Source organism: Balaenoptera physalus (genome assembly GCF_965194825.1).
Source record: "Balaenoptera physalus genome assembly, chromosome: 20".
NCBI classification, from domain to species: domain Eukaryota; kingdom Metazoa; phylum Chordata; class Mammalia; order Artiodactyla; family Balaenopteridae; genus Balaenoptera; species Balaenoptera physalus.
In genome coordinates, this window is record NC_138901.1 from 53257144 (window position 1) to 53359656 (window position 102513).

General features: G+C 38.0%; 1 protein-coding gene across 1 annotated transcript; it reads right to left on the reverse strand.

The window, feature by feature from the left end:
- Positions 1–446: 446 nt before the first annotated feature.
- Positions 447–98774, reverse strand: UBE2G1 (ubiquitin conjugating enzyme E2 G1). Its single transcript, XM_082443949.1, has 6 exons — positions 98334–98774; positions 30874–30976; positions 24436–24533; positions 19192–19370; positions 14963–15085; positions 447–3507 (listed from the first exon to the last, which is right to left on the reverse strand). Exons 1-5 carry the CDS (start codon positions 98377–98379, stop codon positions 14999–15001), a joined length of 513 nt encoding a protein of 170 aa, XP_082300075.1. The 5' UTR covers positions 98380–98774; the 3' UTR covers positions 447–3507; positions 14963–14998.
- Positions 98775–102513: the final 3739 nt, after the last annotated feature.

The following is a 102513-nucleotide window of genomic DNA, read 5'->3' on the forward strand; positions in this document are numbered from 1 at the left end:
ATTTGGGCCAAGTTTGCCCATCTGTTTAGAGGAGGGAAGGTGGTGATTGAGATGGTGCCTGTGTTCTCTTCCAGTTGACCTTTGAGACTGGGTTCTTCACCCTTTTGGCTTATGTTCATGGTAGGACCAGTCTAGGCCAAAGACAAGATCCCAAATAATGCTCTAACATGTGCTCATTTTATTTTATATAAGGTTCTAAATCAGCATGCACGAAATTCTGATTAAGAATGGTGGTTGGCCGCGTGCTGGAAATTTTAAGACCATTGTATCAGGTTGGCAGTCAAGTGAACTTCCTACCCTCTGGTTCCTTCTTTAAATAAGGTTTAAAAAATTTTTTTATCTAGATTCCCCTGTGGACCCTTTGCTGCCACCATGTGCTGTTTATATAGAAAGAATCCCGTAACTTGCTTTGGAGACGTGCGTCCTGAAACCAAAGTAGCTCAGGATACAGCCTCTAGGTCATCATTTATTGATTTACAGAGCACCTGTCACAGGATCGAGGCGCTTTACGACACAGTAAACATCACAACAGAGCTCACATAGTTAAATACAATCAACAAATTACAGAACTAAAAACACAGACAGACAGACAAAGAAAACTGGAATGAAGCAACATTATGTCCAATTTCAAAGATGCTGAGAAGTGGCAGTACACAAAAGGTAATTCCACCAACTGGGGACCAGACAGGCAAATACACAGGCACCACAACCCCAAACGGGCAGATTTGCAGAGGGTGAATGAGCATATAAAATAAAATTTCACAGCCAAGAATGAAGGCCATTAAAGACACTATGACACCCAAGTAATCGCAGAACTAGTGGAATAACCTCACAAAAATATTACACCTTGTAATGACAAGAAAACCAACCTCATTTGGACTTTAAACTCGCAAGAGGCCAGAAAGCCGCTGAGATCATCCATCCCATTATAAGCATAGACTGAAATCGAGAAGCCTTTACAAGAACTTGGAATAAATTTAGGAAACAGGCAACGGTTCTACAATCCATAAGACTATGCAGGTGTTGTTGATAGTTGGCACGAGGTCAGGGAGAAACATCCTCTTCCTAAAGCAGACAAGACTCACACTAATGATGAGGCACTGCTGGGACAAAAGCCACCTGGATCAGTGTCACCTGGGTGTGGTTTAACATCAAATGTAGAGGCATTTAGATTCACAGTCAGATGAACACTGGGAAAGGCACAGATGACACCTCTGACAGAGGAAAAGAAGCCAAAACATCTCTCGAGGCCTGTGTTTCCATATGTAGCACGCTCAGGGCACCAGATGGAAAGGGGTGTCATGAGACCTGCACTCATTCCTGGCTCTCCTTCTACTCCCCAAGATCTAGCCCTAAAGAACACATGGTTCCACCAAAGTAACTGCATTAACGTGGCACTTAAAGTTCAAGAATAGTTGTCCCTGAGTTACTAGGTCATTTGCTCCTCTCTGAAGAGTCAAATCCCAGGTTTTAACTCAAGAGATTGCTAGCAGAATTACAGCAATAGGAGAGCAAAATTCAGACTCCATCTTGCCACAAGCAAGCACCATGTGAACAACTTCTGATTTAAGAATAAAAAGGGATTGCATTCAAAGTCCCAGGTAGGCATGCAGTACTGGCACTTTGGGGCAACAATGTTTACAGAGTCTTTGAAAAAGTAAAGTCACACGCCAAGTTCTTGAAGGAAATTGGGCTGCAATGAATCAAACAATTTCACATTCAGCCATTACACATTTATGGGCTTTTTTAATGCTTCAGAGTGAAGAAGAGACTGAGATTTAGAAAAATCACTCTCTACTGTGACTACATCCTCAATTATTTTACTTCTGCTTTAAAAAAGACATGCAAAGTTCGTAAAGGACGGGCTCCTTGCAGGAATCCTTTCACTCTTCTGCCAAAGCATTTCTCCAAACCCCACAGAGCAGAGATGCACCAATTCTCACTGATTCTCACAATTAAACCCCATGTCCCAACGGGTACTGTCTCAAGTTCTATCCCTTATATGCCAAAGACTACCTCCCAGTCCCAGCCTCAAACACAGAGGAACCTGGGCCCACCTTTAACACTGCACATGCTCATTTTACATTTCCTGAAATTATTTTCGAAAACTTATGATATGAAATATACTTATGCTCAAACAGTAATAAAAATCCAAGGGCACTATGTCAGTGGCAAAATCTGTATATGTCAAATAGCAAAGCCTTTCCATCCCTGTAATGCTTTGAGATTCACATAAGAATCTATACAGAACCCAATACATATACTGCCATGGCCATGTGATTTTCAAGTATTAAATTTGTTTGCATAAGGAAACAACCTGAGATTTTTCTAAACTGCACTTCTCTGGCACTCTATTATAACCTTCATTCAATACAATAAAAGCCAACAACTTGACAATTATTGGAAAAAAATTATATTTTGGAAGAACTCACTACATAAGGTGACAGAATTCCAAAATCAAATTACATGAAAATATACATCGCAATTTCTTTGTACAATAGGTGAGAAAAATCTGCAGTATAGAGAATAGAGGCAAAGAAATATGAAGGGCTAAGGAGAAGGGTGTGTGGGTAAACAGCATTTTTAATAGCAAACCCAGAAGTTAAGTAGAAAGCCTGCAGCTGTGCATGCTTTATTCATCCAACCTTCACATTAGGTAACTGAGGGCAAAAATAAAACCAAATCAGAATTTTGTATTGTTTGGGGTAAATTTCAATAATTTAAAATCTGAATTGAATTCAGAACCAACTCTTTTTAGTTCTTGGGGAAAATGACTGAATTCAAGAGCTCTCAACAATGAAAAAATGTTATTGCTATATCCAATCCAAGAGATGGGTGCAAGTATAATACAAAAGGGATGAAGCACCTAGTGATGACCATTCCTCTGAAGTCATCATTAAAAATCAAGTAGTTGCTTATTGAGTGTTTCAGTATTTGAACTAAATGATTTGAAAACTTCCTGGCAGACAGAAGAGATAAAAGCAAAGGGGAGTGTGTCCAAACAAAGAAGATACAAAGTTTAGTAAGTGAAAAGAGTTTAATGAAGCCTCAATGGTTTAAAGGAAATTAAATGGAAACTTTTAATCCTAATTGCTTTTTATCTGACATGCTTTAAGGAGTCTTTTAAAACTGATAAGAAACAATGAATAGGGAAAGAAAACCTGCTAAAATCTTTTAGAATTTACACGATTCTTATTCCACTACAAGAAAGCATTATTTGGTACAAGGTGTGTTTGTGGATGTACATGAACAGTATATATATTATCCGGATCATGTTGTGCTATGTACAGGTCTTTACAACTCTTCCTGAAGGTTAAAACAGTTCATTAGAATCAAAATGCGTAATCATCTGTAAGTTGGCACTTGTTAGGCTCTTGTCGGCGTTGATACTGGCATGTTTTATTGCAGCCCAGTTCCAGCCAGTGTTTGCCAACTTGTTACAACAGAAGTCCAGCAATAGGTGGGTAGAGTGCAGGAAAAACAGTGCCATGTTTCTCAATTGGAGACCTACAAGAAAGCAAACAGCATTATGTAATGATATTATAAATTACAAAAGAATTAATTGATTAGAAATTTTTATTTGTATTCCATTTCTTGGGAAACAAATTTTTCATTTCACTTTAAGCTCACTTTTGTGCTTTTCCAATATGATAGCCACATACAACCATTTCATTTTAAATTCAAATAATTGTTAATAAAATTTTAAATTTAGTTCCTCAGTCACACTACCCACATATCGAGTGCTCAGTATGTCCACTGACTACCATGTTGGACACTGCAAATATAGATTATTTCCATCAGTGAAGAAAGTTCTATTACTAAGCCTTAACTTAGATTTCTCTAGGTTCAGTCCAAACCTATTTTATCCACGAAGCCTCCGACAACTGACCTTCTCTCCTAATTAGAGTTTCCTATTGTTTTGTATCTGCTGATCTCATGTGTTCAATTAGACTAGAAGAACCACAACTAAATAAAAACAACTACCACCTTATCGAGTGCTTATTATGTGCCAAGCAGTATACAAAGTGTTACACAAACTTATCTCATGTAATGCTCATAATCACCATATGAAGGGGTTTCCCCCATTTTACAGAGAAAAGAGAGACAAGGTCACAGAGCTAATTAATAAGTGGCAGAGTTTCCTGTTCAAAAGGTTAGGAAAACACTAGTTTCAATTAAAAAAAAAAAGTCGAATTAAATGATTGGACTTTGCAGAGCTTTTATTATATGAACGTGTCCTTTGAGTATGTAGGGGGAGCAATAGAAGGGGGCAGGGGAGGAGAATACCTATTACTATTACATCGGATCAAGTACTCCAGAAACACAGAAGTCTGAATCACCTGCCAAGCCAATGCTGGTCACAAAGAAGTCTAATAGAAGATGACTGGGAATCCAAGGGATATAATTTTAAACTCCTAACAATGAAGCCCAATGTACTTAGAGCCATGGCAAATATTTAACTCACACCAGACGTGTGAAAAGTTCAGTGTGTCTTCTAAATCCCCGAATGAATTTATCAATATTACAATCACCGGAATTCAACCATACCAGAGCTCTGATGTGGGCAGGAAGAAAGCTGTGGGCTTATCTATGGCCGAACATGTGCCTATTTCCCGAATTTAGACTGCCTCCCTAAGACAGCTCCTGAGAAGTAGAATGACTGCTAAATTTCTCTCCAAAGGGCTCATACCAATCAATGTAAATGGTCCCCAGCAAAGCACTGAATCCACCAAATATGAATATACCACCTTCACCAGCAATCAGGTTCTATCGTTTGCACACAGATACACATATGTGCACACGTTTTATTAGAAAATCTAAAGACATAGACTGATACTCAAGAGAAATCATTATGAATAGGACTGTAACTTTTAGGTTATGTTACGTAAATGTTTTTCCAGAGACTACATATCACACCCAAATTTACCCCTGCCCAATTAACCTCTCAGGGCTGAAAAAGAACTGGGTATAGAGCTTGGGCATTCAGTAATCATTCCCTTATGATATGAACAAGAAATTTCAGGGCCACAAAAGAACCATTTAAACTGTTTCCATGTGAGGTTTTAAAGAAAAATACTCCAGAGAGGGCTGACTATAGAAAGTCATTAACTACCCAAAATCAGGTATTGGAGCCTTTTAGTAGTTAGGACCCAGCTTTAAATAGCTTTAGCTTCTTCAGCAGGAAAAGAAAAATCTACTCCCCCCCACCCTTTAAATAAAATATATTCTAGACAGAAAAAAGGCCTTGGTACAGAAAAAGCAAGTTTGTTGTTCTTTTCTCTAGAAAGAGAAATGTGAAACTGAATTACCTGCATAACACTCAAATAAACGGTGCTGACCTAAAACAGTCATTTACAATTTGTAAGCATATCCCATTTCTGGTTTAAAATAAATCTTCTGTTGTGTGACGTTGTTAAAAAATCACACCATTTTTATATTAATGGAAATTATATCAACTGTATGTCTTTACAAAATAACTTAAGTATCTATTTTTTGCCTCAAACTTACACTTCATTATTCTTGATTTCTAACCTACAAATCCGGAGATGGTTTAGTTGGAAAGTGTCTTGTTCCGTTTATTTCTAAAACTAGAATCAAATCATTAGTTTTCCATGTGGCTACACAATTTAATCTTTTTAAAAGGCCTAAAAAAATAAAAAGACAAGCGTGATTTTCAAAAAAAAAAAAACACTTTTTTTTTTAACACTTTTTGATGTTAAAGACAATATTGAAAGTAATTCGTCATTCAAGGGTAAGTGTCCCAATAAGCTCAACCATTCTTAAGTGAAAGCAGTCCATGAGTTAAATAGCTTAGTATCAAGGAAGTTTTCCCCATTATCTTTCACACAGATGATTCCAAAAGTTCCAATTCATTCTACACTGCCACCAAATATACTACTTACTAAACAACAACTCTCCCCCTATCACCAATCCATCCGTTTTTCCCCCAAACTGAACTATTCTTTTTCTTTTCCTTATGTCACGCACTGGTGACCACCCACACACTTCCTTTCTGAGGTCGGTAATACCTCACTCTCCTAGCTCTCCTCCTTGTGACCAAGCAGCCCACATGTTTCTGTCCCCTAAATGTGGAAATTGTGTAAGATGCTGTCTTTGGCCCTAGTATGTACTGCTCTCTATATCAAATGAATGGTCATCTCTACTCTAGAGACTTCTAATCTCACTCGCAGCCCTACGTCTAACCTCCGTCCTAACCATTCAGTACCAGTCATACTTTCTCAAAGCCGCACCGTGCTTCTACTCCCACTAGAGCTCTGCGTGTGGTTTAACCTTTTTTATGCCTGGTCTAACTGGCTAGGTGAACAGCTCTCTAATGGCCTGGATAATGTCTATGGCACTCCTACAGAGCCCCTTCTTTCCCAAGAAAACAGTGCCTTTGTAAATATTCATTAACAAGAAATGAAATGAGCTCAGGGTCAGCTGTTCTTGGTGTTACCTCTCATTTCAAGATATAAATCTTAATCCTTAATAACACGCAACTGTTAAAAGGGAAGCAGATATATATTACTGAGCTAGTAAAATATCAAGACAATGTTGAAAGTACAGAGTGTATGCTATGTATACATTTGTTATAAACACAGACACACAAAATCACACTTGTGTGTACATGTGTGTTGGGGGGAGAGTAAGATTTCTGAAAGATTAAACAGTGTTTACTTCTGATAGCAGAACTGGGGAGCTGAGATGGGAAAGAGATTTACTTTTCCTTATATATAGCTGCAACTATAAAGGTAGCAGTCAGATTCAGAGAGAACCAAAATAGAGCCATGATATTTATGGGTTAGAGAAGATGTTTCTAGAAGGGACATCAATAATCAATTCAATTCAATTGCTACAGAGATTAAAAATCAAAACTAAGGGACTTCCCTGGCAATCCAGTGGTTAACACTCCCCACTTCCACTGCAGGGGGCACAGGTTCGATCCCTGGTTGGGCGAACTAAGATCACACACGCCTCACGGTGCGGCCAAAAAAACCCCACTAAACTAAAATTAAGCCTTTGGATGTGGCAAACAGGCAGCCCCTGGTTTCCTTATTACTTTAGTTTTCTGTGGAGAGGGAAGAAGGTGAGCCAAATGTGCTGGAAGATGGACAGTTTAAAAAAAAAACAAGGCAAAGCCCCTTTGTTTCCCAGGTCCCTCTCTTCCTCCCTAAAGTTAAGTAGTACTACAAATTTTAAGAATTTTCCATATTTCTTCTAGTCCTTTCTTTTTTAAAAAAACTTTTATTCTATCAGATTACTATGATAGAATAAAATATAGTCGGTTTTACTTTATAATTTACATAAATGATATACTTTTTTTTTGAAAATTGCTTTTCCTACTCAAGATTGTGTTGAGATTAAACCATGTGATTATATATAACTAAGTCTACATTAGGTATTTTAGCTGATACGATAGAATACTGTAACTGATATTAATAGTAACTGATCAATTCTAATAGGCCTTTTAAAAATTACACACAATACTGCAAGCAATATCCTTGCATCATGTCTCTCTGTACACATGTGCTAGAGTTTCTCTAACCTATACACCTAAATCGCAGGATATGTGTTTTCAAATTGACTAGCTATTACCAAATTGCTCTCCAATGTTGACAGAACAACTTCACTTATGCCAGTATTTCAGGTACACCATTTCCCGAAATCCTCACCAACACTTGGGTTTCTTGGACAGTTTGATTTTTGACAACCTGATGGATTTGATGTCATCCCCTGTAGCTTTGTATTTCTGCTTACAAATACAGCTGAATTAATTTTTGCATGCATAACAACAATCATCTTTCTTTTTGCTTCTATTTATTATCTATTCATATCATTTTCCTTTGTGCTGATATTTTTCTTATTGCTTTGCAAAAGTTTGTAGATTCTAGATAGAAATCCTGAATATTAGATTTACAGAAAATTTCTCCCAGTTTGCCACTTATTTTCGTTAACTTTATCTTGTCATAATATTTAAGTTTTTGGTTTTGATACAACCAAATTTATCAAATTTTTTCCTTTTATGGGTGTTACTGGTGCCTAATAAATCCTTCTCTACCTTGATATTCTCCTGTATTTTGTTCTGATAGTTTTGTTTTTCATATCTGTCTTATGTTTTAAAATTTACTGGAGATAGCTTAGTCTCCTCCTTACCTCAGTCAACAAGATCACTATAGATCACCTGTATTAGTGGGAGTGAGATGGATGCATCCTTGAAGCAGGTTGAGTAGAGTTTGCACTTTTCTTCATAATCTTATTGTAACACAAGAGATCAGAAAGCCTCAACGTTTAAGGAGCTCTAATTTTAAGGAGATACAGGTGAGATGTGGAGGCTAATCCTTAAATGATCTGAATATGAAACCCATCAAGGATGTGGTCCTATTGTGATAATCACATACTCCAAATGTGGTCTCAAGTAAGCCATGAAGAAAATATGGCCGCCTAGGAGGAACAGAAGCCATATACATGGAGCCACATATACTTCTATTTGTGAGAAATGACTCTAGATTCATGCGTACACATATGCAACGAGGTAAGGCAGAAAATCTTCTATCTTACTGTGCTGGGTTACACAATGCCTACTATCCTGGGTCAGGGTATCTACGAAACAGATTCTCAGACAGGTATTTGTAAAACGTTTACTGGGAAGTGCTTCCAAAAACAAGAGTGAGGGAAATAGGTCTAAGCAGAAGAAGAAGAAGAACTGAGGGGGGCAGTTGAAATAAAGGCTTCAGTCAATCCCACACTAGAATGGCCCTTCAGATAATTCCCAAATTGAGAAAAAAGTCCAAGCCTTTGTATCAACCCATCCCTTACCCAAACCAACTAGTCCTTGGATGCAAGTGGCCTCTGGAGAAGGGGACTAACTTGGGCAAGTGATCTCTTTTAGCTAAGGGCAACTCCTAGGAAGCAACTCAGCTATGAGTTATCAGTAGGCAACATTCCCAGCAGGCTGGGATATGATTATTTCCCTCTGGACAGGAGACAGTAACATCCACTACACCCATAGCTTATCTTCTCTTATCATCTTACTTATTCCCTGATGAAGCCAACCAGCAAGTTGTGAGTGGACCTATGAAGACGCCCATGTGACAAAAAACTTAGGACTCAGTCAGTGGCCTGTAAGGAATAGAAACCTGACAAAAACCAGTTGACTGAACTTGGAAGCAGATCCACCCACAGCTGAGCCCTGAGATGGCTGCAGTGCCAACCAACACCTTGACTGCAGCATTATAAGGAGCCCAGAGCCAGAAGAGTCAACCGAGTCATACACGGAACCCTGGCCTATGGAAACCATGAGATAAGAAATGCTGTTTTAAGTCACTGAATTTTAGGTAATTTGTAACATAGCAATAGAGAATTAATACAATTCCTCTAGCCTTGATACAGAACCAAAAGACCAAAGTCCTTTTGTCTAGTGGTATAGAATGTGGCCATGCTGCTGATCTATGGGAAAGGGAGGATTTGTTTCTCCCTTTTTCCTCTCTCTTCATCCCATCCCACACCTGAATTAGAAAAAGGATATGGTTATTATTAATAATCTTTATATAGGAGACACAATTACTACATGATTATACTTATATCAGGTATCTAAAGTAGTCACACTGATAGAAACATAGAGTGGTGGTTGCCAAGGCCTGGGGAGAGGGGGAATGGAGAGTTGTTGTTCAAGGGGTAGAGAAGTTTCAGTCGTGCAAAATGAAAAAGCTCTAGAGATGTACTGTACAACAATGTGCATATAGTTAACAATACTGTACACATAAAAATTGTTAAGAGGGTAGATTTAGGTCGTGTGTTTACCACAATAAAAGTGAAATAAAGAAAATCTGGGTCAAGAACATCAACACTAATGCTTCCAGTTTAAAAAAAATTACATTAAGTTATGGATTTCGATGTAAAAAATTACATCATAAAAAATACTAAATTAAATTTACTTTTCATTCAACCCAAATAGAATGTACATTTTTCAAGTGCTTATTGTGGGTTTTATTTCACATCATCCTATCACAAGACTACAGAGACTGAGGATATTCAGAAAGTGCATGAAAAAAGCAAGTCTTTAAGAAGAGTTTGAGTGATAGACTAGAGCTCGCTAAATCTGCCACAAAGCAACAGGTTTCTATAGTATAGCCGTGGGCATAAAAATCATGTAATGACAGAGACATTTAGATTATGTGGGGCTTCCCTGGTGGCGCAGTGGTTAAGAATCCGCCTGACAACACAGAGGACACGGGTTCGAGCCCTGATCCAGGAAGATCTCATATGCCACGGAGCAACTAAGCCTGTGTACCACAACTACTGAGCCTGCGTACCACAACTACTGAGCCTGCGTGCCACAACTACTGAAGCCCGCATGCCTAGAGTCTGTGCTCCGCAACAAAAGAAGCCACCGCAATGAGAAGACCGCGCACCACAACGAAGAGTAGCCCCCACTTGCTGCAACTAGAGAAAGCCCGTGAGCAACAACGAAGACCCAACACAGCCAAAAATAAATAAGTAAAAATAAACAACTTTATAAAAAATAATAATAATAAAAAAATAAAGATTATGTGGGCACCTCAACCCTACAGCCCACCTTGTTCTGTGCATTAGGTAGATGAGTAAAACATAGACCCTTTTTTAGAATATATTAGTTAAGTCATAGAGTCTGATGTGATTTCTTAATTTAATTTTCAAATGATTTCACTTTTAGTGCAATCCAAACAGATGACTGGAATTGGGTACTTTCTGAGGCATTACTTCCCAACTGCATCATATCATACGTAACAAGAGCAGTAAGACAAATTCATAAATGGCTAAAAGTTAAGACTATGTGCTACAGTGCTTCAGAAAGGGAAGAATTTGCTTGGGGATGAAGAGCAATAACTTCATGAAAGAAGGGGAATTTGAAATGGACCTCATCTCAAGTGGCAAAAGAAACAGAACACACATTCCAGACCCTTGGCACGGGAAATGGGTCGAGTATTTGACTTGAATGAATGACAAGATACATTTCAGAAAGAGAGAGACTATATGAGCATACGAGGGAAGCTACTAGCAATTTTTAATCAACATACAATAGACAAGATTGGGTCCCTGAATGCTAGTTAAGTACGTCTGCTTGAATTACTCTTTTTTTTTTTTTGGCGGCACCACACAGCTTGTGGGATCTCAGTTCCCCAACCAGGAATTGAACCTGTGCCACAGCAGTGAAATCTTAACCACTAGACCACCAGGAAACTCCCCTTAATTACTTATTAATCAATGTTTCCCAAAGAATGTTTGTCTTTGGCCACAGGGGGGCCAAAGGATCCTCGTGATGAGGATGAGCTTCAGACTGAAAACGCAAAATCGTTTACTCAGTTCTTACCAGTGAAAAACACACAGTTCAAAGACTATAATTTTTTACACAGAAGCCTGAGCTTAATACTAACACAATAAGTTAGGAAGAGTAACTAAAATTAACCATTAAAATATTAGTGCATTAATTTAATTCAAAATTCTGTCCTATCTAACATCCAGCTGCCACACATACCCTTCTACAACAGTGCACAGACATTACAATGCACGAATGAATCTATATGTAGGACTTGCGACTTTAAAGAAGGATGTGTAAGCAGTGCTGACCTGTTTGCCAAGATTTCCAGTTATTGCTTCCTACACCTTTAATTGTAAGTTCTCAGTTTAGTTTCATCATTAACAGTATACTATACTGTTTTTCAATTAACCTATTCTATGCAAGGAGGTATTTTGATTCAACATTGTTATTTGCCTCCGTCTTCTTTTTACGTGAACCTTAATCTTGATAAGTATACTTTAAAGATGTGTATGTTATGATCAAGTATAAATTAACTCTAATCCCACCAACAAAGAAGATAATATATAATCCCTTACAAGACTGGTTCGTGACACTTCATTCGTATTTATTTATTTTATTTGCAATATACTATCAAGGTAAATAAAATTCTTGATTATTTCCTAAATTTATAAAGTACTGTTTATAAGGTAAAATCACGCATAAGCTTAGGCTCCAACCTATTATTTCCTTCCACTCAATTCGTTGTTGTCACCAAGCTCTTTTCTGACTGGAAAATAGTATGGGTAAGGAAAACAAGCCCTGAAGTGTTTGTTGTTCCTAAGATATTGTCCGACCCATAAAAGAACCAACGCAATGAATGAGCTGAGCTTTGTGAAGACTAACATGGCAGTTGTATCCAGGACAAATATCTAGGATGAAGTGCAGGCCGACACAAAAGATGTTCAACTAGTAACAAGAACTTGACCTAAGGTGGTGGAAAGCAAGAGTCAAAAGAAAAGATGAGGATCACTGACTAGACGTGTGGGAGGTATTAGATGTAATGATAATGAAATCAGGACAGGACTGTTAGCAAAAATAAACAAAACAGATATAAATAAGATGGTGAAAAACAAATAATTTGAAGACTGCAAGGTTATTGCTATATCTGTTGGGAACAAAGAGAAGTAAGGTTAATTTTCAGCATTTTAGGTTATTATAACAAGATCTAAAAGTAGATATGAGTCTTTTCAGAAACTTAGAGATATCAAACATGAAAACAGAATGAAAAGTGGGTAGACTTTAGCTTAACTTCTGATTTACCTTTGCATTTGATACGTTTAATCATAAAAATCATAAATAAAAATTAAGACAGTGTGATACCGGTTCAAGGATAGACAAGCCAACCAAGGAAACCTAGAAAGGTCAGAAACAGATCAACACATACCTGGAATGTAGTTTTACAACATAACCGACACTGCATATCAGTGGTGAAAGGATGGACTTGTCAATAAATGATGCAGTCAACAGTTATATATTAGGGGGAATCAAAGGGTAAAGTTGAACTCCAGCTCACACCATACATCAACCAATTTCAGTGAATTCAACACATTTGTGAAAGGCAAAACCATAATAACTTTTAGAAGACAATATACAACAGTAGCTTTCTGACGGCAGGGAAGAAACTAAGACACAAAAAGTAAAATGCATACAGGAAAGAACTAAAAAATTAAACTGCATTAAAATTAAGCACCTCTGTTCATCCAAAGACACCATGGAAAAAGTGAACTGACAAGGATACAAATCAATAACCTAACTGAAAAACAGGAAAGACCAGAATAAGCATTTCACAGAGGAAGTGTCAATGGTCAAACACATGTTACAATACGCAACTGCATTGGTAACTAAGGCAACACACATTAAGTCCATAATGACATATCATTTTACACCAGATCAAAAACTTTCGGAAAACAAACTTTGAAGAAGTCTGATAATATCAAATGTTAAAGAGAATATGGAACAAATGGAATCCTTGTCCTTGCCAAAAGGAGTATAAATAGATGCAACATTTTGGAAGACAATTTGGCATTATCTACTCAAAGTGATGTGCATATACCTTTAACTTAATGCCACCCCTACGTATACACCCAAGAAACTCTTGTAGTATCTCTGCAACAAGAAACAAGGATAGCCACATTCTCTGTAATAGCAAAAACAGAGCAAAATAGGGGAATTCCCTTGTGGTCCAGTGGTTAGGACTCTGTGCTTTCACTGCCCTGGGCCCAGGTTCAATCCCTGATTGGGGAACTAAGATCCTGCAAGCCAGGAGGCATGGCCAAAAAACCCCAAAAGAACAAAAAACAAACAAACAAAAAAAACCCAAGCAAAAACAAAACAAAACAACAACAAAAAAAGCAAAACAAACAAAAGAACCCCTCCCCAAATAGAGAAATAATGCAATGAGAATCAAGAGTAATTTATCTAATGAAACACTACTTAACAGCGAAAACAGAAGAAATATAACTGCACATAACAAAGACCAATTTCAAGAATATAATGATGAGCTAAAAGTCACAAAAGAATGCATACATTATAATTCCACATATATTCAGTTCAAAAACATGGAATATGTTGTTTAGGAATACAAACTTGATGAAATTGTGAAGAAAAGCAATGGTAAACAAAGAATTGGGAATATGAAAAAAGGATGGGGTAGGAGGGGAATATAGGAGATGTAACAGGTAATAAAGTTCTTTTTCTTTTTTAATATTGATTGATTGATTGATTGGCCACACCACAGAGCTTTTGGGATCTTAGTTCCCCACCAGGGATTGAATCTGGGCCCTCGGCAGTGAGAACACAGAGTCCTAACCACTGGACCACCTGGGAATTCCTGAAGTTCTTTTGCTTAAAATAGGTGGCCAGGTACAGGGATGTATCATGTATTCTGATTTTTTAGATGCTACGCTTCATAAACAGGTTTTATCACCTCGATATTTGATTTTAAAAAGGGAAACCAAATAACTTAAATATCACACATTTGGTCAATTCATCTACACCATGTCCTCTTCTAAGCCAGATGGGTGGCTGCTATCTTTGGCTCCTTGCTAGACTTAAAACGGACTTGTGGACACATGGTATACAATAAAAGGGAAAATTTTCCTACTGGCCCTATAAGTAATAAACAAGGAGATAAAGACCAATTAAAACAAGAAAGGTAGATGTTTAATATAAAATATGATCCTTTTTTTAAAAAAACTGGGAAACAAAAATTTAAGTCATTCTTTATTCATATAGCACAGTATGAAAAGATACAAGAAACTTCAATGCCTAGCTTAATCAAAGATGGTAAACCAAAAGGTAAAACGGAGGAAACTTAGCTTTAAAAAAAAACAGAACAGAACTTTATAATGAGAAATTTTACCATCAGTGAAAAGAAACAGACTGCTACCATACTAACAACCAGTTTAACACAGAATATCTAGTAAAAAACAGCTGCATTTACTGAAGGAAAAAGCAAGCGGATGACACTATTTCTGCTGAGAAATAGGAGACTACTGGATACTACCACTAAAAAATGAGGCCAATGAAAACAAGCAATTCAAATACCCAAATCACACAATTTCTAAAAACATTTATGACGTATAAAAATGCTAAAGAATAGGACAATTTTTTAAATGAACTTACCCTGAAATAAGTGAAGTTACAGCTGTTGAATAAGTGTCACTCAAAAGCAGTCTCTTGGCTTTTTCTTACACAGCGGGCAACTTTCCTTTTGAATTCTCCATTTCTGTCTTCCCTCCATTCTTTCTGTAAGTACCAAAGTAACAGCAACTGATTTTATGTAAATTCCTCTTACAATCTCAAATACTAGTTTTAATTTTGAATGTAATGCTTTGGCAATATGAACACTTTTAAAATGTTAAAAAGTTGACAAGGTAGAAAAGTAGTCAAGAAACACTTTTGCAAGGCACTCTGCTAGGATACATGCAAATGACCTCTACAGGCAAAAGTTTCTTTAAAAAAGGACAAGGCCCTGAAGATCATTAGAGGTTTTGTATTACGCTAAAAAGAAAGCTACGACTTACAAATAAGATATCCAGGCTATCTAAAGGATCACCAACTCTCCCTACTGGTAGCAACCAGAAAATAAAGTAGACATAACAGTGCCTCCAATATCAAGTATATGGGTGTAATGCATCACACTGAGATGATAATGAGTACTATTTCTAGTGGGGGCGGGGGGATGAGGGGGTGGGACACATGACAGTGACAATATCACTATCACTGCGTGGCCCATGAAAATGGAACACAAAACAGCACCAGCATAGTTTCACAGGAGAATAGAGCTGATTTTACTTAGCAAGTAAATAGCAGGAAATTCTCACAAAAATGCCCAGCCCTTTTTTCCCCCCCTGTATCATCCATTTAGGAACAGCAAAAAGTATAGAAATCTTCAATACTTGCCTGTGCAGAGGAAGAGATCTGAACAACAATTTTTGCCCTCAAAGCAAGGCACCCCAGAAAGCCAATCATTATAATAAATTAAGAGATAAACTATAATGCTAACATGTACAGAGATTTGGAGATGTTTGATGAAGTATTTATGGATAAAATGTTATTGTCTGTAATTACCTCATTATCATATTTAAGAAATTTTTAAGGAGAAAGGGTCAATTCCAGAAAAGAAGGAAGGTCAATCTCAGGAAAAGAAAAAAAAAAATCACCTAAAAAGAGCACTTAGCAGAGAGAAGTAAGACTGAGAGCAGGGAGATCAGATAGAAAGCTATCACAATAACGTAGGTAAGAAGTTAAAAGGACTCAAATCAATGGCAGAGGGGTGGAAAGGAATTTAGATATATAATTTGACTGACATTCTCTGGTGACACACAAGACTGGGCAAGGATGACTTCTAGGTAGAAGACAGATTTGGTAGATGATGGTTCAAAGCAGGAGCTAGCTAATAACAGAGTCGCCATTTGTTGAATCCACTATGCCACACACTGTGGATGACCAGATGGGTGGTGTTATCATCTGCATTTTACATGTGAAGAACCTATGGAATCAACAGACCAAAAAGCAGATATGTTTATCTCTTAGCTCTCCTAAGATCCTATTAAAATGATCATACTGGAATTATTTTTTTAAGGTATAAATCCTCACTATCAAAGAAAATGGCATTAAAATCATCTAATAATGGGGAGAAATTTTTTCTGGAAGACCAAAAGTAGATGGAAGAACAATGAAACACGCAGCAGAGGAGAGAAAGTAGTAGCCTACAGGAGTCTCAATGGAACCCCAGCAAAGGAGGGAAAAGGACCTACTGAACAGAACTCTGAAGTTAAAGTCTGGAAATGACAGCTCTGAGAAGTCAGTAAGAAGTGGGGTTGAGGTGCATGCCACAGCTAAAGAAGACCCAGTGCAGCCAAATAAATAAATAAATAAATATTAAAAAAAAAAAAAAAAAGATGTGGGGCTGAGGGACTTCCCTGGTGGTCCAGTGGTTAAGACTTCATGCTCCCAATGCAGGGGGCTCGGGTTAGATCCCTGGTCATGAAACTAGATCCTGCATGCTGCAACTAAGAGCCTGCATGCCACAACTAAAGATCCTGCATGCCGCAACATAAGATCCCGCATGCTGCAACTTAAGATCTTGCATACCGCAACTTAAGATCTCGCATACCGCAACTAAGACCCAGAGCAGCCAAACAAACAAACAAACAAATAAATAAATGAAGTGGGGCTGAAAAGAGATTGACAGAAAGTCTGTATGACTCAATAGCTTGGCCTTTCCTCCTACTTACACCCAAAATTTTAATACCTTCCTAAAATAATAATGATATATAGATTTTATATAAATATACTGAAGACCACTAGAATTAGAGCTGCTAGTGTGGGTATTGGTACTGAAAGTAATTACTTCTTCACTTTGGCATTTAAATGGTACCCCTCTTCCTTCAACTCACTCTTATTTTTTCACTCTTAGTTTAACATCTGGCTTATTACTCACACACTCTTTTGAGTGGAACCAATTCTGCACACATGAGCCCCTTATGTTGTCTGGACTGATACTTGACTTATTACAAGTTAGAATGGTTTTCTGTCAGTGTTTACTTCAATTCAATTACTAAATTCAAAAATTCAAAGCCAGAGATTTGAAAGGGGGTTATATATGTGCTGTTTTTCTACATGTAAGATTTCACCCAAGTTTTTATGCAGGTTTGAAATAACAAGAAAAAAGGTGAATTTAACCTCCCAGCTTTCACATATACTAACAAAGTTTCCAAGAATAAGAATTAGAACAAAAGGATTGTTAAAGAAGGATAGACGGCTGAGGAACTAGGACTATTCTAGATTAAAGGAGACTAATAAAACATGAATACAGGACTTCCCTGGCAGTCCAGTGGTTAAGACTCCATGCTTCCACTGCAGGGGGCATGGGTTCGATCCCTGGTCAGGGAACTAAGATCCCACATGCCGTGCAGTGCAGTGCAGCCCAAAAAAATTAACAAATAAATAAAATAACTTTAAAAAAAAAGAAAAGGAGAAGGAAGAGAAGACCAAAAAAATGAAAATAAAAATAATGTAAAAATGAGAAACCTACAATAAAATGGTAAGAAACACCATCCTTTACAAAATAAAAAATAAAAAAATAAGTAAAAAATAAATAAATAAAACGAATACAAAATGTAATGTGAGGACGTCCCTGGTGGCGCACTGGTTAAGAATCCACCTGCCAATGCAGGGGACATGGATTCAAGCCCTGGTCCAGAAGATCCCACATGCCACAGAGCAACTAAGCCCGTGTGCCACAACTACTGAGCCTGAGTGCCACAACTACTGACGCCCACACGCCTAGAGCCTGTGCTCCACAACAAGAGATGCCACCACAATGAGAAGCCTGAGCACCACGATGAAGAGTAGCCCCCACTCAACACAACTAGAGAAAGCCCTCGTGCAGCAACAAAGACCCAACACAGCCAAAATTAATTAACTAATTTTTAAAAAGTAATGTGGGTTCCTAAAATTCTGGATTCTGCCGCCCCACCCATTTCGTTCTTAGGAGATACATGCTGAAGTATTTAAGTATATACTTAAACATAAAGATCTGTAAAGTATTCTCAGTTTAGCAAATGATAATAATGATAATGATAATAACAACGTTGTAAAATCTCCACATTTGTGAACCTATATGTGTAGGGTATAGGGGTGTTTAAGGGTGTTTATTTAACTAATGCAACATTTTGTAGGTCTGAAAGTTTTAAAAATAAAAGCTTGGGAATAATAATATGGACCTACTAGGGACTTGATAATAAGTTCTCATAGGTATGACAGCTGTTTTATAGTTATATAGGATAGTGTCCTTATTCCTTTTTTTTTTTTTTAATTTATTTTTTTAGGGGGGGCTGCATTGGGTCTTTGTTGCTGCTCACAGGCTTTCTCTAGTTGCGACGAGCACGGGCTACTCTTCGTTGCGGTGCGCGGGCTTCTCACTGCGGTGGCGTCTCTTGTTGCGGAGCACCGGCCCTAGGCGCGCGGGCTTCAGTAGTTGTGGCTCACAGGCTCTAGAATGCAGTCTCAGTAGTTGTGGCACATGGGCTTAGCTGGTCCACAGCATGTAGGATCTTCCTGGACCAGGGATCGAACCCGTGTCCCCTGCATTGGCAGGAGGATTCTTAACCACTGCGCCAACAGGGAAGTCCAGAGTGTCCTTATTCTTAAAAGATGCAGGTACAAATATTTAGGGGTAAAGCTTAGTTACATCTTACTTATCTTTGTACAGATTCATGAAAAAATTAAATGAATAAAAACAGATATATCGATACACACCCACACATATATACTTATAAAGCTACTATAGTTCTAATCAAGTTTAATTAAACGGGAGGGGAGATGTGTGCATGGGACCACCTTACCGCAGCGTCAACATTAGCAGGTGAGTCTCCATTAGGGTCGGCCAGCATAGAAATGACACTAATCATGATGGTTTCCACGGTGTGAATAGGCAGCCAGCGTTCCTCTGGCTTTTCATAACCATATTTATCTTCCCCGGGCTCGTGAAGAATAGAAATGCATACGTCACCATTTTTATCAACTGCAAAATTAGAGAATAAGATTACTGTTTTAAATATTTAAAATAATTTGGCCATACATAAAATACATATTATAATAAACATGGTCCCGATTCCCATGGCATCTGTATAAAATTCAATACCACTGTACCATTGAAAAGATACAGAAGTTAATTTCCAAAATGGAACCTGTTAACCTTTTAGGAAGACCAAAGATTTTACCAAGTAGGATCCACCTGACAAACCCAAAAGGAATGTAAGCTACCTTTTTCATTTGTACAAAATTTCAAGACACCTAGTATGTAGATGGTGCCTAGCATTTACGTGTAATAAATACAATGAAATGAAGAAATGGCATCTATTGAATCTGTTCTTCATTTGTAGAAAGCATATGGTCCAAACACCAGAATTGAGTTTCTAGATAATGAATTCCTAGTTTCCCCACCAACTTATTGATTGAAATTTTTAATAGTCAAAGGTCTAGAGACTTTCCTAAGAAAAAAACAAAAGGTAACATGATAATATACTTTTAAAATCACATAAAGGCAAAATTATATTTTCAGGGGAAAAGTATACTCAAATCCACAAAAGGAACATGTCATATTGTTAGTGAAAATTCATCAACATAAGTGATATTCATTAGGCCCCTAATCTATAAAACGGTTCTAAAATCCAAGCCACAAATTAATTGTTGATCAAAAGGGGCAGAGGGGTCCTAATCCATATTTATATCACACAAATATTCCCTATTGGGGAACTATCAAAATCATAACATTCGTTAATCTTCTACAGTGAAATTTTCCCTACTGCAAAAAGCATACTTATTGGAGAAATGTTAGAAAAGACAGAAAAGTATAAAATTTCGGTTAAATATTTTTTAACCAAATTTCCAAATCGTATAAATAACCAATGACATTATTTATGTATATTTCATCCCTGACTTCCTACCTAAAGTCCAACCAATTTATGATAGGTATAATGTTAAAGCCTACTTTTTACCTCCTAACTCAAGCACTCCCCTGCTGTTATAAACTCTGGGTAACCAGAGTCAAAGTTCGTGTGCACTGTGGCTCTCCGATAAATGCTTCTTGAACGCGTGCCGTGTGCCAGGCGCCCACCACCTGACATGGAGTTCAGCAGTGAATGCAACATTCAAGACCCATGCCTTCAATGTCTTGTATATGAGCTGTTCTGCAATTAAGGTTCCTTTTCCCAACTCACCTACACCTCCTAGTAAAATCTCTTAACTAAAATGAAATAACTAACTAGATCAAGAGGCAAGAATAACAACAGCAAAACTTGTAACAGCACTATAAAGTTGAACAGAAAATGCTTACACAGTATTAAGATATTTTCCTCACTTATCACTTAAAATTTTTTCTTTGAGAAAAGGAAGTCATTTTCTTTGAGAACATTTAACATCAAATGTTTGTATAGAATTCTATCAGAGAGAATCTATTTAAGACCCATTTTCCTTTTATAGAAATTATCGTAATTTAGCACCTTTAAAATTTTAACCTTGTGTCATTTCATTTTAAACATACAATTTAGTTTCTTAGAAAGAGGTTTTTATGCTTAATACCTATTACCAAATTATACTTTAAAAATGCAAGATATGAGCTGATAATTCTGAGTGACAAGGCAATAAAACTAAGATTTTTCTTTATTGAAAAATTTTTAAATTTCACAACTGAAATCTAGTTTAAAATACTTTTAGGGGCTAAATTTTTCCATGTACAGAAACTTTATGTATTTCCTCTTTAGTCAAATGTCTGTTCATATCCTTTACCCATTTACGTACTCGATGTTTAGTTTTCTTCTTGCCAAACTGCTTCTTAATTTTCCTTGTTTAATTTCTGCCTGTTATTTTTTTTCTTTCATTTCAATACCCCAATAATATTTTTTAATAGCTGGCCTTATTATCTGACACAAGATCCATTTAAGAATCCCGTACTGAATTTAGTTACCACTTCTCTTTCCTCTTTATAGTCTTCCAAGATTTATTGCTTTTGAAACTAGAAATGCCTAACACCCAGAAAATAATATTCACTATTTTTAAAAATCACTTGAAATTTTTTATTCCATTTAGAGTTTTAATTAACTTTGCTGTTTGGTGTGAAGAAAATTTCTAAATCAATTTCCCCATAAGTAGCTAGCCAACAGTCTCAGCATCAATGACTGAAAAGAAAACACAGCTCTTCTTCCATCTTGAAACTAAACTACCTGAACCATGCATACCCTTCAAGCTATCTCCCTTCTCTTGAAGCTGTGCTCTAAAATTAGGAAAATCTGATTTCCCCTCGTCTTCTCTATTTACCCATCACTTGGGTACTCTCTTTTTTGCCTTATGGGAAACTGTCTTCTGCTTCCAAACAGGATGCTATGACTATTCTCACAAAGTGATTGGGAGACCATATTCTCCTGGGTACTTTTAAAAGTCAACCCTTCTGGGCCAAAACAACTGATACTGTTGAGGACACCTTCCTGGACACATTTTCCTCTCTTACTTCCATGGCACACTTCCTTTCCCTGGTTCTTGAAGCCATTCTCTCAATCACTTTCTTCTTTTCCTTTTCCTTGGTCTGACTTTTGATGTTATCCTAATCTCTAAAATTAATCATCTTTTCCCTAAGTAAATTAAACCGTTCATTATATCACAGTGTTACCCACCATCTCCCCCCGGCCAGCTTTATTAAGATATAATTGACATAAAACGTTGTGTAAGTTTAAGGTATACCACATGATGATTTGATATACATTACCTGTCACCTTGATGTCAGTAACTTCCAAGGCCCTAAGCTCACTGCTGAGCCTTGACTAGTTTTCTTTAATTACCTAAGTGGTTATGGCAACTGCACCTCCAGAAAAACAAGTCCCAAATTGAATGCATCTAAGTCATACAAATAACTTGTATGACTTTACCATATAATAATTGTTAATAAAACAGCTTTTTGAGATATAATTCATGTATTTGAAGTACACAATTTAATGGTTTCTAGTATGTTTAAAGAGTTGTATAACCATCACCACAGAAAGAAATGCCGTACCCATTAGCAATTGATAAAATCCTCTGTCTCCTGGCTATTTGGTCTGGTTTTCCCTTCCAAACCTTCCCCCATGAGTATAAACTTTCTAGACATAAATATAGTCATGAGGAACCTACTATACAGCTTTAAAACTATTGAGTCCCCACAACTAAAGATACATATTCAAAATTCTATTTAAGAATCACATTCTTCATCATTCCCTGACTCCCTATTCTATGCTACCAAACACCTTTATAACAACATCACTGTTGTCTCTGTTTCACCATTAAATTTATGTCCATCTTTCCCCTACACATACCATAATATCCTTACAGAAAGACCATAATTCGATCATCTTTGTATCTCCAGCACCTAGCAGAAACTCAAATGCTGGTTTTTCCTCTCATTCCCATTGCAGACCACTCTCACTCCCCTTCCTAAATATAGATCCTTCTGAACCTGCCATCCCTGGCCCATTGCCTCCTCGGGTATCCTTTCTTCACAAAGCATCCCTTCTCTCAAATCAAGTCTTAATTACTTCACTCTCTAATGCCTTCTCCCTTATGGCCTGCAAACCAACAATCTCTTCAACCTTAAAAAACAAACAAAATAAACACTCATTTCAGTTGCCCTCTTAAACTACTGAGGCCATTGCTATTGTTCCTCTTAACAGAGGTTCCATGTACTGCTTACATATATGCTCTCATGTAACTCTCACAGATAGAGAAACTAAGGTTCAAGAGGCTTTACCTACAGTAATATAGCTAATTCGTGGTAGAGACAACATTCAGAAACTTTGTTACATTTTCCTTTGAAATAGGTGCAAAAAGATTGACTATTACACATCAAATAATTCAAGAGAAGGCAGGAGAAACTGCCAAAAGGCTAGGAAGAAATGAAAGAAACGTCCAAGGCAGATGTGGTCAATTCGTGCTTCCATATATCTTGTAGGACTATCGCTAATGTGTTCTACCAGAAAGAAATTATTTTTCTCCCTTCTTACTGGTGCAAAAAATAACTATGTCTTTTGTGATCACTGCTATCTTAGATGTGATGAAATATGGTGGCTTCCTTGGTTCCCAATAGTTTTCCATTTGCCAGTCTAGTCTCTCCTCAGTAAGACTCATCTGTTTTTCAAGTCACTGGGTGCTATTACACTTCTTGAAACAAAGCCTTGGTTTATTCATGCATCCGTTACCCTCACTGATTTTTGCTTAAACTAATATATAAGGGTTTCTCTTCCTTGCAACTGGAAGTCTGGACTATGAGAAATAGAATGCAGATTAGTGTAACTGTCTAAAAAGACAGCTTTGATTACAAAATACTGATCGTCAAAATACTTAGGAAAGAAATTCTTGCAAGCTCTATCATACAAAACAAGGCCAAAAGTTCAGGGAGACTGTGTATACACATAGTTTATCTAGCCTAACCTTTGGCTCACAAAGTGAATTTTAAATGGTAGTACATCTTTGGGTAAAAAAGTCAATGTCACCATTTTATGCACAGCAGTACTGGGTACTTTTGAAAGGTTTAAACACACAGTATCGTATCTCATTTGATCCTATCAATCACCTTGTAAGACATTCCTTTTTGACAGCTAAGAATATACATTAAAAGTTAAGCGTTGTCCATAGTCTAGGAGCTAAGATGAGAAAACAGAAATTAAAAATCCAGGTTTAATTACTTCTATGCTCTTTGTAATAGCCAATGAGTCACCTAATACCTTGGAAATTATCTCCTCAATTATAAGAGCTCTATTAATGCTGAATATCACCCACCAACCCTGCCTCTAGTTAGGAACATCATGAGTCCCAAAATGAGCTGAAAACTAAGTAAGTAAGTAAATAAATAAATAAATAAAGATTTCCCCCATGTGATCTCTGTCACTCCTTCTCTTCTAAGGAATCTAAATCCAAGCCCATGTGCATAAAAAACGCAACAAACTTAGTACAAAAATTCCAACGCAATTTCATTGAGAACTACATCTTACTTATTGACCTTGAAAACGTCAATGACAGGCCATCATACTTGCAAATGTAAAAGTAAAACTAGATAAACTTACCATTTGGGTGCCAGATTTCTGTAATGAATTTCATTTTAGGAGGCCGAAGGGGATAATCTTTTGGGAAAGTGAGATGAGCCTTAAAAACACCACCTTCACTGGAAATACAAAAACAAAAACAAGTTCTTGCCTATAAGTTCCTGCTTATAAATAAGAAAATTATTAAAACAAACATAAAACAAGGATGCTAGTGCTAACACTATAAACAAAATAAATAATCTGGATTTCAAGCAGTTTACTTTACTCAAATATCCAGTTTAATAAACTGTCATACCTACCACCTTATTAAACTCTCAAAAAAAAGTAAAATGAAAGAAACAGCTTTAAAAAAAGGCATCCAGATCAGATTACATGACTGCTGTGCTACAAACCTTTTAATCTCTTCCCACTGCACTTAAAACAAAATTTAAAAGTTAAGTTTAATATTGCCTATCAGGGTCAAGTTGCCAATTTCTCTACGTTGATCTCAATCTTCCACTCTTCTCTCTCATTCCAGCCAGTCTTCTTTCTGTTCTTCAAACACAACAAGCTTTTTCTCATCTGAGAGCTTATGCATTTTCTTATTCCCTCTCCGGGAACAGTTGTGCTGACCTTCAATCCATCCATCCATTTATTCATCTTATCATTTAACAAATATTTATTCAGTCTTTACGTGTCAGACACTGGGAGTACAGCAGTGAACAAAGCATAAAGTCTCTCAAGGAGTTTATAATCTGGTGACTTTCCAAAGTAGGGCTGTGCAACAGAACTTTCACACACTAGAGATGGTCTATAGTTATGCTGGCCAACATGTTAGCCACCAACCACTTGTATCAATAATATGGCTAGTACAACTGAGGAAGGGAATTTTTAATCTTGTTTAATTCTAATAGGCACATGTGGCTGTGACTGTTGTGTTAAGGCAGTGCAGAGCACTGTCATTTACTTAGGAACTGTTCCTGAACAACTGTCAGAACAACGTAAGTCAATGTTAAAGAAAACCAATGAAAAAAAGTCAGCCTTCTGGGGCAAAAATGACAAAGTTCCTGACCTGTGTCCTTGGTACTAGCTGTTTCCTTTGTTTGAAACACTGTTCTCCCCTTGTCATATTCAGAACTCAGCTTAAATGTTACCTCTTGAGAATGACTTTACTTGACTACCCAATCTTAACTAGCCAGTGTCCCTCTATCACAGGGACCTCTTTTCATTTCTTTATTGCAAAAGCAATTCACACCTCTGATTCTCTTATTGTAAGATGTACACTCCATCAGAGCAGGGTCATCTGACTGTGTTTGTTTCAGATCAGCGAGAAATGAAATCCTCAGCTCATTAAAATGGTTTTCATTCATTAAACAAATAGATAATGATTATCTACCTATGGGAGGCACTGTTGTATGTAAAAGAATACAACAGGGAACAAGACATTAGAGATCACTGATTTACGGCACTTACCATTCTAGAGTCAGAGGAAAATATCAAGAAAAATACCAGTAATAAATACTGGAATGATATGAGCAATCTACTGTTAAATTTTTTTTTTTTAATCTATAGAATAAGCCCATTTGCCTTTACGAAGAAAAAGTGAGGGTATGTTTGTATACAAATAGAAAAATGTCTGGAAACATGACACCAATATATAATAATAATGGTTAATTAACTCTGAAGCACAAGATTATGAGATTTTTTTACTTTCTGCTTTGTACATTTTGATATACCATGAATTTTTAACCACAAGCAAGTATTAATTCTTATTGCCTTTTTCTAATCATAAAAGCAAGATGAGGGGAGAGGGGAGTTAAACAAAGAAAGGTAGATCATTAACACCAAATACTTCTGAATACTTAGGAAAGGCCACTAGATTCCGAGTATAAAAAGTAACCTCGATTTTAAAAACCTCAAAACAGAGTAACTGAGAAATTAGAAGAAAGAAAATAAGGGTAGTAAAGGGCTTACCAAGAAAAAGAAAGAATATCCTTTCCTTTTGCACAGGAAGAAAACAGACTGAATGTAGTACAGATATCCAGGGGTAAAAAGGAAGAAAGTTGACAAATTTTATGCCTGCCTTATGGTCTTAATTTTCATAATCTATGAGACTATCTATTGAAGGGAAAAAACATGAAGACTTGAGGGAAATGGAGACTAGAACAGCAGTTGTAAAGAGCGCATTACACCGTTAAGAGATAAGTCTACCTTCTCGGACTATGTTACCCCAACTGGATAAATTAGTGCCAAAACTGGCCTTAGGACATATTAATTCTATGAACTAGTTTTTCAAACTGGGGCTGCAAAGCTAATTAAGTGAGTCACTAACCAGTTTTCTTTATAAACAAATAAAAATAGAATAAAAAAAATGGGCGCTTATCACAAGTAGTTTGTTTCAGTTATAAAATCTACATGCATATTTCTTTCTATTCATTAAAGTGTATTAAGTATACACTGGGTCATGATGTAAAATATTTCTGATTATGGGCTGTGGTTTAAAAAAAAACAAAAACAAAAACACTTTGAAAGCCACAAATACAGAAAATAGCCAAGAATCTATGTAAAAGAACATCAAAACAGCTACCACAAAGCCCATGTACTTTATCCCACTGGTAAGACTATTCCCTGATACTAAGTTAGCTTTCCTGGGTCCCTGAGTTCTGACTGTTATCAGGTCTACTTAAAAGCTTTATATTAGGGGCTTCCCTGGTGGCGTAGTGGTTAAGAATCCGCCTGCCAATGCAGGGGACACGGGTTCGAGCCCTGGTCTGCGAAGATCCCACATGCCGCAGAACAACTAAGCCTGTGCGCCACAACTACTGAGCTTGCCTTCTAGAGCCCGCGAGCCACAACTACTGAGCCCGCGCACCACAACTACTGAAGCCCGCGCGTCTAGAACCCGTGCTCCACAAGAGAAGCCACTGCAATGAGAAGCCCGCGCACCGCAACGAAGAGTAGCCTCCACTCGCTGCAACTAGAGAAAGCCGGCGCCACAAAGACCTAACACAGCCAAAAATAAATAAATAAAATAAATTTAAAAAAAAAAAAGCTTTACATTAGCTGACTGGAATTCCTATCATGAAAAATTGCCTTAGTCTATTAAATTATTTTCAATCTTTAAATTTTAATAGGACTATCCTTAAAAGTTTAAAGTACACAATTTTAACTCTGTCTGCAATGTCCTCACCCATTCTAAACTAATCATGCAGTTCCTTACCGTTTTTCTCCTACAGGTGGAATATCTTTAACTTCTCTAATACCTGTGAAAATCCTACTTGTTATTTTTAAAAGCCTAGTTCAGTAGTCCCAACTTGTGGGCACAAACTTCTAGTGAACAGAGAACAGCCAAGTTAGCAAAAAACTCAAAACACTCAAAGAGTACAAAACATAGTAAACTAAATATTAAAATGTCACATATTCACTATTTTTCAAATATATAAAGATACTACTATGGTGAACAAAATGAAAGTTTATGAAAAGCATCAATGAATTAAAAATACCTTCCCTCCCATTATACATTCTCTTCACAGATATTAATAGTATAATTACTAGCATGATGTTAAAAAGAGGTATGAAACCAATAGTTTCACATTTGAAAAGGTTGAGAAATCTAGGCCTAGTTCAAGTTTCTTCTATTAGACTTCCCTTACTGTTTTTGTATTAAAATTATAAAAATCTTACAAGTATCAGATCCTATCATTCTACTTTGTCAGATCCTATCATTCTGCCATATTTACTTATTTAAATGATATACCATACGCTGCCATCTGAAATTTTGCTCAACACTGTTCTTTTATATATTCCTGTTACTATCTGTCTCCTGTTTATTCATTTTTACCTGCCACAATTTTTCTATTACAATCAAAATGTTTGCTTCCGATTTCTTTTGTTATTACAAACAACAGAATGTTGAACATTCTGAACTCTTTCTAGGCATTGGGTTTTACCCTAGAAATGAAACAAGACAAAGTTTAAATAACTGTTTAAAGTCACACGATAACAGTGGTAGACTCAGGGAGCTAACAAAGACAGTCTCCAAAACTCACGTTATTAAGCACTAAATGATAAGTGGCATGGCATGCAGAGAAAGCCCGCATGCAGCAACGAAGACCCAATGCAGCCAAAAATAAATAAATAATTTTATTTTTTAAAAAAATTCCTTATTTTCTAAGCCAGCTAAAATCTGATTTCTGTTGCTTGTAGCCAAAAGCCTACTAACTATTACAGTTACTAACTCTTCAGTTCCCACTTTAGACATCTCTTCCTCTGGGAAAAATTCCCTGACACACTCAAAACCTGCCATGCTACCAACGAGTTCTCACAACACCTAATGCCTCCCTCCATCATGGCTGTCCTCAAAGTGTATTAAATAACTATGCAATGAGCTGTCTTGCCGACTAAACTGTAACCTCTTTGGGAGCAGTGACTATTAGCTAATTCAAGATCATGTTCCCAGCATCTAGCATTAAGAGTGCTGAAAAAACATTTGGAAACTAAATGAATGAGTAATGTAAATGCCAGTATACTGCTTTATTTTTGCAACCATTCTAAGTAGGAAGTCGCTAAAAGGGACGGCCTAAACTCAATAAATCGTAAACCTCTTTTTTGAGGGCTTTAAAAACAATTTTATAACTATCAGCACATGAATTTTAGAAAAGGTCATTAATAAAAAGCAATCATACCAAAGTTAATTTTGGATGATTATTATAAGGTCTGTCAATTGCATTAAGGCTTCATTACTCACAGGATGTTCAAAGTACGTGTGGCACTGAGGTTAAACTGCAGCCCAGGTGCAGCCAGTGCTCTCATCAGGAAGGGACAGTGCAGAAGTGGCAGCCGGTTGTCTCGTCAGCAACTCCAGAGGAGCTGCCACAAATGCTTCTGCTGTCCACACCTCAGATCAACAGCCGGCACTTTTTAAATGTACACGAAAGGCCAGAAATAGATTTTTATTGGCGGCAAGAATGGCCTGTTAATTAGTGCAATGAGTATTAAAGTGTCTCTCTTTGGTGAAGCTGAAGGGACACAACATATATATGGACCAGCTGATAATATTTAGAGATGCTTGCCACCATCGCACGAAAATAGTGCAAGAATTCTGCAAGGTCCTTAGAGATGGAGGTCAAACCTGGATGCCTAAGACATCTTCTACACAGACATTAGGTCAGAAGAATTTCTCTTGTTATCACATATCAACTTTAAGATTAACAAGATTCTGTCACTGGAATGTTGTTGTATCTCCCTTGAGTAAACCTTCACGCAATATGTTTTGATTTAAAAACCTAGAAGACCAGAACCTCATCAGGCTCATAGGCCAGGCTGTATGTATGATTTTTGTGTGCAAAATTTGGTAAGAAATTTGCTTTCAAATAAATAATATTAAGGTTGTGGAGGAATACCTCTAGGATGGCTTTCATTGGCTACTGTTATTTACTAAACTAACATTGTAGAATGACTAAATTGTGTTATTTTAGTTTGCAACAATTACCAATGCAGGGACTTCCCTGGTGGCACAGTGGATAAGACTCCGAGCTCCCAATGCAGGGGGCCCGGGTTCAATCCTGGTCAGGGAACTGGATCCCACATGCATGCCACAACTAAGAGTTCACATGCCACAACTAAGGAGCCTGAGAGCCGCAACTAAGACCTGGTGCAACCAAATAAACAAATAAATATTTTAAAATAAATAAATAAAAATAATACCATTAAAAAAACAATTACCAATGCAAACATACCACTAGGAAATCAGCAAAAATTTTGATTGGGAATAGTTGCGACAAAACATAAACCATTTTTTTCAGACCTCAGAAAACCCCCAAATCAATACTACAGCTCAATTCTATATGTCATATACCAGTTTGCTCTGGTATAGAACTAGCTCTGAATTTTCTCTTACATCAGGTGTTGGCGAACGGGAGACAAAGGAGTTACCATCTCAGAACATCTAAAATAAAACTATTTCACTGTCAAAAAAAATGTTTGATGTATCCAAATCCTTGCTGCTTAGTACCATCAAGGACCACAGCTGAGTGACCAAGTATACTCCCCAAGAAAGTCCCTGCTGTCCTTCAGTTGTATGGCTTTGAGAAGGCTGCTGCACTTTTTTTCAATACCTCAACGTCTATGAAAAGTGTGAGACTTGTGCTAGTCACTAACATCAGACAGTCATGATCCATCTCACAGAACATTAAACATTAGCAAGTTTAAGTTGGTCTGCAAACACACAGAACAGAAAATCAGACTGTGGTCTTTCAATCTAAAAATGTATTACATAACATATTTAAGAAATTCCATCTTTTTCTATTGCTCTTTGATTACACCACATTCTGTTGTGTATCTTTACATCAGTTAATAGTGATTAATTAAAAGTGATTAACTTTATCACTTTTATAAACTGGGAAACTTCAGTTTGTCAAAATAGTTTATATTTCAATTACTAAAAGAGCTCCACTTGGATGTTAGTTCCATTATACTTACTAAAGTGTATCTGGAGGACCAATAATAAGGACTTCCCATCGGTAGAGATCATTGTCATCTATTAAACCTGCTGAAAAGCCTTCCACTGGGTTTTTGTTGAGTTCTGTGGAAAAAGAAAATGTTTACCAAAAATTTTAAGTAAATAATCTTCACCCAACATTCATTACAGAACTTGAATATACATGTTATAAATTCTAACCTGTTAAATGAACACACCTGGATCCATTAGCAAAATGCTACCTGATGTCCAAAACATTTCCATTTCTATAACACAAAGAAGCAATGGGTAAAGCAAACTATCCAGAAGATCAACTTCTACTGTGCCCTTTTACTTCTACCCTGGTTTCCAGCTAGGTTCTTACCATTCTAGTAGCTCTCTAGTGGTATATAGGTATAGCCATACAGAGAGCTTATTAAAATGCAGGTGTCAGGACTTCCCTGGTGGTCCAGTGGTTAAGACTCCACACTCCCAATGCAGGGGGCCCGGGTTTGATCCCTGGTCAGGGAACTAGATCCCGCACGTCGCAACTAAGACCCAGAACAGCCAAATAAATAAATAAACATTTTTTTTAAATAGAAAATAAATTAAATAAAATAAAATGCAGGTGTCAGGCCCACCCCCTAGAGATTCTGGTTCAGAGGGAAATCAAACCAATATTTCTGGTAATTCTTATGCTGTGGTCTTTAGGATACATATGCAGAAACACCAACAGAGTGTCTGATACCTTTTCATTGGAATTTGCTGCTTAACCAACCTTCATTTATACTAGTAACTATATGTCTACATGAGTAAGTCCTCTGTATTCTTGGGGATATAAAACTACAGTTGGTGTTCATGTGTGGCCCATCAGACTCTGAGCACAGAGAGAGCAGAGGCTCCATCCATCCTGCCTATGTGTGTTGAATCCCGTGCCGACCAGAGTTTCCAGCACCCAGGAGTAGCTTAAGAATAATAGCTGGAGCCTACAGGAACGGCAGTAGCAACATGAGATTTTCCTCTTCCAGAGAGAGTGCTCTAGCACGGACAGAGAATGATGGGGGCTGGGGACGAGAACAGAGGCAAAGAACTAGTGAGGTGGTGGGGACCCAGGCCATGAGGGCACCTTAGAGGAGCCAGGTGAGAAACAGTTCCTAGAGACACAGAGCTTAATAAAGTAATGACCCATCCATGGTGAGCGTCATGTCAGGATTTTTTAAACAGCTTTAATGAGATATAATTGACATTCGGTAAGTTGCGCATATTTAAATTACATAATTTTTTTACATATTGATATATGTATACAGCTGTGAAGCCATCACCACAGTCACGATTGTGTGTGTGTGTATAAATATATGAATCACCAACAAGGGGCACTGGTTGGCTCAAATTGAGAAGTGGGACAAAGCGCACAGGAGAGCAATTGAGAGAGGGCTTGCTGGGAGGCTGAACAGGTTTGTAATTCTCATATAATTCCTGCCATCATCCTCAAGGAGCTCAGTCTCATGATAAGTAAGTATAATACAACTCAGAGTGCTATAAAGACTGAACAAAGTGTGTTAGTAACTGAGAAGAAAATGTTAATTTTTTGAGGAATCAGAGGTGGTTATTTCAACAGATTTAACGCTCCAACATGCCAGTGAAACACAGAGAGCGCCAAAAGTGAAAGTTTATTTATATTTAAACATGAATGGTTTCTTTTCTCAAAATTTGAGGGGAGATTTTTTTTTTTATTTGTAAGTCTAGTATTTTTGCCTAACTGGCGAAACAGATTTTTATAAATAATTTTAAATCAGTACTGTGTTTTGAAACACAAGAAATGCATTTTTACTTTTAAACAGCTATTCTAAGACATTTTTTAAATACTGAAAATGCAAAGAAATTGTATTTCAATCTTGTTATTTTGTTTATGAATGCAAACATTTACTGAGTGCCAATATGCTGCAGACATACTGGAAAAGATCTGAAAGTCCCACTTTTCCTGTCAACTGAGGGACAGAGTGGAGCACAGACAATTACAATCTGGGCAGGTAAATTCTACCCTGAGTTATCTCATCTCTAACCTTTCTCTAGACAACCACTGGTATATTACTTAGACCATTTTCTCCAACACTATATGCAAGAGTCTTATGGAAGATTCTATGATTTATCTAGAAATCACCTAATTGTTGCATTTTACATCAGAAGTCTAGTGGAATTTTATAAATGTAGGAGGGTAAATTCTTAAATTAGCATACATGGTCAAAATTACCCTTGAAAACTTCCTTACACTTCCCATCAAGTAAATTATTCCTTCTCACTTTTGTCAATACACCGTAAGTTCTTTAAACATCTTTTGCACATTCTCTCCGTGCTTTTCTTCTACAGGAGTGACTGTGCCCGTTGCCTGTCTCACTAAGTAATGCACAAGCAACGCTGCAAGGTGTCCGTCTATCTCAGCTTTGTCATGCCTTTTGCCTCTAGCGAGGAGCCTCGCAGCCTAGACCCATGGATATGTAACAGGCTTAATCTACCTATCAGTGGCAGATCGTTGCCGTACCTTCATGATTCCTTCAAGGTCCAATTCCTCCATGGGGCCTTCCCTAAATAACTTACCAAATGATCTTCTTTCGACTTCTGATAAATTCCTATTAATCATACTTTTAGTCTGTACTGCATCACCTGGCACTTAACTATCAGCTCCTGATTCCCACAGAAGTAAACAGGCAATTAACTGCTCCAACATTAGTACAAGAATTTGGAGGGGCACAAAGAAGGGCACATTATAATCATGAAGAGACAGAAAGACGTCTAAAAAGAGAAGAGACATCTGAAATAAGACAAAGGATTTTGGTGGAGAAGGTGCAAGCCTTAGACAGAGGAACATATACAAAAACTTGAAATATGGAGATCAGCATACGGGGGGTGGGGGGTGCCATACAGCTGAAGCTAGAGAGCATGTCAGAAGGACCGCAAAGAGCCTTTAGAAGCCATGTTAGTTTAGACTTTATCCAGAGAGAAATGATGAGCCTTTGAAGAGTTTGTTTTTGTTTTGTTTTGTTTTTAAAACAATGAGGTGACCTCATGAGATTTACATTTTCAAAAACCTATCTCTCAGTATGTGAAAGATATGTGAAAAAAAGTATGTGAAAGAGTAAGGCCATGTGATGACAAAGGAACCAGAAAGGAAGTTATTAAAGTAATCCTGAAAAGTGTACCTTTAGTATATGGTAGTGGGAATAATAAACAGGGATACACAGGAGGTAGAATCAATCAACCAAGCTTGGTGATGTGGGGGGTTTTAGATAATAAGCCAAAATTGACACACATTTCCTCAAAAAGTTTATAAATATAGAGTTACCATATACCCCAGTAATTACACTCCTAGGTATATACCCAAGAGAAATGAAAACATCTACCCACATAGGAATTTGTACCCAAATGTTTATACTGCAGCATTATCCGTAACAGTCAAAAAGTGGAAACAACCCAAATGCCCATCAATGAACGAACAAATTATGATATATACATACAATGGAATATTATTCAGCCACTAAAAATGAATTTAAGTGCTGATACATGCTACAACTTAGATGAACCTCAAAAACATCAGGCTAAGTGAAAGAAACCAGACACATAAGGTAACATATTGTATGACTCCTTTTATATCCACAAATCCAGAGACAGAAAGCAAAATGGGGGGTGCGGGTGTGGGGGTGGGATGGGATGGAGATAGAGTATGATAAATGAGTATGGGAGTTTTTGGTGGGGTGATGAAAATGTTTCGAAACTGAAGAGAGATGGTGGTTGCACAACATTGTGAATACACTACATACCACTGAACTGTACACTTTAACATGGCTAGTTTTAAAAAAAAATGGTTAGTTTTATGTTATCTGAATTTCAACTCAATTTTTAAAAATGATAAATAGGTTTCTACATAGGGCAACTGGGTAGGAGTCTGTTTTTTTCTCTGAAGTGGGAATTATAATAAAGATGTGCTGATTTTAGGGGTGAGGGAAAGAAATAATGATAGGTTTGGTTTTAAGTACCTATGGGGCATAAACACATTGTTTTGGGTTTTTTTAAATATCTTTACTGGAGTATAATTGCTTTACAATGTTGTGTTAGTTTCTGCTGTACAACAAAGTGAATCAGCTTTATGTATACATATATCCCCATATCCCCTCCCTCTTGTGTCTCCCTCCCTATCCCACCCCTCTAGGTGGTCACAAAGCACCGAGCTGATCTCCCTGTGCTATGCGTCTGCTTCCCACTAGCTATTTTACATTTGGTAGTGTATACATGTCCATGCCACTCTCTTACTTCATTCCAGCTTCCCCATCCCCCACCGTGTCCTCAAGTATGTTCTCTACGTCTGCGTCTTTATTCCTGCCCTGCCACTAGGTTCATCAGTACCGTTAAATACATTGTTTTAAAAAGAAATTTGAGCTAAAGATAGAGACTTGGGGTTATCAGAATACTGCTGATAAGTGAAGCCATAAGAGTAGTTGATGGCATCACCCAAGGAAGAGACTGAAGTGTGAACTGTAGAGAATCTAACTGAAGGAATTCTAGAGAATACCAATATTGGGGGGATTAAAGAAAAGAAGTGGCTACAAAAGTGATAGAAGTAGGAAGAAAACCAGGAAAAAGCTAGATCAAAGAAGCCAAAGTAGGGGCTTCCCTGGTGGCGCAGTGGTTGAGAATCTGCCTGCCAATGCAGGGGACACGGGTTCGAGCCCTGGTCTGGGAAGATCCCACATGCCACGGAGCAACTAAGCCCGTGAGCCACAACTACTGAGCCTGCGCGTCTGGAGCCTGTGCTCCGCAACAGGAGAGGCCGCGATAGTGAAGAGGCCCGCGCACCGCGATGAAGAGTGGCCCCCGTTTGCCGCAACTGGAGAAAAACCTCGCACAGAAACGAAGACCCAACACAGCCAAAAATAAATATAAAAATAAATAAATAAAATAAGACCTGGTGCAACCAAATAAATAAATAAAATAAATAAATATTAAAAAAAAAAAAAAAGAAGCCAAAGTAGATGCATTCCAAGGAGAAAGTTACCAACAACGATAATTACATGCTGCTCAGGAAAGAGGGGGTCTAAATTCAGTCTACTGGGTTCAGTTAAAAGAAGGGCAAGGCTGCCTTAGGCCTAAGTATTTAGTTTCAGTGCAATGGTAAGGCAGAGACAGGCCATGCCGGCAACACTGAATTGACAAAAAGAAGGTGAAGCAGAAAAATACAGGTGGAAACTTTTTCTGGAAGTTTGTGATGGAAAAGTGTAGTAGCCATAAGTAGATGAAATTCGAGGTTTTTTTTTTAAAGGGAAAGGCCAACGAAAGATGTTTAAACATCCTATCACATTTAAATGTTAATAGAGATACCTCATACTGTATTTGTATCCAAATATAAACAAACAATAAAATTTAGCTGAAAAAAAATGCAGATTTATTTTTTAACATACTCTTGGGTGGAGGTGGCCTTCCTAAGCAGAACACAAAACTCAACAGTCAGATTATACTACACAACATATTTTAAACCCACTACAACAATAAAGTTTAAATACAAGTGAGAGACTGGGAGAGAATATTTGCAGCACAATAGGTAAAAGTCTAATATCCCTAATACAAATAAAGTTACTGTAAATCAAAAGAAAGTAAACATGCAAAGGGTAAAGACATAATGGGGGAAAATGGAAATTGCTAACAAACACAAAAATCTAGCCTACTTAAGATAAATATTTAAACCAAGAAGCGCCTATGCTTGGATTTCTTCTTAGATTCCTAAGGCATTACAGAGAAGTTTTGAATGTGACAAAGATAAAGATACATTTTTTTCTGAATGCTACCTGGACACAAGTAGAGTTGGAAAGAGCTAGAAAGAGCTCTCTTTCCCTCATATCACAAATGCTAAAACAAAATTTTAAAGTTCTAAAGCACACAAAACTAATCAATAATATTAGAAATCAGAACAATATCATCTTTTCTTCTTTTTCTTTCAGAGTGGTGAATGAGAGTGGCATATGGGATGAAGGATGAAAGAGACTTCTGGGATGCTAGTAATGGCATGCTGTACATAATATTCATGCATTTTTCTTCGTGTATATAATAATTCAATTTTTAAAACTCAGTAAATCCCAAAGTGCCAGTGATTGTTAAATGAAAGTTATGTATGCATGCTGTGAATCTGGAAATCACTGTGGGCCAAAATGGTCTACAAACCATGAATTAAAAAAGAAATCAAGGACAAGGTAATGTCCTTGAGAATAATGACTTAGATAGGTATAAGTAATGGAAAATAATGCATGAGCAGGCTTGCTATGATAGTCATTATTTAAGAATAAGACTAAAAGAGAATGGGGAGCACATATGAAAAGTAAAAACTCTACAGTCCTGAATCTGAATCAGAAGTATCGATGTGAATTCACGATATAAAGCTATAGCTTTAAAAATGCTGAGCTCTGTCCACTAAAAGGGTCGAGAAAAATGACAACTCTGTAGCAATGAGCATCCCTAGTGCCCAGAACATGGTCTCCAAATATGAGTTATACTTAACGGGAGCAGGGCTCTTCAGAAAAATGGCTGATTCCAGGTCTGGGGTAGGAAATGTTCTAGGATCATCTCATACCAGATAAAAAGGAAGCTATCAAATAATATTATCGTCTTGTTAAAAGTACTCAGCCAACTTGAAGAGATTCCCACTGGCTCAATATGGGACAATCTGAGTATCAACAGTTAATAACCACAAAGGATTGAAACATATGTTTCAACCCATGAGTTTAAAAACAGTGACTTAAAAAACAACAAACTAACTGGTCCCATTACAGGATGCTAATAAACCATTTTGTTATTTTGAAAATGAATTTTTTTAAAAAAAGGCAAAAGAATCAAGATTTATTCTTCCTTTTCTATACAAACGGTATTGTCAGGAAATCAAACAGTAACTACTATTTGATCAAATGAGTTATCTCTCTATAGAAATGGTGCAGTTAAAAAATGAAAAATTATGGGAGGGAGGCTCAAGAGGGAGGGGATATGGGGATATATGTATACATATAGTTGATTCACTTTGTTATACAGCAGAAACTAACACAACATTGTAAAGCAATTACACTCCAATAAAGATGTTAAAAAAAAAAAAGAAAAATTATTGAAACATTGCCATTTTTTTCATTTTAACCTAGGCATTTTAGAAAGGACAACCAGACATTAATGTCTCCTGATAAATAAACCACCACTTACGAAGTGATCTCACCTGATCTCACCAGAACCCCTAGACACAATTACCAATTTATAGAAAATACAGAGAAATATGTTTAAGAACATTCCCGAGACACAATTAGCAAAATCTATACTTTGGAAAATTCTAAAAAGCAAGGCCTAGAATCCTCAATAAATATACTGCAACAGGAAACAACAGAGCGGACTGAATTTAAACTTTTAAATAATGTATGACATGTGCACAAATTTAGAGGCTGACTAGATCTAACAATATTAAATTATTGTTAATTTTTTCAAGTGTGGTAATGATAATGTGTTGGTTTTTTACTCCCATTTTTTTTTTTTAGAGATACATGAATCTTTAGAGTTACTGAAATATTTACAGACAAACGATGATGATGTTTGGGATGTGCTTCAAAATCACAAGGGACGGGGCAGAGACAGATCAATCAAGAGTGGTTGTGACCTAATAACTGTTGAGGCTAGGTGAGCACATGGAGGTTTGCTGTACAGTCAGTATACTTTGGTATTATTATATGTTTAAATTTTTTTCTCCATGAAAGTTTTTTTAAATGCAGAAAAAAAACCCCCACCAGTTTTAATGTAGTCTAAAAAAATGGTTTACAGTATTTTGTTGATCATGTGAAAATAAACCTTCACTGAGCCTTAGCAAAAATATAAGGTGTCTCAAAATAACAACATTCAAAGACCCAAGTATGTCATTTTATACTTGGCTATTAAGAAAATAAGCTACTTTAACTGTAAATACACTTTGCCAAGACCAAGAGTTGACTAAGTCTAACAGCTACAAAGCTAAAAACAAACTGTTATTTATAGTCTAGAAATGATGTTCCTTTATGTCTCAATGGTTGTAGTCTCCTGCTCTGGGGAATGTGCATTCCTGTCAAGCTTATTTATGTAACACACAGCTGGCTGTAAGGTGCATTTCTGTAAAGTGACTATTTTTATGCTGGCTTCATTTTGAACTGCTGAAATCTCAGATAGAACCGTTTATCCAGACACTATCTAATTACTCTTCCTAAGTATTGAGATGGTTTGTCAAAATAATTTTGACCTTATTATCAGAGGAATAAACTGCCATATTACTTTAAAACACACATCGCCAGAAACCAAGTCACCAAAATTAACTGGGAAAATATTCCTGTCTTGCAAACGTCCATTAACTAATCAATATCGAAAAAAGTGATGTATCAGCAAACAACCAATGGTTTGTTCATATTTCCTCTCAAGTTTTTTAAAATGCATCAATTAAATCACCTTTACAGATTTCTGGTAAACTTTATAAGTTTGCTTAAAATCAGAAATTTTTTCTTTACACTATGTCATAAGCCAGGGCTAGGTAGGGCTAGCTGATTTCCTAATCCAAAACATTTTCAACCTAGATGAATTTCTTTCACTGTGCTTCTAAAACATAAGGAATATGGAACAGACAAGCAGAAGAGGTCAGAGATCGTATCTTGCAAAGATTTTGCCAACATGCTTCTGAAAGGATTTGCTTGGCAGAATTCCAGACCACATTCCTAAAATAGCACTTAAGGAAGTTCTGCTGCCTGCAATGTTTCACCTTGCTTACATCCTCTTCAAACACTTACTACCTAAGGGCTCTTCAACAGTAAGTCCTGAGTATGTTGTTGCTTGTGCTTAAATACAGCAGCAGCAGCTCGTATCTCTGACAAGATTTGCTGTGGCAGGAATTCCCCACAGTACATAAAATGTTACACCTTGACACTATAGTCTACGGTTTTATATAAACTTCTCATTTATTTTTTAGAAATAATTTGATAAAGACACGATGCGTGGGGGGGAGGGGGCGGACACAACACTTGTGAATTTCATCTCACAAGAGAAAATATGGGCCATAGTTTGGCACAGAGTATGGTATTATGTCAGTCAAACCTGGGTTTGAATGCCAACCTCTCTCACTACCCTTAGCATCTTAAACAAGTAATTTCTCTTCTTTTGAGTGTCACTTTCTTCATCTGTAAAGCACAGTAAAAAACCCATGGCAGTGTTGCAGGACAGATGAGCAATACTGTAATATGCAAAACACTGTCCATCTTAGAGTACAATAAATGTCAACTGTCCATTTTCCTCCTTTGAAATTGCTCATTAGACTACAGGCTATAAAATGAATACAGGGACTTCCCTGGTGGCACGGTGGTTGGGAATCCGCCTGCCAATGCAGGGGACAAGGGTTTGAGCCCTGGTCGGGGAGGATCCCACATGCCGCGAAGCAACTAAGCCCATGCACCACAACTACTGAGCCTGCGCTCTAGAGCCCGAGAGCCACAACTACTGAGTCCGCACGCCACAACTACTGAAGCCCACGTGCCTAGAGCCCGTGCTCTGCAACAAGAGAAGCCACGGCAATGAGAAGCCCGTGCACCGCAATGAAGATTGGCCCCGGCACGCCTCAACTACAGGAAGCCTGCATGCAGCAATGAAGACCCAATGCAGCCAAAAATAAATAAATAAATAAATAAATAAATAAAATAAAATGAATACAATGTTCTTTAGAATCTCAAGAACAAGCCATACCTTAAATACTTCTTTTTGGAAATACTATCCACCCCTGAACATCACACTGAACTGCTTGTTTTGGTGTTGTTTATTCTGTACCCCATACCCCAGGGCCATAAAAATGAGTGAATGAATACCTGACAAGTCAAAAGAATGAGATCTCGCTGAGGATTTTTAAAATCAGAATTAAACAAAGGGAGCCCCAATCCATGGGGGAGCCTGAGAGCTGCCAATAGCCACAGCTCAAATCTCAAGGAGAAAACAGATATGTGAAAATGAAGCCAAAATGAAGTCAAATAAACAAAAGTAAGCAACAAGAAGAGAGGTCCTAACAGAATTCTAGTTCCTTAAACCTGGTACCTGCCCTCTTCCATAAATTTGGTTAAGGGTCATTTTTCCTTTTTTGTCTAAACTTATTCTAGTTCAATTCCTGTCGCTTCCAACTAAGAGTACCCTTTTCTCCATTCAAAGAGTCGTATTTTTAAGCTTATGTCCCAGTTGGTCTCTAGTCAGTTTCCCCTCTAATACCGTATAGCAGTGGTTCCTAGCTTTCCTTTACCCTCAGTCACATTACACAGGGGCTACAATTAGTTCTCAGCAGGGCTGGCAGGGTATGATCACCCCCAAAGGCAGATCACCCCCAAAGGCAGATGAATGGGGTAATCTATTCACTCTGCCACCAACTGCTGAGGGTAAGAATCATTAACCACTTCACCCCATGCTGATTTTCTTAAGTACGACTCAAATTAACGTTTCTAGTAGCTCTTATATCCTTATCTGTTTGTTTTGTATAAAACTAGGCAAGTTGCTCTGCTTCATGTATCAATACATGGAATGTGCTTTTTTTTCTTTCTTTTTTTTGCGGGGGGCGGGGGGGGCGGCGGGTTGGAGGGGGGCATGTCACAGCTTGCAGGATCTTAGTTCTCCGACCAGGGATTGAACCCTGGTCATGGCAGTGAAAGCGCAGAGTCCTAACCACTGGACCACCAGGGAAGTCCCTGGAATGTGCTTTCTTTTGTATTTCTCCAGGTTTCAGCAACCTCAAAGTGAAGTCTACATCTCCGTACCATCCCCTGTTATAATCACTTGCATGAACAGCGTCACCATCAAAATTCCCCTAACACGATGATGAGGTTCTCGAATCTCCATTCCAATTCACTTCGAGCTCTCTGCAACCACCTAATACTACACATCAAAACCCAGGAAGAAAAAAAAAAAAAAAAACCCAGGAAGACTTTAGAAAAACAGCCTCAAAGAAATTACAGAAATATGAAAGAAGATATTATAAAAGAACAGAAACCTGAAAGGCAAACTATAAGAGTTTAGAAAAGAACAAAGACAGGGATTACAGTCATTTCAGAAATTTAAAAATTGGGGGGGCGGGGTGGGGATAAAAAACAAGTAAAAACAAATCATGGTCATAACTTTAAGAAATACACATTAAATGAGACTTCCCTGGTGGCCCCGTGGTAAAGAATCCACCTTACAATGCAGGGGGACTCGGGTTCGAACCCTGGTCAGGGAACTAAGATCCCACATGCTGCGGGGCAACTAAGCCCATGCGCCACAACTAATGAGTCTGCGCTCTAGAGCCCATGTGCCACAGCTAGAGAAGAGAAAACCCACGCATCACAACAAAGAGCCCTCGCGCCGCAAAGATCCCCGCGTGCCGCAACTAAGACCCAACGCATCCAAAAAATAAATGAAATAAATAAACAAAAAATAAATCTTTAAAAATATTTTTTTTAAAAGCTGCTGCCTATAAGGATCCCGGTGTCAGAAGCCAGAACTGAGAGAGTTCCCAGAAACAAAGATGAGGCACACCTGCTGCTCCACCCCCACCCACCATAGTCCCTGGGAGGGCAGCAGCGTCTCCCCCCCCAAAAAGGAAATATACCTTAAATGAAAAGGTAAACAATTACATGTTGAACAGAGTAAAGATAATAGATTAAGGAGATATACTTAAAGTTAAATTGATACTCTTGAAGAGATTATAATATTAAAATGTCATAAATAAACATATGAAACTCTCCTGTAATAAATAACTAAATATGCAGGCTGAAAACATACTCTACAACCCACAAAAAAACTGGTACAAAATAAACACCACCAAAACATCTGTCAAATGAGAGGTACTGAGCTGTAAAGCAAAACAGTATCATGAGCATCCAGACAGAAAAAAATCAAGTCAAACGTAGGCGAGTAGGTAGAATCTGGTTGGCCTCAAGATTCTTCCACAACAGGGAATTCAGGAACACTGAATGAACAATCACAGAATTCTGAGGAAAAGTGTGATACAAAAAATGTGAAACATAAAGAAGGGGTAGAAACAGGATGGCATTAAGCTCTCACAAGTATTGTGAACTTAAGGACTTAATAAGTTATTTCACTTCTTGAACTAACTGCTGGGAAATTAAAGACTGCTGTAATAGAAAAACCAAGGTGAAAAGACCAATGTACTTACTGACCGTTTAAATACATGACTAAAACTAAACAACCATGAATGGTTATAAGCTTTTAAAAACATATTATAAATCCTGATAATGTTAAAATAGGTCTAACCAAAAAATAAATAACATAAAATAAAATAAAAATAGGTAGGTAGGTAGTCAGGAGAAAGGAAGAAAGGGAAGAAAGAATTTATGCATGTGTTTATTCCCTTATCCTGGTTTATCAATACGTCAATGGGTTGTACTAAAAGAGACTCAAAACTATTTAGAGGTTTTTGTAATTTTCTTCTCTCGGTTTTAGGACTATTTTAGGAATTCATTCCTTCTTGTAGTAACAAACATCAATCATGTTTGTAATAGTATCTTAGTTTCTTTTTTTCAGTCAAATGCAACCAATTTAATTAAAATTTTATAAACGGCATGCATATTATAACTCCCTATCTCTACATTCATTATATATGCATTAAAAATATCTGGAATGATGTTCATCAAACGTAGGTGATGGTTATTACTAAGTGCTTGGTTTCTTTTTAACTTTTTCTTTAAATTATGAAAAAAGCCATTTATTCTAAAATAACACAGGAAAATAAATTGTAAGCAGTCACTCTACCTCCTCATCCTTCAAAAATAACCATTATTAATAACTAGCTCTATATTCTTTCAGATTTTAAGTATACTACCACATAGTACAGAAAATAAGATCATATCATTTTATACCTTAGTCACTTAAGTATGGTATGAACATTAGATACTTTCTCCCCCTCTTCATTCGTTTAAATACTGCCATAAAATTTTTTGTACTGTCCTGTACATCAGTGGAAGCATACCTAGAACCTAAGCTCCTGTAAGTTGAATTGTGAGTCAAAGGAACATGCATATCATCTACCAAAAGTTCAATTCAATTTATAGTCCCAGAAACACTGTAGGTATCTATTTCTCCACAGCCTTGGGTATAATCCTTTTCCCGCTGACAGCTGATAATTTATACTTCCTACATGCATTACCTATTTGTATTTTTTGCCCTTTTTTACATTAAGTGATTCAGCCTTTTCTTATTGATTTGGATGAGCTTTATAAGCTGTATGGCTCTTTATAACTGCCATTTTTGTTTTAAAACGTTCTTGATTTGTGTTATTTTTTAATTTTTTGCTAAACAGAGAAGTTCAAGGAGTATAAGTTTTTTTAAAAAGTCAATCTTTTTTCACAGCTCTTTGGTTTGTCGTGCATAGAAAAAAGCCTCTCTCCCTCAAGCCCAGACTAAAACATTCTTGATTACTTTCTTTTATTTTAATGATCTTATCTTTTGTTTTATCTTAACCATTGGCTAATTGTTGACCATGGGCAGGTTCCTCCATCTGTAAAGTGAGGATAACAGTGTCTACTTCATAAGGTGTGTTTGAGGAACACATTCATGCACGTACAGTGTCTAACCCAGCAGTTGGCACATTGTAAGTAATCAGTAACTATCACGATCCTTTCATAATTTATGTAAACATAAAGACATAAATCTAGCTCCCCTCCACCTAACGCCAGTATGATAAGCCAGTTGTTCCAAGGCATTTTATTAAATAATCCACCTTTTCCCCAAGAGTTGAAAGCCAGCCATTGGTAGAACCTGGACTTGAAGGTCACTGAACTCTAAATTCACTGCTTCTTTCCACTATGGAACTGAATTCTGGCTTTGGTTTCCTATTTGCCTATAACAGCATTTCCTTTTAAAATGTTTGACTTACCTTAAAATCTACCAAGAAAAGAAAATAATTCAAACTGATAGTCCCATTCTCTCACTTGTTGTACACATATATAAATTTCTAAATTGAATACAGAGCACCTAGAAAGAAAGCATCCTAAATAATTAAAAAATAAACTCCCTAGGGACTTCCCTGGTGGCGCAGAGGTTAAGAACCCACCTGCCAATGCAGGGGACACGGGTTCAAGCCCTGGTCCGGGAAGATCCCACATGCTGCGGAGCAACTAAGCCCGTGCACCACAACTACTTAGCCTGTGCTCTAGAGCCCGTAAGCCACAACTACTGAACCCACGTGCCACAACTACTGAGCCCACGTACCACAACTACTGAAGCCCGTGCGCCTAGAGCCCGTGCTCCACAAGAGAAGCCACCGCAATGAGAAGCCCACGCACCACAACGAAGAGTAGCCCCCACTCGTCGCAACTAGAGAAAGCCCGTGCACAGCAACGAAGACCAATGCAGCCAAACAACACAGCCTTGTTTTTATGATTGGGAAATGCTTGTTTTAGGTAAAGAGAAAAGAAAGAAGAGCTTACTGACAGTGAGTCTTTTTTTAATAAAAGTTGATTTTGCCTGTACACACACACAAGTATTTCAAAGTCTCCAGTAGCTTTACAGTGTATCTATAGCTATGATAGAAACTTAAAACAAAAATTACATATAGCCCAAATAAAACGACTGATAGACAGTCAAACACTAGACTATTTCCAACTGAAGGGAAGGACAGATCCCTAAAATAATACATGAGAAAACTGGATTTAAACCCAGAAGATGAAAAAGAAAGAAGCACTGAGGCTAGAGGTAGATGGTCACTGACCATCTAGATGGAAAGTTTAAGTAGTTCTTAAGGCAATCTAAGAAAAGGAGCTGGCTTCAAAGCCAACAGAAAATGTTTCCTATGCTAACTAGTGGTTTGGCTTAACTGCATTCCACTGGCTTTAAAAGAATGAAAGAAAACAATTTCATAAAGAAATGAGATGCAGCAACATATGCTATCAAATGAAGGTTAGGATAACACACTGATTGAACCACATGAGGTCCCCTTCCAATCTCATTTCCTTGATAAACTCTAAACACAAAGTTACAAGACTGTGTGATATTTAGAGCCAAATGCACCTGATATTTACAACATCCAAACTCTCATCATTTACTTAAGACAGGAGCCAATGATTCATTATACAAATCTGACCTATATACTAGCAGGTAAAAGTCAAAATTCTCTTGCTGTGTCCTTAACTCTTTCATATTAAAAAAAAAAGAAAAGAAAAGCTACGTGTTAGTGCATTATCAATCTGAATGACAGCTTAGTCAAATTTAGTTTTTAATTATGAAAATGCATACCCATCCTGTGCTTACTTGCACTCTAAGCAGAAGTCCTTTCATAGTCTTCCTCATAAATGAAGAACAGGTAAGCACATGTTTTTTAATTGTTTCTATAAATTTAAATATATCCCACGGGATTGACATATATATACTACTATGTAAAAAACAGATTAACTGGGGACTTCCCTGGTGGTGCAGTGGTTAAGAATCCGCCTGCCAATGCAAGGGACATGGGTCTGAGCCCGGGTCCGGGAAGATCCCACATGCCGCGGAGCAACTAAGCCCGTGCGCCACAACTACTGAGCCTGAGCTCTAGAGCCCTCGAGCCACAACTACTGAGCCCGAGTGCCACAACTACTGAGCCCGAGTGCCACAACTACTGAGCCCGTGTGCAACAACTACTGAATCCCGTGCCCTAGAGCCCGTGCTCCGCAGCAAGAGAAGCCACAGCAATGAGAAGCTGCACACTGCAACAAAGAGCAGCCCCTGCTCGCCACAACTAGAGAAAGCCGGCGTGCAGCAACGAAGACCCAACACAGCCAAAAATAAATAATAAATAAATAAATTTATAAAAAAAAAAAAATAGATTAACTAATGAGAACCTACTGTATGACACAGGGAACTCTACTCAATGCTCTGTGGTGACCTAAATGGGAAGGAAATCTAAAAAAGGGGATATTACGTATACGTATAACTGATTCACTTTGCTGCTGTACAGCAGAAACTAACACAACATTGTAAAGCAACTATACTCCAATAAAAATTAATTTAAAAAATAAAATATATCCCAGAGTTTAAAATATTTCACTGTGGATATGCGCTAAATTTTAATTAGTAAATTCCCTATTTATAGTTGTTTTAAATTTACTGCAGCTACAAATAGTATTTTGTATTCTAATCTGGTAGGCAAGAATGTAACTTACTTCACTCGTGGGGTGAGTTTTATTTTATATGCTAATTACAATGAAATGCCATGCTATTCTTGTCATTTATTTTTTTATAGATTTTCATCTTTTTCTTAATTCTTTTATTAAATAAAATTATCAATTTTAAATATTATACTCAGACATCTACCTTTGCTCTTGTTTCTAACTTTCAGTTGATTCTCCTGGATTTTTAAAGCAGATTCATCATTCGGCAACATATTTGGTATCTTTGTTTCCATTATTTGTGTTTTGCTTTTGTCTTGTTTTCCTACACGGGCTATAGAACAGTACCAAAAAATATGAACAACAGTAGTTATATACATCTTTTTATTATTTCTCACTTTTAAAATACATGTAATTACTGCTAATTTCCAACAACTATTATTTATACATTAAAGCAGGTCCTAAGTTATTTTTTTGCTTTGGGGTTGTTTTCTGGGTTTTTTTTTGGTTTTTGTTTGTTTGTCTGTTTGGGGGGGGGGGTGCTTTGGTTTGCTTTTATTTAAATAAAATTTTTTTTGGCCGCACCGCCCATGGCATGTGGGATCTTACTTCCTCAACCAGGGATCAAACCCATGTCCCCTGCACTGGAAGTGGGGAGTCTTAACCACTGGACTGACAGGGAAATCCTGGTTTATTTGTTTTTGGTTTTTATTTATTTATTTGGCTGTGCCGGGTCTTAGTTGCTGCACCTAGGATCTTCGTTGCCACATGCAGGATCTTCGTTGCAGCATGCAGGATCTTGAGTTGCAGTGTGTGGGACCTAGTTCCCTGACCAGGGATCATACCCAGGCCCCCTACATTGGGAATGCGGAATCTTAGCCACTGGACCACCAGGGAAGTCCCCCATGCTTTGTTTTTTAAGGTAAAGAATGGAAGCCAAATTTTTTCAAATGCCTTTTCAACATATGTGTATATTATTACTCATCACAATCAAGGGACTGTTTCTTCCTTAATGTATTAATATATAGTACGAGTAGTAATAGGAACACATTATCTTAGCAATCCTAAGTAGAATCCCATTAGTCATTTATCGATACTATTTTGTTGATTTCAACTTGCTAAGATTTTACTGAAGACACTGGTATCTATAACTGGGATTGGTCCAGAGGGTTTCTGTGTGCCCTGTCAGATATTGATATTGGACTCAGACTCAAAATGAAACAGGAAGCTTTACAATTTTTACAACAGCATAATTAAAATAAAGTGGGAACCAGAATAAACAGATTATTGGAACATGCTAGACAAAAGCAGGCTCTTTGGGAATTTACAGAATTGTCCATTGGTAGAGAGGGGAATAAATCCAAAACTTATATAACATTTATATATAATATACATTTTCCCAAAATAACTTAGTTAAAATATTTTTTTATTTTTTGGCTGGACTAAGCAAGACATGAATCACAAAAGTCATAAAAGTCAGGTGACTTTCCTGGCCGTCCAGCGGTTAAGACTCTGAGCTTCCACTGCAGGGGGCGCGGGTTCCATCCCTGGTCAGGGAACTCGCCTGCCACACAGTGCAGCCAAAAAAAAGGAAAAGGGGGGAGGGTCCATAAATCAGAATGACAGTTTGTCTGCATAGAAATGTAACCACTTGAATGACAGGGGAAAATTACTAACATATGACCAAGCGTTAATCTTCTCTTAGTGCACATAAGTGGATTCATATTGCAAAGACAAAAAAGGCAATGCACAAAGTAAAAACTGGAATGGGTAATATAAATGTAAGATGTTCTAACTCAAATGCATATTAAAACAACGTGATTTCTGGTTCTTCTACTATTTCCTCTAAGTAGGCCCAATCCCCCTCGTGCCATAGGGAGAAAAAAATAAATCTAAGCAGCAGGCCATTCCAGTTCTAATACAAGATTTCTTCCAGAGAGGAGAGGTAACACGTGTGACTATGTGAAAACAGCAGTGATATATTGCTATTAATCCACTTTCTGGTATGTCTCACCATCATGCTTTAAACTCCTCCTCAAACCTTTCCTTAAGTTGGTACTACTTGATATGTTTCTCTAATTCTAATCACAATTTATTTACTTTATTTGTATGTATAATCACATTAGCAAAAGGAGAGAACCCTGCTGCCTGATGAGAAATGGAGTACATGCAATATACCTTTACTGAAAGGCATACTGTGCATAATAGCGATTTTCTCCACATTGAGTAAAAATGGCTTCTAGAAAATGGGATGCCCTGTAAAAAAATACAGGTGAGCATAAGAGGCCTAGAAAAGGACATACAGTCAAACAAAAAAGTTGGAAGTGATAAAGCTTATTAAGGGAAGAAAACCGTAAGACAAGAGCTTGACTATGACCACATCCCCCCTCCACCATATAAAAGACAGTGTTTATTTCTATGCAAGAGAAAGAAAAATGAAGGTAACATTGACTTGGGCATGGCATGGTGCCTTTCTGAAAAGCCGAGAAATACTCGGTACAATAGATTTATAACCATAATCGGCATGTATGCCACTAAGCACTATGCGGATATAGCAGTAGGATTTTGTATCTTCAAAATTATGAAGAAGGTGAAAGTGGAGGAAGAAGAGAATTCGGTAGAAGAGTTATTACATTGCAAAGCAAGTCCTGAATTATTTCAGAGGTTTAAGAACAGTGCAAAAATGCACAAATTTAAATATCATTGGTAAAACAGCTTCTTCTGATGGCGAGGCTACAACAAATTTCCCCCAGTGAATTGCGGAAAGCTATTAATAAATATGGTAGTGCTGAAGAGCAAATTTGTAATCTCAATGAAAACAGATCTTTTTTGGGAAATGAAAGCCATCTTATACTTTCATTTCATAAAACAAGAAAAATTTGTCAGACGAACATTGCTTTTATAAAGAAAAACTGAAGGGGATGTTAACCTAAATTCTTTGTTGGTATACTTTGAAAATGCGATACCTAAAATGTGGAATGTTTTTTTCTATGTACTTTTTTAGTATTTTCTGAAGAAGTCTGGAGGGGGGCACATTTTGTAAAACATACTTTTTTGAGGGGTGGGGCGGGGAACGCAGCTCAACTTGTGGGATCTTAGTTCCCTGATCAGTGGAAGCACGGAGTCCTAACCACTGGACCACCAGGGAATTCCCGCATACAATCTTTCTGTAATCAGAAAATAAAGCTATTTCCAAGGCAGGAAGAGCATTGAGTTTATTTTCACCCTATACATTCTTTCGTTCTCAACTTCCCCATTTTCTGAATCAACTGTGCAGGTTCCAGACTTATCATGCTCAACCATGCCCTACTCTTTTCATTTATTCCATCTATAGTCATCATCCCTGACGTTTCTTAAATGTCTCTAGTGACCATCTACTTTTAGCATTGCTACTGTCAACATAAAGTCTAGGTTTAATCTTAAAATATGATTAAAATGATCCCAACTGTTTTCCTCCCATAATGAAGGTTATTTTTTTCTGTATTAACGGTAAGGATGTTTTTTGAGGATGCTGTATATTATATTATATTCCTTTCTTATGAGAAAAGGAATTCAGGAGAAATAATTTTCTGATCTCAGTAATACTTAGGCTTCTTCAGAGTGTGTGCTTTATTTTTATCTTATCTATACCATGAGTTGTGTAACTGATCATATCTGCCTTTACACTTTGGCTGTGAGAAACTTAAGAGCCAGTTTACACCAGTGATAAGTACAAAGAATTATTTCGTATGTATTTTTTTAAAATAAATTTATTTATTTATTTATTTTTGGCTATGTTGGGTTTTCGTTTCTGTGCGCGGGCTTTCTCTAGTTGCGGCAAGCAGGGGCTACTCTTCATCGCGGTGCGCGGGCTTCTCATTGTCGTGGCTTCTCTTGTTGCGGAGCACAGGCTCTAGACGCGCAGGCTCAGTAGTTGTGCCTCACGGGCTTAGTTGCTCCGCGGCATGTGGGATCTTCCCAGACCAGGGCTCGAACCCGTGTCCCCTGCATTGGCAGGCAGACTCTTAACCACTGCGCCACCAGGGAAGCCCTCGTATGTATTTTTAGTAAAGCTAATTCTAATGAATACTTTATGCCTGTATCCATTTTTTTCCTTTCATTCTCACTTCTAATTGATGTCAACTTGTTGGAATTTATTCATTCATTCAAATATTTATTTAAGTATGTGCTAGGCATTGGGGATATAACAATGAACAAAATAGTTTCTGCTCTCTTTGCTCTTGAGACAAAAGGGTCTCAAGGATCTTTCATGCTGATGGGGAAAGATAAACTATAGTATATCAAATGGTGATAAGCCACTGTAAACTACTTTTTGAACAAGATGGGAAAGACAATAGTCTGACAACTTATCAAACCAAACAATATTTAAGCAACGTTTTACCTCATCATTTTCCCTACTCTAACACTGTACAACAACATCAGTGTACTTGATGCCTCTAAACCATACACTTCAAAATGGTTAAAATGGTAAGTTTTATGTTACATATATTTTACCACAATTTTTAAAAAGGCTTTCTGATCCTCTCACTCTCTCATGGTATATAACCAAATTTCTTAGACAAACTCTCCCTCTAAAATTTAGCTCCGTCAATCCTTTCTCATCCTCTACTTCCCTGAATCACTGACACTCCAAACACAACCTGAGCCTGTGATTTACACTCCCACTTCCCCTCAGACTTTCCTCCCTCAGGCTTTGATGACTCCCCTCTTTCTTTCCTAGTTTTCTCCTCCCTCTCTGAACACCACTTCTCAGCATTTTAATGGCTCCTTCTCCTCCACCTGCCCCCCAAACACAGCCTTCCAAGAGTAACCCATCATTTGCCCTTTTCTATTTGTCCAACAATCTACTCTTAGGTACTTGCACACACCAAGGCTTCAAGTATTACCTTGTGTGGGGTGTTACCTCCAAATTTACCTCTCATGAGCTTCAGAATCCATTTCCCAACAGGACCTCAACCTAAGCTCATCGTCCCCGACAAACCTGTTCATCCACCTGACTTTCATTATTTCCCCTTAGTCATCCAACCTTGAAACCTGGCAATCATTCCCTATTCCTCCCTCTTCTTCACCCATTACATCCAACTAGCCTACTAAATGACCCTAACTTCCAGTATCTTCCCCAATAATCTGACCTACAAACTGTCACCAGATTGATCTTTCTTGGACAAAAGTTTGGTCCTTAACCCAGCACTCATGTTCCTCTATGATCTGACCTCAAAAGAAAGCTTTCCATCTTTATCTCTTACTTTACATCCTTCCCTCCTCTGAATATACACACCATCATACTCATACTCCTAAATCATATCCCCTCCCTCTTTTTACTAATGCCAATCCCCTATACTTAAACAGTAATTCATACTTCTACCAAACTTTTTTTTTTTGGCCGCACCACAAGGCTTGCAGGACCTTAGTTCCCCCACCAGGGATTGAACCTGGGCCACAGCAGTGAAAGCACCAAGTCCTAACCGCTGGACTGCCAGGGAGCTCCCGAAAGTCTACCAAATCTTAACGGGCTGGTTCAAATGTCAGATCCTCCGATAAACCTTCCCAAATCAGGAATGTAAATTAACCTTCTCATCTGTGCTCCCCGGTATTTTGTATCAGTGAATTTGCCACATTCTAGCTGTATGAATTATGTTTGTCCTTATAACTCAACTATATTTTAAGAGGCTCAAAGGGAGCCATTTATTTGGGGGAAGAAAGATACAAAAACTCACCTGACTGCTACAACATATGAACCCTAAGTTTAAACCCTTTATATAAGAACCATGCTAAACATATTTAATAATTATTAAGTACCTACCATTATATTTTGCCAAAATGACATTTAAATCTAGGCAATCCAACTGGATATACAATCACACTTGACTATAATTATGTAAAGAGCTTGGGGTTTTGACAGTAGTGATTAGGAAAGACAAGATCAACTTACTTTGGGTTTCAAAATAGCTTCAATTCTTATTACATTATGACTCAGCTTTAATAGGCACTGCTTTCTAGCTACATTACTCTTAACCTATTCCCTCTTAATCCCGGCCAAAACAGACTACAAATTTAGTTGCTAACTGACTCGTCTCCAGAGCAAAGTATTTTCAGGTTTAGAAAAGGTTCCCTACTCTAGCTACACCACCATGCTCTAGGAAATCCTGTCCTCCTGTGTCCCCAGGGCTCCAATCCCCTAACTAATAACACATCCCCAATACAGTATTCTTCCCAGTGCATCCTGAGAAACATGGTTCTGTTTTCTTACTTCGTCCGACAGAATCACTTGATTGTCCATGCTCTAGTTCAGTGGTTTTAAAACTTTACACAGGACTGCCCTGGTGGTGCAGTGGTTGAGAATCTGCCCGCCAACGCAGGGGACACAGGTTTGACCCCTGGTCCGGGAAGATCCCACGTGCCGTGGAGCAACTAAGCCCGTGTGCCAAAACTACTGAGCCTGCACTCTAGAGCCCACGTGCCACAACTACAGAAGCCCGCACGCCTAGAACCTGCGCCTCGCAACAAGAGAAGCCACCGCAATGGGAAGCCCGCGCACCACAACGAAGAGTAGCCCCCGCTCGCCGCAATGAAGACCCAACGCAGCCAAAAATAAATCAGTTAATAAAAGAAAAAAAAAAACTTTGCACAACTATTTCTTCACCTGGGTAGTAGCTTATACCTTGCTTTATAACAACTCTTTAAACTGCATATGTTTTATATTGCATACATCATACACACATACACTATTCTGTAGATATGACTATACAGCATAAGAGTAAAACAGACTGAGAAGTAATTTTAAAATTTCAGAGAGAGAGAAACCTTTAAACAACTGAATCTTTTCCTCGAACAATCTTAAAAACGAACAAAGTTGGAGGACTCACATTTTCTAATTTCAAAACTTACTATGAAGCTGCAAGAATCAAAACAGTGTAGTATGGTATAAAAACAAACATAGAACAACAGAATAAAATAACAGCCCAGGAAAAACCCCTTGCATACATCATCACATGATTTTTGCCAAGGGTGTCAAGACCATTCAATGGGGAAAGGACAATCTTTTCAACAAATGGTGTTGGGAAAACTGGATATCCACATGCAAAAGAATGAAGTTGGACTCTTTCCACACATAAGATGCAAAAATTAATTCAAAATGAATCAAAGACATAAATGCTAAAACTAAAACTCTAAAATTCTTAGAAGAAAACATAGGGGGAAATCTTCATGACATTAGACTTGGCAACAATTACTTGGATATGAAAACCAAAAGAACAGGCAACATAAGAAAACAATAGATTGGGCTTCCCTGGTGGCGCAGTGGTTGAGAATCTGCCTGCTAATGCAGGGGACACGGGTTCGAGCCCTGGTCTGGGAAGATCCCACATGCCGCGGAGCAACTAGGCCCGTAAGCCACAATTGCTGAGCCTGCGCGTCTGGAGCCTGTGCGTCTGCAGCCTGTGCTCCGCAACAAGAGAGGCCACAATAGTGAGAGGCCCGCGCACCGCGATGAAGAGTGGCCCCCGCTCGCCGCAACTAGAGAAAGCCCTCGCACAGAAACAAAGACCCAACGCAGCCAAGAAAAAATAATAATAAATAAAATAATAATTAAAAAAAGAAAACAATAGATAAATTAGACTTATCAAAATTTAAAACTTGTGCATCAAAGGCAACCCACAGAATGGGAGAAGTCTGCAAATCGCATATCTTGACATGGGATTAATATCCAGAATATACAAACCTCATAAATTTAAGGACTTGAGTAGACATTTTCCCAAAGAAGACATACAGTTGGCCAATAAGAACATAAGATGAGGCTTTCTGGTGGCACAGTGGTTGAGAATCCGCCTGCCAATGCAGGGGACACGGGTTCAAGTCCTGGTCCGGGAAGATCCCACATGCCACGGAGCAACTAAACTCGTGTGCCACAACTACTGAGCCTGCACTCTAGAGCCCGTACTCCGCAACAAGAGAAGCCACCCCAGTGGGAAGCCCGCGCACCGCAACAAAGAGTGGCCCCCGCTCTCCGCAACTAGAGAAAGCCCACGCGCAGCAACGAAGACCCAGTGCAGCCAAGATAAATTTTAAAAAAGAAAGAAGAACATGAAAAGATGCTCAGTATCACTATTCATCAGAGAAATCAAATGAATCAAAACTACAAGATACCACTTCATAACTGTTAGGTTGGCTCTTGTTTTTAAAAAAAATCAAAACAAATCAAAATAGCAAGTGTTAACAAGAACACAGAGAAACTGGAGCCCTGTGCACTGCTGGTGGGAATGTTTAGTAGTGCAGCCACTGTAGAAGACAGTATAGCATTTCCTCAAAAAATTAAAAATTGAATTACCATATGATCCAGCAACTCTACTTTTGGGTATATACCCAAAAGAATTTAAAAGCAGGGACTCAAACAGATACTTGTATACCCACGTTAAGCACAGCATTATTTGCAATAGCCAAACAATGTGGAAACAACCCAAGTGTTCATTGGTAGATGAATGGGTAAACAACATACATAGACTGTAGCATGAAAACATGCTACAACATGGATGAAAATTGAAAACATTATGGTAAGTGAAACAAGCCAGACACAAAAGGACAAATACTTTGTGATTCTTACATGAGGTCTCTAGAGTAGTCAAACTCATAGAGACAGAAAGTAGAATGGTGGTTATTAGGGGCCAGTGAAAGGCAAGAATGGGTTAAATTGTTTAGTGGGTACAGAGTTTTTCAATTTGAGATGATGAAAAAGTTTTGGAAATAGTGGTAATGGTTACAAAACAGTGTGAATGTACTTAATGCCACTGAACTATACACTTAAAAATGGTTAAAATGATCAATTTTATGTGTATTTTATCACAACAAAAAACAGTCCAAACATACAAATTAGATAAATGGGTAACACCTCAAACAGAAGCCAGTCATCTTCCTACTGCTTTGTGTGACAGATCCTGAAGTACAGATTGAGGATATCACTGCTCTTAATCACTCTCACACTTTTGATGTGGTCCACACTCAAGGAAGGCACCATTAATATTCAATCATGGGGGACTTCCTGGTGGTCCAGTGAGTGGCTAAGACTCTGCACTCCCAATGCAGGGGGCCCGGGTTCGATCCCTGGTCAGGGAACTAGATCCCGCATGCATGCCTCAACTAAAAAATCTCCCAGGCCACAACTGAGACCCTGGTGCAGCCAAATAAATAAATAAATAAATTTTTAAAAAAATAAAACAGAAACCAATCATGGAGCTCAAAATTTCTCGATGTAGTACTCAGGAGCCACTCCAGCCAAATGAACACATGATGAGACATTTGCTATCCTTGCCTTAATATGTGACCTTTGAAAACAAATCTGCCCTTCTCTTCCTATGTGGGAACCCTTTCTCCCTTGTTTTCTGTGGAGCTTCTCCTAAATGAAAGGGCCACTTTAGTCTGTGTGAGGTTCAAGTAAGCCAAAACTCTCATTCTCATTGTTAACGACATGTATATAAAAAACAACTCCAAATGGACCACCTAACAGACTTCTTAGGTTTGTGAGGGATATCAAATTCCACCAAGTTGCCAGTCATCATTTTTATGGAGTGGGAACTCAAAACCTGGACTAGAAAAAGAATGGCTAGTCTGGTTCTCCCAGCTGAGAACCAGAACATGAAGATAAATCAGTCTTGATTTAAAAAAACAAAACACACACAACTAGAAATACTTTTCACAAATTAATTATTTAAGTAAATGTACAAGCTGCAATTATTTTATGTTCTTCAAAATACTGACATACTGATTTTTCTTTTTTGTAAAAGCACTTTAGTACCTACACATACCAGCTCTGATGGGCATAATAAACGTCAAGTGAATTCACAAATTATTTTAGCTAACAAGAGACACAGTAAAGCTTAAGATTTTGGTCCGAATTCACTGCCTTGCACCCAGACTACTGGGGGCGGGGCGGGGCGGGGGGGGGGGGGGAGGCGTGGAGGTGAAACAAAATAAAAGGATGCTGTTGTGCTTTGCTTCTTTGTTTCCATTTTCATTCCTCTACATCAGTTCCTCCCCTCCCCCCTAGAATCCATGAGACAATCCTGAAATCACTTATATATTTACTCAAACTTATAAAGGAAACCTAAGCACCTACATGGAAAATTGGAGTTTAACTAAACTTTTTCAAAAAAAGAGTGTGAACAAAAAATTACGTGACTGCCACTTGGTGAGCTCTTGTGCCACATTGAGAATGAAAGTGGAGACAACAGTGTAGCAAAATAAAAAATGTTTATATTACTAAGTAGAGTAACACATATGATTACAAAATACAGTAAAAAGGTTGGAAGAAAAAAATACACCAAAAACGTAAGTAATTGCTTTCAGGTGACATGAGACTGAGATTTTTTTCTCTCTCTCTCTCTACAATTAATCCACGGCTCACGAATAGGAATTTATTTCAATAAAGACTTTAATACACTGAAAATTCAAGACATTTTTATAATGGTTAAAGATTTCAATAACCCCAAAAAATAGGGATCCCTTCAAAATAATATTGATCTATCTTTTGCAGCCAATTCATAAACCAATCTTTCTGTTCCCAGTATAACTTTTACTATGAACCTGGTTCCTTGCCATTTAGGCTTTTTTAAAGGTATTTTTTTTAACATTTTTATAAAATGCTGCTACTTATAAGTAGCTTAAAATTTCAGTAAAGTTCTCTTAATCGAAAATGAAGTTAATTTTTCCCCAAAATGACTAAACTATCACCAGTATAAGTTCCTAATGGAATTATGCCAAATAGTGACAAGTTCCATGACTCATTAAAAGAAAGATTAAGTATCATGCCCTTTGGGTGGAAAGACTAGTTTAGCCAGATTACCCAAGCACAGAGTTACTAGTACTAATAACATCTCATATATCTTAAAAAAAAACACAAAAAAAACTTTGCACATTGTACTTTGATGGAAGTGTTTAATAATTTAACACTCTGTAACACAAGGCAATTGATCATATTTAGAAGCAGCAACAACAATCCAAAATCTAAATTATCATGATAGATTTTTCTCAATACAAGCAGGAGGCCAAGTGTTTCTAAATCAACTGTTGTCAAAAGTTTCTCCGCCCCCCCCAATGCATTTCAAAGCTATCTTCAAATTTTCCACAGTCTTATCTGATCTTAGGAATAAGAAATATTCTGTTAAAGAAAACACAGCAAAGCCTAAGTAATTGGATAACTGAAAAAAAATTTTCCATGTCAAAAATCACCATACAAAATTAAAAGGCATTGGGAGTTCCCTGGTGGTCCAGTGGTTAGGACTTGGTGCTTTCACTGCCCGGGCCCGGGTTCAATCCCTGGTCAGGGAATCCCACAAGCTGCTCAGTGCAGCCAAAGAAAAATTAAAAGGCAAACAACTACTCTTACAAACCTTTAAAACAAGCCCCCCGCCCCGCAACCCACACAATTCAAAACTGTCAAGAAGTGTTCAATTTTATTGGGAATTTTTAAAATAAAATTATATCTTTTTCTTTTAATATTTATTTATTCATTTATTTGGCTGCGCCGGCACTTAGTTGCGGCACACAGGATCTTCCTTGCGGCATACGGGATCTTTAGTTGTGGCGTGCGGGATCTAGTTCCTGCCAGGGATGGAACCAGGGCCCCCTGCATTGGGAGCGTGGAGTCTAACCACTGGACCACCAGGGAAGTCCCTAAAATTATTTCTTTTCACCTTGCAGAATCAAACATTTTTAGAAGTCCCTGATAGTAAGCACGCAATAAAAAATGGAATTTTAATACAGTGATAGTGGGACTATAACCTTCCTAGCAGGTAAGTGGTGATATTTGTTAGGAAGCTCAAAAGGGTACAAACTTCCAGCTATAAGATACGTAAGTACTGGGGGTGTAATGGATAACATGATGACTATAGCTAAGACTGCTGTATGGTATACTTGAAAGTTGCTAAGAGAGCAGATCCTAAAAGTTCTCATCACAAGGGGAAAAAGTCTTTATTTTTCTTTTTTTGAAGTTAACTATATAACACGATGAATGCTAACTATTTTTATTGTAATAAGCATTTCACAATATACGTAAGGCATTATACTGTATACCTTAAACTTAGTGCTGTATATCAGTTACATCTCAATAAAACTGAAAGAAAAAAAAGAACCTCAAAAAATGTTTTATCTTCTTTGATTCCACAATAACCACTCCTAGAGATTTATCCTAAGAGAAATAATAAAAGATTATGTGTAAATATTTTTCATAAGGAAAATTCACAGAAGCATTAGCTATAATTTAAATAATTTGTAACATAAAAACAACCTGAAGTCAAAAATTGGGGGAATCCTATGGTATCAATATTTGCATATGAAAGAATGCTATGTATCAATGTAAAATACTTTGAAAGAGTATTTAATGACATGGAAAAATATTTACAATTTGTTTTTAAAAGATAAAATATTGTAAATATATCTAACTCTTAAAAACACATACACTACATGTATTTTTAAAAAGTGAAACCAAAAAATTTGGCCCAAACCTCTAATCTATCTTCCAGTTCAAGGTGCCAGCATGAGCACATGTGTTTATCTCTTCTCCTTTCTAATAACTTTATTAAATAAGCTTTTCTAAAGAAATTTTAAAATAACTTTTTAACTAAAAATACTTTTTAAAAAGCCTAGGTAGATTGCCCATGGTTCTGAAAAGATGGAAAACGGATGGAGGAATGTGGATTAGGCACAGTGGAGGGAGAAGAGCAGAATACTCACAGAGGGGGTGCAGCGGGCGAGGAAGGCTAATCTTCTGGGCAGAACCCCAGAGAGGCGCCAGTTCAGTGACCGTCGTAGTGAGAAGTGGGACTGAAAACATCTGTCATAGCAAGAAGTCAACAGAGAATGTCTAAAGTTGATAAACCAAAAAATAAACACTATAAGCATATTATTTAGAACATGGAGTTCAGCCCCAGGAAATCTGAACCAAAAAGGTTTTTTTCAAAGTAGTTGCCTCTGGAGAGTGGGGCTCTTCATTATTAGGCCTTTTGTATCACTGATATTTGATTACTTGATTTTTTAAGCTAAGTGTGTGTATAATATTGATTTTAAGTTTTCATCCTTTTTTATTTTATACTTTGTTCATTTTCCTTTTAATACACAACATCCTACGTTCTACTTCCTTCCCACCAAGGCAGAGGCTGTATGCACCTCATTTAGCAGTGTTTTTCAACTATAAGTTATGCAGTCATGAAACAGATCTAGTGGGATATAAACAGCATTTTTTCCTAATAAAAGGAAAAATAAAATAGGGATATTGTTGGTGAAGCTTTCATTTCAATTATAAATGTTTACTTAAATGTGTGTACTGGGGTACGATGAAACATCTCTTTCTCGTGTGTCTATTCTCAACCCAGCACCCAGAACAATCCTGTCAAACTGTGAATTCAGATCATGTTACTACTCCAATGGCTTTGAGTTCTACCTCACAGTAATGAACAGCCTGCATAATTGCCTAAAAGGTCCTTTAGAATCAACCAGTATCTTTTCAACCTTCTACTTGCTACCTTGTACACTTGGCTTCAGCTAACTGCTCTCCCTCATCTTCCTCTGACATTCAAGACTATCTCCACTTCAGGGTCTTTGTGTTTGCTGTACCCTCTGCATGATTCCCTTCCTCAGCTAATTCAATTATTTAAATGTCATCCTATTTTAAATCATAACCCTCACACTCTTATGCTCTACTCCCTATTTTATCCCTTTACTCCTTATTACTCTTCATAGTCCCTATTTTATTCCGTTTTATGGATACTTCCCCCGCAGCATACAACTTTCTATTAATTGTTTCTCTCCCCTACCCCCACTAGAATGCAAGCTCTAAAAGAACATGGATTTTTGTTTGTTTGCTGATGTAGTCCAGCACCTGTTACAGTCCCTGGCATGTAGTAGGCCCTCTGTAAGTATCTGTTGAATTAACAGATTAGATAAAACATATATATCATCTTAGGAATTGCCAGATTATTAGCAAACAAGCACAACAGTTTGGAACCTTTAAGAAATTCTGGTAATTTCAATTTTAAGGATACGCTATGACTTAGACTCTGGAGGGGTAAATTCAGGTTATTCACAATACTGAGTATGTTGCTGGCATACTGGGCCATAATGAATGTGCAAGTCTGTTGAAATAATTAAAACAACCTTTCTTAACATCAAAAGTAAAATTTTAAATGCTGGTATCTGCCACCATTTAAAAAAAAAAAAAAAAGGGAGAACCTATCCCCTAAAGAGCTAAGATACTTTAAAGTACAGAAGTCTTATACCTTTTTAAATATGTCACAGTGAAAGTCTCATGCTCAGTAACCACAATTTGCACACATTCACAATTTTCACTATTTCCTTCAACCCCGAATGGAGATCAAGGGGCACGCTGTTGATCACCTTCATTTCTTCAGAATAAAACAAAGAGCAAGTTAGCATTCCTGTGAAATTCATATAGCAGGTCTTTTACTGTGGCACATACGGATGACAGAGCCTCTGTCAGTCATGATTTTCTTTTTCAATGAATTTTTTTCTAGTCTACGTTACAACTCACTGGATGAAAAAAAGAAATCTTCAACAGATTTTCAATGATTAATAAGAAAAATCCTTGAACACTTCTCCCTCATACACACAGAAGCACACATGGCAAAACAGATTTCTACTGAGTTAAAAAGAAGCTTATCCAACTGCAAAAAGAAATGTCTTTAAGCCTGCAAATGAATAACGGTTTTTCCATATTTCGTGCCATTAATAAAGCACACTTAACAGCATGACTTTACAAAAAAAAGTTTCACTAATCACTTGTTTTTTGTGTTCTTGGAGAATAAATTTTGGTATTAGCTGTTTTGCAACTGGTTCTACCCATCCATTTTCTCAAAAAACAATGTGGTTTTACCTGTTTTTACCACAAGAAGTAAAGGTTTTTTAAAGAGGGAAATAAACGAGACAAGCTGAAAGGGCAGCTCACAGACATAAATAAATAAAATTGAATGAAGTACTCAAGCCACTGGCACAATGAAAACTACATAGCATAAAGGAAGTAGTAGACCTGATGTTGATGAAAACAAATACATGAAATGAAAGAGAACCTCAAGAAAATTCACTAGAACACAGCAGAAGAGAACGAAGGAAGCATTTAGAAAAATAAAATGAAGACAGGAAATGAAGATGAACAATCATAAAACTGATGTCTTTTGAGGAAAAATAAAAATGAAAGCATATTACAAGATATATAAGAAAATATTCCTGAATCGCAGATTGAAACGGCTTACCATGTAACAGGAAAATGTAATAGAGAATCACACCAAGACCGAGATATATCCTGATGAAGTTACTGAACTTCAAGGATAAAGAAAGAATTCTACCAATACCCAGGCAGAAGTAGGTCACCTACAAAGGGAAAAAAAAAGTCAGGCTGGCCCCAGACTTCTCTAGAGTAACCCTAGATGCCAGAAGATAATGGAGAAATGTCTACTGGGTATTAAGGGGAAGGCAACATAGCTCAAAAATTCTATAACCAGCCAAAATATAACTCCACTTGTGAAATCCTCCAACATTTTTAAACATACTAGACTCCTGAGAATAGAGCATTCAAACAACCACTCCTCAAATAGAAAAATCTATTTGATAAACATAATAGATTTAAGAATATTAAAGCTATACCTTTATAATAGTAGCCACAGAACTATAAGCTACCATATTTCATCTATTCTAAGATGCACTTTTTTTCACATTTTAGTATATCTGAAATCAGCATGCATGTTACAATCAATGGCATGTCACAGTTTCTTTGACAGAACTTAACCATGTTAGTGGTTGTCATACAATCTTACAATCAATGGTACTTTAGACATAATGAAATACAGTATAAACTTCCAAAATGAGAGAAGGGAGAGAAAATAAAGGCAATAAACCATGTAGTTTAACACAGAAAAAAGAAAACCAAACAGAAAGATAGGCAATGAAAAGAACAGTATAACAGAAGCAAAACCAAACATACAATATTAATGTAAATGATTAAAAGCATCTCAGATTGGGTCCAAAAAGACTAACCTTTCTTTATCCAACTACATGGGGTCTAAATGAGACAAACCTAAAACAAAGACTTTGAGAGGTTAACAATATAAGGTTAGACATAAGTATAAGCAAGCAAGTATAAACACTCTTATCAGTTGAATTCAAAGTAGAAGAACATTAAAGGTGGCAAAAAGGTCACTTTTCAGAATGCTCAAGATTACAATCCATAAAGAAGATATAATGTATATAAAACTATGTACACCAAAACCTTCTCACTCTCTCCATATATATATATATATGTGTGTGTGTGTGTGTGTGTATATATATATATATATATATATATATTTGGAGCCCAAACTTTAAAGAAATACAAGAAAACTGGGCAGAAATAAAAGTAAAAGGCAATCACCATTTCAGTCCTTAAAGACCAAACAGATAAAACGATAAAACGGCTGAACAACATATGATGGGATGAGATAAAATCCCTATGGAACAGTTTATAAAAACTGATCGTCTATTTAGGCCATAACACCTAAAAATTTAAGCAAGCAGAAATAATAGAGACCACCATCTGAAAATGAAACAATTAAACTACTCCCCTTAGTGGAAGAGACTTGACCATTTATGTACTATCTCTCCCTAAACTACTTCATTCAAAGATGGAAATCAAAATTAATACAGATTATCTAATAAATAACAATTATAAAAACTACCAATATAAAAAAACCTTTGATACATAAATAAAGCTATACTCAGAGGAAGATCCACAGCCTAAATAGTATCAACGGATCAGGAATTAAAATTAAATATTAAGCATTCAACTCAAGGTTAGAAAATAAATAGAACTAAAAAACCAAGCAGAATAGGGAGGGGGGAGGGGGGGTATGGACTGGGAGTTTGGGGTTAGCAGATGCAACCAATAGCATATAGAATGGACGGACAAGAAGGTCCTACTGTGTAGCACAGGAAACTATATTCAGTGGGTCCTGGGATAAATCACAATGGAAAAGAATATAAACAAAAATGTGTGTGTGTGTGTTTGTGTGTGTAACTCAGTCACTGCTGTACAGCAGAAATTAACATTGTAAATCAACTATACTTCAATTTTAAAAAGTAAAATAAAGGAATTAAAGAAATTCATAAGTTACTCAATTAGAAATCAGAAGCTAGTAGATTTAATTCTAAAACCTAGCAGCTGCATTTTGAAGGGAAGGGGAAAAACTCTAACAGATAAACCATTAGCTAGACTAAAAAAACAACTATATAAAATTAGAACTGAAAAAGAAGCAGTAAGATGATACAGAGGAAACCAAAATAAGCTTCCAGTAAATTTTAAGTTACTAAATTTTTAAATGTAGATAAAATAAATGATTTTCTAGGAAAATACAAATTGTCAAGTGGAATCAAGTAGAATTAGAAAGCAAACACTTCAATAACCTCCAAAGAACTAAGCTGCCAAAGAGTTCTCTCTCCAACCACTCCAAACACCAGTCCTGGACATGTTCATAGTAAATTCAAAAGGTAGTTCCTTTATTAAAGTATATCCAGAAACAAAAGTTTTCTACATTTCATGGAGCCAATCGTGCACGGACAGCACAGAGGATACTCTTTGACAAAAATTCTAAATAACAGCAAACACTAATATATAGTATTTACTATATTCCAGACACTGGTCTAGATAGGCAATGTAACATCAACTCATTTACTCTCAAACAATCCGACAAGCTGGAGAACCAAAATATTTAACAGCAGGTACAGAACAGTCACCAACCCATCAGAAGCATGCCAGAACTAGGCTATGCTGGAACACCATCCCAGAAGCCCTCTTTTTTGCCACACAGTACCCCTTTAGTGGCTAGATCACAAGGAGGAAGGGTAACAGCCAAGGAAGGGAGCAAGTAGTTTAACAACCTGTACATCACAATAGTGCTGGTGCCTACTGACTGATTACCACTACCTGCTTATGAGCTGAGAACTATCTGTTATCTCCACTTTACAGCTGAGGAAACAGAAACAGAAAAGTTAGATAACAGAGAGGCTAGGGCACTTAACCTCTAAGCCATACCACCTTTCTAAAATAAAAAATACTAGTAAATATAACCCAACAGTAAATTTAAAAGCTGTCAATCTTCCACAAATTCAAGAGAGGCTCAATCTTTTGAGCTAACATCATATTAAGATCAAATGAGAAAAGGCATTTGTTTTTACTGTTGAAAACTTTTCATAAAATGGCAATATAGGGACTTCCCTGGCTGTCTGGTGGTTAAGACTCCGAGCTTCCACTGCAGGTGGTGTGGGTTCGATCCCTGGTCAGGGAACTAAAATCCCACATGCCGCACGGCGAGGCCAAAAAACTTTTAAAAATTAAAAGCTAAAAGAAATGCAGGTATTAAAAAAACCAGCAATACACATTCCCGATATTAAAAGGAAAGAGAATCCTAATAAAACAGAGGTGGATATAGCACCAATATTTTTAAGAAAGACATACCATATAATACACATGCAGCTATATACTGTGTATAGTCATTAAAGATTTTATGTACACAAATAATACATTAAGCCAGTAAGGCAAAAACTAGAAGTATTCCCATTGAAGTCAGGTAACAAAACAAAACAAGGATTCCCTCCATGACAACCATTATGAAAGAAAGGAAATGAAGATGAGCAATCATAAAACTAATGTTCTTTGAGGAAAGAAAAATGAAAGCATATAACACTAATAGTTTAAAAAAACTATTAATAATAATAAATAATAGTAAAACATTTAACAATGTTTTAGAAAAATTAAGCAATGTGCTCTGGTTTAAAAAAATATTTAAAGAGGAGATATGAATATGATTATTGCATAGCTAGGAAAGCAAACAAAACCAAATGAAAAACTAAACAAAGCGGGCAATTACAAAATTAAACAAATTAACAGCTTTCTTATACATAAATATCAGCTAATCAAAAAAAAAAAAAAAGTGGAAAAATAATCCTGTACCCAGAAGCAATTCAAATCTAACAGAAAAATGTAGAGCCTGTTTTAAAAATAAATAATTAAAATGCCCACTGAAAGCTAGGAATACATAGGAAGCCAGATTTCGTTCTTGGAAAAGATAACAACACTGTAAAGATGTCAAATCACCTTTAATCAATCTATAAAGTCAATGCAATGCACTTGATCAAAACTGCAAAGTATTGGGGGGCAGGGAGAGGGATAGCGGTGAGTAAAACTTGACAAAGTGATTCTAGTGCATGCAACTCTGAAGCAAAAAGATGCCAGTATTATCAAAATAACAGCATTAATATTTGCATTTTAATTAAAGTGCTAAGAATTTTTAACAATTTGTAGAATTTGTAAAAATAATCTCAATGCAAAAAAGTGCTAATTGTGAAATATCAAGAAAATGTAAACTTATTAAAATAAATGTTAAACATACAATCCAATATAAACTGATAAAACTAAGCTATTCAAAACTAAAACATTAAAAATTTACTTAAAATACACACAGAAAAAAAATTTTTCAAGATGGAGCTAAAAAAATACAGTTAAAATATCACTTGAATTGTAAGTATTCAGGGACAAATTTTTATAGGTGCTAAAACTATTCTAACTACAACTTTGAATAATCCCATCTCTTATTCAGAAAGGCTGAGAGCTGCAGTTTTTGTCTCAAAGAGTGAGCCTACTAAAATAAGGGTCAGATCATCTCTCTCCTCTGCTGAAAACACATGTCGGCTCTCCACCTCACTTAGAGCGAAAGCCCGCGTCCTCATAATGGCCCACGATGCCCAACAGGACCTGGCACACATCTTTCCCTTTAGCTGTCTGACCCCATCTCCTACTTCTCTTCCCACTGATCACCTTAACCTTCCCACATCAACAAGTCTAGCATCCCATTAACCGAAGTTCCAAAAAGAGATAACAGAAAACAGAAAGAGGAATGGACACATACACACATACACACAATTTTCCCAGAACTGCAAGACATAAAATTTGTAATAGGGCCCTCAAAATGCACAAAACATTAACAGAGAGGCTCACACTAAGAGCAAAATAAAATTTCAGAACACCAAATCCTAACAGCTTCCAGAGAGAAAAACAGTTGACTTTTTTTTTTCTAATCAAAACTTCAACATTAGTCTTGAACTTTCCAAATGAGAAGAGACACAGGCAGCTGTTTGTTATAATCTCTTTACAACTGATTTTTAAAATTCTATTTGTTTATAACTGATAAAAATAAGATGATGTATAAATGAAAAACTTTCTAAAATTACAATAACTAACATAGTATAATCTGGACTAAGAACAGACTTGGAGATCTAGAGAAGTGTCCAGAAATGAACCAAAATACACATGGAAATTTGGTATATGATAAATCTGATAGCAGTTCAAATCAGGAGAGAGGAAAATGAATGAGTCAAAAATGGTGTGTTAGGTCAACTGATTCATTAAAGAAAATAAAGTCAATCTCTACCTAATTCCTTACAACAACAATAAAGTCAAGATGGATAAAAAAATTTAATGTAGAAAATAAAACCATTAAAGTACAGAAAGAAAATATGGGAGAATGAGAAACATTTTTAAAATCCTGGTTTAGAAAAAGTCTTAGGGGGACCTCCCTGGTGGTGCAGTGGTTAAGAATCCGCCTGCCAATGCAGGGGACATGGGTTCGATCCCTGGTCCGGGAAGGTCCCACATGCCATGGAGCAACTAAACCTGTGCACCACAACTACTGAGCCTGCGCTCTAGAGCCCGCGAGCCACAACTACTGAGCCCCCACTCCACAACTACTGAAGAGTAGCCCCCGCTCACCACAACTAGAGAAAGCCCACAGGCAGCAACAAAGATGCAACGCAGCCAAAAAACAATTAATTAATTAATTAATTAATTATTTTTAAAAACCAAAAAAATTCTTAGGGACTTCCCTGGCGATCCAGTGGTTGGGACTTTGCCTTCCAACACAGCGGGTGCAGGTTTGATCCCTGGTTGGGGAGCTGGGATCCCACACACCTCGTGGCCAAAACACCAAAACATAAAACTGAAGAAATATTGTAACAAATTCAAAAACGACTTTAAAAATGGTCCACATCAAAAAAATTTTTTTAAATAAAATAAAGAAAAAGAAGAAGTCTTAAATCAGATACAGAACCTAGAAGCCACAAATGAAAACTTTAAATACAATACAAAAACTTTAAACTTCTGAAAGGTTTATTAAGAGGGAGAAGAGGAGGAATCCGTTGAGACAAACTAAGAAGCAAACATTTGCACACGTGACAGAGGTAATCCCCAAATAAGTATAGGGCACTGACAAAAAAATAAGATGAGATCCAACAAGTGCACAGTGGAGTAAATACAAATGTCCAATAAATACATGAACAACTGTTTAACCTATTTCAAAATTGTAAATATCACTTATATCTTAAGATTGGAAAGTGAGTCTCAGTTTTAACCAGAATTGGCCAAGATATGAGCCAATAAGCAGTAGGTAGAAATGTCACGATTTAATTTTTATAGAAGGCAATTTGGTATTATTAAACTTTACTTTTCACCCTTTCATTTAAATTCCATTTTTAGGAATTTGTTCTACAGAAAAACTGGCACCATTGAGAAAATTATCACTTAATTTCTCCTAATGCATCATACTTTTACAGTTTTAAAAAATTTCTTATCAGTCATATTCACACACAGAATTCACAAATACTTTTACAGTATTAGCCTCTCAAAAATATTTGCTCCTCTTTTACAATGTCCTATTTGTTGTACTTTCTAGAAGATTTCTTCAATTTTATTTTCTAAGAGCTCCTTTCCTTCTTTACAGAATTCTGCTCCTATTTATAAACTTAATCTTCGTTACTAACTTTTTTTCTTTTTTAAATGTTTCCTTCTCCATGTCTGAGGTATATTTCCTCCTAGTCGTTTTCTACCTCCACTGACTTCTTTCATATGAGGAAACATTATTTTACTTATCTGATAAAACTTGACTGTCCATATTTAAGAGTAGACGACTAAAATGAACAGGGGGACTGGAAACTGAGCACGTGGGTAGGAGGTAAGGATTGATAGCTTCATGTACTATAAGATGCTCTGGCTTGTGTCTGGGTGAAAAAGAGTATCTCAGTGTAGCTTTAATTTGTGCTTCTATGAAGTCTAGCATCTTCAATATTTTTCAAAGTCATCTCTAACTTTCCTTAAATAGACTGTTCATGCCCTTGTCCTTTTTTTCTAGTGGGTCCTTGTGCTCATTTATTTTTAAGAAATTTATTTTAAGAAATTTTATTTCAAGATAATTTGACTTTACCTGTCCTGTAATTCTTAACAAAATTAATTTTAATTTTAAAAACTAAGAACAGGGCTTCCCTGGTGGCACAGTGGTTAAGAATCTGCCTGCCAAGGCAGGGGACACGGGTTAGAGCCCTGCTCCGGGAAGATCCCACATGCCGCGGAGCAACTAAGCCCATGTGGCACAACTACTGAGACTGCGCTCTAGAGCCCGCAAGCCACAACTACTGAGCCCAAGTGCCACACCTAGTGAAGCGCGTGCACCTAGAGCCTGTGCTCTGCAACAAGAGAAGCCACCCAATGAGAAGCCCAGGCACCAAAACGAAGAGTAGCCCCCGCTTGCCGCTTAGCCTGCCCGCAGCAACAAAGACCCAACGCAGCCAAAAATTTAAAAAATAAATAAATATTTTAAATTTTAAAAATAAATAAATAAAAACTAAGAACATAAATTGTTCACAGTATTTTTCTCTCTCCTTAACAGCTTTTTTCTTCACTTCTATATCCCTATGCTTTTTAAGCATATTCCCTTTCATAATTAAAAAAAGTAATTTCTTTATATGGTTGGTTACCATAGCTTTCTGTTTCACCCTCTCACCCTTTTCCACTTCCTACCCACCTCACCCACAAACTTCCAAAGGATTCACTGGTGGACAAAAAGAAAGAAAAGGAAGGGGGGAAAAAAAAATCCCTGCTCTGAGACATTTATTTGGATTGAATTTTAACCTGAACTATTTATAGCACTACTCTTTCCAACCTAACACACTACCTACTCTTTCCTACCTAGTAATGCGTGCTGTTATCTAAAATATCCTCACAAACATTTCTATCTTCCATTTTCAAGGGCCATCCCACAATGTTGCTTCCTCCATGAACCCTTTTTAACTGAAGGTAGTCTCCACCTCTTATAAAAACCTACAGCATCATAACTTTTATCTTTCTTATGGTGTATTACTTCCCTTCGTTTGATATGGTTTTGTCGACTACAGGATCCATGTCTAAATATTTATATCTCAGAATACTGTCCAGTGTTGAACATTCAGTTAGCAAATGATGGGTGCTCGAAAGCATAATTTTATAAATGTTTTTATACTTTATAGTTTTATAAATATAAAAATAATTTAGGTCCAAAGGTATTTCAAACAGTAAATTTTAAGTTCTTATCAATTATCGGCCCTTGATTCAAATCAACTCCTCTTTAACCTTCCTCTCTCTAGTTTCCAACTTTCCCAGATCATTTAAAAGCCTCCTAAAGGTTTTTACATCCTAGGTCTTGTCTTACCAAATCTATATACCTTAGTCCTATTGCTTCTTACACAACAACCCAGTCAGAACCTGGGATTCTGTATGCCAAGATCTGATTCTCTGTCAGAGAAACCCTGCCTCTAACAGAAGCTCTGGGTTCTCTGATCAGACTTCTCCCATTTCTCTTTTTCAGCTTTCACTCCCCCCATATCACCCTAAAATGACACTAATGTACTTATCGATTTTAAATATTCTCCATCTCATTTTCAAAATATGAATATACCTAAAGCCAGGTGAGAGTCTGAGCAGATTTCCCAAGCATTTCCAACTCTCCCTTTAATACTCCTGTATTAACTGCCCCAGCTTTAAAACTGGTCCTAAAATTGCAATTACAGTTTATATAAATATATATTATTTCTCTGCTACTTCTATCCTAAGCAAAGTATAAAAAGAATTCTATTTTCCATTAGGCAATGCTACAATTTTGGTAAAGAGACTTTTACCCACATAGTAAAGAAAACGGACCACCTTCAAAGCCATAACATACAATTATAATGTTTCTGATTAGATCTATGAATATCTTGTCTTTCTGTGATATGCTTTAAGTTAATATTCTGTGTGAGTAGCACCTCTAGTGGCCACCAGCATCTTTGCAAAGAAACGATAGCATAACCAGAAATCACTGAATTTGAGCCAGGTGGATCAATTCAGTAAAGTGAAAACCCAGTATTTCCAGAGAATTACACACACAAAAGATTTAACTGGTCATGTAAATAACATTGTGAGTTTATAAACAAATATTACCACCTTAACAATTTCATACACCAAATTGTTTACAGTTACCTCTACAAGTGATGATAATAATAGTCAACACGTATTGAGTGCTTTGCTATGTTCTATAATCATCCCTTTACAAGTAATAACCCATTTAATACTCACAAAAATCCTATGAGGTAAGTAATAAAATTTTCCACACTGTATACAAATCCAATGTCTTCCCTGAATCTCTGCCCATAGACTCATTACTCCACCTTCTCGCGTGTTACTCTAGATGAGCTAGCTGCCCATGCTCCTAGCTAAGGCTTCCAAACTGGGCAGTAATTAGATCCCATCTAATTTCCTCCACTCAGACATTGCTCCAGAAATTCCTACCCTCTCCTGTGTAGCAATTCTTCCCTCTCTACTGAATTCAATCCCATCAACATACATGCTATCATTTTCCAACCTTTACAAACACAAAAATGAAGCCCACACTTGCTCCAGTTACTGCCCCATTTCTCTGCTGCCCTACTTTAAGAGCACAACTTCTAGGAGTCATCTGCATTCCCTGTCTCCAGTTCCTCTCCTATTCACTTAAGCTCACACCAACCTGGCTTTTGCCCCCACCAGTGGCACTTAAACTGTCCTTTTCAAAGTCTCCACTCACCTCAAGTAGTCATTTATCTGTCCTTGTCTTACCTGACCTCGTATTTGACACAGCTGATCTCCCTCCCTCCCTGAAATTTCTTCACTTCGCTTACAGGCCACCATATTTTGGTTTTCCACTTACCTCCCTGACCATGCCCCCTCACACTCCTTCCCTAGTTTCTGAAAATTTCTCTGACCTCTTAATGCTGGTGTGCCCCAAGATTTGGTCCTTAATCCTCTTCTCTTACTGACCCCAACCAGTCTCATGGTTTATTTACAATCTATACACTAACAATTCCCCAGTTTATGTCTCTAAGCCATACCTTTTCACTGATTTCCTGATCATATATGATAAACTGACTATAAGGCTTTTCTACTTCAATGCCTAATAGGCTGTTCAAAATCAGTGTATTCAGAACCCAGCCCCTGGTAATCCCTCTACCTGGTCCTGCAATCTTTTCCATCGCAGTTAATGCCAACTCCCTCCTTTCAGTTGCTCAGGCCAAAAACCTTGAAGGCATCCTGGTCTCTCTGTCTCTCTGTCTCTCTGTCTCTGTCTCTCTCTGTCTCTCTCTGTCTCTCTCTGTCTCTCTCTGTCTCTCTCTCTCTCTCTCTCTCTCTCTCTCTCCATACACACACACTCACACACACACTCCTCCCTCCCAAAATCTGGCTCATCAGTAAATCCTGACCACTCGATTTAGCAAATATAACCAAAAATTCAACCATTTCTCATCTCCACTGCCACCATTCTGGTCCAGGCCAATGTCATATCTCTTCTGGCTTACTGCTAAAGTTTCATAGTCTATTTGTTTCTGCCCTTCTCTCTCTGCAGTCTATATACTCAGCATCACAAGTCAAGCGTGATCCTGTTAAAATGTAAATCAAATCATGTCAACTCCTATGCTGAAAACCTTCTAATGGTTTGCCTCAGCATAAAAGCCAAAGTTCTTCCCTATAAAGACCACACTATCAACCCTCACCTTGCTGTCCGCTGACAACCAGGCCCCTCCTCCTACCTCAGAGCCTCACTGCCTGGGAAGCTTGGCCCCCAGACACCAGTGCTCCACCCTCAACTTTCCATCCTCTTTCCCCACTTTATTTTCCCTTCAGGGCACTTATCACTAACACACCAGATTTTAACTTAATTATCTAGTTTATTATCTGTCTTCCCACACTAAATGTAAATTCTGTGCCAGCAAGACTTTTATATTCTGTTCTTTAAAGTACTACAATGCTTATAAAAGTAGGCACTCAATATTTGCTAAATGACTATAGAATAAAATTTAGAGATTAAATTTGATATGTCAGCACTTTGAGTTGAAAGTGCTATGTGAGATAGTTTTTACATGATCCAATCACTTAAAAGCTATAAAGCTTTAAAACAAGGCCAAGTCCTCTTTTCCTATATAAGAGGGTGAGAGATTTCACTATACTCTTCTTCAAACCTTTTTTCCAGAAGGTAAAAAATACATATTATTGGTAAATTTCTCTTTGGTTGCAACAGATATAAACTCTGGAAACTAAAGCTCCAGGGATGTCTCTGGAAAAAAACAGCAATGACTATTAGCCAAAAGAAAAAACTGAGGCAAACAAATACACTGGTGCTCCAGCAGGTTTCTAAAACAGCACTATGTCCTTCATTTATTGAAGGCAGAGCCAAAGTTATCCTCAACAGTAAATCAAGTTAATGAGGAATAAACAGCATAACAAGAAAACAAGCAATCAAAGAATAGCTAATTATTGATATTAACACTAGAGCACACAACATATAGCAGTCTGTATTTCAAAGGATCTCCAAATAAGAAGCCCAATCAATAATATGAAAAAAGGTTCTCTATACAGCTTGCCCTAGTACTGAAGCAAATGTCAAAAGGAATGGGTCTCAGAAGTTATTTTAATCTTATTTCTTTAAAAAAAAAAAAAAAAAAAAAAATCCTTAGCCCAACCATGAAACACACAAAAAATGAGGCATGAATTTAAGTCTCACAGATAATTCAAATGATAAATACTATCCCCCAAAAGTTCTACTGGTCTTAGTCTGAGAAGACAACTCAAGAAAAAAATTTAACAATTGAGAAAACTCATTTGCCTCGTATATAAAAACTGGATTTCATGCAATTCAGATAAGACCAAAGCATAAGCATATATTTCCCTTTTTAAACTTACCAAATTATCAGCAGAGTAGAATAGTAAAACGGTTTACCATGTACCCATGATCCAGGTTCAATTATCAATACATGGCCCATCTTGTTTATCTATTCCCCTACCCAGACCCCCTCAACCTGGATTTTAAATTCCAGCTGTCATACTAAAATTAAAAGTTCTAAAACATAACCACAATATTATTATCACAGCCTAAGAAAAATGAACAATTTGTTAGTATCAGATACCCAGTGCTCAAATTACCACTTTCTCCGTAAAGACTATTTTTACAGTTAGTTGGTTAGAATCAGGATCCATCCAAGCAAGATCCCCACACTGTATTTAGTCAATAATTTATAGGTTTCCTGAGCCTTTTTCTTTTCCTGTCACTTATTTATTGAAAAAAAAAAAAGACACTTGTCCTATAAAATTTCCTTCTAGATTTTACTGATTGTATCTTCCTGTGGTGTCTTTGAACATGTTTTTTCTGTACCCTGTATTTCCTATAAATTGGTAGATCCAGAGGCTTGATCAGATTCAGACGTGAATTTTTTGCAAGAAAATTTCACAGCTAGGGGCTTCCCTGGTGGCGCAGTGGTTAAGAATCCACCTGCCAATGCAGGGGACATAGGCTCGAGCCCTGGTCCAGGAAGATCCCACATGCCGCAGACGAACTAAGTCCGTGCACCACAACTACTGAGCCTGCACTCTAGAGCCCGCGAGCCACAACTACTGAAGTCTGCACACCTAGAACCGGTGCTCCACAACGAGACCACCACAATGAGAAGCCCACGCACTGCAACAAAAGAGTAGCCCCCGCTCGCCGCAAGTAGGGAAAGCCCACGTGCAGCAACAAAGACCCAATGCAGCCAAATAAATAAATAAATAGATAAATAAATAAAATCCTTTTTTTAAAAAAAGTATGCCCAACTGTCTATTTAACTAACAGACAAGTTCCATATGGCTATCTGCCCCTAGGTCTACCCTGCCACAGATTAAGGGGAAATAAAAGACGGGTGAGGAGCAGGCAAAATTCAGGGGGGGGTGGGGGGAGGGCGAAGGATGCCATAACCTTAAAAAAAAACTTTAGGTAAAAATAAAGAATGGAACATACCAATTTCAAAGAACAAACCATGAATATACAGACAACACCAGAATTTTAAAAGTGATGAGAGTTAAGGGTGGGAAAAACTACATATTTCCCCTGTCTTTAGAAATTTCCTACAGTTCAAAATTCAAACAAGTTTTGCTTATTGTATGTATTCATGCGCCAAAGAAATAAAAGATCAAACTTCAACTTGAAAACGTAATTATCTGAAAACTTTAAATCAGCTTTGCAAAATAAATGGATGCATAATTAAAGTCTGATATGATGCCATGTTAGGCCAGAGATCCAGAAAGAACAAGTAGAACGATAGCACCAAACGGGCAGCTAGAAACACAGGGCCCAGCCTCATAACAACAACCTAACGTTCATTACTTTTTGGGGGGAGGGAGGGCTGTCATTAGGTCTTCTCTGCAGTGTTTAGCAAAGGTAATCTTCTAAGAATTAAAAATCTTTTCAGGGAATTCCCTGACAGTCCAGTGGTTAGAACTCGACACTGTCACTGCCAGGGCCGGGGTTCAGTCCCTGGTGGGGGAACTAAGATCCTGCAAACCGCACAGCACAGCCCCCCCCCCACCAAATCTTTTCAAACCAAGCCCTAAGCAGATTCTAATGCCTTGAAAAGTATAATGTTGCTCAATTTGAATTTTAAACAGTACTACTTCACTTTCAGTTTATAATAAAAATGAAGATTAAATTTGATTTGCCAGACTTTTTTCAAATTCAATAATCCTGGCTTATTTCCAACAATTTGTAAATATTTCATATGTATTACTTTCACTGATCACTTAAAAAGAGTTTAAAAATTAAGCATAAAGAAAATAAAGCTTCAACAATACTAAAAAAAAAATTACTTCTAGCAATTATTTATCAGGCATAAAGCCAGCCACTGAATTACTGAATTATCTTTAGTCATAGTACCAAGAGACATTTGGTACAGCATTGCTTTTACTGAAAAAAAAAAAACCTCAATAAATGTTTACTGACTTACTAAGACTTGTTTACTCTTCTAATAGTCACCAATTATACAACTCTCATCTTACAAGAAAAGATCTCTTGTTGATCTTCAGAGCATGAAATCAGAGACAGCTTCAGTATGTAGATCCACAAGTAAAAATAGAACAGATTCCAGAGACTCAAAGTGAGAAGGGAGAGGAAGAACACAGCCATCCTTTTTTAAGTAAACAACCTATGGTTCTATTCAAAATCATAAAATAGTTATTTCCCATAATATGAAATAGAAGTGTTGAATAATTCACGACTGCACTTTTCAAACTATTTTCACATTACAATTACTAATTGGATGCTCGTATCTGCTATTGATGTTTCAACAATACGGTATTCAGAACTGCTACACAACTTACAACTTCTCTTTATAAAAATGACTATCCTTAAAACACAAATATCATTTACTGCCATTAATATGAAGACCAATTTTAATTCTCATCTTAGGTATATTTTCTACCTACCGAAAGAAGTCTTTACATGTAGATCATTCTTTATACTAATCCAATGAATATCGAATATCAATGCAAGTCAACGGTAAGTATAGGGACTTCCCCAGTGGTCCAGTGGCTAAGAGTCCATGCTCCCAATGCAGGGGGCACGGGGTTCGATCCCTGTTTGGGGAACTAGATCCCACATGCGTGCTGCAACTAAGAGTTCACATGCCACTACTAAGAAGTCCACATGCAGCAACTAAGAAGTCCACACGCTGCAAGAAAGATCCCACTAGCCACAACTAAGACCTGGTGTAGCCAAAAATAAATAAATAAATAAATTAAAAAAAATAAGTATGAACATTGTATCCAGACCTCAACTGCAATAATCCTAAATATACAGATTACATAGCCGGTGAACTCAGTTTTTATGGTCCTTCGAAGTAGGTAAGATACTGCAGTCTCATCTATGTAACCTATACTTTCCACAGGAGTCTAGAAAGGAGGAACAGAGAAAAGAAGAAATATGCTTCAGAAAAAGATACTAAAGAGGAAGTAATACAACTGTAGAAATCCAAGAAAAAGACTGCTTGGCTCTTCTAATATAATCTTCCAGCAATTTCTTTTCTAACATACCTTCTAGAGATTTAAACTTAGCAGCTACTTGAACAATGCCATCCATTCAACATATATTTACTGAATGCCTACTATATGTCAAGCAAAGTACTGTTTTATGTGCTACTAATATAATGTAGTAGTCATTAAGGCTACTTACTGTCTCTTTTTGATGAATGACTAGTTCAATTAACTCAAGATTTCTAGCAGCTGATACGAAAAAGAACTATGATCAGAAAGCCACACAACTAAGTACCACTGAAGTTGAAAAAATTATTTTTCTGATTAAAAAGAATTATTTGCATTGCTAACAAAAAGAATGAACTTACTCCTTGAAGGTCCCCTTAAAAAGGACACTATTATATAGTATCTTCACAACACCCACAATGAATTTCACAAGGCTGCTGCTGACAGCATTATCTCCACAGATGGAGACAGCAGTGCTTTCACCCAAAGCCCAATTCAGTACAGACACCTCTGTGGAGGGCGGCGTGCGGCAGGGTAGGTGCACAGCGCTCTGCAGAGTCTGAGGAAGCATTTAAGGGTATCCATAACAATGATATTTAACTTGTTGAGGGGGAGAGGGAATAAAGGGAGATCAGCAGGCAGGTGGTTTCAAAACTCAGAATCTAAATTAAGAGACAGATCTTCCTCTCCCTCCACTAAATGCACAGACAATTTTGAATAGAAAAGTTCAGAGGATTCCAGACTACAATATCCATTTAAGAACCCAAGAGGAAGGGAATGACCCCAGAATCTTTAGGCAATTCTCAAAAAATATAATTTAATCTTGGTAATCTTAACTGAATATGGCAGCAGCAAATATCAGACTATAACTGACCAGTTACCTATAGTGCAGATACATATACTCTATGTGGCCAACAGAGAATAAATACCTAGTGCAGAGCACACATCTTCTAGAAAGCCTTAATGAGGCCTTACTACTGAAGAGAAGACTATTCCAATGGATACTTAAAATGGCTTAATACTCTTCACTGACTCATGCCACCACCACCCCTAGCCCTTCTGGATCTCTCTGTTTCCCCAAATGTCCTGGCCTTTTCAAACATCTGGCTAGTTCCTATAATTATCCTTTAGTCTTAGCTTAGATATCACTTCCTAAATGATGCTCTCACCAACTCTTCCTACTATATGAACCTCATATCTTATGGCAATTACAAATTTAACTGACTGCCTTCCCTGCTAAACAAATGTACTGGGCTTCCCTGGTGGCGCAGTGGTTAAGAATCCGCCTGCCAATGCAGGGGACACGGGTTCAAGCCCTGGTCCGGGCAGATCCCACATGCCTCGGAGCAACTAAGCCCGTGCACCACAACTACTGAGCCTGCCCTCTAGAGCCTGTGCGCCACAACTACTGAGCCCATGAGCCACAACTACTGAAGCCCGCGAGCCACAACTACTGAAGCCCGTGTGCCTAGAGCCCGTGATCTGCAACAAGAGGAGCCACCATAACGATAAGCCCGTGCACTGCAACAAAGAGTAGCCCCCACTCGCCACAACTAGAGAAAGCCTGTGCGCAGCAACAAAGACCCAACGCAGCCAAAAATAAAAAAAAATTTTTAAAAAAAACAAATGTACTTCCTTTCAGAAGCAATTTCTCCAGTGTCTCCAAACCCAGTAATATTTAAAGTCAGCATTCAAATGTTTACCTGAAGGACAAGACTACCTCTGATGAAAAGCAAATTAGCCTTAGAAGTTTTTCGATCTCCTTTCTTATACACAAATGAGCAAATTTCTATCCCATATAGTATGGCTCAGCTAATTAGCTAAGAACACTGTCAAGGCACCACCTTGAACACTTCAGAATGAATAACAAAGCATTTACAGAATGTCTGGTTTTGAGCAGTACTTCCTGCTGTACTCCCCAAATTAAACTATTTGTAAAAATGTGCACCCAGGGACTGAAAGAAGCAACTTATAATTAAATGGCAGGGCCACTGTTATTTATTTAAACCACTCTTAGATAATATAACCATATCATCTTCAAGATAATACTGCCTTCCCAATCTCTATAAAGAAAAGGTTTCTATGTAGCTCATTGAGAAGTGGAATCAGATCATGAAGGAACTATTAAAAAGGAGACTGGCCAGAACATTCATTTTTTTACTCCAATGTTAATTATTACCTGACCCATAAAGAAAGAGTCTCCAAGGACCCTAAGAACGAGCCATATGGTAACTGGAAGTGTTATCAGTCAAGGTTCAGGGCGCAGAAAACAGAAAATACATCCGGTATTTTAATGAGAAGGAATTTAATGAGAAATCAGGTGCTTACAAAGTTATTCAAATGGCTAAAAGAATGAGTTAGGGAAAGAACTTCCAGTACGACAACCAGAGAGATACAGAACTGACCTACCAGCAACCCTGGCGCCAAGAGGTCAAGAACAGAGTACGGCAACAGTGATCCAGATTCAGAACATGAAATCAAGGAGAAATCACTACATCACTTCTATGCAACATTGTACAGCAAATCATGGCGAGTGTAGCAAGAAAAATAATTTAAAAGCATATAGATTAAAGAAATAAAACTGTATTTATTTGCAGACTATAGCTGTGTATGTAAAAAATACTAAGGAAAATATAAAAAGCCTACTAGATCTAATAATTCAGCAAGGCTGCACAGTACAAGGTCAAAATACCAAAAACATTAATTGTTAAATGTCCATCAACAGAGGAATGGATAAAGAAGATGTGGTACATATATACAGTGAAATATTACTTAGCCATAAAGAACAAAATAATGCCATTTGCAGCAACATGGATGGACCTAGAGATTGTCATACTAAGTGAAGTAAGTCAGACAGAGAAAGACAAATATATGGTATCGCTTATATGTGGAATCTAAAAAGAAAAAATGGTACAAATGAACTTACTTACAAAAGAGAAATAGAGTCACAGATGTAGAAAGCAAACTTTTGGTTGCCAGGGGGAAGGGGGTGGGTGGGAACTGGGAGACTGGGATTGACTATATATATATACACACTACTGTATATAAAATAGATAACTAATAACGACCTACTGTATAGTACAGGTTACTCAACTCACTACTCTGTAATGACCTATATGGGAAAAGAATCTAAAAAAGAGTGGATATATGTATATGTATAACTGATTCACTTTGCTGTACACCTGAAACACAACATTGTAAATCAACTACATTCCAATAAAAATTTAAAAGAAAGAAAAGAAAAAAAAATATCAGTTGTATTTCTACATGAAATACTTCAGGATACACTTAACAAAGCAGATACAAAATCTATACAGCAAAAACTACAAACTTGCTAAAATTTAAAAAGACCTAAATAGGGACTTCCCTGATGGTCCAGTGGCTAAGACTCCATGCTCCCAATGCAGGGGGCCATGTTCAATCCCCAGTCAGGGAACTAGATCCCACATGCCGCAGCTAAGAGTTCACATGCCACAACTAAAAGATCCCACATGCCACAACTAAAGATCCCGCATGCTGCAACTAAGACCCAGTGTAGCCAAATAAATAAATAGGTAAATATTTTTTGATAAATAAATAAAATTAAAAGACTTAAATGGAGAAATATACTATATTAATGGAAGACTCAGTATTGTTAAGATGTCATTTCTCCTCAAATTAATCTATATATTCACTGCAATTCCACTCAAAATCACAGTAGGCTTTTTTGTAGAAATTGTGTCAAACTGACTTGAAAAGACCTCAAAAAGCCTACACAATTTTTAAAAGAAAAACAAAGTTAGAAGACTTACACTGCATGATTTTAGGACTTACTATACAGCAATAATCAAACTGTGATATCAGCATAAGGTAGACATAAAGATCAATGTAACTAAATACAGAGTCCCCAAGGACACCTACCATAGGTTGGTCAATAGATTTTCAACAGAAGTTCCAAGGTAATTCAGTAGAAAAAGTTTAGTGTCTTCAACAAATGATGCTGGAACAATATGCTACAACCCAGATCAACCTTCCTTTTTTATTTATTTATTTATTTATTTATTTATTTATTTTTGGCTGTGTTGGGTCTTCATTGCTGCGCGCAGGCTTTCTCTAGTCGCGTCGAGTGGGGGCTACTCTTTGTTGCGGTGTGAGGGCTTCTCATTGCAGTGGCTTCTCTTGTCGTGGAGCATGGGCTCTAGGCACGCGGGCTTCAGTAGTTGTAGCTCACAGGCTTAGTTGCTCCACGGCATATGGGATCTTCCCAGACCAGGGCTCGAACCCATGTCCCCTGCATTGGCAGGCGGATTCTTAACCACTGCACCACCAGGGAAGCCCAACCCAGATCACTCTTAAAAGCATTATGCCAAGTGAAAAAAGCCATAACGAAAGAACACATATTGTATTATCTCATTTTCATGAAATGTCCAGAAAAGGCAAGTTCATAGGACCAGAAAGCAGATTAGCAGTTGCCTGGGTGTGGGGCTGGGAAAGGGGAGTGTCTCCTAACGGGCACAAGACTTCTTGCTGAGGTGATGGAAATGTTCTAAAATTACACTATGGGGGACTTCCCTGGTGGCACAGTGGATAAGACTCCGTACTCCCAATGCAGGGGTACAGGGTTTGATCCCTGGTCAGGGATCTAGATCCCACATGCATGCGCAATCAAGAGTTCACATGCCACAACTAAAGGAGCCAGCAAGCTGCAACTAAGAAGCCCACCTGCCGCCACTAAGACCCAGCACAACCAAATAAACAAAATTTTTAAATTATTTAAAAAATAAAATAAAATTACACTATGATGATGGCTGCACGACTCTAAACATACTGACTGTACACCTAAAATGAGTAGGTTTTATGATATGCAAATTAAGCCTCAATAAATCTGCCATAAAAAATATACTTTCATATGGGGGGGGAGGAGAAGCAGAGACTAAGTTCTTGGAAATTAGAAATAAAATTGCTGGGGGCTTCCCTGGTGGCGCAGCGGTTGAGAATCTGCCTGCTAATGCAGGGGACACGGGTTCAAGCCCTGGTCTGGGAAGATCCCACATGCCGCGGAGCAACTGGGCCCGTGAGCCACAATTACTGAGCCTGCGCATCTGGAGCCTGTGCTCCGCAACAAGTGAGGCCGCGATAGTGAGAGGCCCGCACACCGCGATAAAGAGTGACCCCCGCTCGCTGCAACTAGAGAAAGCCCTCGCACAGAAACGAAGACCCAACACAGCCATAAATTAATTAATTAATTAATTTTAAAAAATACACATATTGCCTACTGCTGTCCTATAAGATAATGACAATCCAGTAGCAACGAGCACTTTCAATGCTCAGATCTTGGTTTCTAGATACTATTCTTGGAGAAACAGCTGACTCCAGGGCTGAGATAGAGAAAATACAAGATAGGTCTGACACATCCTGTAGTCATCAGAAAATAAGGAAGTGCTTAAAAACTAAAAGGTTGACTGCGTATCAAAGCAACATCAGAGCCAAGTTGAAAGAACTCTCAATGACCAAAGCTGGAACAATTTAGGGACAAAATGAATGACATAAGGAACAAAATAAATATATGATGATTAATTTATGTCAACTTTGCTGGGCCACAGTACCCAGATATGTTGTCAAACATTACTCCAGATGTTTCTGTGAAGGGGTTTTAATAAATGAGATTACAATTTAAATCAGCAGACTTTCAGTAAAGCAGATCACCCTCCGTAATGTGAGTGGGTCTCATCCAATCAGTTGAAGGCCTTAATTTTTAAAAAGACTGACCTCCCCCAAGAGGAAATTCTGCCAGCACACTGCCTTAGGAGTTGTACTACAACACTGACTCGTCTCTAGGGCGCCAGGCTACCCTGCAGAATTTGGACTAGCCAGCCCCTACAATCACATGACATATAGATATATCTGTATATCCATCCTATTGGTTCTGTTTCTCTGCAGAACCCTGTCCAATACAGATTTTGACCCCCAAAATATAAAATATATAAGCCCATACTGAGTAAATGATTGAATTAACAAATAAATGGGAGAAGTGACAAGTCTTCCTTACAGATGAATTCCAAATGATGTACGTAGTGTCCCCTTCAGTAGGTGGGGCCTAGCCCCTCCTTCCCACATGAGTATGGGCTGGACATTGTTAAGTGAGTAGTTTACCGAGATAAGGGTAGGAGAAGAGAAAAACAGTAACTTTACAGTGGAGAAACCTGCTCACCACTGCCTTAACCAAGGGATCAAGGTTCACATCACCAGTGTTGTTGTGTGGTTATCAACTGGCATGTGGTAAGAAGGGCACTTCACCTCTGTGGTACTCTTTCTGAAAACCCCAGTCTAATCAAGAGAAAAGCATTAGACAACCCCAATTTGAGAGACATCCTACAAAATACATGAGAGGTATTCCCGAAAATTGTAAGATACAAAAAACAAGGAAACTCTTGAGAAATTCTCCAAGAACAGACAAGACTTAGGACAACTAAATGCAATGTGATATCCCAGATGGGCACCTGGAACAGAAAAATGGACATAAGGTAAAAACTATGGAAATCTGGGACTTCCCTGGTGGTCCAGTGGTTAAGACTCTGAGCTTCCACTGCAAGGGGTGTGGGTTCGATCCCTGGTCGGGGAACTATGATTCCACATGCCATGCGGCACAGCCAAAAAATTAAATAAATAAATAAATATGGAAATCTGAATAAAGTATGGAATTTAGTTAATAATAATCTATCGGGACTTCCCTGGTGGCGCAGTGGTTAAGAATCTGCCTGCCAATGCAGGGGACACAGGTTCGAGCCCTGGTCCAGGAAGATCCCATATGCCGTGGAGCAACTAAGCCCGTGTGCCACAACTACTGAGCCTGTGCTCTAGAGCCTGCGAGCCACAACTACTAAGCCCGCATGCTGCAACTACTGAAGCCTGTGCACCTAGAGCCTGTGCCCTGCAACAAGAGAAGCCACTGCAATGAGAAAACCGCGCACTGCAACGAAGAGTAGCTCCCACTCGCTGCAACTAGAGAAAGCCCACGCACAACAAAGGCCCAATGCAGCCAAAAATAGTAAGTTAAAAAAAAAAAAAAGATTCAAAAAAAAAATACTGATTCATTAAATGTGACAAATGAACCATACTAATGTAAGAAGATGTCAGTACAATAATGGGGAAACTGGGTGCGGGGTATATAGGAATTCTACTATCTTTAGAAGTTTTCTGTAAATCTAAAACTTTTCTAAAATTAAAAGTTTATTTCGGACTTCCCTGGTGGCACAGTGGTTGAGAATCCGCCTGCCGGTGCAGGGGACACGGGTTCGAGCCCTGGGCTGGGAGGATCCCACATGCCGCGGAGCAACTAAGCCTGTGCGCCACAACTACCAAGCCTGCGCTCTAGAGCCCACGAGCCACAACTACTGAGCCCGCGTGCCACAACTACTGAAGCCCACGCGCCTAGAGCCCGTGCTCCGCAATGAGAAGCCACCGCAATGAGAAGCCCACGCACTGCAATGAAGAGTAGCCCCCACTCGCCGCAACTAGAGAAAGCCCATGTGCAGCAGCGAAGACCCAACACAGCCAAATATAAATAAATAAAATAAATAATTTTTTTTAAAAAAGTTTATTTAAAGAAAAAAAGGCCTATCACAGTGGCACTGCTTCCCCCAACAGCCATACCATATGCCTTAGACCCTGAAGAGGGCAGCGGGAAGCACAGCACCCTCACTGTGCCACTGCTGCACCTGCAAGAGTTAAATATAAACCAAACTGGTTAATGACAGTTTTGTTCTTTTTCCACCAGGCAAATGCTAAGGGCAGAAGTTGCAGCAAAGGTATAATCCTAAGGGAGAGATGTAAAAACAACCAGAAGAGACATTGAAGATACAGTATTTCCCTGGGGAATTACCCGCCACAGAGCTCCACAGCACTTTGAATAAAGCACAGTCCAAAGTCCTAGACTGTTAACGATGACAACATAAACCACCCTATACACTACTAAATACAAAACATAAATATCACCCTACTAGGTAAAAGGGTATTAAGGGAAGTCTCAGAGTAACACCCCTCTCTACATAAGCCTTGAAATAGACAGATATTTTAGTTTTAGAATCCTACAGCGTAGAAGATGAGAAACAGACAAACTCAAAATGTCAGGTGAGGCCACAAGCAATAGTAGTTCCCCTTCCAAAAGTCACAAAGTTTTCAGAATTTAACAGTGTACTATTGTATAAAAAGCAGTAGTTTTGGTAATAAGATGGATGACCCGAGTTTAAAATCGAGTTTAAGGGCTTCCCTGGTGGCATAGGGGTTAAGAATCCGCCTGCCAACGCAAGGGATACTGGTTCGAGCCCTGGTCCGGGAAGATCCCACATGCCGCGGAGCAACTAAGCCCGTGCGCCACAACTATTGAGCCTGTGCTCTAGAGCCTGCAAGCCACAACTACTGCGCCCACACGCCTAGAGCCCGTGCTCTGCAACAAGAGAAGCCACTGCAGTGAGAAGCCCGCGCACCTCAACGAAGAGTAGGCCCCGCTCGCCGCAACTAGAGAAAGCCCGTGCGCAGCTACGAAGACCCAACGCAGCCAAAAAAATAATTTTTAAAAGCTTAAAAAAAATATTGTAATAAATTCAATAAAGACTTTAAAAGTGGTCCACATCAAAAAAAAAAAAGGTTCTTCCTTTCAGAATTTCAGTTTACAAAAAAGGCAAAATGCAATGAAAAGAAAAATAATCAAATGTTAAGCTACAAAGGGATGGCTGATGTTTGTATCATGTTTTATCTTTTCCAAATCTACAATAAACATGTTCATTTGTAATTAGGAAAGTTGTATTTTAAAACATACACATTCCATTTTCCTTTAGAATACCTTGATTTAGGTTACCTGACATCTATTTTAACAACATTTAACTCACCCTCAAAAACATAAGAAAATCAAAGAACATATGACCCCACAGACACCCTAGGACCCAAGTAGGAAAGGAATAATTGGATCAACACATTTTTACAGTATCTATATAGACCTAGTTTAAATACTGTTAAAGAACAGGCTCAGAGAGTAATGAAATCTAGCTGTCTTGGTTCTGCTATTGTGAATAAGCCAAACTTAGTTTTCCTCCTCTGGAAAATGTGGCTAACCACCTTGGTAGGAAACCTAAGATAGCTAAGGTTGAGGACCGGAAAGAAACTTTGAAGACATTTAAAAAAAAAAAAGAAAGAAAAAAAAGTAAAAAAAGGGACTTCCCTGGTGGCGCAGTGGTTAAGAATCCACCTGCCAATGCAGGGGACATGGGTTCGAGCCCTGGTCCGGGAAGATCCCACATGCCGTGGAGCAACTAAGCCCGTGTGCCACTACTGAGCCTGCGCTCTAGAGCCCGCAAGCCACAACTACTGAGTCCATGTGCCGCAACTACTGAAGCCCACGCGCCTAGAGCCCATGCTCGGCAACAAGAGAAGCCACTGCAATGAGAAGCCTGCGTACCACAACGAAGAGTAGCCGCCGCTCACTACAACTAGAGAAAAGCCCGCGTGCAGCAATGAAGACCCGATGCAGCCAAAGATAAATTAATTTTTTTTAAAAAAAAGTAAAAAAAGCTTTAAAAGGTGGGGGGAGAAAACCTTTAATTTTTGAGGTAAATTATAAAGAGTTAGAAAAACTAGTCATAGTAGATAAAGTTGTCCGTTAGAGAAACTGCTTTGAGAGAAAAATAAGGACCTTGCTGAGACACTGAAGGTGCCCAACAAGTATCATCTGGTCAAAGCTATACTGTAAATAAGTGAAGGGGGGTGTGGTATAGGGGCAAGAATGTCTATACTACTGTGGTGAAGTATATATATTCTAATTATCAACCAATATTTATTTATAAAAGTCTACGCTCCCCACTAGAAGGGGAAGCCAGGAATTGTATCATGAATCTTTGTATCCCCAGGGCCTGGCATATAGAAGGAATTAAATGTTTACTGAATGGAAGTATTCTAATTGTTTCCCTTTCTACCTTAAAAGGTTCAGTTCACATGTGCTTAAATCCTGTGGGGGGGGGGGGGGGCTCGGATCTAGAATGGTAATTTTAATCCATTCAATAAGTATTTACTGGTTGCTTGCTGTTTCAGTCACCCTTCTAGGCATCTGTGATATGTCAGTTAATAAACAAAAACAAAAATCTCTGTCCTTATGTAGAGACCGTAGTCTAGTATCATTCTCCACTCTGCCCAAAGCAGTGCTGAAGTGTGGCCCCTTAACTGGTGCCAATCCACCAAACTGTTACTGGTCCGTGACCACCAGCCAAAGGAAGCATTTCAAAACTCAGATAGCAATTTGATGGTCATTTTATACGATGAACCTAATATTATAAATATGGGCTGGAATCTGTCTTTATTTCATTTTTCTAATAATTCATTTTTATTGCTTTTTAAAATATTATATAATGAATTGAAAATTTTTTTAAATATTTATTTACTCACTTGGCTGTGTCGGGTCTTCGTTGCCGCACGCGGGATCTTTTAGTTGCGACATTCAAACTCTTAGTTATGGCATGTGGGATCCAGTTCCCTGACCAGGGAATTGAACCTGGGCCCCCTGCATTGGCAGCATGGAGTCTTAGCCACTGGACCACCAGGGAAGTCCCTGAAAATTTTTTTAAATTGGTCTTTCACCACAGATAATGAGAAGCACTGGTCCCACATACTTTGGATCACATCACCTCCCCCCCCCCTCAGTGACTCTATTCTACGGTATTCCACAAATAAAACCAACCTTTCCAAATATTATTTTCCCACTAGTTCAGTTTATCATATACTCCAATCACTGAATTGTTTTCAGAACAAGCTTTCTGTCTTGCTTGTTCTTTTCCCTCAGCTTTAAATACTTTCCTATTTTATGTGATCAAATTTTACATATCCTTTAAAAGTCAAGCACAAATAAATGCCACCAACTCCTCAAAAGCCTTCCAGGTAGAAGCAAGCTTTCCCTGACTTTCTCTGATACAGTATTTTAAAGCAGCCCTCTGAGGATTTTCTACAGACTACAAGTTCCTAGAATACAAGAATAACTTATTCATTTGGCATCCCTATATACTATACAAAACAGGCATCAAATTTGCTGAATGAGGTAAGAGACAGTACTATATGTGCATAAATGAGCTTCACTCAAGAGATCACAAAAACCTCCAAAATTATACCCAAAATTGTATGCATTTTTCTCAGGAGAAGGTCTTTAATGCTTACTAAATTCTCAAAGGAGTCTAAGAAGCCCCCAAATGTTAAAGAAACTACTGATATGGAAAGGGCTTGGGTTTCATCGGCAGACAGATATATTTCTGCCAGCCAGCTCCATCAGGGTTAGCTTGGCGAAATACGAGATATAATATAAACCTTAATTTCCTTATCTCAAAAAGGTGATAATATTTACTCCAAACATTTGCTGTAAGAACTGAATGTGACCACATATGGAAAGTCTAGGATCATGAAGAGTAACCTGTTTCCTTCCTGCCCTCTTCCCTCTTTTATATGTTAGTGAAGTAAGCAGACTTAAGTTCTTTACAAATTTTTTTTAATTACAAATTACTGCCATCCCTTGAAAGTTGTGCCCAGACTATTTTCTTGGAAATCTTCAACAGGGTTATTTGTCTTTCATAAATACCTATTTGTTTTAAATCTGTCAACTTTAGACTTCTGTCATGCTAAGTAATTCTAATTACTGTTTTTTCTACACTGCTAAATGCAAAGTTTTTTTTAATATATAAGTTAATGCTCTTAAAAGAACTGACATCTTGATTCTGCTGTATCCAAAATATAGTCCTTTTCCTATGCAGCCTTCCCTGACTTCATTGTACTCTCCCATAATTCATCACTCCTTCCTCAGTGCTACCTTCTGCTCCTTCCACATGTATGTTTTATACTTATACTGCAATGTGTACTTATGTTGCATTATAACTTTGTTTACATGTCCATCAATGCCTACAAAATGTAGCACCTCAAGACAGGAATACCATATCAATTATCTTTGCATTCCCCCAGCATTTCTCAATGCAACTGAAGAGCTCAATAAATGAGCTTTTATACTGATCCTCTCTTCCATTTTCCAAACGACAACACAAGAAGTTTAAAGGAGGATTATTTAAAATTAAGATGGAATTTCTACCTCAAACTACAGATTTCTCAATTCCAACTTCCTATTCCTTGAAAGTGTTGTTATGGCAATTATGTTGCTATGTTTATAACTATGAATAGTTAAGTTTAAAAAGGAGTTCTCTACATGAAAAAAGACTGATAAAAATGCTCTGGTTACAAGTGACTTTTTAAAGTTTTTTATTTTAATACACAGATTTATAGGGCAATGGAAAAAATAGAACAGAAAGATCTCCTATACCCTTTACCCAGTTTCTCTCAATGCTAACATCCTGCATCACTATCGTATAATAGCGAACCCAAGAAATTGACATTGGTACAATCCACACACTTTATTCTTATTGTATCACTCTTATTTGTGTGTGTGTATAGCTCTATGCAATTTTATCACATTTGCAGATTTGTGTAACCACTATAAGATAGAAACAGTTCCGTAACCACAAAGATCCTTTATGCAGCCGCCTTATAACAACACACTATTACCATCCTTAATCCCTAAAAACCACTGATCTATTCTCCATCTCTACAATTTTGTCATTTCAAGAATTTTATAAGGGTGTTAAGACCATTCAATGGGGAAAGGGAAGTCTCTTCAACAAATGGTGTTGGGAACACTGGATATTCATATAGAAAAGAATGAAGTTGAACCCTTATCTTACACGACATACAAAAATTTACCCACAACAGTTTAAAGACCTAACGTGAGACCTAAACTATAAAACTACTAGAGAAGTTTTGTGATATTGGACTTAGCACTGATTTCTTGGATGTGACACCAAAAGCACAGGCAACAAAAGCAAAAATAGACACCTGGAACTACATCAAACTTAAAAACTTTTATGCAAAGGATATAATCAGAGTTAAAAGGCAACCTATGGAAAGAGAGAAAATATTTGCAAATTACGTATCAGATAACAGGTTAATATCCATAGTATATAAAGAACATGTACAACTTAACAACAAAAAATCAAATAACCTAATTTTAAAAACGGGTAAAGGACTTGAATCAACATTTTGCCAAGGGTGATCTACCAAGGCCAACGAAGATGGGAAAAGTTGCTTAATGTCAGTAATTATCAGAGAAATGCAAATCAAAACCATATCACCTCACATCAATCAGGATGGCTACAATCAAAAAACAAGTGTTGGAGAACAAGTGGAGAAAACAGGAGCCCTGTACACTGTTGGTGGGATTGTAAAATGGTGCTGCTGCTACGGAAAACAGTATGGAGGTCGCTCAAAAACATAAAAAATAAAACTTCTCAATACAGATGCACTACTCTGGCGGAGGATGCTGATAATGGGGGAAGCTAAGCTTGTGTGGGGGCAGGGGGTACTATGGGAAATCTCTGTATCTTTCACTCAATTTTGCTGTGAATTTAAAACAGCTCTAAAGGGAATTCCCAGGTGGTCCAATGGTTAGGACTCGGCGCTTTCACTGCTGGGGCCCAGGTTCAATCCCTGATCAGGGAACTAAGATCCCACAAGCCATGCCGCGTGGCCAAAAAATAAAATAAAATAAAATAATAAAATAAAAAATAAAATGGCTCTAAAAATAAGGTTTATTTTTAAAAAACAGAACTACCATATGACCCAGCAATCCCACTTCTGGGTATATATTCAAAAGAACTGGAAGCAGGATTTTGAAGAGATATCTGCACACCCATGTTCACAGCAGCAATAATCACAATAGCTAACAAGTGAAAGCAACCCAAATGCATCTACAGATGAATGGATTAACAAAATGTGGTGTATACAGACAATGGAGTATTATTCAGCCTTAAAAGGAAGGAAATCCTGTCATATGCTACAACATACACTAATGACCCAGTCACAAAAAGACAAATACCGTATGAATTTACTTATATGAATCAAATGCAGAGAAACAGTAAAACAGTTGTTAGCAGCAGCTAGGTCAAGGGGGAAAGGGAGAGTTGTTTAATGGGTATAGAGTTCCAGTTTTTCAAGATGAAAGAGTTGGAGATTTGTTTCACAACAATGTGAATATACTTAACACTACTGAACCATACACTTAAAAATGGTTAAGATGGTCAATTTTATGTTTTTTACCACACAGAAAAAAGAATTTTATATAAATGGAATCACAGAATATGCAACATTTTGAGATTAACTTTTCATTCAGCATAACTCCCTTGAAATCATCTAAGTTGTTCTGTGTATCAATGGTATATTTCTTTTTATTGCTGAGTAGTATATTCCATGGTATGGCTGTACCACAGTTTACTCACCCATTGAAGGACATCTGGGTTGTTTCCAGTTTGCAGTTATTACTAATAAAGCTACTATGAACATTTGCATGTAAGTTTTTATGAGGATATAAGTTTTCATTTCTCTAAAATAAATGCCCAAATGTGTACTTGATGGGTTGTATGGTAAGTGTATATTTAGTTTAACAAGAAACTACAAACTGCTTCCACACTGGCTGTACCATTTACATTCCTACCAGCAATGTATGAGAGATGAAGTTTTTCTGCCTCCCCTGGCCAGCATTTGGTGTTAATCTCTTTTAATTTAACTATTCTATATAGGTATGTGGTGATATCTTACTGTGGTTTCAATTTTCATTTCCCTGGTGTTTAATGGTGTTGAATAACTTTTTATTTGCTTATTTGCCATCTGAAATGTCGTTCATGTCTTTTGCTCACTTTCTAAACAGGCTGTTTTCTTTTACTGTTGAGTTTTGAAGAGTTCTTTATATTTTCTAGATCAGTCTTTTGTCAGGTAGTTTGCAATTCTGTTCTTCCAGTTTGCAGCTTGTCTTTTCGTTTGCCTTTCACAAACAAAAGTTTTTTATTTTGATGATGTCCAGTTTACCAATATTTCCTCCTTTTATAGATCATGCTTTTGGCGCCATGTCTACTTTGCCTAGAATTACTCTGTCTTGAAATAGAAACTCTAATTAAAATACACCTTATATAAGAAATTGATAATATAATTAAAGCATAAGTACATTCAAAAGCAAATCAAAAGTGTCTTCTAATATAAAGGGCATTTTTAGGTTCTTTGTTGTTTATACTTTTAACAGATCCCTAACCAATGGACAAGAAAGGTGAAGAAAAGCAGAAAAGGAAGAGTAGCAGTTTTTCTAAGTTATTAGACATTAACATAGAACATCAATAAAAGGTAAACATTTCCACTTACAAAAATTAACTTTTCAAAAATTTTCTAGAACTTAACATCATAAAGAGAAGTACACATCTCTACAGCAACTGCAATAAACTACAGAATTTGTTCCTAGCTGTTTCTTTGAGGGCCAGAATCTATCAATGGAACAGCACTGATTCTTTTTTAGGGAATTCCCTGGCCGTCCAGTGGTTAGCATCCACACTTTCACTGCGAGGGCGCAGGTTCAATCCCTGGTCCGGGAAGTAAAATCCCGCAAGCCGCGTGGCACAGCCAAAAAAAAAAATTCTGATTTACTTGAATTAGCCTAATACTATCTTGCACTAGGTGAAAAAATTTTTAATTCTGTATTTTAACATGTATATATCTTATTTCCTAAAGACGCATTTTATTCTTATTCCCTCATTTATCTGTTCATACCAATAATTCATGTTTGTTACCAAAATTTGCAAAATATTTGCTTTTTTTTATTTGTACTTTTCTGTGGCTGAAATGCCTTCAACCAAATATAACTATACTACGTTTACTTGGCCAGGCTGGTTCCATAAGCATATACTCTGCTTTCCTCTCTGAAAAGTTATTTCCTATAAGCCAGTCAAGGATGGCATTAAACAGACTTTTGCAGGTCATCTAGTGTTTTAAATTCTAACAAAAATATTTCTCAATAATTCAGAAATGCAAAATCCTTCATCCTAAATTGAAGTGAGTCCATTAAAATAAAAGAATGCTTAGCATTTTACTTGCTTGAAGCAAAAGCACATCCACACTACAATTTACAATAAATTAGCATGCCCTCCTCAAAGAAACTTGCACTAAAGTAAACAAGATCAAATAACCCAAGAATTGAAAGTCTTCTTGATATATACAAACTCTCTTCACCTGAAAAGTCAAAAAGCAACAATAATATAGTAGTAGTGAATGGATTTTCAGATTTTCCGCACTCGATATCACTCTATTAATAATGAAGGCATCTAATGTCACATTTATATGCACCCATATCACCAAATATGTGTATTAACTCATATAAACTATATAATAAAACCATATACTTTGGCACTACTTTACAGTAAGTACAGATTATACTAATATACTAATACGTTCAAATTAGAGTTTACTTCAGCATTTTAATATATTAAGCAGTACTTGAGAAAGTGAGGTCATCCATTACAAAAGACGAGTACGTTTCATTCTGAGTTTATACAAAATTAAACTACCATTACTTATAAACAACTAAATTTCATTATATATCAAAAATATTCAGAGTAGCACAAATTATAACTTAAAACATTTACTCCCTAATGTTAAGAAAATTCACTTACTCACTAAAAAATTAGACTTTTTTCCCAGCTCTACCGAGATAAAATTGACATATGACATTGCGTGTGTTTAAGGTATACACATGATTCAATATATGTACATATTTTGAAATAAGATTCTGTAACATAACATCAGATGCATAATTCCTTGCTGCTCCCTCCACTACAGGGATTACAAATCATCCAACACCCCTCCCTCAACCACAATGTCTGTTTCATTTATACTTTTTTTCTGACAGCATATAGTAGCTGCATTATTTCTATTAACAGTGTAATGATTTCTGGATATAAAAATTCCCAAACTCTATTAAACAATTAGTAGTTTGATGAAATATAAACTTACCTTTAGACTTTTCTTCTATTTCTAAATACATGGGTAAACAACTATTAACATACGAATATTAACATTCTGCTCATCACCTAGAATCTTCTACCACTAGGGTATTCCTGTCGATAATCCATTACTATATTTCTGCTACTTTAAGATTATGAAATTTTATGTCAGAATGCCAACACATTCTAGAAAGGCCAATGAGAAAAATTAAAAATTTGGCTTTCTTTGGCCCCATCTGGACATGTAGACTAATACTCTGTGAAGATGAGGCCAGGAATCTGTATTTTTAACATACTCCCAAGTGATTTTATCGCACATAAATCTGAGAAACACACATAACTAACTCATCACAACCTACTTACATGGGTAGACAAGGAGACAAAGATTTGGGAATGTTGCAGATTACTTTAAAATATGCAATCAAAATTTCTACAGTAAAAGGAGTTCAATTATTGTTACTGCTTAAGAGATTCTTCTGGCTAGTTCTGGGATGACAGGTAACTATGAGAAAGCAACTACTGTGTTGTCAATGTTAAAAAAAACTCAAGTGATCTTAAAAAAAAAAATCCTCTTATTCTTTATAAATGCTTGTCATAAAGTAAAAGTTAGTATGGTTATAGTAGGGAATAAGTCCAATTAGTCCAATTTATTTTCTCAGAGTTAACTGCTAACACAAAAAAGCTTAGCGCTACTTTCAATCTATGACATTCTGCAGAATGTTGGTCGTAAAGTGACAACGGCTAAAACATCTTTTTATGATTACCTTAAGAATATCACTTAGATTTTAATGTGCATTATTTCGTACATAAAATTTTATTAAGATGAGAACATTTCCCCAATCATTTTGGTAGTTACTGGATAAATTAAGCTCAAATATTTAAATTTATAAAACCGTATTTCACAATTGTGTTAAATTGTTGCTCCCTGGAAGACAATATAGCCAATTAAAAACAACGATGTCTCTAATGAGAAGGTCCTGAATATGAATCTAGCAGCACCACTTACTACCTGTGTGACATTGGGCAAGTTACTGATACTCTCTTAGCCTCAATTTCCTTATTAGGAGGATTAAATGAGATAATACACATAAAGCTCTCAGCGAAATGCTTGGTAGATGCTATGCTAGTCCTCAGCAATCGTTAGCCCATATAAACATATATAGCTATATAAACATATACAGTATAAGAAGACACACAAGAAATTATCGATGATGGCTGCTTCCAAGAAAAGCAGCCTGGGTCGGGATGGAAAAACTAAACCTTTTTTATACTCTTTGTATTTTTAACCACTGTTTACAATACCTTTTCAAAAAAAAAAATTATATTATCTCTTATGCTGTGGGATTTCTTAGTGTTTAGCATCATGCACTGCAAAAACTGAACTGTGACTGCTGAATTCGCAACGGAGTAAGTCATGGTCTAATAATACCCACAAAGAAATACACAACCTATCTGATTTCATGAATCTGTTAGGTGTTCTTACTTGCTTCACAATGGTCATTATGGTCTTAACTAAAACACCTTAAACCAGAGTTTTCAACCTCAGATGACTATGATCCTCAGGGGACATCTGGCAACAGAGACATTTTTGGTTGTCACAACTGAGGAGGTGTACTAATGGCATCTGGTGGGTAGGGGCCAAGAAAACGCTGCTAAACATTCTATTATGCATAGTATAGGCCTTCACAACAATAATCAGCCCAAAATATCAGTGGTGCTGAGGCTGAGAAACTCTGCAACCCAAGGAACCATTCTGCTTCACTCAGAAAGTAACCAGGTTCTTCATTACAGTTACCAACAAAACACAACACACACACAATAAATTCTCCCCTCAAGTAATGAAGTAAAATCCTTCAGGACTGGCAGACTAGGGGCTCAATAAATGTACTATTGTTAGCCACTGTTGTTAAGTTTCTGAAATTCTAGCAGCCAGAATGGCTTAGGTTTGTGTGTCTACTCAGTTCAATACATTTCAAGATTTTCAAAGCATTTATTATTAAGCCTTCCAAAAGTTCACTCTAAATTATTTCAAGAGATTACACTTTACCATTCTTTCTTGTTTTCAAATGATATTTGAAAAACCAAAAAGCTCAATGTACTACTAACGACTAAAATACAACAGGGCCTTTATTTCAGTATGTAGTTTTATCAAGTCTTCCCAATAAACTTGGTATTTTCACATTTTCCTTAATACACTGGCCTTGGCCTGTTTTATACATTTTGAGCATGTTAATCAATAACCTTCAAAAATTTAAGAAAATATTAAGAACAGTCCATTGTTTCTGATCAAGAAGACAAGAAAATTAATCAGCAGCTAAGTAACTTTATAAGGAGGCATGAAAAATTACAAACTAAATCATTCCGTCCTCCAAACTTAAAGCATATCTTAGTGTGCCTTATCAAAAAGTCAACCAATAAGAAAGAGCTTTGGGAAATGTCTTATCAATATTTGGGATTAATCTTGTAAAAGAGTGCAAAACTGAACCAAGTGGCTATCAAAATTTACAGTCCGTTCACAAATAGGTTGGCAAGAATTTTGAAATACTGCTGCTGGTAACACTGTTATTAGTCATACTTTACTTTCTTAGTAACTACTTAACTTATTTTACACCTTTAAAATATGTATCTTTCACATTATGAAAGAGTTGAGTACTGTTTTAATACTGATTTAGTATTTTAATACTGTTTAACAGTTCACCACATAATTAAAACTTATTCTGATTAAAGTATTCTTAGGGAGAAAAAAGAACATCTTAATTCCTTCCTCCAAAACAAAACAAACCAGAAAAATACACAGAAGAGTAACGTGTGTTTGCAAATATAAGATTCAGTAAAGTTATTCTTTCACTGCTTGCCCAATACATTTGCGATGGACACAGGTATCACCAGAAATTCTCCATTCACTCCGTCACTCCCCCTGAGCATTTAGAACTTTAGTACTTGTCCAAACCTGCTTGCTCATGCTCTAATAATAAACCTAATTATACGACCTGTAACAGCCCCTGACAACCTTTTCCTTAAGAAGCCATAAAGGTGATTTAACTAACACCTCAACCTAAGTCTTAGTAAACCTATTTCAAAAATAGATGTCTTCATTCCAGCCTCTGGGTTCTGCCGAGGGCTCAGGGCCGCTGGCTGTGGAGTGGGGAGGTGAAGATCCGTCAGAACGGAGAAGGACACAGGCTGGGCGTTGGGCAGCAGTGGTAACTGCTGGTTCATTTCTCTTTAAATCTGGCAGCACGTGGGGCGGCATTGTGAAGCCACCAACCCGCCTCCCCCCTTCCACTCCGCACACGTACGTCCCTGTCCCCAGTGCGCATGCTCCGCTCACACAGTCCTAGCAGAGTCGGAGCCAACCCCCTAAAAAGTCAACCTGGAAGCCGCAAACGGCCGGAGGCCGGGACAATGGGGGAGGGGGGACGCAGGCACCTCTGGGGAGGCAGACCGGCCACCGCCCCAAGCCAGAGCCCGCGGGCCTCAGCCCCGGGGACCCGCAGGCCTGCTCAGGAGCCGGAGTCGCTCGGAGCACAAAGCCCCGAGCCGGCCAGCGAGCGGCTCTCGGCGCTCGGCTCTCTACCCTCCCCCAGCCGGGCGGCGCAGCCGGAGCCCGTGCCAGGCAGAGCAGGCGAGGCGGCGTCCCGCGCCCCGCAGGGTTCTCAGACCCCACGGGCCCGCGACGAGGCCGCGGAGGCCGGGGCTTTTGTTGTCCGCCACAACTCCGTGGACCCGGCGCTGCCTGGGCAGAAGTTTGGCGCGCCTCACCTATCCGCCCGGGGGCCAGTTCCTCTCGCCCACCCGGCCCCCCGCTGTCCGCCCGCGGCTCGGACACCCGAGCCCGGGACGCGCAGCCGGCCTGGCCCAGACGCTCTTCCTGCCTCGGGGGTCCGGCGGCCTCTGCCGCACCTGAGCCCGGACCCGCCCCTCCAGGGAGAGTCCGCCGGGGCTGGGGACCTACAGCCCCTCCCCCGCAACATCCCACCGAACAGTGGGGGAGGGGGCAACCTCTCCTCCTTCCCCCGGGGCGGCAGGCCAGATCCTGGGGCCGAGGCTGGGGCGCGTCCCCGCCCCTAATGCCCTAAGAAAGCAGGGAAAGAAGTGATGGGCCCGGCCGGGACTGGCGCCCTGGCTCACCAACCTCGCAGGCCCGCGCCCGGCCTCGCCGGGGGCTGCCGCTTCCCCTCGCCCGTCCGGCCGCCCGCCCGGGAGCGCCCAGGAGGAGCAGAGGAGGAGCGGGCAGCTGCTCGCCGCGACCGCGGCCCGGGCCGGCGCCCCTCCGCCCGCCCGCTCACCTGCCAGCTGTCTTCGCAGTAGCAGTGCCGACTGCAGCTCCGTCATCCTCCCCGCCAAGGGCCCGGGCTGGCGCCGGGGCTTCCGAAAGACTGGGGACAGGCTCTGGGGCTGCTGGAGCTGGGTGTGCTGAGGAACCCGGGCTCCCACGACGGGAGCGCCGAAGCCGAGGGAGGCTGGGCTGGGGCGGCGGTAGCGGCGTCTCGCTGCCGGTGCGAGTCCGCTCGCTTCAGCTTTCCTCACAGCGCCTCACGCCCGGAAGGGGAGGGTACCCGTGCCGCCGCGGCGCGCACTGGGACTTCGCTCGCCCGCTTCCCTCCTTCAACCCGCCAGTCGGCCCCACCGGTGCCTTCCCCCGCCACTGCCTCACTGCGCGCAGGGTCGCTCCACGCAGGCGCGCTGGGGCTGCCTACTTCTGAAGCTGCCCTCCCGCTAGGCCGACCCCTCTGGCTCCCTGCCCCGCCTCCGGAGGCGGAACCCCGCCCCCTCCGCGCAGTGGCCCCTGACGCCGCCATCTTGGGAAGGTCGCCGTCTGGCCGGGTGCCGGGGCCTCGGCGGGAGACGCCCCGCGGACGCCATGACAAAGAGGTCGCGGGGGGTCAAGACAGCACCTCCGGGTCGAAGCAGGTGGTCTGAGAGTGAAGGGGCTAAAAGAAGTGGTGATGCCTAGTTGTTGGCGAGCGCCCAACAGCTATCTAACACTCCACACATGGTGTGCGAATTAGTCATTGTTAAAGCCGAACTTAGTACTGGTGTGCCCCATTTTAAGCACACCCCCAAAATAGACTTCATATATGCTGGTAATTCACTTTACAGAAAGTTGCACAAAAAGATTCTTGAAATAAGTAAAATGTTCTGCGTCTCATAGCACAAAATGTTTAAACATCGTTAATAATCTCTATGTGTAAAGTGAGTTGAGATTAGCAAAATCTGATATACATGGTACAAAATATCCAGAAAGGCATCTATTATGTGAAGTCTAAGTGTGGGATCTATGGCTTGGAAAAAGCAACCTTACCCCGCTCTACCTCTTCTCATCCTCATTCCCACAGCTTTCTGCCTTGCATAACAGAGTCTTAATAAAGAGACGGAGAAGAAGGAAAAATGATACCTAATGGCACTCAAATGTATCTGTTCCTTCAAAAATATTTACTGAACCTGCATTCACTTTGTACCTGAACTGTAGAAGACACAGAGAATACAGCTCTGTTCCTATCCTCAAAGGTCTTACAGTCTCTGTGAGCTCCAGGTAAGGTAGCCAGAGGAGGACCAGGTTCTAATACATTTTCTTGATTCCAAAAATTACTGAAAAAATTGTCCTCACTCTCCCCCTAAAACAAGAATTAAAAGGAACAAATGAACATTAAGAGTGAATCTGCAGGGCTTCCCTGGTGGTGCAGTGGTTAAGAATCCACCTGCCAATGCAGGGGACACGGTTCGAGCCCTGGTCCGGGAAGATCCGACATGCCGCGGAGCAACTAAGCCCGTGGGCCGCAACGACTGAGTCTGCGCTCTAGAGCCCGGGAGCCACAACTACTGAGCCTGGGAGCCACAACTACTGAGCCTGCGTGCCACAACTACTGAAGCTCGTGCACCTAGAGCTGGTGCTCTGCAACAAGAGAAGCCACCACAATGAGAAGACCACGCACCACAACAAAGAGTAGCCCCCCCTCGCTGCAACTAGAGAAAGCCCAAGTGCAGCAAAAAAAAAAAAAAAAAAAAAAAAAGAGTGAATCTGCATAAAAACATAAATCTACCATTAAAAAAAAAAGTGAATCTGGACTCCTTTGGGAAACAACTCCCTGGAGCTAACCCAGGTTTTGTGAAACCTAAAATTTACCCCGTTTGAAGGACTCTGTTTAGGGAAAAAAAATTTTAATTGCATTTGAATATGATTGTCTATTTAGAATGAGAAAATAAACCACAAATAACTGTATGCTTGGAAAATTGTTCCCTTTCTCTGAGATCTCTTGAGGCAGGTTATCAGAAATTCTGCTTGATTGCAGCATGGTTTCCTCTCTCACCTAAAACAAATTCCAGCCTTCCCGGGGGCTCTAAAGCTTCCTTAGCTTTACCAGAAAAAAATCCGTTTCTGACACCCTCCCTCCTTTCTGGACCAAAAATCTTTCTATTTAAGTAAATTTTTAGTTTTATCAAAGTAGTAAATACACATAGTTCATAATTAGTGTATTAAGGATTATAGTGAAAAACAAACGTATTTCTCATATGTGCCCTTCCCCATTCCTAAATCCTGCTTACCAGAGGCAATCCCTTTTAACTCTTTTAGCAGTTTCTTCTCATAGTTACCTCCATTTATTCTAAATGATATAATGCTTTTTCTTGATTTATCCATTTTAGACCTTATATATTTATTCTTATTGTAACTGATAAGGATTTAACTGTCATGCTACTTTCCATCTTTTATTCTAAATCATTAAATTATCATATTTAGTTATAGCAATAAATGGTTTTTACACTATTGTGACTTTGTAAATGTTGAATAGGAGAGTCAAATACTATAATGGATTATATTCATTCCTTACACAGATTTTTTTTTTGGAGGCCTAGCATTTCTAATTATACTTTTTTTTCTTGCAGTATCTTGAGTATAATTAATATCCTTCCCTTCCCTATCCCACCCCAGTGCTATTGTACCACTTATCCTATCAAGCCCTTTTTCTTGAAACTCTCCCTCCTAGAAGTCTCTATGTTACCCTCTAACCTGGGCTGGTTGCTTTGGGCTACGCTTCCTACATAGAAGTCTTCTTAGAACTCCCCTTGGCTGCTCTCCTGGGATGAGTCTACTGCATCCTAGATCAAGTCTAATTATTTTTTGTTACTCCCTTCTTTTGCTGGAGCATATTATCAGATAACTTCTGATGAGTATACATGAGGCAAATTTTCCAAGTCCTTATAATAACAGCTGAAAATGCCATTATTTTAAACATCTATAATTAAGTGCCAGTTTAGCTGGGTATAGAATTTTATGTTTAAGGTCAAATATTTTTTCTTCAAAAATGTGAAAGCATTGGTCCATTGTCTTTTAGCATCCAGTGTTGCTGTTGATTCTTATTCCATTGTCAGTGACCTCAGTGACCTACTTTTTTTTCTTCTCTGGATAGTCTTAGGATTTTTTTCTCTTTTTTTTGGCTGTGTTGGGTCTTTGTTGCTGCACACAGGCTTTCTCTAGTTGCAGCAAGCAGGGGCTACTCTTCCTTGCGGTGTGTGAGCTTCTCATTGCAGTGGCTTTTCTTGTTGTGGAGCACAGGCTTCAGTAGTTGTGGCTCACGGGCTTAGTTGCTCCACTGCATGTGGGATCTTCCCTTACTAGGGCTTGAACCAGTGTGCCCTGCATTGGCAGCTGGATTCTTAACCACTGTGCTACCAGGAAAGTCCTTTTTTTGTATTTTGAAGTATGATAATATGCTTTGGTTGTCTCTAGGATGTTTTCTTTTTTTAATTAACTGGGTTCACAGTGAGTTTTGTAGTGACAGAATGGTTGTTTTCATTTACGTACACAAATAAGCTTAGAATAATGAGATAGTCTGCATTTTTCTGGTATATAAAAAATTATTTTAAAAAGCAGTTGATTTTTGTATGTTGATCCTGCAACCTCACTAAACTCTAAATTAACAATTTATAGATTATTTTTATTTTCTATGTAAATAATGTAAGTCCAAATAATGGTGTTTCTATTTCTTTCTTTTGATACATTGTTTCTCTTTTTGCCTCACTGTGCTGGCTAGGACCTCCAGCAGAGTGGTGTAGAAGTAGTAGTGGGCACCCTTGTTTTTTTCCATTCTTAAAGGGTTATTTTGATGTTTCATTATTTTTTTCATGCTGTAGATTTTTTTTTGTAGATCATTTTAACAGGTTAATGAAGTTCCCTTCTATTCCTTGCTTATTAAGATTTTTTAAATTTTATTTATTTATTTTATTTATTTATTTTTGGCTGCGTTGGGTTTTCGTTGCTGCGCGTGGGCTTTCTCTAGTTGTGGCGAGCAGGGGCTACTCTTCGTTGTGGTGCGCAGGCTTCTCATTGCGGTGGCTTCTCTTGTTGCGGAGCACTGGCTCTAGGCATGCAGGCTTCAGTAGTTGTGGCTCGTGGGCTCTAGAGTGCAGGCTCAGTAGTTGTGGCGCATGGGCTTCGTTGCTCCGCGGCATGTGGGAACTTCCCAGACC

What these genes read in the sequence shown, in the direction of transcription:
- UBE2G1 (XM_082443949.1), bottom strand. Translation starts at nt 98,379, where the DNA reads ATGACGGAGCTGCAGTCGGCACTGCTACTGCGAAGACAGCTGGCAG. An exon ending in GGTCCTCCAGATACACTTTA is followed by an intron (nt 24,534 to 30,873) that starts GTAAGTATAATG and finishes TTGTATTTCCAG; the next exon opens with TGAAGGTGGTGTTTTTAAGG. An exon ending in AGAAATCTGGCACCCAAATG is followed by an intron (nt 19,371 to 24,435) that starts GTAAGTTTATCT and finishes CTAATTTTGCAG; the next exon opens with TTGATAAAAATGGTGACGTA.